We start from the raw sequence: 144,179 nt of genomic DNA on the forward strand, positions 1-144,179 counted from the left end.
GACATGTACAGACAATAGTAACACATATTTCAATGGTTACAGGAGGAGTCAGGGTCCTGCTCGCAAGCTTACAATTCACTGTATATGGAAATAGGGGGACACAATAGGTAGAATGTGCTTGTCAAGGGTGGTCCAGCCATCAGCCAGGATCTTTCGAAATACAATCACCGAGTGCTATAGGGTGCATGGAGGATGTGGAGACCATTAACCCTCAACCTCCGTATCATCTTAGTTACATGATTATATGACGTAATGTAATACTGTATATGTTCACGGGTCTCAGAAGACACCTTGTGTGATAATACTAAGAATAGACCTAGTTTCCTGGAATCTAAAGAAATACCCAGGATCTGAGCCTGTAGTACACAGCAACAGGAGATGGGGGTAATTTAAGGGGGTTCCCATCATCCCAGCACAGTCTAACAATTCGACCACAGTAATACAGCTGTACTTTAATTCCCCCATAAGTCTTTGCAGAGGAATCTCTTCCGGATCTCCGCTTATTTGGGAAGGTTCATTCAACTCCTTGCAAGGGACAGAGCAGGTCTCTGAGCGGATGCTGACTGGGCCTGAAATACAAGGAGTCATCACTTTGTCCCATAGTAAAAAGTCCAGGACTCATGTCCTCCAGCCAGACAGGTATGTACAGGATAGTCTTTGTTCTCCGTCTCTCCAGACACATGAATGTCTGATCTCGTCTGAACATTTCTGTCTACGTTTCACAGTGATATCTATTCCTGTTGGGCTTCATGCAGACTTAACGGCTTGTAACATGTCAGAACGTATTAATGTGACTTGTGCATTGTGTATCGGAGCGAAGTAATGGTGGAAAATACATATGTGGGGGGTTTCTTTATTGTTAATAGTTCCAATGACTTTCTTAAGACAAAGTTAAAGGGAACCGATTAGCAATACACATGATCCAGACCTTCTACACAGTTCTAGGTAGTACGTCTTTTAAAGGGTGAGCCCAGCCTCTAAAATTAGGGCTAATACAACATCTGACAATACTTACTACTTAAATTTGACACCATTTATGTTGCATGGACAGTGACTGAAACAGGTACAATGATAGACTGTGCAAAATAAAAGGGGTTATCTGCTTCCAGGAAAGTAAATTACCTAAAATAAACAATTTTACAGAATTTGGGGCCCACTTTTCTGAAAGTGCACAACTCCTTTAAAGCAGATAGGCCTAATTCACACGTCCGTTTTAATCATACAGATGACATTTTATATTTTATGGCTCTTTTCACATGTGTGGTCAGCAAAAATTAGCGGGCATGTCCTATTTTGGTCCAATTTGCAGAACAAACCTGCCCATTCTAATCAGTGGGTCCCGCTTACAAATAGACAGCACACTAGACACCATCCATGTTGCATCCATGTTCTGTCCATTTCAAACACAGATAAAGTGTGGGAAATAAGTATTTGATACACTCCCGATTTTGCAAGTTTTCCCACCTACAAAGAATGGAGAGATCTGTAATTTTTATCGTAGGTACACTTCACCTGTGAGAGACACAATCTAAAAAAAATCCAGAAAATCACATTGTATGATTTTTACATAATTAGTTTGCATTTTATTGCATGAAATAAGTATTTGACACAATAGAAAAACAGATCTTCTCCAGATCTTTCAGGTTTCAGGGCTGTCGCTGGGTAACATTGAGTTTCAGCTTCCTTCAGAGATTTTTTTTATTGAGTTTAGGTCTGGAGACTGGCTAGGCCACTCCAGGACCTTGAAATGCTTCTTATGGAGCCCACTCCTTAGTTGCCCTGGCTGTGTGATTTGGGTCATTGTCATACTGGAAGACCCAGCCACAATCAATCTTCAATACTCTTACTGAGGGAGAGAGGTTGTTGGCCAAAATCTCGTGATACATGACCTCATCCACCCTCCCTTCAATATGGTGCAGTCGTCCTGTCCCATTTGCAGAAAATCACCCCCCAAAGTATGATGTTTCCCCCACCATATAACAGATTGAGGGATGCAACATTTACCCTGAACATAATTTGTTCTCATACATGTGGTTGTCAATATTAAACCTTATTCAACCACTGGTCTGACTTCTTATGCCCATAATCTCATGTGAACGCTATATTTCACACTCACATGTTAGAACATCACACAACCTGCATGACAGTTTTTGTTTTGTAATTTTCTAGTGTGACTCTAAACCTACATGCCCTAATTAGCCAATTTTTTACTTGATTTTCAATAATATTTGTGGCATATTACAATATTCTTGACATTTTTTATTTTAGAAATGGATACTGTTAATCGTGTACAGACCTACAAGAAGAGACGGGATTCAACCCTGGCAGAAAAAGTGAAGATCCTGGAACTTCTACAACAACCTAAAGCATCTCAGTCATCAGTGGCTAGAAACATGGGACTTTCACAGTCAACAATTAGCCGTGTTATGAAGAAAAGGGAGGAAATTTTAGAACGCTGGAACCACAATGAGAACCCAAGCCGCAAACGTAATAGGCCATTTAAACATGCCAAAGTAGACGAGGCTTTACTTGAGTGGCTACTCTTTGCCAAGGCAAATAAGCTGCCCATTTCTGGACCTATACTTATGAGGCAGGCTGAGGCAATTGCAAAAGAAATTGGATGCCCACAGTTTAAACCATCAAATGGATGGCTATGGAGATGGAAAGAAAGGTACCGACTTTTCTACAGGGCAGAAGTTTTACCAGGGGAGAGGCGGTTTGGGAGTATAGGTCAAGGTAAATATGTAAAACTCTTACCTAATGCTTCACAGATGATGAGACTGGAACTAAACAGTGGAGCAAAAGAAAGAATTGCTGGAAGTCACTTCAACTCTAAAGAACATATTCAAGGAGAAAGGAATGACCATATGGTCTCAATGCTTTGCGGCCACTCTACTCAAGTAGATGGTTTAAGTAGATCTGCGTTGCTTGCTCGAATTGCTAAAGATTACCCTTTACATGACATTTTCTGTGCTGTTGGATCTCCATTTCATTTTAGAATTCTGGCAAAGCAAGGGATGAATGCCGAACCAAAGGAAACAGTCTGCATCTGGTTCTGCTGCAACGTAAATGGGACAGAGAGACTTAAATTACTAGTTACTCACAATCTCCCTTCAAGAGCTCTTGGAACTCACTGCCTTTCTCCAGTGTCCCTTAAAGCTAGTAATAATGGCCATATGACTGATAATCTGCTCGTAGAGTGGCTCCTCAACTGGGATGCGAAACTTGATAGACAGGAAAGAAAAATTCTTCTGGCCTTTACAGGACATAATTCTGGACCAAAAGTGAAACTTAGAAATATCTCATTATGTATTTTTCCCAAAGAACATGTTTCATCCAACCATCACTTTGGTGAAGAGTTAGTCAACAAATTCAGTATTCTCTACAGAGAACTTCTTCTGGAAAGATTGGAAGAAGATACCACCACTAGTAGAAAGGCTGAGGTATCTTTGCTTGAAAACATGTGTGAGATATCACTTGTGGAGGCTAGTTACACCATGAATAAAGCATGGTTAAGAGTACCATCTCATACAATAAAATCCTGTTTTCAAAAACAGGAAGGTATCCGAATTCTATGCTCTGTCACACATGATCCATCAGAAGCTAGACCACACGAAGGCATATCCTTCCCCATTTTACAAGAAAGCAAAAGTAATTCTGCAAATTACACAGCATTATCAACAGGTCTGGTCTCCTATCGAACACTCACTATCAAGGAAGAGAATAATGAAAGCCTTGGATTTGAAACTGTATGTAAGAAAACACCATATCCTAATCCAAAACTAAAAGTTGACTTTTCATCCAAGGTGGATCAGGGTTCATACAGTGGTTTGGAGTCATATCCAAAACTATCGGGCAGTGATCAAATATCTACAGTTGTGGTTAAGTCTGAAGAGCCGAAGCAGTGTGTAAGTGTTGTGGAAATCAGAGAAGCTTGTGATATAATCCAGCAATTTTTGTGCAATGAAAACCAAGATATGACTATTTTTTGTGCGCTGCAAAGTCAAATCGAAAGATGTCTGACCAATCCAACTATTGCAAAATCTTGTAATTAATTATACAACTTAGTACTGTAATGGGACAAGGGGTGTCTTCTTTTCATCTAAAGCTCGGTGGACATTCAAGTCTATCATTTTGTGGAAAGAGTAGATAGAAAAACAAGCAAACAAAAAAAAAACTATAAGATCCAAAAACGTCTGCATGTATTATACATAAAGAAGATGTGACCAGTAGAACAGGACATGGAGTTAAGTGTTACTAGCTGGGCCTTCACTTTCAAGCTGTAGTCTTAACACAATAGTGCTACCCTAGGAACATCCCCAGAATGTCGGGTGTTATATTTCAATGTGAGCCTATATTTTAGTTCTATGCGAAGCTAACATTATTAAACACTCAGTAAGAACAGATCAAGTACAGCTAGGCATATACAGGTTAAAAGTAATATTACATTGATCCAAGGAAGACAGCTCTAACTGTTATTCACACCTCTCCCCAATCACCCCACCATACCACCTGCGGCTGTCAGTCATTGGTGGTGTGAGGTAATAGGCAGCATATTTAGGTAATGTTTCTCATTAACACCTCCTTTTTCCGAACTGAAGCCAACCTATAGGTCAGAAGATCATCATGTGAAACCCCCAATGGTCGTTATCAGCGAAGAATTTTATGACTTCCCTACAATGAACGGCTGACCTTGTTGACACAAAGATGAATCATTATTATAAGAAACCCATTATCAAATGAACTAGAAGTAATACAGAAGGGGAAAGACAACATATTAGTTTTAAATGAGAACCATGTACTATGTCATTTCTCCTGCGGTGGCACTGCAGGCAAATCAAACCTTGGATATTACATCTGATTGATGGGGGTCCTGGCAGGGGGACCTTCTTACAAATAAAAATGTAAAACGTAGAGAACTCTTTTAATAAAGAAATATTTAATGTTAGGAAACTTTGATTATATTTATGCATATTAAGCTTCTATCATGGTCATTTTTTTATTTGATCATAATATTACCAATATGACTGTTTTTACTGCCTTTTTATTGAATGGTATATATACAGTATATATGATTATTATATTCAGACCGCTTTACGATGTTGCTGTGCTTAGACACTTTGTATTCAGTTGACATTCCTTGTTTTGCTACTAAGTGTTGGAATAAAATTCCCAATGTTGTGAAGCTGCAACTGTTAAGAATCCTCCATCTCCTGCAGTGTAAGTAAGCAGATCATAGATTTTTATAGCGTATATATTCCGGGAATAAACAGTACAAGAGATACCACCCTGAATCTTATCACACAATCTCACTTTCCGACTTTATTGCATTTTAGGTTATGTGCGTACGATCAGTATTTGCTTGCAGAAATTTCTGCAACGTTTCTGCAAGGTTCTGCACCTCTTGACAGCAAAAACGCTGCGGAAATTCCGCTGCGTTTTCATGCATTTTTTATGTGTTTTTGCCTGCGGATTTGCCATGCATTTTTTCCAATGCATAGTTTAGGAAAAAATGCAGGCAAAAATGCACAAAGAATGGACATGCTGCTTATCTAAACGCACATGAAATTCTGTCAGGAAAATTCCTGATCATGTGCACAGATCTTGCAGATACTGGGATAAGGTTTGCAATGCGTTTTTGGGGCCAATTCCACGCAAATTTAGCACATCAAAAATGCATAAAAAATACACTGTGTGCACATAGCCTTAGGGTTGCTATGTGCACCTTGATAAGTTTTGTCAGGCTGGATTAACATATGAAGGAGCCAATTGATTAAAAGTGGTGTGGGGGCCAGTGTTAATGAACAGGCTAGCCGGAGTACGATGCCCCTAATTCATTAAGAGGTGTACGCCACTTAATCATTAGGCGCATCTCTTAGATGGAATGCACTCCTGCCTAAAATGTACTCCAGTTAGGGGATGGAGTACATTTCTGGAGTAAGTGGCGTAACTTTTCATGAATATGACAAGCTGGCGAATCCACATCCGGTCCTGACTGGATGGCTGGGACTGGCATGAAAATGCTAAAGTGGCAATATTTTTACTCAACTTGCGAGTTGAGCAAAAATATGGCAACTTATCAAAGTGTTTTAGGACAGAATTCTGGTGTAAACAACAAGTTTCTGCACCTAAAGCCAGAACAAGATTAAAAAAAAATTAATATCCATTCATGCTCCACTTTTTCACAAGCGCACCACTCCTCAGCCTACTGGTTTCCTGCTGCCGAGCGGTGCGCTCCTGAGGATTGTCAGTTCAAACTATTGGCGTGTTAGCGCTGCTCGGCCAAACTGTGTGCTCTCCCATTCTGCAAGAAGAATATAAGATTACAAGAACAACATTATGCTAGTTATAATCCAAAGGGGTAAAAATACAGATTAACCTGGTGTAAGGAAGATGACCTTGGTCCACTGGTCATCGACCATGATACCTAGGTGCAAGTTAGCTTTCAACAAGCTATCTCTGCTCAAAGAGCACCCAAACTGGAGGTTGCTTGTATAGGTCCAATTCCAACTAGTGCTCTATTGGAGTATTTAGCAGCATAAACATACGAAGAAGAAAATACCCCACACCCAGGGACATCGTAAAACCAAGCTAACAAAACTTCATAAAAAATGCATATCTAGCTTGTATTAGAGTTTGCTTGATAAACCTTGGGGGGGCACGGGCTCCTCAGTGGCAACTTCACGAACAGCAGTTCAGCACATCCATAAAATCCAAACTTTATTATAGAACTAATACAAGAGCAGGGCCGGTTTTAGACAAAGTGGGGCCCTGGGCAAAAGTTTAACGTGGAGCCCCAAATGCTAACATATCACACAGAAACATTTTGGTTGTATTTACATGCGCTGAGTTCAGGCCATTAAACGAGCGTTAATCGACAATATTGAAGTCGTTCGGTGCTTGTTTCCTGGCCTCTTTACACCGACTGAGGAAGAATGATGGGCTCAGAACAATCACTAATACAGTAGCGACCAAAAGTTATGCAATTTTTTTAAAGGTGTGATTACTTCTGTCTGGATGCCATTTCCCTGGTGATGAATTGAAAGTGCATGAAGTTGTCATCATGCAAGACCTTCATTTTAACCAAGATGTTTTTTAATATAGGAATGGTCATTTAATTAAAGAAAACTGACTGCCAAAAGCTTTGCATATACTATTTATTGATCACAACACAGAGAGTAATTCATTGTGGACAATGCCATAACTTAGTATTTTGTAGCAGAACCTCTTGCTTTTATTACTGCACCACACCGACGGGGCATTGATGCCACTAGGGTATTCAAGACATCTTGAGGGATCCTACTCCATTTCTGTAATGCACACGCCCGGGCTGAGCGGCGTGTGCGTGTGATTCCACTGGACCGTGCCGGAGAGTGAATGCCTGGAGGGGCGTAACTAGGTATTCACCCGATCCGACCAGGGTCGCACGACGGCATACAACGCCAGTGCACCAAGGAGGAACTGAGCAGAGGGACCAGGTGCTACTCCAGGACAGACCCCGGACACGGCTGTTGACCCACACAGGGGAATACAGGAACAGACTGGTTAGGCTGGCACACAGACTGGTGGGTATAGGCAGGCACGACTGGTATGCAGGCAGGCGGGTATGCAGGCAGGGGGGTAAAGGCAAGCACGGCTAGAGTGCAGACAGGGAGGCACTAGCTGGTAGGAACACAGGCAGGATAGGACCCAGTACACACTGGGACTCAGGAACAGAACCACAGATGTGGCGGACAAACACAGCAGAGTAAGGCCGCCCAGAGTGGTGAGCGAGAGCAGGGCAAGACGAGACCGCCTAGAGTGGTGAGCAAGAGTAGAGCAGGACGAGGCCGCCTGGAGCGGTGAGCGAGAGTAGAGCAGGACGAGGCCGCCTGGAGCGGTGAGCAAGAGTAGTCAGAGCAGAGCGAGACTGCCGGAGCAGTGAGCAAAGGGTCAGAGCAGAGCGAGACTGCCGGAGCAGTGAGCAAAGGGTCAGAGCAGAGCGAGACTGCCGGAGCAGTGAGCAAAGGGTCAGAGCAGAGCGAGACTGCCGGAGCAGTGAGCAAAGGATCAGAGCGGAGCGAGACTGCCGGAGCAGTGAGCAAAGGGTCAGAGCAGAGCGAGACTGCCGGAGCAGTGAGCAAAGGGTAAGAGCAGAGCGAGACTACCGGAGCAGTGAGCAAAGGGTCAGAGCGGAGCGAGACTGCCGGAGCAGTGAGAAAAGGGTCAGAGCGGAGCGAGACTGCCGGAGCAGTGAGCAAAGGGTCAGAGCGGAGCAAGACTGCCGGAGCAGTGAGCAAAGGGTTAGAGCGGAGCGAGACTGCCGGAGCAGTGAGCAAAGGGTCAGAGCGGAGCAAGACTTCCGGAGCAGTGAGCAAGGCAGATCAGGCTAGAACCGCCAGAGCGGTGAGCAAGGCAGAGCAGGCTAGAACCGCCGGAGCGGTGAGCAAGGCAGAGCAGGCTAGAACCGCCGGAGCGGTGAGCAAGGCAGAGCAGGCTAGAGCCGCCGGAGCGGTGAGCAAGGCAGGGAAGGCTAGAACCGCCGGAGCGGTGAGCAAGGCAGAGCAGGGGGGACAGGGCTCTGTACACACGGAACAGGCAGGAAGGGAAAGGCAGAACCAGATACCCACAGGGTACTTACAGTGAAGTAGCGAGTGGACCACAAACTCACAAACGGAAGTACAGTGACAACGAGCAGGAGTTAGGTACGAGTTCAGACTCTGCAGAAAAAGGAAAGGTACGGACATAGAGAAACACAGGAAACAGGCTAGAAGAGTATACAGACAAGAACAGACACAGTAGCAAGATACAGGAGCGGGTCTAGGTATGCAGCCCCTAGAAGGCGGGAGGAACAGGCTAGGAGTGTGTTCAGACAGGACAGACAAGATACAGGAGCGGGTCTAGGTATGCGGCCCCTAGAAGGCGGAATGAACAGGCAAGGAGCGTGTTCAGACAGGCCTAGAAATACAGCCTCCAGGAAGGGCAGGCAAGCAAACACAGAAGGGGACCTGGCACATTCAGAGTGAAAGAGCACACTGAATGAAACACAATGCTCAGGCATGGGTTAATTGGAGCAGCTGGTTTAAATACCAGGTGACAGACAGCAATAGGCTGAGGACGCACAAGGGGTGTGCCCGCAGCAGGTACAAGAAACAGGAAGTGATCGGGCGCCGCCCTTAAGCAACAGAAACAGAAGCAAACAGACAGCATGGAGGGAAGCCAGAGAGACATTCTGGATTGGAGATCAAGAGCGCGCTCTTGCACAGTGGGAGATGGACCACCATGCAAGGACGCCGCCAGGTATGTTACAATTTCATTTGCAAATCTGCAAACAATTCATCTTTATTGCTATGGGTATGGGCCCTAACTCATCCCAAAATTGCTTTATAGGGTTTAACCCCTTAAGGACTGAGCCACTTTGTAGGTTAATGACCAGGCTTACATTTTGAAATCTGACCATTGTCACTTTATAATAACTCTGGAATAGTGATGAACGAGCATACTCGCAAGTACTCGGTACTCGCCCGAGCATCTCAGTACTTGCGAGATGCTCGGCCGGATGCTCGGGTCCTCTCCCTGCATGTTTGGAACTCTTTACATAGCCAATGAACATGCAGGGATTGCCTGCCACTCACTGTAATGCCGCAGCCATGTTGGTTACAGTGATTGGCTGGCCGCACAGCGTCATGAGGTCTATATCAAACCTGGCACCGCCATGCTCGTCAGTCTACTCCACAATTAGGCAGTGTAGGGAGAGCTGCTGCTGGAGAGATTTGCTTGTTTATTAGGTAGTGTAGGTAGAACAGAGGTATATTACACATATCCATCTGAACAAACAGTCCTTCTGAGGATTAATCCTTCTGCAGAGATATCAGGCAGGCAGTGTATATAGGCAGGCGGGCAGTGTATATAGCAGACTGCGTGCATATAGCACAAGAGGCTCCATTCCAGTTTTGTCTGCTGCTGCTGTTAGATATTTCTAACCATAGGCCCAGGTCTCTGGTGCCAGGAATAATTTTTTTTGGAACTTAATCCTCATTATTTGCTTAAAACGCAATCCAGAGAACACTTTTCTGCGCCATTTGCTTGTTGGCACTGCAGAATACAGCCAGGTCCTTTACATATTACAGCACTAAAAATCCAGCTATTTAAAACTGTGTTTTCTCCGTCACACTGATCACATATACATTTTCATAAAATACTGCCATTTCTGTCTTCCATTAAAAATTTCTTTCAGTGTGTCAGCGAAGTTTTTGACACCGGTTTGCTGTTCAAAATAGTTACCTACAGGCCAGGTATTTAAAACTGTGTTTTTTCCGTCACACGGATCACATATAAGTTTGCTCAAAATTCAGCCATTTGTAGTGAGCGTGGAAGATATTGTCCTCCATTTAAAATGGGCAAGACGCGTGGCAAGGGACGGGGAACTGGACATGATGGTGATGGTGCATGCAGAGGCCGAGGCTGTGCGCAAGCTGAAATTGGGCCACAGCAAACACACACATCTTTTCGCCCGACCTTCCTGTCCCAATTCCTAGAGGACGGCAGCACACCACTATTGAACCCAGAGCAGTGTCAAAAGGTTGTTGGTTGGATAGCGAATAATGCTTCTAGTCACTTTGCCACCACCACCACCACCCTGTCTTCCACACGGTCAAGTCTCAGTGGCCATGAGTCTGGACTGCATATTCCTCACCCTGATCCTCCTTCCTCCCACCATGCCGAATGCTCGGAGACAACTGATCCCACACTTGGACACTCCGAAGAGCTGTTCACTTTTCCATTTATAGATTCGGGCCTCTCGCCGGGTCCACTTGAAGCGGGGCAAGAGGAGATCGCATGTAGTGATGCCAAAATATTTGAGCAGCCACGATCACACGAAGGCAATGGTGGGAAAGTGTCACAACAGGTGGACAATGATGAGACACAATTGCCAGAAAGTCAGGAGGAGGACCAGGTTGCGGAAGTGGAAGACGAGGTGGTGGATGATATAGTAACTGACCCAACCTGGCAGGAGGACATGCAGAGCAAGGAGAGCAGCACACAGGGGGAGGGAGGCAGAGCATCCCAACAGGCAGGAAGAAGCAGTGTGGTGGCCGCAGACAGAAGGCAGGCAACCGTTCCCAGTAACACCAACACAAAGGAAGTTGCCAGTACAACTGTTAGGTCTTCCCGAGTCTGGTTGTTTTTTAAAGACTCTGCCGATAACCCCAAAAAGGCCATTTGCACCACCTGCCATGCCAGCATCAGCAGGGGTGGCAAAACTACCAGCCTGACCACCACCAGCATGATCAGGCACATGGCAGCAAAGCACCCGACTTTGTGGGCCGAACCACAGGGTCCAGGAACAGTGTCTGCGGGTGGCATCACTGCATCTTCCACTGTTGTGCATGCAAGCCAATCCCCTGTCCACAATGCATGCGAAGATGCCTCCTGCCCTGCACCTGTTGTTGCACACTCTCAAGTAGCAGCATCAGGAAGCACGTCCACGTTCTTGTCCCAGTGCAGCATTCAGCTGTCCATACCCTAGTCTTTGGAACACAAGCGCAAATACGCAGCCAAGCCCCACAGGCCACACTACTAAATTCCCACATTTCGCGACTGCTTGCGCTCGAAATGCTGCCTTTTAGGCTTGTGTAGAAGGAAGCATTCTGCATCCTGATGGTGGCGGCTGTTCCCTGGTACTCGGTCCCCAGCCACCACTTTTTCTCCGGGTGTGCCGTCCCCGCATTACACAAGCACGTGTCCCAAAACATTAGCCGTGCCCTCAACAACGCGGTTACCGGGAAAGTCCACCTAACCACGGACACGTGGACAAGTGCTTGTGGGCATGGACGGTATTTCTCACTGACGGCACACTGGGTTAACATAGTACAGTCGGACCTTGGGGCGGAACACGTCCTCCCGACGCTAAGGATTGCGGGCCCTAGGTCAATCAGTGTTGCCCCCACAGTCTACAGCTCCTGCACCTCATCCTCCTCAGCCTCCTCCTCCTCTTCAGCCTCCATCTCCAAAATAACCACATCAGTCACAAGCTGGAATCACTGCAGCACTGCCTCAGCCAAGAGGCAGCAGGCTGTGCTGAAGCTAATATGCTTAGGTGACAAACCATATAATGCTGAAGAGTTGTGGACAGCTCTGAAAGAGCAGGCAGATCTGTGGCTCACACCGCTGAACCTACAGCCAGGCATGGTCATGTGTGACAATAGCCGGAACCTGGTGGTGGCACTGAGGCGAGGCGAGCTCACACACGTACCATGCCTGGCCCATGTGCTTAACCTCGTGGTTCAGCATTCACTGCATAGGCAAACAGTATGGGAGACCCACTTCCTAATAATGGGAACGTTGTTTTCAGGAGGTCCTCCTCTAAGTCTCTTCAAAGGGGTATTGGGGTGCGTCCAAATTTTCAAAGGGGTATTGGGGTGCGTCCAAATTTTGGGCAGCCCTGCCACTCACTGCATACGCAATAACAGTATAGGAGACCCACTCTTTAGTAATGGGAACAACAAAGCATAGCCGGCTGATGGCTCTCTATGTGAGGGCCGACTGCTGGCCCTTTAAGAATAGTAAAGGCTGCCTGATGGCCCTAGGGCTTTGAGTTCCTCCTTCAAAAATGAAACAGAATGTGTCTGATCATGTCACACACACACCACATAGCCAGATAAGGTTGTAAAATGTTAAAATGACATTTCCTGGTGAATGCATTTGTCACGGTTCAAAGCAATACAAAAGTGCAAAAACGCATCAAAAATGCTATGTGTGAACATAGCCCAAGGTGTGGAGGAGCATTTTTGCTTTTGGTTATTTATTTTGCCTTATATACAAGTCATTACCCTGGAAAGGATGTTCCTTAACATATTTCCCAGGAAAATCCATTTTGGTTTCGTTTTTGTATGTTTTATTGTGAGTCCATAAAAGTGGCGTAATATCTCTGACAACATTGTTGACAGCAGTGACCTGGGAGTCAGAAATGCTTCCAGGGGTCTTCCTCATGCTGTTCCCATGCCATTTGAGCACTGTTCCCATCGATTTGGGCAATTTTTAGGCCCTCTGAAGACCGCCGTGGGGAGCCGCCCGAAAAATGCTCGAGTTTCCCATAGACTTACATTAGGCTCGTTGCTTGGGTCGAGCACCCGAGTATTGCAATGTGCTTGACCCAAGCAACGAGCACTCAAGCATTTTAGTGCTCACCCATCACTACTCTGGAACGCTTCAACACATCCCACTGATTCTGAGAGTGTTTTTTCGTGACATATTGTACTTCATGATAGTGGAAATATTTATTTGATATGACTTGCTTTTATTTGTGAAAAAATCGGAAAGTTGGAAAAAAAATTAAAACTTTCACAATTTTCAAACTTTTAATTCTTATGCCCTTAAACCCGAGAGTTATGTCACGCAAAATAGTTAATAAATAACATTTCCCACATGTCTACTTTACATCAGCACAATATTTGAAACATCATTTTTTTGTTAGGAAGTTATGAGGGTTAAAGGTTGACCAGCGGTTTCTCATTTTTCCAACAAAATGTAAAAAAAAAACATTTTTTTAGGGACCACATCACATGTGAAGTGACTTTGAGGGGTCTATATGACAGAAAATACCCAAAAGTGTTCAAAACCACATTCAAGAAGTTTATTAACCCTTCAGATGCTACACAGGAACTTAAGCAATGTGGAAAAATTAACATTTAACTTTTTTTCACAATACAGTACTTTTACTTAAGACCCAATTTTTTTTATTTTCACAAGGGTACCCGGAAAAAATGGACCCCAATATTTGTTCTGCTACTGCTCCTGAGTATGCTGATAACCCATATGTGGGGCGAAACCACTGTTTGGGCACACGGCAGGGCTGAGAAGGAAGGAGCACCATTTCACTTTTTGAACGCAAAATTGGCTGAAATTGAGAGCGGACACCATGTAACATTTGGAGAGCCCCTGATGTGCCTAAACACTGGAAACCCCTCATAAGTGACTCTATTTTAAAAACTGTACCCCTCAAGGAATGTATCAAGATGTGTGGTGAGCACCTTGAACCCCTAGGTGCTTCACAGAAGTTTATAACGTAGAGCCAAAAAAAAAAAAAAATTCTCCCACAAAAAAATTCTGTTAGCCCCAATTTTTTTATTTTTACAAGGGTAACAGGAGAAAATGGAACCCAAAAATGTGTTATGCAAATTCTCCTGAATGTGCCAATACCCCATGTATGTGGGAAAACTACTTTTGAGGCACAGTGCAAAGCTCAGAAGGGAAGAAGCGATATGTTGGAGTTCAGATTTTGCTGGAATGGTTTCAGGCTGCCATGTCACATTGGCAGAGCCCCAGAGGTGCCAGAACAGCAGAACCTCCCATAAGTGATGTCATTTTACAAACTACACCTCTCAATGAATTCATCTAGGGGTGCAGTGATCATATTGACACCATGGGTTGGTTACAGAATTTTATACCATTGGGCAGTAAAGAAAAAATAATTAAATTTTTACCACAAAAAAATTGTTTTGGCCCCAGATTTTACATTTTTACAAAAGGATACGGGTAAAAATGGCACCAACATTTGTCACACAATTTCTGCTTAGCCACATGGCGAGACTCGGAAGGGATGGAGCGCTATTTGCCTCCTGGAACACAGATTTTCCTAGAATAGTTTGTGGCCTCTATATACAAAGCCCCTAAGTTCTAGAATGACAGAATCCCCCCCCTCAAGTGACCCCATGTTGGAAATTATACCCCTGCCAAACATGTGGACACTAAATGTGGTTTAGGCACACTGAGGCTCAGAAGGAAGGGGGGCATTTGGATTTGGGAGCGCAGAATATGCTGAATTTCTTTTGGGGAGCAAGGGCAATCTTGCTTTTCCAGAGTCTCTGTGCTACCAGTACCGTGGAATCCCCCTATATTTCTGTTAACAGATGATAGACCTGAGTGGGAGCTTTTTTGTGGATTGAGTTGAAGCTTTTATTGGGAACATTTTACATAACATTTGGGATCTCATTTATCCTGCGCTCTATGCTCAGCACTTATATTGGGGTTTCCATCTAAATCTCTGTGTGACGTGATTCAGATGAAACTCTGGAGGGATCCATTCACTATAATGAGGCAGCAGAGTTAATCTGGACTCCGTCTGACCTCTGTTCAGTGTCGTCCTTTTTTTCAGAAGTGCACAAAAAATTTGGCGGACCGCGCTTTTATGCACGCTTAAAAAACGGACACCGCCGGATCACAGGCCAGACGGCGTCCACAGTGCTTCCATCTGCCTCATTACAGGGAATCTTCCGCCGAGGGTTCCATCTGAATCACGTATTTCAGAGATTTACACAGAAAACTGGTGTAAGCGCTAAGTGCAGTGCTCAGGATAAATGTGCGCCAAGCCTTATTGTGATCTTTGGGAGGCAGAATGGACAAATCAACAGCAGGTGAAGAATTGGCTTTATTTATTTTTTACGCCGTTCCTCATGCGGTATAAATGATTAGACGACTTTATTCTTCGGGTCGGTGCGATTACGATACCAGATTTATATCGGGTTTTTATGTTTGGCTGCTGTCACACACTAAAAGGCCCTTTTTATTGCAAAAAATAGTTTTTGCATCGCCATATTTTGAGAGCTATAATTTTTCCATATTTCTGTCGTCAGAGTCATGTGAGGGCTTGTTTTTCGCGGGATGAGTTGACGTTCTTATTGGTACTATTTTTGGGCATGTGACATTTTTTGATCACTTTCCATTCTGATTTTTGTGGAGGCAGAATAAAGAAAAACCAGCAATTCAGGAATTGTTTTTTTTTTTGTTGTTTTTTTTTTATGTCGTTTCACGTGTGGTAAAATTGATAACACAGCTTTATTTCTTGCATCAGTACGATAACAGCAATATCACATTTATATATTTTTTTAATGTTTTGACGCTTTTACACAATAAAAACTATTTTATGGAAAAAATAATTATTTTTGCATCGCTTTATTCTGAGAGCTATAACTTTTTTTATTTTTCCGCTAATGAAGCTTTTTTTTTTATGGCGTTCACTGAAGGGGTTAACTAGTTGAGATTTTTATAGATCGGGTTGTCCTGGACGCGGCAATACCAAATATGTGTACTTTTTTTGTTTATTCTTATTTTTTTTACATAAAAATGTCTATTTATTAGTATAATGTTTTTTATTATATTTAAATATTTTTTTTAAATAATTTTACAACTTTTTTTTTACTCTTTTTAAACTTTTTAACTTAGTCCCTCCACTTTTCACACAATGTGCTTGATTGCAGTGTATTATACCTGTGCATGTGAGCATGGTCTCAGAAGCTTTCCGTAGCTTGGTGACCCGGGTCACCATGGCAACGATCGGGCCCCCGCAATGATGTCACAGGAGTGCCAATCTGAAGGCAGAGGGAGCTCCTGTTCCTCTGCCTGCCTCCTGAATGTTGCGATTGCGCTCGATCGCAGCATTTAGGGGGTTTAACAGCCAGGGGCGGTGCTGACACCGCTTCTCGCTTTTTCGTGCAGGAGCTCAGCCACTGGCAGCGCCGAGCTCCTGCTCTGATTGGGCAGGAGGTGCTGATATTTCAGTATCTCCTGTGCGATCATACTGTGATCGGTCAATCAGATCAGCGATCTGGTTGCGGGGACCGATGGCATGGGTCCCTGCACCTCGTCTCGTGCCACTCAGCTGTCAGTGACAGCTGTAAGCCCTGAACTGTCAAAGCGTGCTTACAGTGACAGTTCAAAGACATGACGGGCATAGCACGGCCAGGAGCAGGAACTAGCACCTGTCCATGACGGGCTATGCCCGTCATTGAACCTTATAGGGTTAAATCAGATGATTGGCTTGGACATTGCAACAGGCGAACATTTTTCTTTGCTAACCAATTTTTGACTAAATTGGATGTGTGCTTAGGATCATTGTCTTGCTTGAATTTCCATCCGCTGCCTACTTTGGTTTGACCATGTGGCAGAATTATATTCTCCAGTATATCCTTGCACATGGTAGCATTCATATTTCCATCAATTCTATGCAGAGGGCCAATGGCAGATGCAGAAAAGCAGTTCCAAACCATGACATTGCCATCACCAGGTGTAGGTGTTTGGTACCTTACATCATTAAATTTTCCAATTGGGTGGTATATATAGTGCTTGCCATCACTACTAAACAGATTGAACTTGAATTCATCTGACCACAGCACCTTAGACCAATCTGTCTCTTTCCATTTGCTGTCTTTGGCAAGCTCTAGTCGGACCTACGGGTTCTTTGCAGTGATGAAAGGCTTCTTGACCGGAACTGGTGCATTCAACCCTACTGCTCTTAGCCGTTGCCCCACAGTTTGGTGATTCACTTTGACCCCATATTCTTTGATCATCTCGTGCGAAATCTGTACAGCACTTTTATGGACATCAGATACTGACTTTTTCGTAAGAATGTGATCAACTCTGGAGGAAGTTTTCCGTGGTCGTCCACTTCTAGATTTGTCATCTATTCCATAACCTTCTTTTCCTTTCTTTAATATACGCGACACTTGACTCTGATAACAGTTGAATTCCATATCTACCTCTTTTTGGCTTTTGCCTGACTTCACTCTTAGAATAATAAGCTTACTTACATCTGGTGATAAATTTGGCTTTGTCTTCGCCATGTTTTAAGCTAAAAACACACATAAAAAAAAAATATAGGCAAAATTCGACTACCCATGCAAATGTTGAAAACTAACGCATAAGAAGATAAAACAATGGCAAACACAATTTTTTTCCTTATAGCTGACAACCATTTGCTTTCGGTTTACTAAAATCACCAGGAAAATGGCATCACAACAACCAGACACAAGTAATCACACTTTTTAAAAAAAAAGGAATAACTTTTGGCCGCTACTGTAGGTCAATCTGTCCCCATACAGTAACATGTTATCAGCAGCTTATCGCAGTTTTCACCGGCGATGTCCTGCTGAGAACAATGATTTTTGTTCCTGCATTCACAAGCCAATCACTCGATGAATAGGCAGCATTTTGCTTGTTTAGTATAATGCACCCCATAGTCCTCCACATAGTATAATGCACACCCTATGGTCATCCACATAGTATAATGCACCCCATAGTCCTCCATATAGTATAATACACTCCCCATAGTCCTCCATGTAGCATAATACTCTCCCCATAGTCCTCTATATAGTATAATACACTCCCAATAGTCCTCCATATAGTATAATACACTCCCCATAGTCCTCCATGTAGTATAATACTCTCCCCATGGTCCTCTATATAGTATAATACTCCCAATAGTCCTCTATATAGTATAATACACTCCCAATAGTCCTCCATATAGTATAATACACTCCCCATAGTCCTCCATGTAGTATAATACACTCCCCATAGTCCTCCATATAGTACAGAGTGGGCCATTTATATGGATACACCTAAATTAAATGGGAATGGTTGGTGATATCAACTTCCTGTTTGTGGCACATTAGTATATGGGAGGGGAAAACTTTTCTAGATGGGTGGTGACCATGGCTACCATTTTGAAGTCAGCCATTTTGAATCCAACTTTATTTTTTTCAATGGGAAGAGGGTCATGTGACACATCAAACTTATTGAGAATTTCATAAGAAAAACAATGGTGTGCTTGGTTTTAATGTAACTTTATTCTTTCATGAGTTTTTTACAAGTTTATGACCACTTATAAAATGTGTTCAAAGTGCTGCCCATTGTGTTGGATTGTCAATGCAACCCTCTTCTCCCACTCTTGACACACTGATACTACACTCTCCCTAGTCCTCCATATAGAATAATACACTCCTCGTAGTCCTCCATGCACCCCATAGTCCTCCATACAGTGTAATACACACCCCATAGTCCTCCATACAGTATAATGCACCCCTCATAGTCCTCCATACAGTATAATGCACTCCCCATAGTCCTCCATACAGCATGATGCACACCCCATAGGCCTCCATATAGTATAATGCACACCGCATAGACTTCCATACAGTATAATGCACACCCCATAGTCCTCCATACAGCATGATGCACACCACATAGGCCTCCATATAGTATAATGCACTCCCCATAGTCCTCCATATAGTATAATGTACACCGCATAGTCCTCCTAGAGTATAATGCACACCCCATAGTCCTCCATACAGTATACTGCACACCCCATTGTCATTAATATAGTATAATACACTCCCCATAGTCCTCCATATAGTATAATGCACACCCTTTATATAGTACAATTCACTCTCTATATGCTTCCATATATTATAATGCAGCCTGACTCATCAATTGTGACTTTTAAAAAGTCTTAAAACTTCACTGCAGTCCCCCTCTTCACACCCCTGTGTATTTGTTTAGTACGTCCTTATTTTTATGCAATTTTTATAACAAAAAGTTGAAAAAAGGTTTGAGACAGAAAAAAAGACCATTTTTTACTTTGCACCAAATTAATGAATCTGGTACGCCATTTTGATGAATTTGCCACCAAAAACGGTAACTAATACTTCAAGACAAAGAATATAAGTCACTTAAAAAATGTAAATAATGAATCAGAGCCAAACTGTCTTGTAACACCAAACTGTTAATCAGACACATGATTACCAATTTGTAGCAAAACCCGAAAGAAAAATAAATCTCAGGCTCCTGCACTTCGGGTCAATGATGATTTATTGCCTATAAAATAATGTGTTTCAGGAGGAAAAAAAAACTTTTTTAGATATACTGCACAGTGGGCATCACGGTGGCTCAGTAGTTAGCACTGCAGCCTTTCAGCGCTGGGGTCCTGGGTTCAAATTCCCCTCAAGGACAACATCTGCAAGGAGTTTGTATGTTCTCCCCGTGTTTGCGTGGGTTTCCTCCATGTTCTCCGGTTTCCTCCCACACTCCAAAGACATACTGATAGGGAAACTAGATTATGAGCCCCAATGGGGACAGTGATGATAATGTCTGTAAAGCGCTGTGAAATTAATAGCACTATATAAGTGAGTAAATAAATAAATAAATCTGATGAAGTTTTTTTCCCAAAAATGCATAATTTTATAGACAGTAAACCCACTGTAGAAGTAGTTGATAAGTGTGTGTGCGCACTACCCTCTACACATTTTTGTGGCAAGCAGAGATAGCTCTGCAACATTAGAGGACTATATGGGTACAGAAACTGGATGGACTGATGGTCTGCAAGCCCGGGCTGCTTGCCTAGGAGACCAGCCACTTCTGATATACCGCATAGATGGTTGGCAACTTAGGCAACAAGCAATAAAATTAAAAATCCCTGTGTTCCTAAGAACAGAGAACATTTTTAATAACAGTTAAATTGCAAAGTTGCTTGTCTCAATCAGTCAGATTGGTACATTGTGTGGCGCCCCTGAGGGTTCAGTCGCCACAGAGGTACTGAACCTCACCCAGAGGTGTGGTGTCTCCTTCTCTCAGGTAAGGAGGGAGTGCTGCCCGGGACCCCAACACCCGCATTCAACACTACACTACTCCTGGCCGACTGGAAGGGCATTATGCACTTCTTCTGCTGCCCTGTCCCTGGCTAGAGTGGGGGGAACCAAAGAGAGGGGGAACCAGTAGTGGGTGTGGGTGGAGGATGCAGAACAGGGGAGCACTTTTATAGGAGATATATATAGGGAAGCCATCTTAGTTAGTGAGTTCAGTGCAGTACTGTGCAAGGAAGTGAGCAGTAAGGAGAGGAGAGGAGGGGAGCAGAGTCTCTTCAGGAGCTCTGCTCCAGAAGTGGGGCCTAGTAAGAGAGGCCCAGGAGGGGAGCAGAGGAGAAAGCATCCGGTAACATAAGGGATCCCAGGGGGTACGGTGAGTGCAGGACGGCACCCATACGCCCGAATCTGCCAAGAGTCAGAGGGATCAGGCCGCAAGAAGGGAACCGGTCCCTGGACCAGCCGTGTTACTCCAGGTCTCGGCTGGAAAACTGGAGGCTGCTGCACTTCCATGGTGCAGCTGCCACAGCCTCACCCTAGTCGCCGTGAAGGGCATCAAGTAGGTCCGGGAACTTCAGGTTGCCCAGAGGGACTTCAGAGCACCCGATCGGGACTTCGTGTGGGGAAGCGCAGGGCAGGAGGGAGAAGACCCGGCACGAGAAGTCGGTCTTGAAAGGAATATACAAAAGCGGGGTTCCGTCAAGCGCTCCTGATATACTTGAGTAAGTGCTGAACCCCTTGTCTGGTAGACGCAGTGCAGCGCGGGAGGCTGACACCCGTACAGTGTACCTGAGGAACTTAAACAGAACTGTGAGTAAACTCGGATGACTGCACTCCCCTGCCTCCGTCAGTTATATCCGCTGCGCAATCTCTCTCTTGCACTACAAGCCCCAGCATCACCACCCTTCATGCTACACTGCCCTGGGGCCCGCTCCACCTGTGGGGAGCCGTTCCAACCCAGCTGCCCTATCAACCGCCCCAGAGGTCTGAAGTAGCGCTGGTACCTATTACCAGAAACCACAGGTGGCGTCACGAACACTTCTTAAGAACTACAAATCCCATATAAATATTTCTTCCCCTTTTTTTTTTGCTGACCGCCCAGGGCCATGGACCGGGCCGCTGCCACTGTGACTTATCCCTCCTCCAGCATCTATAGGCCCGGCACCGAGTACCCCACAGCCCTGGGGGCGCGTCAATTGTACCCACATTTAATTGGGTGTAACCAGTTGGAAATACTGTATGCTTTACAAAATCTAGAAATCCTTATGAAGCCGATAATTCATCCTCCTTTAAGACTCCTATGCATGCAGTATATAAATCTGGTGAATAATACAAAATCACAGATGTGTCTAATAAAATAATTGTGTAACTTGTACAGAACCAATGTAAATTTTGGTGCTTTAACCCCTTCATCCCCGAGTTTGTTTTCACCTTCCCGACCAGGCCAAATTTTACAATTCTGACCAGTGTCACTTTATGTAGTACTAAATCTGGAACGCTTTAACTGATCCAAGTGATTCTGAGATCATTTTTCTGTGACACATTGTACTTTAGCTAGTGGTAAATTTAGATCGATATTTTTTGCATTTATTTGTGAAAATATTGGAATTTTGGTGAAAATGTTGCCATTTTCAAACTTTTCATTTTCATGCCCTTAAACCAAATAGTTATATCACACAAAATAGTTAATAAATAACATTTATCACATGTGTACTTAACATCAGCAGAAGTTTTGAAACATTTTTTTTGTAAGGAAGTTAAAAGGGTTAAAAATGTAATGAATTTTTCCAACAAAATTTACAAAACAAATTCTTTTAGGGCCCACATCACATTTGAAGTGACTCTTTGAGAGGCCTATATGACAAAATATCCAAAAGTGATGCCATTTTAAAGATTTCACCCCTCAAAGTGCACTTCACAGGAATTAAATCAATGTGGAAGAAAAAAATGAAAATTTTACTTTTTCCCCGCAAAAATGTTGCTTTAGCCCCCAATTTTCCATTTTCACAAGGGTAACAGAAGAAAATGGACAGTACTATTTGTTATGCAATTTCTCCTGAGTACGTCAATACCCCATATATGGTGAAAAAGTACTGTTTGGGAGCATGGCCGTGCTCGGAAGGGAAGGAGCACCATTTGACTTTTGGAGTGCAAAATTGGATGGAATAGATAGCAGTTTACATGTCACATTTCAGAGCCCCTGATGTGCCTAAACAGTGGAAACCCCCCACAAGTGACTCCATTTTGGAAATTACACCCTTCAATGGACTTATCTAGAGGTCTTGTGAGCATCTTGAACCTACAGGTGCTTCACAGAATTTTATAACATTGAGCAGTGAAAATGAAAAAATACATTTTTCCAGCAAAAATGTTGCTTTAGCCTTAAATTTTTCATTTTCAAAAGTGTAAGAGAAGAAAATGGACTAAACGATTTGTTGTGCAATTTCTCCTGAGTACACTGTTTGGGTATACAGCAGAGCTCGGAACGGAAGGAACACCAATTGAATTCTGGAGCGCAACTTTGGCAGGAATATATTGTAGATGCCATGTCACATTTAAAGAGCCCCTGACATGCCAAAACAGTAGAATACCCCACAAGTGAACCCATTTTGGAAACTACACCTCTTAGGGAATTCATTTAGGGGTGTAGAGAGCATTTTTCAACCTCAGGCGAGTCACAGAATTATATAACATTAGCTGTGTAAATGGAAAATTACAATTTTTTTGCACTAAAATTTTGCTTTGACCTCAAATTTTTAATTTTCAAAAAGAATAATTAGAGAAAATGAACAGTACATTTTGTTACGGAATTTCTCCTGAGTATGCCAATACCCCATTTTATAGCACTGGCGATGAAGAAAGAATAATTACATTTTTACCACTAAAATGTTGTTTTAGCCCCAAATTTTTAATGGCTAATAGGAAAACATGGACCTCACAGTTTGTTGTGCAATTTCTCCTGAGTGCGCCAATACCCTCCTTACATGTAATAGGGAACTACTTTTTAGGCACAGTGCAAAGTTCAGAAGGGAAGGAGCTGTTATGGTTTGAGGATGCCATGACCCACTGGAGAGCCCCAGAGGTGCCAGAACAGCAGGACCCCGTCCATATGTGACCCCATTTTACAAACTACGTCTCTCAATTAATTAATCTAGGGGTGCAATGATCAAATTAACAGCTCGGTTGTGTCACAGAATTTTGTAACATTGGACAGTGAAGAAAAAATAATTACAATATTACCACAAAAATGTAGTTTTAGCCCCAGATTTTACATTTTCACACGGGAAAATGGGAAAAATGGCACCAAAATGTGTCACACAATTTCTGCTGAATGTGGAAATACCCCATGTGTGGCTGTACAGTACTGCTTGACCACACGGCGAGACTTGGGAGGGACGGAGTGCTATTTGACTCTTGGAGAACAAATCATAGAATAGTTTGCGAACTCCATATACAGAGCTCCTAAGTGCCAGAAGAGCAGAATCCCCTCTAAAGTGACGCCGTTTTGGAAATTACACCCCTCTACAGGTGTAGTGATGATTTTGACTCCATGGGTGTTTTCCAAAAACAAGCAGCAATGGAGGTTGTTGAGTGAAAATTGCAAATCTGCCATTGTGGTGCCCATACATTGCAGTGCCCAGTACGTTGTAATGCCCAGTACATTATGCTTCCTGTAAATTAGACGAGCTCTCATCGCTCCAGAAATGGCAAACGTGTGGACTCTAAATGTGGTTTAGACACACTGTGGGGCTCAGAAGGGAGAGATACATTTGAATTTGGGAGCGTAAAAATCGAAAAATCGCTGGATTTCTTTTAGGGGGTGAGCAGCCATAGCATTTTTCCAGAGCCTTTTTGTGCTACCAGTAACAAGGAAGCCCCCTATAATATTTCCATTGCCAAATGACGGACCTGAGTGGAGACTTGCTTTTATTGTGGATTGAGTTGAAGCTTTTATTGGGAACATTTTACATAACATCTTGGATCACATTTATCCTGTGCTCTACGCTGAGCACTTACATCGAGGTTTCCATCTAAATCTCTGAGTGACGTTATTCACATGAATACCCTGAGGGATCATGTGAATCACGAGGTATTCACAATAATGAGGCAGTAGAGTTAATATGGACTCCGTCTGGCCTCTGTCCAGCGTTGATCTTCTGTGGTCGATCACGCTTTTATGCACGCTTAAAGAGATGGACACCTTCGGATCATATGACAGGCAGAGTCCACAGTGCCTCCATCTGCCTCATTATAGGGAATCTACCGCCAGCAGTTCCGCCTGAATCACATATTTTAGAGATTTACATGGAAACCCCAGTGTAAGCGCTCAGCGCAGAGCACAGGATAAATGTGAGCCGAGCCTTACTGCAATCTTTGGGAGGCACAATGAACAGTTGAACAGCAGGTCAAGAATTGGTTTTATTTATTTTTCAAGCCGTTCCTCGTGCGGTATAAGTGATGAGATAACTTTATTCTTTGGGAGACATAATAAACAAATCAGTAGCAGGTGAAGAATTGGTTTTATTTATTTTTCACGCCGTTCCTCGTGCGGTATAAGTGATGAGATAACTGTATTCTTTGGGAGACATAATAAACAAATCAGTAGCAGGTGAAGAATTGGTTTTATTTATTTTTCACGCCGTTCCTCGTGCGGTATAAGTGATGAGATAACTTTATTCTTTGGGTCAGTGTGATTATAGCGATACCCGATTTATATCAGGTTTTTACGTTTGGCTGCTGTCATACTCTAAAAGACGCCTTTTTTTGCAAAAACAAGTTTTTGCATCACCAAATTTTGAGAGCTATAATTTTTCCTTATTTCTGCCGACAGAGTCATGTGACAGCTTGTTTTTTGCGGGACGAGTTGACGTTTTCATTGGAACCATTTTCGGGCACATGACATTTTTTGATCGAGTTTTGGGAGGCAGAGTGAACAAAAACCAGCAATTCAGAAATTGCTTATGTGGGTTTTTTTTTCTGTCGTTCACCATGTGGTAAAATTGATAAGGCAGCTTTATTCTTCGGGTCAGTGCGATTACAGCGATACCACATTTATATAATTTTTTATGTTTTGCCGCTTGTACACAATAAAAACAATTTCAGAGAAAAAATAATTGTTTTTGCATTGCTATATTCCGAGAGCGATAAATTTATTCATCTGCTTATCTGCTGACAGAGCTGTACGGTGGCTTGTTTTTGCGAGACAAGATGAAGTTTTTAGAGGTACCATTTTTATTTACATTTGACTTTTTGATCGTGTTTTATTCCACTTTTCTTGGAAATATGATGAAAAGGCAGTTTTCTGTGCCAGGTTTTTTTTTTTTTATTATTTTATGGGGTTCATTGAAGTGGTTAAATAGCGTAACAGTTTTATAGATCGGGTCATTCCGGATGCAGCAATACCAAATATGTCTACTTTTTTTTTTTTTACTTAAATATACTTATTTATTAGTATAATATGTTTTTCTTTTTTTAATTTATTTTGTGATTTTTTTTATTACACTTTTATTAGTCTGATCGCTGGTATTCTGCATTGCAATGCACTAGCATTGCAATGCATTACTGACAGAAGTCTCTTAGACCATGCTGCTATAAACAGGCCCCTGTAGCTGGCAGACCCGGAGGTTGTCACTACCACCTCGAGTTGCCAAGGCAACGATCGGGCCCACGCGATGACGTTGCTGGGGTGCCGATCGGAAGTGAGAGGGATCCCCCTCCTTTTCACAGCCTTCTAAATGCTGCGATCGCTATTGATTGCAGCATTAAGGGAGTTAAATAGCCCGGGGTGGTGCAGGCACTGTTCCTGGCAGTGAAAGCCGGGGCTCTGCTTTCACTTAAGCTGAGCTTCCGACTGGCGATCGTGCGGGCACTGCTCCTGTGCCCGCATGACCGACCTTTCTGTAAACTTACATCAAATGTCGTGAAGGGGTTAAAAACAATTAAATAAAAAACATCAAAAACTATTTTTAATATTGGTTTATTAATAATTGTAACCAACCAGAAAAAAATAGTTATTGTGTGGCTAACATCTGGTAGAATGAATATGAAATTAGAGCCATAAATGAGAGTGTGACAGCCTTTAGTCTGCAGCACTATGTGCTATACTGTATATATGTAAATAAATGGTACTTTCATAGTAATATTATTTATATATATATATATATATATATATATATATATATATACACATACATACATATATTACTATAAGAATACTATACTATTTATTTACCAGTTAGACATATTTGGGCCCCATGCACATGGCAGAGCTGTACTACGTAAAAGCCATATGTATGGAGTCTAATAGAAATAACCTCTATGTCTATGTGACCCAGCTGACTTGTATATGCAGCATCTTAGAGGGAATCTATCACCAGGTTTTGAGACCAGCACTGATTGGCAGCTTTCTGTGCACTCTGTGCATAGTCAGAAAGTTGTTAATCAGTGGTGCGGGTGGGGTTACACAGAAGAAGAGGACTACATGGCATGAGACAACCAGTCCTATAGCGATAATGTGCTGCTGATAAGACACTGACTTAACCAAATCAACAGCAAGCAGCCCAATAAGTGATACATCACTGTCCTTACATCATGCTGCTCTCAGATTAAATCGGAAAATCCTGCTGACAGATTCCCTTAAAGCGGTTATCCAATGATTGCTCATAGTGGTTTATAAAAATTAAAGAAACCATACCCACCTGACTAATCCTCTGCAGATCCCGTTCTGATGCTTACCGTGTCCCGTTTGGTCTCTACCTCCTGGTCCTGCCTCTACACACAGGAACTGTCCACTCATTCATTCACTGGCTGAGACTAGTGGGACTCAGTAAGTTTTGGAACAGGAGCAGCAGGCATCGTGAGGGTTAATATGGCTTCTTTTGGTTTTAAATTACTCTGACCCCATTTAAAAAAAAATGTATTGTCTGCTGAACAGCCCCTTTGAGGCTTTGTGCACAACTACAATATTGTGCTGAGCCGTAGTACAGCGGTGTACATAAGACCTAAAAGGTGGTGTTCACATAGGCTTTACCAGAAAGAAGTCAGCTCATTAAAACCGAAATCCATCTAAAACCTCCTATTTAATCCGATTACAATATACAGTGGGAAAAATAAGTATTTGATACACTGCCGATTTTGTAAGTTTTCCCACCTACAAAGAATGGAGAGGTCTGTAATTTTTATCGTAGGTACACTTCAACTGTGAGAGACAAAATCTAAAAAAATCCAGAAAATCACATTGTATGATTTTTACATAATTAAATTGCATTTTATTGCATGAAATAAGTATTTGACACAATAGAAAAACAGAACTTAATATTTGGTACAGAAACCTTTGTTGCAATTACAGAGGTCAGATGTTTCCTGTAGTTCTTGACCAAGTTAGGTCTGGAGACTGGCTAGTCCACACCAGGACCTTGAAATGCTTCTTACAGAGTCACTCCTAGTTGCCCTGACTGTCTGTTTCGGGTCATTGTCAAGCCAGAAGACCAAGCCACGACCCATATTCAATGCTCTTAGTGTGTTACTAATGGTAATGAATGAGACTGTGGTCCCAGCTCTCTTCAGGTCATTGACTAGATCCTCACATGTATTTCTGGGCTGATTCATGACCTTTCTCAGAATCATCTCATCTTGCAGGGAGCCCCAGACCAAGGAAGATTGACAGTCATCTTTTGTTTCTTCCATTTTCTAATAATTGAGCCAACAGTTGTTACCTTCTCACCAAGCTGTTTACCTACTGTTAAGGCTCATCCCAGCCTTGTGCAGGTCTACAATTTTGTCCCTGGTGTCCTTAGACAGCTCTTTGGTCTTGGCCATGGTGGAGTGGTTGGAGTGTGATTGATTGAGTGTGTGGACAGGTGTCTTTTATACAAATAACGAGTTCAAACAGGTGGAATTAATACAGGTAATGAGTGCAGAGTAGGAGGGCTTCTTAAAGAAAAATTAACAGGTCTGTGAGAGCCAGAATTCTTGCTGGTTGGTAGGCGATCAAATACTTATTTCATGCAATAAAATGCTAATGAATTATGTAAAAATCATACAATGTGATTTTATGGATTTTTTTTAGATTCTGTCTCTCACAGGTGAAGTGTACCTACGATAAAAATTACAGACCTCTCCATTCTTTGTAGGTGGGAAAACTTGCAAAATCGGCAGTGTATCAAATATTTATTTTCCCCACTGTATGTGCAGATATCCCGGAGGCTGAGATCTATGATGCATTTGCAGGTTCTAATAGAATAATTTAACAGTGTCGAATATTGTGAGTAACTAAACTCAAATTATTATTTCTATATTTAAAGAAGTTTCCATGATTAGAAAAGGGTCTGTCTTTTCAGACATAGTGCCACGTTTATCTCTAGACTGAGTCTGGGTATTGCAGCTCTTTATTCACTTGAATGTGGGATAAGCTTCAGTACTAGACAGAGCCTATGGAGAAAAAGAAGACTATTTTTACTCTTAAAATTATATTTTTATAAATGTTGGTTCTGCCCACAAATCTGCTGCCTTGGCAATAGATACATAATTAGTACTAATAAAATGACAGGCAGATCATGAAAGCCAATGGACGGCTGCCACCTCCGATGACTCAGAGACCTGTTGGACTACTTAAACTTGTCAAAAGCATAGTTTCGACTGTAATAAAAATTAAATATATCAGCTCTGAACTCTGTATGGATATACACATATATATCTTTATATATACTTATAATAAAAACCACAAAATGTAAAGTCAAAAGTGAAAATAAAATTCTGGCATAGACTATGATGCATTCCTGCAGCTTGTGTCATCTGATTGTAGAAATCATCTGAAGGCACTGACAGTCTTGTCTCCTCCAGACGATGAAACGCACACGACGCATAAGGCACTATATTGATGGGAGCGGAGTGTGTGCACCACGCATTATTCTTACAGTGTACTGCGCACCAGAGGATTTAGTATGGCAAACTGCAGCTATTCCAGCATCCGCAGTTACTTAACCTATCGGTCAATCTGTGCTTCCTTCAAGTTGGGTTAGTGCATGGACCACATAGATTCTCAATTAATTCTCTCCTGGCCCTTTTGTTTTAGGATAAAAGCCCAAGGCGAGATATCTTGGCTGACAAGAAGGAGTGAATGATGAAGACGATGGTTTTTGGGCAAGAGTGAAGATCCAGTTGCTAGAAGAAACAAAAAAAAAAAAAAAAAAGATGTTAATCCCTTGCCCATCAGAGTCTGGATGGGACATTCTGACAATTTTTAGTGACTTCTAACCATGCTGATTACAGCAACTTGCTTATAGGACCACATACATACTGGATCGAAGGCGGCTGGCCCGCTGACCCAACATTTAATGTGCTGGGGCCTTTAAATTCTCACCCGACAAAGAATATGAACAATGTTGCTGCATTGATTGACCGCATTTGGAACTGTACTCCTGTTTAGCTCTGTTTGGTGTTACTAATTGGAAGTTGCATTTGGTAACAGACTGTATGACACCATTTTAACCAATACATGACGATATTATTAAAAGGCTTTGTCCACCATTGTAGAACCCCAGCTTAATCAATTCAGGACCCATACTAAAATAAAAATGGTGTACACTTACGATCCAGGGATGTCAGCACTGCTTTTCCTGGAGAGTGATATTGTTGTCAATGGCCATTCGGTGGCTGAAGCTCATCAATATTCCATCAGAGCGGACGTCTGCGGTGATAAACTATCAACGGCTGCAGTCGTGCAGATGACGAGGCATGGCTCTTTGGCTGCAGCCTGCATGTGACACAATGTCACTCTCTAGGAGCAGCTGCGCTAACATAGCTCGAATGGCGCCACTGCAGGAGGCATGTAGAAACTGGTTGTTTTAATTCGGATCTCGAATTGATTCAGCTCCAGTTTTCCATTAGTGGACAACCCCTTTAAGTACTGTATAATGGTATTATTTGGGTACAGTTTGTCAAAAATTAAACATATCAGCAAGAACCCCTCATTTTTGTTATATTTATTTATTTTACTCGATTATATAATTCCACAGCGCTTTACAGACATTATCCCAGTAAATGCGCTGTTGTGCATTTTCTGATCACTGTAGGGTATTTCTTTAGCATTTTATGGCAGCACTTTAGCACTGTGATAGTATTCCTTATAGAATGATTTGAAGGCGATAATGTAGCCCTGTGAAACTATACTTTGCACTGTATGGTACAATGTTTACATAAAATATACATTAGTATTATTTAAGTACTGTATGAGAACATTTAAGGAGTTGTCTAACCTTAGGCTACAAGTCCGTAGTGATACTATGTGACTGCAGACTTGTGAACCCTCACAATGCGCCAGCATCAGGAGCAGCGGGTACTTGACCGCAAATGTGTGATTTATATACATGCGGTCACGTGCCGACTAGACATACACGACCTCGTACAATGCAAGTTCATTGAGTGAGGCCGGACAAGTCTAGTCGGAGTGTGGCAAGAAGTATGTAAATCAAATATTTTCGGTCACGTGACCACCCTCTCTCGGCACCGACACTGGAGAAACCTCACAGCGTGCAGACCTGTATCCCAGGCCAGACAACCTCTTTAATTGGACTCTGTATGGACAGTATTAATAGAATACTTTATGGCAGTATTTTTCACCATTGGCAGTATAATCAGAGCATTGTATTGAGGTGGCACTGTAGGACTTACTGGAAAGTTATGCTACCTTTCTACTATTTTTTCCTGCTTCATAACCTTATCACTTAATAAGTTTTCATTGATAAAAGTAAAGCAAAATAGATATTTTGTACTCTTACACCCTACACAAATAACAACTGTGAATCTGAGTATAAGAATGTTTGGAATAATGCCATAAAGATGCAGGCAAGGTGGCAGTGGTGTCTTAGAAATGTAATTGCATTCTTTACGTACAATTTCTCCTTCCGGTTTGCCAAAGTCCAGATACAACATTCTGGCTCCATCGTCAGAGGACATCCGAAGTCTCTCAAAAGGTTTCTGGAGATGGATGACCCTGTTTAGTCCAGGTTCTTCGGTAAACAGAGTGAATCCTTGGTCAATGTGTATGGAAAGTGCACACTCTTTTCCTCCCCATGTACATGCTGGTCAAAGAGAAAGGTACATAAATAAGCACAATGATATTCACGTAAGCAACTGGTTAAGTTATTCCAATGCCTGCAAATAGCTATAGTCATAGAGTATATATGTATTAGAGTTATATCTGTCTTTCCACCCTGCCTTGTGATATTCATTCACTGCTTACTTGCCACATTGGATACCTCCAGTAACACCCACCCACAAACTTGGGCTGAGGGTGCAGTAGCCCCAGGATAAACATATCACACCTACCTGTGGTCACCTCTTGTATGAGCTCAGCTGCATTGTGGCACCCATCCACTAAGGCCCGTGTCCACTCTGCCAGGTCTCGTTGAGTCTCCACACTAAACAAATGTGTCTCCACCCCTTTCTGGGTGCCAGAACGGAGGGCAAATGTCAGCTCGGTGTTATACAATGAGGTGCTTTTTGGAGGCCCAGAATGTACGAGTCTATGAAATTAGGGAAAAACAAAGCAGAATGTTAGGTCACTACAAACCAGTCAGTGGTCAACTAAGCTTGGTGCATCAGGAATTTCCAGTTGTATCTCATGCAATAGGTGATGCCAAACCCAGAAATAATGTAGGTAACTGCTGAAATATGGTCTAGCTAACCAGACACATACTGCTAGACTTGCAAAATTAATAACATGGCTTACACACTTTCCTACCCATTCATTCGTGGATGCTCTGTAAGCCAGTTTCATATTTACGCCTTCTTTCAATTGCTTGATTTCAGTCCTGTGTCATTTGTATGGTACCCAGACAACAGGCCTTTGGTCTCCCCAGTTTCCGCTTACCACTGACCATTCCGAGTAGCATCTCCCATTCTAGTGAATTTGCCTTCCTCACATGTCCAAAATAGGTCAGCTTCTGTCTGGTGGTCTTACTTTCCAGGGACAATTCTGGATTTATATGATCAAGAACATCTTTGTCGATGATCCTAGCAGTTCATGGGATTCATAGGAGTATTTCCAGTACCACAGCTTAAAGACATTAATTTTTTTTCTGTCTGCTTTTGCGAGTATCCACATCTCGCAGCCATGTGTCACAATTGGGAACACAATTGCAGTGATTAGTCTTTGTTTGACAGTGACTGAGACGTCCCCACACTTTGATACTTAGTCTATGTTCACCATGAATGCGCACCTCAGCGTTAATCCACACCATGACTAATGAGGTACTCAAGAAAAATTAAGCAGTTGGCCACTTCTATTTCTTCTTTGTTGATCTTTATATGGACTTCTTTGTTTGTGGTAGTCATTATCTTGGTCTTCTTGATGTTTAGTCCCATCTTCTCACTTTCTTCTTTCAAATTTAGAATCAGTTTCTTCAGATCCTTCTCACTCTCTACTAACAGGGTTGTATCATCTTCATATCTCAGATTACAAATGGTTCTTCTACCTATTTTCACCCCAACACTTTGATCATCTAAGTCCAGCTTCCTCCTGATTACTTCCACATAGAGGTTGAAAAGAAAAGCAGAGAGGATGCCACCTTGTCTTTGCCATTTTTGATCTTAAACTATTCTGATTTACACTGTGTTCACTGTATGTATGTAGTGGTTTGTTACCTACCAATTGTGGTCCAAAAATGATAACAGGGGGTTGTTGATGATGGGGTTGATGTGGGTCAGGATTGAAAGCTAGCCCACAGAACAGCTGGTGTAGCATAAATCGCTAATATGTGGCTACTGGCAGTGATAGAATGGTTCTAGTACACACAGGAGTTTGCAGCTTGCAAAGCTAAATAGCCACAGACCAGAGTGTTCGTGCTGAGCCATGTCCATCAAAAGTGGGCATCTGAACATTTAAAGTGGACCATAGGACAATGGAAGAAGGCAGCCAAATCTCATGAATTGTTTTCTTCATGTGGACGGACGGGTGTGCATGTGGCTTATATGGGAAGAGATGGCACCAGCTATACTTTGGGAGCAATGTAAACCAGAGGAGGTAGCAAGATGATTTGGGCAATACTTTTCTGGAAACCTTTGGATTCTAGCAGTCACGTGCATTTTACTTTAACAAGTACCTTCTTTAGGATCTACACATGAAGCCCAACCTTATTCACCTTCTATATTCAGCTGCACCCATAAGGTATAGGATAACACAAACTATTTAGCAATTTCCTGATAGTGGGCTGGGGTAGGCAGAGTTGGCAGCCTCCTATGGAATTATTGGGGGGGGGGGATACAATTTCTGGATTACATAAAAGATTTGGATGGCAGTTTATGCATATAGCTGGTGACTCTAGGGCTATAATGCAAACACTGTTACTAATTTTGTTTTTGCTAAATTTTATTTAACCTCTGAAAACTGAACCCACCCAACTGACCCATTATCACTGGTACATATAGGAAAGGCAGTCACACATGCCTGGAGCCAAATGCTTCACTAATAGTCAATTTTAGGTTTAATAATAATCTTTTTATTTATATCACACCAACATATTCCGCAGCGCTTTACAATTCAGACAATTTACAGACATTATGGGCACTGTCCCCATTGGCTCTCACAATCTACATTCCCTATCGGTATGTCTTTGGAGTGTGGGAGGAAACTGGAGAACCTGGAGGAAACCCACACATACATGGGGAGAACATACAGAGTCCTTGCAGATGTTATCCTTGGTGGGATTTGAACCCAGGACCCCAGCGCTGCAAGGCTGCAATGCTAATCACTGAGCCACTGTGCTGTCCCACGTGCTGGATCTTCATGTGAGACTTTTCTGAATTCTGAAACTCCTCCTCATTACAACTTATTTAAGCTGGTATTATTATAAACTGCCCACATACAGAAACAACACAGCTACTCCGGAAAAGTTTAAAAGACTCATAAGTGAAAACAGCTTATGTGCTGTACATGTATCCCGCCACTAGGTGACAGTATATTCATATAAATAAATTTATTGATTACATTTTACGTGAGGAAAATAAGAAATTCTAGAAGATGTTTATACTTTGTTTTTACTAAAGCTTCCTGCACGAGATGAGCAAATCTTGAAAAATTCTCTAAAACATGAATCACTGATCCTTGTAAATCCCAGCAAAGCAAACGAAGAGAAAACTTTTTTTCTTAGAATTCTTTGTGTGGGAAGCTTTCATGTTTTTCAACCAAAGTTAGTAGTATGAACCGGGGAGTTATATACTGGAAGATTATTTTATGGAGCACTTAATATAGATTAATATTTAAAGATATAATTAGGAAATTACAATTCTCTTACTGTTTTGTTATTAATAGGAATGGAAATAAAATAATCTGCAAATTCCAGACTGCTATAAAACAGCCTGTATTCTGCTGACCTTCTGCAGAAAAGCTATATGTAATTAGAAATATCCAGTAGCCCTGTAGATTACTTTGAATTAGAACACTATTATATCTAAAATGGCCTGAAGTGGTTCTCTAAGATTATTACATTGATATTAATGTTTGAAAAGTGGGGGTCTAGCTTCCAGAACACCTATTAATCGCTACATTGAGGGGGCCACAACCAATGCATGTGCACTGAGCTGTAGAATTACAGTAGCTGGAGAGTGACTGGTTGTTAACCGCTGATGTACTGTATCAATACAACGTAGAAGAGGCGTAACTTGACTTTCCTGGGCACCATTGCAAATGTAAGTTTAAAGAGGACCTTTCAACTCATTTTCATGTTAAATTGGATACATGATGGCTGTAGAGAGCAATAAAACGTTTTTTTTTTTGGTTGTTTTTTTTATTCCATCCCTCCGTTGCGGAGATATTAGCAATTAAAGTATTTGACACCCAATTAGTTATACTTTGTTAAGTCTAAATGGGTGTTAGAGAGTTTTCACTGGGGGCGTGTACTTCTTCTCCCTGTATGATGCTGACCAATCATAAGCAGGCAGCAATGCTCAAAGGAAAGAAGAACACGCCCCCACAATAGCTTAGAGCAGGTTTCTCAGTGTGCGAGATGTAATCACACTTATGTCTGTTGTGTTCAAGCAACTTGTAATCGCTCTGCAGTGAGATCTCACACAAGAGTAACCGGCCTGTTCTGGACTACTCCTGTGTGAGATGTAATGACACCCTGCTCTGATCTCACTGCAGAGTGATTACAAGTTGAGCACAACAGCAATAAGTGTGATTACAGTCACTTCTCCAGAAGTGACCATTCTATGAGAGGGGGAACGCTGATAAAATGGTTTGCAATGTGACACAGCTAAACTTAGCTGCACTGCTCCTCACCCCGACACTGACTCAAATATGAGACCAGAGCTGTATCATTACATCTCACACAATGAGAAACCTGTTCTAAGCTATGGTGTGGGAGTGTTGCTGCCTGTTTATGATTGGTCAGCATCATACAGATAGAAGAACTATATGCCCGCAGTGAAAATTCTCTGATAACACTCATTTGGACGTTACAAAAATTATTTTATTAAATGCCAAATACTTTGATTGCTAATATGTCCTCAATGGCAAGGCGAAATTAAAAAAAAAAAAACATCCTATAACCCCCTCTGCAGCCAGCAATAGAAAGTGCAACATGGAGGCTATAGAAGGCAAACTGAAAATGTTTTAACTCCTTCATGTCATGCGCTGTACATGTATGGTGCAAGTAGGTAGCGGGTGTATGGAGTCTGCTCCATACCCGGCAGGTAATGGCTGTGTGTTACAGCCAGGACCTGATTCTTACAATTGTGGGTGGCGTGAAGCGCCACTCACAATTGTTAATCTGTTAAATGCAGCTGTAAAATTAATAACATGCCGGCAGGTGGGCGCGTCATTTTGTCTTTATCAGCGTGCCTGTGACGTGATTGTGGGTCAGCGATGGGTTGCTTTGATAGCTGGGGGTCTGTTGAAGACCTGTGTGATTGTCATTACGGCTCTCCCTTGAAACTTAGCATGTGGCTGTAACCGCACCCCCGTCACTGACTGACAACTCGCTCAGCATTGGACCTGGCTGATAGTCAGGGCCGCGGGTGCAGTTACAGCCACCGTCCTCTATAAACAGAGGGATGACTGAACCCACCCCTGTGACTGAAACCCGAATCCTGCCGAGGGAGAATAAAGTTCATTTCCTCCCGGCAGCAGGGCTCAAAGTGCATGCACTGGGCAGGTTCAGAAGGCTATTAACCTGCAGATTAACCCCATATCTGAAGGTTAATAGTGTTTTTTTCACATGACAGGTTCCCTTTAAGTAAGGAAAAAGAATTTGTCCCCAAAGGTGGACAACTGAAGACCTACTCAGTGGCATTTCTCAGTTACCTGGTGGCAATCAGTGGGTGGCAGAATACAGGTTTACTGAAGCCATCTCTGGTGTGGGGGAGGCTATTATATAGTAAAAGATCTTTTTCTGTGAGAATTGCCAAGAGTTTCTGTTTTTCATCTTGTGGCAGCTACAAAAAAAAACAAAAAAAAACAACATCAATAGTCAAAAGAACATTTAACACCAGCGCGTTGTGATCAGCACACCTCAAACAATAAGCCATACCTGTTCTGTCAGCCAGCCCATGTATTTAATATCCTTGCCCACAACCTGTTTGACATCTTCTCGGACTCGTGGCATCAGAGCATTGACATTGGCATGTATGGCGCTGAACCAGGACTGGGCTGTACCCTCATCCTTTGCTCGGAGGAAAAGAACATCTCTTCCATCCGCTGAACAAATCTCTAGGTATCTGCAAAAAAATACAGACAAACCTAATGAAATAAGAAAATATTGTATATATATACGGTTCCAACCTGGAAGTAGAAGTGAGGATTTGGCTACTCTCCTGACTACAGTCACCAGTAGGCAGGCAGCATTAACCAGTACTGGTCTATACTGCCTGCAATACCTCCCAAAACAGTGTGACAATGCATGCTCATGACAGAGGTGGCATTACATGGCAGACATACAATTGGCACACTTATGGGGCAAGGTGCAGGCGTTGATATTAGCACTATGGCTCTTCATTTGGAGATATTGTAGCTGTTATATTTATAGACTTTATTATGATGACACTGACTAACTGGCAAGTACACAGGTCCATATTCTGTATATGAACTGGACATGCATTTCATCTCTTTGGAAATAGGCTTGAGTTCATCTTGAGGAAGGCAAAAGAGGATCAGCTTAAAACAGCCCTTCAGTCTAAAAGGCTTCCATGATGTGGTCACCACAGTCTATTTCTCTGTGGAGGGTGTTCTAGGAAGTGACTGACATGCCCAAACCACTGTCCTCTGATGGACCGATGTCAAAGACACAGAAGGAATGGATATAGCGCTAACATCATTGGCGCTGGTGCATCAGAGGACAGTGGGCATGTCTGTGACTTCTCATAATGCTCTCCAGGGTCATAGACGGTTGCAGCCATTTTATAACACTGAAAAAGATGGACTGCAATGGAGGGACTGTGGCAATTTCATTCAAAAGGGGACATCAAGTGTGTTCGCTAGGTATAGTCATTTAGACTGCTGTCGATTTAAGAATATATAATCTAAGATTTTTTACATCAACACTTACTACTGAAAATGGCAGAGTAACTAACATCTATATGCCACTCATCTCTGTTGCACAGCACTGGATGGATTATGTCCTCATTCCTCCTGTGCTGTGAACTGCAGCAATGTTTCGCTCTCAACCCCAGGTAACCAGAGAAATCCCAGGCAAGGGGCCAGCTAAAAAATTGGATAGGAACAGATGAAAGCCAAGGACATACTGTATGTACTATAACTAAAGCAACTGTTATACAGCCCATGAGAAGAGCAGAATTTAGGATGGCCCAATAACCCTTCGCTATAGGATTGGTGGACCTCTTATGGATGAGCAAAAAATGGTTAATGGTACATTGGTAGGGAAAGACAAGTGCCAATTCTTCTGTCCTGGAACAGTAGCTGAGGAGAAATACACCAGCATCAGTAGGAGGCCTTTTATTCTCTTCTGCATATATGATGCTTCGAAGATCATAAGCTTCAGGGTTATCCCTTTTCTCACCTGGGCTCAGGATCAGCAGGTAAGAACGTGCGAGATACATAACACATCTTTAGCGGTATGCTTTTCCCATCCTTGATGTCCCGAGGTGGTAAGGCTGGAGAGTTCTTCTTGTGAGGAGGCGCTGGTGATGTTCCATCCCAGCTCACTGGTCCACCGGAGGTAGAGCCTTTGAAGAAGGGAGATATCTCCTTCATATACTTCACTGTGTGGACAAGATGATGAATAAGTAGTAAATTAACTGTGCAATGAAACAGGAAGACAACTCCAGGCCTATACTATATCAATAACAGGTTTTTCACAGGAGACATTATTTCTTCATGCCCTGGAGATAGTGATCAACCCTTAATTTAGAGACCTGTCCTGTTATTGGTAGATTTCATCAGGACATTGATGAACATCATCCAAAATACCTAAATGTCCGCCAGCAATTTTTCTCATTTTCATAAAATATATTTAGGTCTTCAGTATTTTTTAGCAGATGATGTCAGTTCCTTTATGTCAGTGCTGATGTGAGCATTTTTATGGAGAAATATTTCAATGTGTGCTAAGTAAAAACACATATATACTTCCCAACATATGTCTATGGGTCAAACATTATACTGAGATCCATTTATTCATGTCTGATATTGTACCCCAAATAAAAAATACATAGACCAAGTACAGAGCATTCAGGTGGTAGTGGAATCATAGTACGCAAATCATCATCTTCCACGATGAAGAAAGCTAGCTCCAAAGTGCCCCTTATTGGAGGCAGCCACTTATAAGTAAGTTCTGAATGTATATGCAGTCATACACAAGACTTAGGGTATGTAGCCAAACTAGAGTCTTCTCTAAAAGAACAAGATTTCCATCTGCAGGCAGCTGTTTCAGAGCTCTTTCCCTGGTTGGCTGGGTTAGAGGCCTTTGACAGGGGGTAAAGGTTCTCCTTTAAGAGAGCGCCAAGCTGGTGCAGGGAGGATTAAAGGCCAGACAGTTTTCTCTGGAAAATATGCAAATTAGCCTCTTCCAACAGGAAGAAAGCTGGCTATCTAGTGTCACTCATTAGAGGGAGTCTGGCTGAATGTCCTACGTCATGTGGCAAAGATCAATATAAAGTTGATATTGACTTAGAAGGTGACTACCTCCAATAGGTGGTACTAGAGAACCAGCTTAACAAAAAGGCTAATTTGCACACTTTATTTTCCAGTTATATATATATAAAAAAAAGTTTCCTTACGCCAGTTTAGCACTTTCCATGCTAGGTCATGGACTCATCAAGCATTCTAATAGACAATATATGATACTTACTGTACATACTCAACATGCTTTGAGTTACGCTCTAGCTGCCAATACATGGTGATGCGCATGAGATTCTGTTGCTTTATAGATCATTCTAATAAACAAGATGTGTATAACATTGCATTGATTTCTAGAATATTCTAGTAGACAATGCAATTTGTGCCATTCTGAGAACTCATTAAGTCAATACAAGGTGTGTATATCATTGTGTTTCCTTCTGTTCACACTAATATCTTGGATTCCATTTCACAGAAGCCATGACAGCATGCAGAATGCATTGTATGGGTAATCTTAATGCTTTCATTACTGAAGATATCAGTGCCTAATTTTGATTGTAACAAAATATCTTGTGGCTATTTAGACCCCAAGTTTCTTGTTTCTATATAGGACTCAAAGTTTTCTAATTATTAGGATGGATCACATGGTTCCTTCTACTTTTTTACATACAAGCTTCTCCACACAAAACACATCCTATAAGCATGCATTGGCTCACAGTTGTGATTTATTGCACTCATAGAGAAGTGGCCTTGTTATCTTCTGTGTGGCACTGTAGAACGAGCACGAAAGCTTGTAAAAGAACTTCAACATGACGTTTCAAGGATGGAGCGAGACTGCCATCTACTGGCCAGAGACAGTCAAGCGGAACCAAAATATACAGGGGAAGTTGCAGGGAGGGCAGATTCAGACGCTGGACCCGATCAGGTGACTTCCAGGAAGGAGTTCAGAGAGATAAGAGGCCAGCGCGCCAAACCTGAGGGGTCTTTGGCGCCAAGCAGCAGAGAGGAGCAGACGTGTTCCCTGCGTCCTGAGAAACCCCGCGTGACAGGCCAAATCCGGAGGCCTGAGAGGTGCTCCAGCCGGGCACCGGTAAAAGAGCTCCGGATCCCTCACAGTTGTGACCCGAGTGCTGTGCCTGCTGAGGATACCAGGAACCTGATCGCGGTGCTGAGTGAGTTCGCGGAAACCGACGTCGGCCGCCGACAGACGAGGCCTGGACCCCCCTACCCAAGGCTCGAGAGACTGCCTCCAACGGCCAAGCAGAGAGGAGCTGCATACGTGAGCAGGGCCGTCACTTCCACTGCTCACCCACGGTACCGGGGACAATTGGGTTTAAGTACTCAGGTTGGGAGGGGAACGGTTGGGGCTAAAGTAGCACAACGTGATTTAATTGAATTTATCCGGAAAGAGACTCACGGCCTAGCGGGAATAACCGGTGACCCCCTCTAGGGCTAAATTCACGGTTAAAGAACTTGTGTGGTATCTCTCATGCTTGAGGGCATCACCTTACTTTAAGAGACTGCGCCTTACTTTAAGGGACTGCGCCTTATTTTAAGAGACTGCGCCTTACTTTGAGAAATTTCGTATTTTGCTGATATTTCAAACCACTGTTCATTACCCTTGTTGCTAATCCCTTGTTTCAGCATACCTGTTGTATAAAACTGTTTACAAACATCTCTGACTGTTCTCGCCTTGTGTGTCTGTGCGTTGCATTCCGGCACCTGCATTACAGCACATCACTACAATATAAGTAATTGTAAATCTCTCATTTCGAGAGGCACATAACAATTACATTGGCTCAACGATGCTCAATGTATTGCGTTAAGCCCCATATACACGTTAGATGCCTGTTAGCCAAACATTAGTCCAGCCAATTGTTCTGCCGGCAGCTATCTCGGCATCCCTCCCATACAATGGAGCATTTGTTCTGCTGAGCGCTCCTGTGTTCGCTATGAGAGAGCGGCTGCCAGACATCGCTTATTTATTATGCCACAAAAGGATTGGCAAACCAAAATCAAAAATGCCGAATCCTAGTTCCCCCCTACATCACTTGTTGGGGTATATCATACACATTAGCCTGTTGGCCGAAATCATCGATACTGGCAGGTTTGGCTGACGTTAGTCTATAGTGTTTGGGGGCCCTCACTCAGGTTGTAAAACCCAGTGAGATTAAAAGGAACCTGTCATGTAAAATATCACTATTAACCCGCAGAAATGGGGTTAATCTGCAGATGAATATCGTTCTGACACCATGCAGCATCGGCACTGAGAGCCCCACTGCCGGGAGGAAATTAACTTTATTCCCCATGGCAGCGTTCGGCTTCCAGTCATAGGTGTGGTACCGGCACGGTTTCAGTCACTGAAACCAGTCGCTGGCTGTAACCGGCACTGACTGACAGCAGTATCAGCACAGAGAAGTGACTGAAATCGCGCCGGCCCACCCCTATGACAGGAAGCTGAATGCTGCCATGGGGAATAAAGTTCAATTTACCCCGGCAGCAGGGTTCTCAGTGCCAGCGCTGCATGGTATCAGGACGCTATTAACCTCCATATTAACACCATATCTGCAGCTTAATAGCATTGTTTTACATGACAGTTTCACTTTAAGTGGTCCGGCCACCAAAATACATCCCTTTATAACAGAAACACAACCTGAAATTGTATATACAAAAGTATATAAGCATGTACATGCAAATGATGATAGTAAATATGTAGTAATATACTTGGATAACATGTGTGTGTAGATTTACTACCTGTAGATTCTGTATATGTCAAAATTCTTTTTTTATCCCCTTACAATCAATCCTATGTGTTCTTATCTCAGCATAAATAATTGAAAAGTCAATCTAGAAAGTCACTTTGAAAAAAACAGCTCAGGGCGTAACATGAAGTGTGTTCTGAGCTGCGGACAGCTGGATCCCTGTGGCACACACACAATCTGGATGCAATAACTGCACTTACTCATCGCACAACTATTTTATTTGGAAAGTTCAAAGTACAATATGACTTTACTGTTTCCTAATGTACAGAGGCTTCATAACTGCAACGAAAACACTGGAACACATTCATATTCAAGCAGAAAGATAAAGTAGGTTAAATGATTGGATAGAATTGCTCATAGTATGTACCATGCACACTTTGCAGATTACACATAATTGTTATAGCTGCTCCGCTGGGGTCATGGTGCTCTCGCACTTATTATACATTGGAATCCATGCATTAACCCCTTTACCCCGGAAGCCTGTTTTCACCTTCATGACCAGGCCAATTTTTACAATTCTGACCAGTGTCACTTTTTGGTCACGGCCCCAATATCATTATTCGGTCAGTATTTTTTCTCAGGAGTGGGAGATAAATGCAGAATTGGTGACTTGTTTCTATTATACTTTTTCTCTGATTGTTCCTCACCTGGTTTTATCTACCACTCCTGAGAAAAAATACTGACTGATTACTGACCAAATACTGATAGTGGGGCCGTGGCCTTCGAGGTAATAACTCAACATATTGTACTTGATGATAGTGGTAAAATTTCTTCGATATCATTTGCATTTATTTTTGAAAAAATTTGAAATTTGGTGAAAATTTTGAAAATTTTGCAATTTTCAAACTTTGAATTTTCATGCCCTTAAATCAGAGAGATATGTCACACAAAATAGTTAATAAATAACATTTCCCACATGTCTACTTTACATCAGCACAATTTTAGAACCAATTTTTTTTTTATTAGGAAGCTATAAGGGTTAAAAGTTGACCAGTGATTTCTCATTTTTCCACCAAATTTTACAAAAACATTTTTTTGGTGACCGCATCACATTTGAAGTGACTTTGAGGGGTCTTTATGACAGAAAATACACGAAAGTGACACCATTCTAAAAATTACACCCTTCAAGGTGCTCAAAACCACATTCAAGAACTTTATTAACCCTTCAGGTGCTTCACAGGAATTTTTGGAATGTGGAAGAAAACAATGAACATTTAACTTTTTTTCACAAAAATTTTACTTTAGACCCAAAAAATTTTAATTTCGCAAGGGTAACAGGAAAAAATGGACCCCAAAATTTGTTGTGTAATTTCTCCTGAGCACGCAAATATGTGGAGAAAACCACTGTTTGGGCGCATGTCAAGGCTAAGAAGGGAAGAAGCGCCATTTGACTTTTTTAATGTAAAATTTGCTTGATTAATTAGTGGACGCCATGTCACATTTGGAGAGCCACTCACATTAAAAAAGTAAAATTTCCCTCCTTCCCTTCCAAGCTATGTCGTGCGCCCAAACAGTGTGTCTAAACAGTGGAAACCCCTCACAAGTGACACCATTTTAGAAACTAGACCCTTCTGGAAACTGATCTAGATGTGTGGTGAGCACCTTGAACCCCCAGGTGCTTCACAGAAGTTTATAACATTGAGCCGTGAACATAAAATTTTCACATTTTTCCCACAAAAATGTTTTTTCAGCCCCAAATTTTACATTTTTATAAGGGTAACAGGAGAAATTTGCCCATACCATTTGTTGTGCAATTTCTCCAGAGTAAGCCGAAACCCCATATGTGAGGAAAAACCACTGTTTGGGTCCATGGCCGTACTCGAAAAAGAAGGAGCGCCATTTGACTTTTTGAATGCAAAATTTGGTTGAATAGTTAGCGGACACCATGTCGCGTTTGGAGAGCCCCTGATGTGCCTAAACAGTGGAAACCCCCCACAAGTGACACAATTTTGGAAACTAGACCCCTCAAGGAATTTAATTAGATGTGTGGTGAGCACCTTGAACCCACAGGTGCTTCACAGAATTTGACAACGTGGATCTGTAAAAATGAAAAAAAAATATTTTTCCTTTAAAAATGTTGTTTTAGCCCCAATTTTTTTCATTTTCACAAGGATAGCAGGAGAACATGGACCCCAAAATTGGTTGTGCAATTTCTCCAGAGTACACCGACATCCCATATGTGGTCGAAAACTACTTTTGATGCACAGTGCAAAGCTCAGAAGGGAAGAAGTGTCACATTGGAGTTCATATTTTGCTGGGCTGGTTTGACGGTGCCATGTCACATTGGCAGAGCCCCTGAGGTGCCAGAACAGAAGACTACCCCAATAAGAGACCCCATTTTACAAACCACACCTCTTAATGAATTCATCTAGGGGTGCAGTGAGCATATTGACACCACAGGTGGATCACAGAATTTTATACCATGAGGAAAAAAATAATTACATTTTTAATACCAAAATTTTATTTTAACACCAGATTTTACATTTTCACACTGTGAAATGGGTAACAAAGGCACCAAAATTTGTCCCACAATTTCTGCTGAATGTAGAAATACCCCATATGTGGCTGTACAGTACTGCTTACGGCGAGATTCGGGAGGGGCGGTGCGCTATTTGCCTCCTGGAGCGCAGATTTTTTTTAGAATAGTATGCTGACTCCATATACAGAGCCCCTAAGTGCTAGAATAGCAGAATCCCCCCTCAAGTGACCCCATTTTGGAAATTATAACCCTTTGGGAATTTATCTACAGGTGTAGTGATGATTTTGACTCCATGGGTCTTTTCCAAAAACAAGCAGCAGCAGATGTTGCTGAGAGAAAATTGCAAACTGTCGTTGTTGTAGTGACCAGTAAGTTGTAGCGACCAGTAAGTTGTAGTGACCAGTACCTGTATTTGGGAGTGCAGAAAATGTTCAATTTCTTTTTGTGGGGCGATAAGCCATTTTGCTTTTTCAGAGCCTTTGTGCTACCAGTAATGTGAAAGCCCCTATATTTCCGATAACAGATGACGGACCTGAGTGGAGACTTGCACCTATATCGGGGTTTCCATCTAAATCTCCGAGTGACGTGATTCAAATGAACCCCCAAGGGATCCATTCACTATAATGAGGCAGCAGAGTTAATCTGGACTCTGTCTGGCCTCTGTTCAGCATTGTCCTTTTCAGAAGTGCACAAAACTGTTAGCGACGGCACTTTTATACACGCCTAATAAAAAGACGAATAGAAACAAAAAGAGGAAAATCCTCCAGCGTAAAAATATATAAAAAAAATAATTTTATTGATCCAAATCAGCATAGATTAAAACATGTTAGACACCACTAGACAAAAAAGAAACACAGACAGACACGTTTCAGAAATAAGCCTTAATCATGCTTACCATGGCTCCGGGCGATCAATATATATGTGGTGACCTGACTATTCCTCTCCTATTCCACTCTGTTCATAATAAAATGACGGACGCCGACAGATCATAGGCCAGACGGCGTACACACTGCCTCCATCTCACTCATCTATAAGGAATTTTCCACCGGGGGTTCCATCTGAATCACGTATTTCAGAGATTTACATGGTGTAAGTGCAGAGCGCAGGATAACTGTGACCCGAGCCTTACTGTGATCTTTGGGAGGCAGAATGAATAAATCAACAGCAGTTAAAAAAATTGGTTTTATTTATTTTTTACACCGTTCCTCGTGCGGTATAAGTGATTAGGTGAATTTATTCGTCGGTTCGGTCCAATTACAGAGATACCAGATTTATATCGGGTTTTTATGACTGACAGCTGTCACACACTAAAAGACGCTTTTTATTGTAAAAACTAATTTTTGCATCGCCATATTTTGATAGCTATAATTTTTCCATATTTCAGCCGACAGAGTCATGTGATGGCTTGTTTTTTGTGGGATGAGTTGACGTTTTTATTGATACCATTTTCGGCCACGTGACATTTTTTGATCGCTTTCTATTCTGACTTTTGGAAGGCAGAATGAACAAAAAACAGCAATTCAGGATTTTTTTTTTTTTTTTTTTATGTTGTTCCGCGTGTGATAGAATTGATAAAGCAGATTTATTCCTTGGATCAGTACGATTACAGTGATACAACATTTATAGCTTTTTTTGTGTTTTGGCGCTTTTTCACAATAAAAACTATTTTAATAGAAAAAATAATTATTTTTGCATCGCTTTATTCTGAGAGCTATAATTTTTTTATTTTTCGGCTGATGGACCTGTATGGCGGCTTGTTTTTTGTGGGACAAGATGATGTTTTTTATGATGTACCATTTTTATTTACATTCATCTTTTTGTTCGCGTTTTATTCAATTTTTTGTTCGGTGGTATCATGATAAAGCATCGTTTTTTGCCTCATTTTTTATTTTTTTACGGTGTTCACTGAAGGGGTTAACTAGTTGGACAGTTTTATAGGTCAGGTTGTTCCAGACATGGTGACACCAAATATGTGTACTTTTTTTGTTGTTTTTTTCTCATAAAAATATTTATTTATTGGGTACAATATATATATATTTTTTATTATTATTTTGACATTTTAAAAATATATATTTTTCCAAATTTTTTTTTTCTCTTTTTTTACTTTTACACTTTGTCCCACTATGGGACTTTCACTAATTGCAGTCTGATGGCTTGTATAGTATAGTTCTGTACTGCCAGTTTCCTATTTCTGGGGACCCGGATGTCGTCATGACGACATTGGGTCACCATGGCGACGACGTCATCGCAGGGTCTCCGATCCAAAGGCAGAGGGGCTTTTTTTCCTCTGCCTGCACGCTAAATGCTGCGATAGCCGCATTTAGCAGGTTAAAGCGCCCACTCCTGGCACTTAGTGTCGGGTGTCAGCTGTCAGAATCAGCTGACACCCAGCGGCGATCGCGAGGGCACAGCCTCTGCCTCTGTGCATGTAAAATCGCCGAGACGTATACATACGTCCCATGTCGGTAAGTACCAGGCTGGATACATCTCATGTAAGAATGGATTAAAGGGAATCTGTCACCAGGTTTTTGCTACCTAATCTAACAGCAGCATAATGTAAGGGCAGAGACCCTGATTCCAGCAATATGTCACTTACTGGGCAACTTTCTACAGTTTAAATAAAATCACTGATTTATCAGCAAGATGTTATCACTAGAAGTCTAATATACCTGCTGCCAGGTAGTCTAACCATACCCCCACCACTGCCTATGCACAGTGTACACAGAAACCTGCCAATTGGTGCTGTGGGTGGGGTTATACAGAGCTCTGGTAGGTCTGCAGCAGATAAATCAGTTTTTAATCAAAACTGCAGCAAGCTGCCAAGTAAATTATATATTGTTGAAATCAGTGTCTCTGCCCCTACATCATGTTGCTCTCAGATGTGTTAGCAAAAACTCAGTGACAGCTTCCCCTTAGGCTGTGTGCCCATGATGCATTTTTTAAGCGTTTCCGCAGCGGCAATTCCGCTGTAGAAACGCTTAAAAAACGCTTGGTAGAAGGTCTGCAATGTTCCCCAATGATAATCCACATGTGCTGTGCACATGTTGCGGAAATTTCGGCTGCGGATTATCTTTGCGGAAATAAACGCAGCACTACCGGAAGCGCTGCGTTTTCGCTGCCATTGACTAGCATTGGAACGCATGGAATCCGCATCACTAGATCTTCGGTACATGCGGAATCCATGCGTTTCAATGTGCGGATGGTACCCGGGTCTGGAGAAGAGGAGACTCTCCTCCGGACCCGGGTACCATAGAACCTGTAAAAAAAAGAATAAAATAAAAAATAAATATTATACTTACCTTCTGATGGCCCGCAGTGTCCTTGTCTTGGCTTACCGGCAGATCGCGGTGGACTCAAGGACCTGCGCTGACGTCATTTAGTCATGTGACGGGTCACATGAAAGCTGACGTCGGCAGGTCCTTCAGTGTACTGCAAGCTGCCGGCAAGTCGAGATGCATCGAATAAAGACTCTGGGGGCCATCAGAAGGTAAGTATATATTTATTTTTCACCATTCTTTCGGTCACACTATATAAACCCATGCGGGTTGCATGGATTTATATAGTGTGACCAAGTTGACAAGCACTTTCCAAGTGATGCTAAAATCTCTTGGAAAGCGCTTGACAACCTGCATGCGGCAATGCATGTGAAGAACGCTTCACTTCCGCATGTACAATCCGCATGTACAATCCGCATGCGTTTTTTCTGCCAGGGAGATGCAGAAACGCTCAGGAAAAATTCGGAGCATTTCTGCATCGTGGGCACATAGCCTCAAAGATATTTTGACAGCATTTTTCACACTACTGTACATAAACCGCAGATAAAATGCATTTTTTTACATTGAAGCTGCCTAATTACTAGTATACCTCAGAAGCTTACATGGTGGTCAGTGGTTAGCATTGTTGCTTTGCAGCGCTGGGGTCCTCGGTTCAAATCCCACCAAGGACAACATCTGCAAGGAGTTTGTATGTTCTCCCTGTGTTTCTGTGGGTTTCCTCTGGGTTCTCCAGTTTCCTCCCACACTACAAAGCCATACTGATAGGGAATTTAAATTCTGAGCTGCAATGGGGACAGTGATGATAATGTCTGTAAAGTGCTGTGGAATTAATGGTGCTATATAAGAAAAATCATAATAAATAAATTGATTCACACATGCAAAGACATAACTTGATGTTGCCAAGCCGAGGGGTAAAATAACTGGGCCACCATTACTTGTTATGGTGATGTGTGGTATAATTTCTATTAGTGATTATGTACACTACTATATTCCAGCAGTGTTCAATCTCACACATATACAGAAACCTAATACTGCATGCAAAGCGCTTATGTACAGGTTCCATGCCCACGGCTGGGCTGTGTACATCAGGCTTTATATGGCAGGGGATAGTGGCTTGGATGTGGGTGTATTCTTCTATAGCTAAATCAGTGCATTCACTAATCCAGTTCTTTCGCAGTTTAGAACGTTCCATGTCTTTTTAGTTGCTTCTATGAGGGTTTGGAATTAATCTGCCTTTTTAATAACATTTACAAATTCTGAAGAAAAAAAAAAAGAATGTGTTTGGAATAGCTGTCGTTAGCTAAGGGAAAGTCATGATAATACAGCAGGGCTGCTGTCAAATTTAGAATTTCCCCAACTACCCTGCTCTATTTTCAGATCACCTCCACAGGGGACAGGAGTAATTGCCTTTTACTGTTTCACAGACGTGATGATGTGTAAGTGATAAAATGTGGGTCCAATGTCTACTAAATACGCTACAAGAAACTCTATAATGCAGAAACTGGAAAAGACAAACACAGCGCGAGTCATAGAAAAATCAAAGACAATGGGGATCATCAGGTAAAAGTGATATGAAATATATGTACTGATGGAGTATTTTTTATTAATCATTATACTGTATGCCAGTTTAGGACTTAAGCTTCAAGGCCCGTTATCTTCTCAGGCTCTATTATTAAAGGGAATCTGTCTCCAGGTTTTGAGATGTAATCTGAGACCAGCATGATGTAGGGGCTGAGACTCTGATTCCAGCAATGTGTCACTTGTTGGTCAGCATATGTATGCTGCCGTTTTTTTTAAATCCCTTATTTTTCTGCTGCAGATCTAGCAGTTCTCTGAATGCTGAGCTCTGTATAACGCCACCGACACCACTGATTGGCAGCTTTCTGTGTACACTGTGCATAGGCATAAAACTGCTAATCATTGGTGGAAGCAGGGTTACATAGAAAAAGGAGAACTACCAGGCACGGGATAACTAGCCCTGTAGTGATACTCTTCTGCTGATAAAACACTAATTGTATTGAAACTACAAGTAGCACAGTAAGTTCAGGGATGAATATATCTTTGGAAATGCATATCTTGGAAGAAACAAAAGATTGATGGTAAATGTATAATCTGTGAAAAGAGGTTGACGAGACACACACACCTAGGAGCCCAAAGTCCTCTCTGCAAATTCATAGGTGAAAAGCATGGTGGCTCAGTGGTTAGCATTGTTGCTTTGAAGCTCTGGGGTCCTGGGTTCAAATCCCACCTAAGACAACATCTGCAAGGAGTTTGTATGTTTTCCCCATGTATGCGTGGGTTTCCTCCCACATTTCAAAGACATAGTGATAGGGAATTTAGATTGTGAACTTGATTGGGGACAGTGCCCATAATGTTTGTAAAGTGCTGTGGAATTAATGGTGCTATATAAGTAAGCAAAATAATCTTTATATAGCGCAATCATATTCTGCAGTGCTTTACATACATTATCATAACTATCCTCATTGGGGCTCACAATCTACATTCCCTATCAGTATGTCTTTGGAGTGTGGGAGGAAACCCACAGAAACACAGGGAGAACATACAAACTCCTTGGAGATGTTATCCTTGGTGGGACTTGAACCCAGGACCCCAGCGTGGCAAGGCTGCAGTGCTAACTACTGAGCCACCGTGCTGCCCATAAAGCAAATAAGCATGCACAACCAGAACTGCTATACAATGGAAAGGAGTGGTGGCTACACATGCTCATTACCACTTCATTCACATATGGACTTTAGCAGGGTCCCAGCAGATGGACCACCATCAATCATGCATTTATTACTTATCCGGTGGCTGGTGATATACACTGCTCAAAAAAATAAAAGGAACACTTAAACAACAGAATATAACTCCAAGTAAATCAAACTTCTGTGAAATCAAACTGTCCATTTAGGAAGCAACACTGATTGACAATCAATTTCACATGCTGTTGTGCAAATGGAATAGACAATAGATGGAAATTATTGGCAATTATCAAGACACACTCAATAAAGGAGTGGTTCTGCAGGTGGGGACCGCAGACCACATCTCAGTACCAATGCTTTCTGGCTGATGTTTTGGTCACTTTTGAATGTTAGTTGTGCTTTCACACTCGTGGTAGCATGAGACGGACTCTACAATCCACAGAAGTTGCTCAGATAGTGCAACTCATCCAGGATGGCACATCAATGCGAGCTGTGGCAAGAAGGTTTGCTGTGTCTGTCAGCATAGTGTCCAGAGGCTGGAGGCGCTACCAGGAGCCAGGCCAGTACACCAGAAGACGTGGAGGGGGCCGTAGGAGGGCAACAACCCAGCAGCAGGACCGCTACCTCCGCCTTTGTGCAAGGAGGAACAGGAGGAGCACTGCCAGAGCCCTGGAAAATGACCTCCAGCAGGCCACAAATGTGCATGTGTCTGCACAAACGGTTAGAAACTGACTCCATGAGGGTGGTATGAGGGCCCGACGTCCACAGATGGGGGTTGTGCTCACAGCCCAACACCGTGCAGGACGCTTGGCATTTGCCACAGAACATCAGGATTTGCAAAGTTGCCACTGGCGCCTGTGCTCTTCACAGATGAAAGCAGGTTCACACTGAGCACATGTGACAGACGTGACAGAGTCTGGAGACGCCGTGGAGAGTGATCTGCTGCCTGCAACATCCTTCAGCATGACCGGTTTGGCAGTGGGTCAGTAATGGTGTGGGGTGGCATTTCTTTGGAGGGCTGCACAGCTCTCCATGTGCTCACCAGAGGTAGCCTGACTGCCATTAGGTACCGAGATGAGATCCTCAGACCCCTTGTGAGATCATATGCTGGTGCGGTTGGCCCTGGGTTCCTCCTAATGCAGGACAATGCCAGACCTCATGTGGCTGGAGTGTGTTAGCAGTTCCTGCAAGATGAAGGCATTGAAGCTATGGCCTGGCCCGCCCGTTCCCCAGACCTGAATCCGATTGAGCACATCTGGGACATCATGTCTCGCTCCATGCACCACAGACTGTCCAGGTGCTTTAGTCCAGGTCTGGGAGAAGATCCAACAGGAGACCATCCGCAACCTCATCAGGAGCATGCCCAGGCATTGTAGGGAGGTCATACAGGCACGTGGAGGCCACACACAATACTGAGCCTTATTTTGACTTGTTTTAAGGACATTACATCAAAGTTGGATCAGCCTGTAGTGTGTTTTTTCACTTTAATTTTGGGGGTGACTCCAAATCCAGGCATCCATTGGTTAATAAATTTGATTTCCATTGATGATTTTTGTGTGATTTTGTTGTCAGCACATTCAACTTTGTACAGAACAAAGTATTCAATGAGAATATTTCATTCATTCAGATCTAGGATGTGCTATTTGAGTGTTCCCTTTATTTTTTTGAGCAGTGTATATTGTTTATAGAACAAGTTCTTTGTGCTTAGATGCGGGTCCCAACTCTGGAAATAGAGGATGAAAGGAATAGGTGGCTGTGCATGTTGGTGGTTCTCTCCATTCACCTTTGTAGAAATTAAGGAAAGAGGAAAGACCTCTGCTTTCCATATACTGTAGGTGTAGGTCCTAGATTTTTAATAGCATTTCTTGCCGTATCATGCCACAAATGTTCATGTTGGGAATATCCCGTTACCCCTCATGTGCCCCTACATTAATATGAAACCCAATTTAGGATATAGCATGTGATGATTAAATAATAGATGTTAAAGCACGGAGCAAGTAAATACCACAGCGTAATGTACTGGAGCAGAACATTGTCTATGGGGGAAATAGGTCGTGATAAAAAAGGTAAAATACATTAAACATATATAAAAAGATATGTAGTAATGACAGTAGATATTCAAGGACACACAGAAAAGAAGCCTGGACGTGGAACAACACATATGGCAGGAGTAAAGTTAGTTTACGCCACTGAATAGTTAAATCTTGGCCTCCGCCAGTCATGTAATTCTCTAGACTCTTCCAAATTCAGTCAGATCATTAAGCCGTTCACAGCTCACTGGACAAGAGTGTCATTGCTCCCTTTCTCCCACAGACACAGCTTTATATGGGTGGAAGTTACTGTGAGGTAAAGGATGACTATTATATCCATAAGCCTAATTATGTAACTGGTTCTGGGGTTTTATACAAACAGCGCTGAAGAAACTGAACTCATGACGAGTCCTAAATTCCTTTATAATGGACCTCAAGGGTTCATCAGAAGACGATTTGGGGCCAGTCACTTGCACTAAGGTCTACTTATATGGTTGTTTCTCCCATAAGTAGACGTATGTCGGTTCTATATAAATAGGGAGTGGGCCTTCAGAGTCATTTCCTCTTGTGGGCCCAAGAACCTCAGTTCATCACTGCTTGGCTATATGTTATACATAGATTCCCATGGACATGCTCCACATCAGGGGTGGACATACCGCCGATGCAGCTGCACCAGGGCCCGGATGTAGAGGTGGGCCCTTCCAGGGCGGCTAATAATGAGGGCAATCTTGCCTGCTTCTTGGAGCCCGAGGCTCCGTGGGGACCATGGCCAGATCGCCCTCATAGTGTGCGGCGGGCAGGGAGCGATCCCTGCAGCTCCGCTGCTGACAGGAGGGAAATTGCAGTGGAGCGGAGCTGAGGGATCCATCCTCCACTTCCTGCCCGGCGCTTTCTCCCTGACACAGGCACGTGCGGTTAGATGATGTCATCATGCAACATGGGCCTGTGTCAGAGAGAAAGTTGCCGGCAACGACGATGCTGCGGGGGAATGAGCTGAGAGGTGAGTGTTGTTTTTTTTTGTTTGTTTTTTTACTAATACACTGGGGAGAGGTCCAGGACAATGATGGAGATGGGGGAGATAACAATGATGTGAATGAGGGAGAACAATGATGATGGAGGTGGGGGAGACAATGATGGGTATGGAGGAGATAAGAATGATGGAAATGGGGGAGATAGCAATGATGGAAATGGGGGAGATAATGATGGGAATGGGGGAGAACAATGATGAAGGGGGAAACAATGATGAAGGGGGGAAACAATGATGAAGGGGGGAAACAATGATGAAGGTGGGGAAGAGTAATGATGGGGAGAACAATGATGGAGGTGGGGAGAGCAATGATGGGGATGGGGAGAGCAATGATGGGGATGGGGGAGAGCAATGATGGGGATGGGGGAGAGCAACCATGGAGGTGGAGCAAAGCAATGATGGGGATGGGGAGAACAATGATGGAGGTGGGAAGAGCAATGATGGAGGTGGGGAGAGCAATGATGGAGGTGGAGAGAGCAATGATGGGGATGGGGGAGAGCAATGATCAAGGTGGGAAGAGCAATGATGGAGGTGGGGGAGAGCAATGATGTGGATGGGGAGAGAGCAATGATGAAGGTGGGGGAGAGGACAATGATGGAGATGAAGGAGAACAATGATGGAGGTGGGGGAGAGCAATGATGGAGAGAACAATGATGACGGTGGGGAAGAACAATGATGGAGGTGGGGGAGAGCAATGATGGAGATGAGGGAGAACAATGATGGAGATGGGGGAGAGCAATGATGGAATGGGGGAGAGCAATGATGGGGAGAACAATTATGGGAGTGGGGGAGAACAATGATGGAGGTGGGGAGAGAAATGATGGAGTGGGGGAGAGCAATGATGGGGAGAACAATGATGGGGGTGAGGGAGAAAAATGATGGAGGTGGGGGAGAAAAATGATGGGGATGGGGACAACAATGATGGAGGTGGGAAGAGCAATGATGGAGGTTGGGGAGAGCAATGATGGGGGGAACTATGATGGAGGTGAGGGAGAGCAATGATGGGGAGAACAATGATGGGGATGAGGGAGAACAATGATGTAGGTGGGGGAGAGCAATGATGGGGATGGGGAGAACACTGATGGAGGTGGGGGAGAGCAATGATGGGGAGAACAATGATGGGGTGGGGGAGAACAATGATGGAGGTGGTGGAGAACAATGATGAAGGTGGGGGATGGCAATGTTGGAGTTGGGGAGAGCAATGATGGGGAGAACAATAATGGGGGTGAGGGAGAACAATGATGGCGGTGGGAAGAGCAATGATGGTGGAGGGAAGAGCAATGTCGACATGAAGGTCTGACCAGGTGGAGAAGAAGTAGTAGAAACCATCTCTAATCAGATGAGATGTCAGCGGTAAGTGCTTGGATGTAAATTTTATTCTGTATCTGCACTGTGGGACTTGGAGTGATAATGTTACATGTATAATCCCTTAAGCTGCATTCTCACATTTGTGTGAAATGTCCATGAGCAGCCAGATTTTATTTATTGGACGGCACACGGATTCGTAGAGTTTTCTGGGTCCATTCACACATGCGTGCAAATCACGAATCTGAGAATGAGATCCGTGAGGGTCAGAGAATGTCCTGTTCTGATCCGATTTTGAGGATCAAAATAGGACATGCTCAGTGCGTCGATAAAAGCAGGCGGCACACCGACACTGCACACAGATGCAGGAATGTAGCCATATTATGTATAGCATATATAGTGTACTCACCCATTACGTATAGCGCCATCCTTCGTTACATAGTTTCATCTTTTATTATGTATAACACCGTCCCTTATTACGTACCATCCTCTCTAGTTATATATAGTACCATCTCTTATTATATATAACTGCCTCTGCTGTTATGCATAGTGCTGTCCCTTACATAGTGTATTCTTGTTATTTTTGTCAGTCACAGCACCCTCTTCTATTACATAGTCGTTAGATATAAAATGATTACTGATGTAGGAGCTGGTGACGCAGCATCTGACCAGAAGAACAGTTCATCAGCTCCTCCATCAGAAAAGAAGCTTTTCCACGCTCCATCAGCCGTCATTGCATTATATATCTAACTAAAGAGGATGGTACGTAATAAAGAACAGGGTGCTATATTATCCGATATGTAAGGGACGGTGCTGTACATACCAAGAGAGGGCACTGTGTAATAAGGGACAGCAATATACATAATAAAGGAGACTATGCAAGAGATATATATATATCTGTAGCTTTGTCGCCATAAAAGGTGGGGGGCCGAGACACATTTCTTGCACATGGGCCCCAAGCTGTCAGTGTCCGCCCCTGCTCCACATATTAGGAAGAGCATATGCCAAGTAACAATCAGATCCCCTTAAGGCCACGTTCACACGTTCAGTAATTGGTCAATATTTTACCTCAGTATCTGTAAGCTAAAACCAGGAATGGAACAATCAGAGGAAAGTACAATAGAAACACGTCACCACTTCTGTATTTATCACCCACTCCTGGTTTTGGCTTACAAATACTGAGGTAAAATACTGACCACATACTGAATATGTGAACGTGACCTAGTTCTGACAAACTACTGGTCAGATGAAACGTTCTGGATTATCTGAGCACCATAATAATATAGATAGAAAGACAACAAAGGAGGTGGTTTCTGAAAATCTGAATGACAACCAATATGACTGACAGTGTAGATCCCACAAGGGTTTGCACTTCACTTAGAAGAGTCCAGAACGATATTGCCTTGTATCCAGGCAGAAGGGGACAGCATACTTGTACATTAACTTGAGAATGGGTTTGCATCTGGAAAGAACTGACCTGTATGATATGTCACTATTTTTATCAGACCTTGCTGCTAAATTGGGCTGACCTTTAAATGGGTCACTGTTATAGCATGATGTGGCCAACCAACATGCCACTGACATTCCTTCTAATGAGAAAACGACCCTGTGAAATTCACATACAGTCTATTAAATAAGGATACATACAACCATTTAATTAAAGGGGTCCTCTGACATGTGATATTGATGACCGATCCCATGTATAGGTCATAAATATCAGATTGGAGGGGGGCCAGCTCCTACACCAGTCAGCTGTTCTTAGGTCGGGGGACATCCAGATATAAACAGTGTAGGGAGTGAAACACCACCGCATAGTGTAGTTGCTGCTGTTGGGTACTGCAGATCAGTAAACAGTGTACAGAGCTATGGTGATCTGTCTACATCCAGCCGCAACCAAAGCTAATAACAGCTGATCAGTGGGGAGGCGACCGATCTGGTATTGATGACCTATCCTAACTAAAGGTCAGCAATATCAAATGCCAGAAGACTCCTTTAAGTTAAAAATGTATGAGGGTAGAATATAAACATTCTCAATTCAAGTGTAAAAAAGTTTGTCACACTTAAATCTGCCATTCCTCCACGGACTACGGCTCTCACGATGTGCTACACAGAAAACCCTTTTAATCTGGCGTGCCACCATTTTATGCCGCGCCTGTAACACAGCAGGTTTTCAGCTCTCTGTAAGATTTGGACACCCATGAGAGGAGGCAGGAGTAGTTTTAACCTTTTAATCATTCCTGTGGTTTTCCTTCAGCCTCCCCACCTCCTGCTAGATATATACTTGGTTGTAAATGTTAGTGGGTAAAAGTACAGTCAAACAAGCAATCTGCTGTCCATTTGTCAGACAGATCACGGTCTCTGGATTCTGACACGTGATTCTTTCTCTCTGAAATTGGGGATACTATTATAATTTAACCTGTGTTAGGGGCAATGCAAGTGTCTATACAACTAGAATAAAGTCCTGCTTTGGGATCTACTGCATTACACCTAGAGCCCAGGATACGGGGATGTCAGGACATGTGGCCACAGAGAGCAGCCTAATTACTCAGGGTGTCAGCTCATGTGCTGTGGTGGAGTAGAGACAAGAAACCTTGCTGCCAGCTTTTCTTTATCACTTGATGTCATATTAAAAGGAATCTATCACCAGCTTTTCCATCTGAGAGCAGTTTGATGTAGGGACAGAGACCCTAATTCCAGAAATGTATTACTTACTGTTTTGTTTGCTGTAGTTTTGATTAAATCACTGTTTTATCTGCTGCAAATCTAGCAGTTCTCTGAATGCAGAGCTTTGTATAACTCCGCCCACACCACTGATTGGCAGCTTTTGTGTACTCTGTGCATAGGCAGAAAGCTGCCAATCAGTGGTGGGGATGGGGTCATACAGAGCTCATGAATATGGAGGACTACATCACAGCAGGTTTACTAGTCCTCAAGTGATAATCTCCTGTGATTTGAATCAAAACTACAGCAAACAGCCCTGTAAGTGACACCGCTGGAATCACAGTCTCTGTCTTTATTTGATGCTGCTCTAAGATTAGGTGGCAAATACCTAGTGACAGATTCCCTTTAATAGAAAAAAACACAAACGCGTTCCATAAATGTAAAGTTTTTGACGCCTTTAAGCATTAGTAGGTTGCGCGGAAATAAGAACATCTCAGGTCCTGCTTATGTGACCACCAATGATCATCTGTAATCTGCGGGAAAACTGGTCAACAAGTGCTCATTTCTCCTGAAGCGCCACCACAGGAGAATTGTAGCATTGCATGGGGCTTATTAAAATCAATGGGCCGTATGTGTACTGCATGAACGTGTTGGGATGCAAAGAGAGGGATGGCCTTTGTAGCCCCTCTCAACTCCAATTTATTGATGACAATACACTAACTGGGGATTTGGAAAACAGAAACGAGATAAACGTGGCACACATTATAATGACGTAACAACGCCTGGATATGACGCAATGGTGGCCATTATTTAAGTAGAAAGGCGGGTTTACTAGGCATAGCACCTTATATAGCCATTTTGTCTATCCAGCCATTTATGGTTGATCCTAATGCCACCAATTAACAATTTCCCTGATGAATTGTGTAAAGGAAACCTGTCGGGAGTATTTGTGGCAACATAGTACTTGTATGTGGGGTAATGTGTGGCTAGTTGATGGAATAGACCCCCTAAAAAATAAAGAAAAATAAAGAAACCTGAAGGAACTTCTCTAGGACCTAGGAGTGCAACTTCACTGGTGAGATGGTTCCTTTTTCTACCGTGATGAATTTTTCACACCATTTGGTTGTGCCCTTGTAACATGTTAATGTTTCGACACAAACTCCTTAGGTAGTTATGGAACGTTCTATGTCAATTCTTAGGCATTAATGTATATATATGTTTGTCTCTTTTATACAGGTAGAAGGCTTTTTTATAAGGTTACCAATTAAAAGTTATATACTATATTCTCTACCTCTGCTATAGCTATTGCATTTTGGTGGTTAATTGTATCCATCCATATTTGTTTCTGAAACGTGATAAAGCCTGAGATGACTGAATTGTGTACAATTTTGTTAACATAATCACAGAAAGACACATGAATCTATACATATATTTTCCATGTAGCAGACTCTATTAATGCAGCACTGATGAACCAGTCTGCTGAAATTCAATTTCGTCAGTTCTCTCGAATTTGGCCACAAAATTCAATTTGCATAAAATTTATTAGATGAGAATCTAATATGTATTATTATGACCTGAGGTCTCTCCGGAGCCTAGAGCATAATAAATATAAAAGTAAAAAAAAAAAGGATTCTCATCTCGTCCCCATCCTCACCTTGTCCACACAGATCTCCGCTTGGTCGCTTAAGTCTGGTCTTCTCTCACAGGCCGCCAATCTTCTTCACGTTTCAGGTTCGTCAGATTTTCGGCGCCCCCTAGGCCTTCCAACATCACGATGTCTTGGCTTGTTGTGAGGCCAAGTGGGCACCAGAGGAGCCATAGACCTGAATAGTCCTGAGGTGTGAAGAAGCACTGCAGCCAGCCAGCAAAGGCTGGACTGGAACGGCCAATTGGGAGCTGCATGGGCAAAGTGAGGCCCAGGGAAAAGTAAATAATAAATGTTCTTTTTCTTTTTTCAACTCCTTCATTTTGAATACAGTAAAATATCAGACTCTCGCCGACTGTGGAAACCTTCAAAAGGAACCTGAAGACCCACCTCTTCCGACAAGCCTACAATCTGCAGTAACCACCGCTGCATGACCAGCTCTACCCTCACCTACTGTATCCTCACCCATCCCTTGTAGATTGTGAGCCCTCGAGGGCAGGGTCCTCGCTCCTCCTGTACCAGTCGCCGTCACGTTTTGTTCAAGATTATTGTAACTGTTCTTGTATTATACCCCTTTTTCACATGTAAAGAGCCATGGAATAAATGGCACTATAATAATAAATAATAATAATAAAATAGCCCCGGTCATCATTATGCTGTATTCTCATGAGTCAAATTGCAAAAAAAAATTTTGATTCTTTGCGAATCTGAAATTTTTGTCAAATTATGCAGGAAAACATCACATATAACCCATAATTGTTGAACGCTATGGTCCTAATAATCACTATATGTCTTGCTTATGTGTGCAGCACTTTGCTTTTCAGTTTGAGGCCTCCCACGTTCTCCTCCCATCATCCCTGGAATGTACAAGTTCCCTTAACAGCTGCGAGGGAATCATCAGAGGCAGGAGGAATTCCTGGCCACAGCCTAGCAGTGGGGGAGAGTAAAACTACAACCAAATATCCAATTCTCACACCGCTTTAAATATCTGGATAGCACTATATAACTCTTCAATGCACTCCACCCATTAGCCCTTTCCATTATTATTCCCAGAATCCTTTGCTCTTGGACCGTAGAACAGAGAAGGTTACCTTCCAGCACCACCTCTTTGCCAGTCTTCTTCAGAGCCTGTACGGCGTCATCATGGGTGGCTTCAGATAAGTCTGCTCCATTCACAGACAGGATTGCATCACCCACGTAAAGAGCACCTGTCAAGTCAGCAGCCAGGCCCTTGAATATCTTAGAGATCAGAATTGGCATCTTATTTTCCCGGCCACCTGTAATTACAAAATGCCACATTAATTCTCTATACAAGTCACTTCTCATAATACAGCCCGTTTAGTAACTCAGATGTGTATCTCTCATGTGTCACTCGTGTACTGAGCACATTGGGCAATGTTGCCCTGGGCACATTGAGTAAAGTTTAAGGTTGAGTAAACCGGCAGATCTTTACCTACAGACCCACAATGTCATATATTAGGGAACAGCTTCAATTAGAAATCGCTATTAAACATTAAAGTGAAGTGAGGAACCTCTTTCTGCTTTTTTTTTTTTCCCCTCCCCTTCAACCAATATTTTTTTTTTTTGTGTCGACACATCATTATTAGAACTACCAGTATTTCTTCATTTATTTTTTGCAGGATGAGTTGTAATTTTTAATGTCACCCTTAAATTTAGCATATACTTGAAAATGGAAAAAAAAAATCTTTCTAAAAACAAAACAACAATTCCCCTATTGTTTTTTGGGTTTTGTTTTTATGGCGTTCACTGTGAAGGAAAATGATGTTTTAGCTTTATGCTTCGTCAAAATGTATATTCTTTTATATGGTTAGATATAATGAAGATCATGTGTAGACACGTAATAACATAAAAAAATATGTAGTTTGCGTTGCCATATTCTGAGACCCAAACCTTTGTATTCTTTCATTGCTGGAGCTGTGTGAGGACTTGTTTTCTGGTTGGAGTTGGTGTTTTTTTTTTAAATATTTTTTGGGGTACAGCAAGTTGAAAAACAAAACAGCAATACTGGCATTTTGGATTTTTTTGGTGTTCACCATTTGGGACAAATAACATGACTAATGGAATGGAGAGCAGATTTACATCTTTATATTATGGTATGTTTTTAAACAATTTTTTTCATTTTTTGAGCCCCTACAATCGAGACAGTTACAGGTAGTCAGTCATACAATATACCCGCCATCGATGGAGCAGGCGCAGTTCCCGAGCCCGCTCCGTACATATGCAGCAACATGTGACACACATAATGTTCATATGGGGTTCCACAATTTCCTAATAAAAGGGGTTTCTGCTTTAGAAAACTTGTATTCAAAATGTTTCAGGGCCTACTTCTACTAACCACAGGAGGTGTCCATGCAATGTCTCATTTCCTCTGTGGTGGTGCTGCAGGGTACTTTCTTGATAGGCTCCCCTTCAGGTTACACCGGAGGCTTACGGCAGTGGCATAGAATGTGTGTAGGGGTGGAGAGGATAACGTGGCACCTATCTACAGACCCCTGTTGTTTTAAATGTATGAAAATGTACTTTATTGTATGCATTATCCTCCTGGAGGCTGCAGTTCCTGTTAGCCAGGGGTGTCTGGGTTAACTGTAGGGCCGGTCCATGGTTGGGGAGGAGGATTGGGGACCTGTAAGTCAGTTCCTGTTTTTGGTAGAGAGTTGTTAGTAAGTGAAAGACAAGAAAGGACACCCTCAAATGAAGGTTATCATCATTGTGTGTGTGTGTGAGAAGAAAACAGAGTAAAATGGAGCAAGAGAACTTCAGTGTCGGCAGGGTTCTTCCTCAAGCAGGCAAGTCATGGTACCCACAGCAAGAGTCTTTGGGAAAGTCTTTAAGAAACTGGTGTGAACGTCTTTAGTGTTGGCCAGACCTGGAAGCTGCTGTCAGTGAGACAGTGTCAGCTAGGCCGGGGCACGTTTAGTAAGGAGACAGCCGGAGGAACTCCCTTACGTTGTTCTCAGGAAGTGTAGTCAGAGTGTAGTGGTCATCGTGAAATACAATGACCCAGGTAGCGCTACATTAGGATGCTGGAGATCCTCAGCTTATCCTGCAGTTCTACAGTCACTTTTATTTCAAGTAGTGTGTCGCTGTCAATAACCACCGCGAATGTGCTTCTGCATTGGCGCAGAAGAAAATAGCAAGCTTATTTCCTGTTACCCTCGGTACATAAATTTGATAGTAAGTAATAATAACTTCACGTTAAAGGGATTCAGCACCGCACAGATCGTGGCAGAGCTGAACCCGAACGTGTCTGCAGCAGCAACACAACCACACACACACCCACCCAGCCAAGACCCTGTTTTCATGTAACGCTCGCTCCAGGGCGTGGGAGACAAGTATCTCGCCCACGGCTACGGCCCCGGGCCATGTTACATGTGACTAATTTATTACCAGGGACATTTCTAAGAAATAGAGTTTGTACAAAGTTGACAAACCTTTTACCGTGACAGCAAATTAGAGCTCCATTTTATGACACATGAAAGGAGAGGTTTATGGCAAAGGAGAGGTTTATGAGCATGATTATTACAAATTTGATTCTGAGGGTGTGGTTCGGGATTAGAGGAAAATAGCTATTTTTTTCTTGAAACAGCGCCACTTCTGTCTATATGCTGTAATTAGTATTGCATTATTACCACATTCACTTGAATAAAGACAAAACCAAAAACAAGGGCTAGCAGGACTGTTAGTATAAGTGTAATATGCAGGTGCACATCTACATTGTGGCCACTAAACAAATATAACCTAGAATAAAAACCTAATGTGTAGGCAGTGCACACTGCAGTAAGTAAAGACATAGTAGTAGCGAATGTAGATAACATAGGGTACTTAGTTTACCTTTGTTTGATCAAAAAAGCGTGAAAACTATCCCACCACGACAAGGTGTACCCAATCAGGATGGTCCCTAACTGGTGACTCACCTCACTATGTGCCATCCAGACCCCAAAATAGATAGGGGCAGAGAATGAACAGTGCCTGGCTGTGGTTAAAACCTGCCTCTGGAAATCTGAGTAGATAAGGTACACAGCTCAAGGGAAGCAAAACCAAAAACTAGGTAGTGTAGGTGTAATATGCCTGGATGGCACATAGCGAGGTGAGTCACTAGAGTTAGGGACCGTCTTGATTGGGTACACCTTGTCGTGGTGGGGTGGTTTTTACGCTTTTTTGATCAACAAAATGTCAACTAAGTACTCTATGCTTTTTATATGTGTTACTATTGATTCACTCACTGCAGTGTACCTGTGTTTCCAGTTTTTATTCTAGGTTATAGCCTTTCACTTGACTAAAGAAAAAACTGCAATATTACACATGGCCCATGGACAAGAATGGCACTATGGTCTAAAAAAAATAATAATATGTCGTAATACTATGTTGTTATATTTTTTAACCACTTAATATCCCTCTTAAAATAATAAGTAGAGGTTTTGTACACAAAGCCCAGGGCAGTGCCGCTGCTAAATTTATCCTTGTATGCGAAGTACTTAAAAGGCTCTAACTACCCTTCTGAAAAATGCAGAGCAAATTAGAGCTATTTGATATGAAAGCATTTTTTGTATATTAATATTTAAGAGCATCATTAATATTTAAGATACTAACGGCACAAAGAAACACAGTATGCCCAGATTTACAGCGGCCTTGATTCTAGCTGACACTCATTAGGCATGTCACAAGTATCAGAGCACAATGGCGCTTACATGGACAAACCACTTACACTGCAGATCTGTGTCACGTTCTGTATGACATGCGGCTCTGCACAGCGACTGACGTCCTGAGCATGCCATTGCCATTTAAGAGCAGCTGACCTCTCAAAATGTCAGGATCATTAGTTCACCCCTTACAGAGGGCTCAAATCCAGTGTATTCCTTTTCAGATGTTATTAGGGTCTTTCACCTTTGGAGTCCCAGATTGTGACAAATGCAAGGGGTAAAATTGGCTAAAAGGGATCAATGCCTTAAAAATATAGCAAAATGCAGATCCTGGAAAGTCGATCTCGGTGCCCATAGGTACATTACAGATCACTATAGGGCATATATAGAGCCATGTACTGTAGCCACCTGCCAATCTAACAGTGTCAGCAATATTGTAACCATATCTTTGCATGTTACATGGCGGATGTTCTTATCACCCCTCAGATCAGCGGTCCAGTCACTTGCCATAAATGTGTAACTTTTTACTTTGTATAAATGCCCCTGCTCTCCTGGATCTGCCATTGTTTATTTTTTGTTCCTGCAAGTCTCTCCGTTCCTGAGATATGCCCCTCTCTCCACAGTATATAAATCTAGTACTTTAGGCAAATGGGTGTGGTCCTCAAAAAGACGGTCAAAGAAGAAATAAGGACCACACCCACTTGGCTAAAAATGGGCTAAGGAAAAAGGGGTCATATCTCAGGATTGGAAAGGAACAGAAACAAAAGAAAAGTAACGCCAGATTCAGAAGAACAGTGGCATTTACGCCAAGTAAAAATGTAATTCTCATGGCAAGTGATAGCTCTTTTTTAGAGGGGTTGTCAAAATGAGCTATGTTTTTCTTTCCCAAACACAACACCACACCTGTCTGGAGATTAGCTCCATTCCCTTCAATAGCACTGAGCTGCAATATTAGACACAAGCCTTGGAAAGGTGTGAAGCTGTTTTTTGGAATAAAGTAGACATGTCTTATTTAGTCCTGGACAACCCCTTTAACATAGCATCTTGGTGAAATTTCTCAGTTTATAAACAATCAAAATGAATTAATTTGTTAAGGCAATTATGGGAGTATCATGGGTGTTACTGTTATGGGACACCTGAGTGGAATTGTGTTTGGCTCTGTTATGTGTTTAAGGGCATTAAATTGGAGGTGATTTAGTGGCATGACCAATATTTTAGGGGGCAGGACATATGTCTGAACTTTGATGTAAATCGCACCCTACACATTATCTCCCTAATGTTCTTTCTCAAAAATAGGAATCTGCGATTTCTTTGTAAGATACTCAGAGTCAGACTTCCTATAAGGCCACCGCCCCACTATTAGTATTTGATCAGTATTCAGTCAGTATTTTTTCTCAGGTGTGGGAGACAAAACCAGGAGTGGGTGATAAATGCAGAATTGGTGACATGTTTCTATTAGACCTTTTCTCTGATTGTTCCTCACCTGGTTTTATCTTCCACTCCTGAGAAAAAATACTGCTCGAATACTGACCAAATACTGATAGTGGGGCCGTGGCCTAAAAGTTCCCGTGGTCCTTCTTGGAGCCCAGACTTTGACACAAGAACTAGCCCCAAAGGTCTAGCAGAAGACAACCCTCCTCACAGCTGACTTTGGAGTCAATCACTTGCCTCAATCCTCGCGAGGGATATGTTCACAGGTTTTTTTTTACATGGATTTTTCAGTTTGAAAAATCCACAAAAGCAAAAGAAAATCTTCAAAAAGCTAAGGTTTTTGTGTATGCGAAAACTGATTCAGAAGTCAAGTTTGGAATGTTATTTCAAGCAGAAAGACTTTAATAAGAATTGACATGTAACCTCTTTCTACATGTGGAGAAAAAACAGGTCAAGAATACAACACCAAGCATGAAATGCATAGATAACTTATTCAGAGAGTACTGGAAGCTTTTGTCAGGTGGATTTTGGAGCAGAATCTGCTCCAAACAAAAGCTCACAACACAAATGTTAGTGAATGTGCACTTTTAGTATAGATGGAGGGGGGCCTTAGAATCATTCCTCTGGTGGACCCAAAGATTTCCAGTCTGATGCTGCAGGGACTGCATCTACGCATACATAGAAGCGTCTTAGCTTTCAGAAGGTTATTATTCTACATGATGTTCCTCTATTATGCATGGAAATACCAGTCTATCTGTAAGATCTACATTCACTTCTTGTTAGCTGTACACATTCAGTATATGCTACACAAACACTGAACATTCATCCATCTCCTCTTGGCCTCGTTAGTATTTCTTTTTTTCTTATTGAATAGGAAAGTAAAGGATATTGTGCTTTTCTATGCAGTGTAGCACCACATAAATGTATACCTTGATGTACAGTACAGACCAAAAGTTTGGACACACCTTCTCATTTAAAGATTTTTCTGTATTTTCATCACTATGAAAATTGTACATTCACACTGAAGGCATCAAAACTATGAATTAACACATGTGGAATTATATACTTAACAAAAAAGTGTGAAACAACTGAAAATATGTCTTATATTCTAGGTTCTTCAAAGTAGCCACCTTTTGCTTTGATGGCTGCTTTGCACACTCTTGGCATTCTCTTGATGGCTTCAAGAGGTAGTCACCGGAAATGGTTTTCACTTCACAGGTGTGCCCTGTCAGGTTTAATAAGTGGGATTTCTTGCCTTATAAATGGGGTTGGGACCATCAGTTGTGTTGTGCAGAAGTTAGGTGGATACACGGCGGATAGTCCTACTGAATAGACTGTTAGAATTTGTATTATGGCAAGAAAAAAGCAGCTAAGTAAAGAAAAACGAGTGGCCATCATTACTTTAACAAATGAAAGTCAGTCAGTCCGAAAAATTGGGAAAACTTTGAAAGTGTCCCCAAGTGCAGTTGCAAAAATCATCAAGCGCTACAAAGAAACTGGCTCACATGAGGACCGCCCCAGGAAAGGAAGACCTAGAGTCACCTCTGCTTCTGAGGATAAGTTTATCCGAGTCACCAGCCTCAGAAATCGCAGGTTAACAGCAGCTCAGATTAGAGACCAGGTCAATGCCACACAGAGTTCTAGCAGCAGACACATCTCTACAACAACTGTTAAGAGGAGACTTTGTGCAGCAGGCCTTCATTGTAAAATAGCTGCTAGGAAACCACTGCTAAGGACAGGCAACAAGCAGAAGAGACTTGTTTGGGCTAAAGAACACAAGGAATGGACATTAGTCCAGTGGAAATCTGTGCTTTGGTCTGATGAGTCCAAATTTAAGATCTTTGGTTCCAACCACGATGTCTTTGTGCGACGCAGAAAAGGTGAACGGATGGACTCTACATGCCTGGTTCCCACCGTGAAGCATGGAGAAGGAGGTGTGATGGTGTGGGGGTGCTTTGCTGGTGACACTGTTGGGGATTTATTCAAAATTGAAGGCATACTGAACCAGCATGGCTACCACAGCATCTTGCAGCGGCATGCTATTCCATCCGGTTTGCGTTTAGTTGGACCATCATTTATTTTTCAACAGGACAATGACCCCAAACACACCTCCAGGCTGTGTAAGGGCTATTTGACCAAGAAGGAGAGTTATGGGGTGCTACGCCGGATGACCTGGCCTCCACAGTCACCAGACCTGAACCCAATCGAGATGGTTTGGGGTGAGCTGGACAGCAGAGTGAAGGCAAAAGGGCCAACAAGTGCTAAGCATCTCTGGGAACTCCTTCAAGATTGTTGGAAGACCATTTTCGGTGACTACCTCTTGAAGCTCATCAAGAGAATGCCAAGAGTATGCAAAGCAGTCATCAAAGCAAAAGGTGGCTACTTTGAAGAACCTAGAATATAAGACATATTTTCAGTTGTTTCACACTTTTTTGTTAAGTATATAATTCCACATGTGTTAATTCATAGTTTTGATGCCTTCAGTGTGAATGTACAATTTTCATAGTCATGAAAATACAGAAAAATCTTTAAATGAGAAGGTGTGTCCAAACTTTTGGTCTGTACTGTATATGTTAGAAATAAGCAGATCAACCCACGGAGGATCGAGTCTGAATTGAATTTCCTGAAATTCGCAGTTTCACTTGAAATCGAACATTTTGAGATTTGATTTGTGGTTCACAAAAAAACCTTGCCCGGTACCATTTCCCTTACTGCCGAAACATCAGACAGTGGGCTAATGTAATTTTGCATTGCCGTGTGGGTTCCCCCATAATGCACTGCAGCTATGACATCTTATGTATTATCACATCTTGCACAGTGGTGGTCAGTACCTGGGCCATCACAGGACAGCGTTCCCAGTGGATCACAGTTTGTACAGCAGAGTCGTTTTCTATTTACAGTGTCACTGGGTAAGTACTGTATGTCTCCTGTAAAGTGTAAGCTCTTATGGTTAATTGGGTCCTCACTCTCTTTTCTGTAGAGTGCAAGCTTTTATGGTCAGCAGGGTAATTTCTCTCTCTCCTATACAGTGTAAGCTCTTATGGTCAGCGGGGTCCTCACTCTCTCCCTCTCCTGTAGAGTGTAAGCTCTTATAGTCAGTGGGATCCTCTCTCTCTTTGCTGACCATAAGAGCTTACACTCTATGGCTATGTGCCCACGATGCAGAAATGAAGCAGAAAATTTCGGCATCATTTCTGCATCTCCCTGGCAGAAAAAACGCATGCGGATTGTACATGCAGATTGTACATGCGTTTTTCCTGCGTAATACATGCGTTTCCACATGCGTTTTCCGCTTTCCAAGCGATTTTAGCATCACTTGGAAAGTGCTTGACAACTAGGTCACACTATATAAATCCATGCAACCGGCATGGATTTATATAGTGTGACCGTAAGAATGTTTAAAAATAAAAAAAATAAAGCTATACTTACCCTCCGATGCCCCGGCGTGTGCTGCCGCGTTCGTTCCTGGCTGCCGGGATATCGCGAGACACTGCGCTGAAGGGCCTGCGGTCACATGACTGTGACGTCACCGAAGGTCCTTCAGTCCTGCCCGCAAGCACAGGGAAGGAGACCGGGGGCCGTCGGAAGGTGAATATAATCTTATTTTTTATTTTATTCTTGTTCTTACAGCTTTTTATGGTACCTGGGTGTGGAGGAGAGTCTCATCTTCTCCACACTCGGGTACCATCCGCACATTAGAAAGCGCCAATAACGCAAGTACAAATGCAGTCTTGCGAAATTGGCGCATTCTAATGCAAGTCAATGGCGGCGAAAACGCTGCGCTTCCGCAAAATTAATGGACATGCTGCGGATTTTTGAGCGCAGCATAAACGCTGCGGAAAAATCCGCAGCATGGGCATTGAAAGTGCAGAATTGCATAGGGGACCATGGCAGAAGGCTTACCATGCGTTTATCATGCGTTTACGCTGCGGAAAATTCCGCACCAAAAACGCATGAAATACGCATCGTGGGCACACAGCCTATAGGAGAGTCCTCTCTCTCTTTCCTGTAAAGTGTAAGCTCTCATGATCGGCAGTGTCATCTCTCTCTCTCCTGTAGAATGCAAGGTCTTAAGATCAGCAGCGTCATCTCTCTCTTTCCTGTAGAAATAAGCTCTTGTGACTAGCAGTGTCATCTGTAACGGGTCTGGGAGGCGGAACCTCTGAGCTACTATACAAGGGGGCGGTCCTTGTAAGGGAGCGGGTGGCGACCAGGCAGGCAGTCACAGCAGGTGACCGGGACAGTCTCTGGGTGTACGGGCAGGAGGTCACGGCAAGTGACCGGGACAGTCTCTGGGTGAACGGGCTGGAGGTCACGGCAAGTGACCGGGGCAGTCTCTGGGTGAACGGGCTGGAGGTCACGGCAAGTGACCGGGGCAGTCTCTAGGTAAAGGGTAGGTACGACCTGTGATGGCTGAACCTCCAGGTAGGCTAGCAAGGCAGATGGAGGATGTGTGCTCCCAGGTGAGGAAGCGAGAGTCTCTGGAATAGCAGGTGGTCACAGCACGTGACGGCGAAGCCTCCAGGTAGGCAAGCAGGCAGGTAGCGGAGAAGCGCTCCCAGGTGAGCGGACAAGAGTCTCTGGAATAGCTGGTGGTCACAGCACGTGACGGCGGAGCCTCCGGGCAGGCAAGCAGGCAGGTAGCGGAGAAGCGCTCCCAGGTGAGCGGGCAAGAGTCTCTGGAATAGCTGGTGGTCACAGCACGTGACGGCGGAGCCTCCGGGCAGGCAAGCAGGCAGGTAGCGGAGGAGCGCTCCCAGGTGAGCGGGCAAGCTGGTCCATAGACAGACTGACAGGAGTAGAAAGGCAGACCGTCGGACCTCAGGCTAGCAAGCAGGCAGGTAGCTGATGTGCGCTCCCAGGTGAGCGGGCAAGCTGGTCCTTAGACAGACTGACAGGAGTTGTAAGGCAGACCGTCGGACCTCAGGCTAGCAAGCAGGTAGCAGGAATAACAGGCAGGAAACAGACAGCAAACTGGCAGGACTCTGGCAGGAATCAGGCAGGTAACTGGCAGGTAGCTGGCAACGGGACCTGAGGGCTGAAGCAGAGTAGAACAGTGCAACAACATTGCTCGGGCACCTCCATTTTGGAGGAGGTGCCTTATATATGGTGAAGTCCTCCGGCCATTGGCCGGGGACTCCTTAGGACGGCGCGCGCGGCCCCTTTAAGAGGAAGGGAGAGCGCGCGCGCCCTAAGCACAGTGGCCGGGAAGGAGCGCGCGCTGCCAGCAGAGCGGGAGGAGGACGCCGGGCACGGAGCAGGGAGGTGAGGGGAACAGCGTCCCTGCCTAGCAGAGGGCAGGGACGCCGGCGCTACAGTACCCCCCCCTTTAGGCCCCCCCTTTTTTAGGCCAGACAGAAATTTAGCAAGGATAAGAGGGGCATGGATGTTCTCCCGGGGCTCCCACGTTCTCTCCTCAGGACCAAACCCCTTCCAATCTACTAGAAAAAAGGTCTTTCCTCTTACCCTTTTGGTGGCAAGAATGTTCTCTACCTCAAACTCGTCCTCAGCAGAAACCGGAGCAGGAGGCGTACCTGTAGACTTGGAAAAAGAGTTAAGTACCACAGGTTTGAGGAGAGATACATGGAAGGAGTTAGGGATCCGTAAGTTGGCCGGGAGTTTCAATTTATAGGCCACCTGGTTGATCTGACTGATGACCTCCAGGGGGCCGATGAACCGAGGCCCTAACTTGTAAGAAGGTATCTTGAGTCGGACATATTTAGATGAGAGCCAGACTTTATCTCCGGGACGAAATTGTGGAGGATCCAGGCGTTTTTTGTCAGCGTGTCTTTTCATCCGTTCGGACGACTGAAGGAGTGCGGATCGGGTACTCTCCCAAATGGAGGAAAATTTGCCAACGAGAGATTCCGCAGCCGGGTTGTCCACAGAGGTGGAGACAGGAAAAGGAATCCGAGGATGCTGACCGAAGACTACAAAAAACGGGGATTTGGAGGAGGATTCGCTCTCGTAATTGTTATAAGAGAACTCGGCCCATGGTAGGAGATCCACCCAGTCTGAATGATGGGCATTAACGAAGTGCCGGAGGTAACTGGTCAGGTTCTGATTGATCCGCTCCACTTGACCATTGGACTGTGGGTGGTAAGCGGAAGAGAAGTCCAGGGTGACGTCTAGCAGTTTACAAGTGGCTCTCCAGAAGCGTGAGGTGAACTGTACCCCACGATCCGACACGATGTGGAGGGGCAGGCCATGAAGACGGAAGATGTGACGAATAAAGTCTTTAGCTAGCTCGGGTGCAGACGGGAGGCCTGGCAGGGGAACGAAATGAGCCATCTTGGAGAAGCGGTCAGCGACCACCCAAATGACCGTACAACCGGCAGAGACTGGGAGGTCTGTTATAAAGTCCATTGCTATATGCTGCCAGGGGGCAGCAGGTACTGGGAGCGGAAGGAGGCGACCGGCTGGCAGATGTCTCGGAACCTTGTTGCGGGCGCAGGACACACAGGCAGAAACAAAGTCTATTACGTCCTTGTGCAGGGTAGGCCACCAGTAGTGCCGGGTAATAAGCTGGAGGGTCTTTTTCTGACCGGCATGGCCAGCCAGTTTAGACGAGTGACCCCAGTGAAGGATCTTCTCCCGATCAGGTACTGATACGAACGTCTTTCCGGGAGGGAGACGATTTAGACTCACGGGAGCCACCTGCATTACTCTGGCGGGATCGATGATGTGTTTCGGATCTTCCTCGAGATCAGACACCAGAAAGGATCGAGACAAGGCGTCCGCCTTGACGTTTTTGTCAGCCGGGCGAAAATGAAGAACAAAATCAAAGCGAGCAAAAAACAAGGACCACCGGGCTTGGCGCGGGTTAAGTCTCTGGGCATGCTGGAGATAAGCCAAGTTCTTGTGGTCAGTGTAAATTATTACCGGGTGAAGAGCCCCCTCGAGCAGGTAACGCCACTCCTCCAATGCCAGTTTGATGGCCAATAACTCTCGGTCTCCTATGGAATAATTGCGCTCTGAGGAGGAGAAGAGTTTAGAGAAGAAGCCGCAAGTTACCATCCTCCCGGAAGATGATTTTTGAGTAAGTACCGCTCCGGCTCCAGAGGAGGAGGCGTCAACTTCCAGGAAGAACTGCTTGTTGCCGTCCGGGCGATGCAGCACCGGGGCGGAAGAGAAGGCCTGTTTTAAGGAAAGAAAGGCCTCCTCTGCTTCGGGCGGCCAATCTTTGGGATTAGTACCCTTACGGGTGAGCGCGGAAATTGGGGCAGTCCGGGAAGAGAAGTGTGGTATGAAGAGGCGGTAGTAGTTGGCGAAGCCCAGGAACCGCTGAATGGCCTTCAACCCCTCCGGTCGAGGCCATTTCTCGATGGCAGACAGTTTCTCTGGATCCATTCGTAGGCCGGTCTGAGAAATAATGTAGCCCAAAAACGGAAGCGAGGTCTGCTCAAAGAGGCACTTCTCGTATTTAGCGAAGAGGTGATTCTGCCTGAGCCTGAGCAGGACCTGACGAACGTCCCTCCGGTGAGTCTGGAGATCCGGAGAGAAGACCAAGATGTCGTCCAGGTACACCACTACGCAGGAGTAGAGAAGGTCCCGGAAGATGTCATTGACCAACTCTTGAAAGACGGCAGGAGCGTTACAGAGACCAAAGGGCATTACCAGATATTCATAGTGGCCGTCCCGGGTGTTGAATGCCGTCTTCCATTCATCCCCCTGACGGATACGAACCAGGTTGTACGCCCCACGGAGGTCCAGTTTGGTGAAGATTCTAGCCCCTCTCAGACGATCAAATAACTCCGGAATGACCGGAAGGGGGTCCTTATTCTTCACCGTGATTTGGTTAAGGCCTCTATAGTCTATACAGGGACGGAGAGAGCCGTCCTTCTTTTTTACGAAGAAGAAGCCTGCTCCCGCCGGGGAGGTAGATTTCCGGATGAATCCCCTGGCCAGATTCTCCTCAATATATTCGGACATCGACCGGGTCTCAGCAGCGGATAATAGATAAATACGCCCACGGGGAGGAGTAGTACCGGGTAACAGGTCGATAGGGCAGTCGTATGGTCTATGAGGGGGTAGTGTCTCTGCTTCCTTTTTATTAAAGACATCAGCATAAGACCAATAAGGAATCGGAAGTCCAGGTAGATTAGCTGGAGTAGGAGAAGGACGGACGGGATGGACGGGAACCAGACAGGTCTTATGGCAGTCCTGTCCCCAGCGAAGGACTTCTCCGGTCTGCCAGTCAAGCACGGGTGCATGTCTCTGGAGCCAAGGTAGACCTAGCAAGAGGGCGTGAGAGAGTCCAGGCAGAACATGAAAGGAGATACTCTCAGAATGCAGCATTCCCACCTGTAGAGTAATGGATTCGGTGATGAGTTGGATGGGGCGTGGTAAGAGACCCCCATCCACGGCAGCAACAGACAAGGGTACAGCCAGAGGTTTGGTGGGGATGCGGTATTTCTCTACCAGGGACTGTGAAATAAGATTCCCGGCTGCTCCAGAGTCCAGTTGGGCTAGCTCGAAATAACGGTTCTCCCCGCAGACGATTGAAACTGACAGCAGCAGAGATGGAGAGGATTTATTCTTGTCTAGGTCGACCTCTCTGAGCGAACCTAGACACAGGCGTTTCCCGACCTCTCTGGGCAGGCACGGATCCGGTGCTCCTTACTGCCACAGTAGAAGCAGCTCCCCTCGGCACGGCGTAAGTCCTGACGGGTTTTGACCATCTTGGTCTGGTCGACCTGCATAGACTCAGGAGAGTGTACCTGGGGAGAGACGGAGGGAGTGACGGGTTTCTGAAAGGTAGGAGCTAGACGTGGAAACCTCCTCTCACGGGTGACCTCTTTGGCACGCTCCTGGAACCGTAGGTCAATCCGGGTGGCAAGAGTTATTAGGTCATCGAGAGTGGTAGGAATGTCCCGACCGGCAAGTTCATCTTTAATACGGCCGGACAGACCCTCCCAGAAGACGGATACCAGAGCGTCGTTATCCCAGGCCAGCTCCGAGGCAAGGGTACGGAACCGTATGGCATATTGGCCCACGGTGAGACTTCCCTGACGGAGGCGTAGCAGAGATGATGCGGATGAGGTCTTCCGTCCGGGTTCGTCGAAGACTTTCCGGAAAGCCGTGAGGAAGGCAGGCAAGTCGGACACCAGGGGGTCTCCTCTCTCCCATAGAGGATTTAGCCAGGCCAGGGCCTCCCCGGTGAGATGGGACATGATGAAGGCAATTTTGGCCCGGTCGGAGTTAAACTGGTGGGACAATAGTTCAAAGTGCAGGGTGCACTGATTTATGAAGCCCCGAGCCTGGGCGGAGTCGCCTCCGAAGCGAGGAGGTGCAGAAAGCCGGGGTCCGGGGTAGGATACCATGGTATTGGTGGGCAGCGGAGCTGCCGGGTTGCGAGTCATGGCACTGGCGGTGGTTGCTGGTGGAGCAGTCAGAGTATCCAGGCGAGAATTGACATTCCGCAGGTGACCCAGGATGGACTCCTGTTGGGACCTCTGACGGGACAGTTCATGACAGAGGTCCGAGAGCGAGGGAGCTTGGGTGCCACCGGGTTCCATGGCCCGAGCAAACTGTAACGGGTCTGGGAGGCGGAACCTCTGAGCTACTATACAAGGGGGCGGTCCTTGTAAGGGAGCGGGTGGCGACCAGGCAGGCAGTCACAGCAGGTGACCGGGACAGTCTCTGGGTGTACGGGCAGGAGGTCACGGCAAGTGACCGGGACAGTCTCTGGATGAACGGGCTGGAGGTCACGGCAAGTGACCGGGGCAGTCTCTGGGTGAACGGGCTGGAGGTCACGGCAAGTGACCGGGGCAGTCTCTGGGTGAACGGGCTGGAGGTCACGGCAAGTGACCGGGGCAGTCTCTAGGTAAAGGGTAGGTACGACCTGTGATGGCTGAACCTCCAGGTAGGCTAGCAAGGCAGATGGAGGATGTGTGCTCCCAGGTGAGGAAGCGAGAGTCTCTGGAATAGCAGGTGGTCACAGCACGTGACGGCGAAGCCTCCAGGTAGGCAAGCAGGCAGGTAGCGGAGAAGCGCTCCCAGGTGAGCGGGCAAGAGTCTCTGGAATAGCTGGTGGTCACAGCACGTGACGGCGGAGCCTCCGGGCAGGCAAGCAGGCAGGTAGCGGAGAAGCGCTCCCAGGTGAGCGGGCAAGAGTCTCTGGAATAGCTGGTGGTCACAGCACGTGACGGCGGAGCCTCCGGGCAGGCAAGCAGGCAGGTAGCGGAGGAGCGCTCCCAGGTGAGCGGGCAAGCTGGTCCATAGACAGACTGACAGGAGTAGAAAGGCAGACCGTCGGACCTCAGGCTAGCAAGCAGGCAGGTAGCTGATGTGCGCTCCCAGGTGAGCGGGCAAGCTGGTCCTTAGACAGACTGACAGGAGTTGTAAGGCAGACCGTCGGACCTCAGGCTAGCAAGCAGGTAGCAGGAATAACAGGCAGGAAACAGACAGCAAACTGGCAGGCCTCTGGCAGGAATCAGGCAGGTAACTGGCAGGTAACTGGCAACGGGACCCGAGGGCTGAAGCAGAGTAGAACAGTGCAACAACATTGCTCGGGCACCTCCATTTTGGAGGAGGTGCCTTATATATGGTGAAGTCCTCCGGCCATTGGCCGGGGACTCCTTAGGACGGCGCGCGCGGCCCCTTTAAGAGGAAGGGAGAGCGCGCGCGCGCGCCCTAAGCACAGTGGCCGGGAAGGAGCGCGCGCTGCCAGCAGAGCGGGAGGAGGACGCCGGGCACGGAGCAGGGAGGTGAGGGAAACAGCGTCCCTGCCTAGCAGAGGGCAGGGACGCCGGCGCTACATCATCTCTCTCTCTCCTGTAGAGTGCAAGCTCCTGTGACTAGCAGCGTCATCTCTCTTTCCTGTAGAGTGTAAGCTCTTATGATCAGCAGTGTCATCTCTCTCCTGTAGAGTGTAAGCTCCTCTGATGTGCAGCGTCATCTCTCTATTTCCTCTATAGTGGAAACTCTTATGATCAGCAGTGTCATCTCATATGTAGCGGGTAAGCTCTTACGATCTTAAATGTCATCTCTCTCTCTTCTGTAGAGTGTAAGCTCTTATGACCAGCAGCGTCATCTCTCTCTTTCCTGTAGAGTGTAAGCTCTTATGACCAGCAGCGTCATCTCTCTCTCTTCTGTAGAGTGTAAGCTCTTATGATCGGCAGCGTCATCTCTCTCTTTCCTGTAGAGTGTAAGCTCTTATGATCAGCAGCGTCATCTCTCTCTCTTCTGTAGAGTGTAAGCTCTTATAATCAGCAGCGTCATCTCTCTTTCCTGTAGAGTGTAAACTCTTATGACCAGCAGCGTCATCTCTCTCTCTTCTGTAGAGTGTAAGCTCTTATGATCGGCAGCGTCATCTCTCTCTCTTTCCTGTAGAGTGTAAGCTCTTATGATCGGCAGTGTCATCTCTCTCTCTTTCCTGTAGAGTGTAAGCTCTTATGATCGGCAGTGTCATCTCTCTCCTGTAGAGTGTAAGCTCTTATGATCGGCAGTGTGATCTCTCTCTCCTCTGTAAACTGTAAGCTCTTATGATCAGCAGTGTTATCTCTCTCTCCTCTGTAGAGTGTAAGCTCTTATGATGAGCAGTGTCATCTCTCTCTCTTTCCTGTAAAGTGTAAGCTCTTATGACCAGCAGCGTCATCTCTCTCTCTTCTGTACAGTGCAAGCTCTTATGATCAGCAGCGTCATCTCTCTCTTCTGTACAGTGCAAGCTCTTATGACCAGCAGTGTCATCTGTCTCTTTCCTGTACAGTGTAAGTTTTATGACCAGCAGCGTCGTCTCTCTCTATTCTGTAGAGTGTAAGCTCTTATGATCAGGAGCGTCATCTCTCTCTCTCCTGTAGAGTGTAAGCTCTTATGATCAGCAGCGTCATCTCTCTCTCTTTTGTACAGTGCAAGCTCTTAGGACCAGCAGTGTCATCTCTCTCTTTCCTGTAAAGTGTAAGCTCTTATGATCAGCAGTGTTATCTCTCTCTCTTTCCTGTAGAGTGTAAGCTCTTCTAACCAGCAGTGTCATCTCTCTCTCTTTCCTGTAGAGTGTAAGCTCTTATAACCAGCAGTGTCATCTCTCTCTTTTTCCTGTAGAGTGTAAGCTCTTATGATTGGCAGTGTCATCTCTCTTCTGTAGAGTGTAAGCTCTTATAACCAGCAGTGTTATCTCTCTCTCTTTCCTGTAGAGTGTAAGCTCTTATGACCAGCAGCGTCATCTCTCTCTCTTCTGTAGTGTGTAAGCTCTTATGATCAGCAGTGTCATCTCTCTCTTCTGTACAGTGTAAGCTCTTATGATCAGCAGCGTCATCTCTCTCTCTCTCCTGTAGAATGTAAGTTCTTATGATCGGAAGTGTCGTCTCTCTTTCCTGTAGATTGTAAGCTCTTATGACCAGCAGTGTCATCTCTCTCTCTTTCCTGTAGAGTGTAAGCTCTTATGATCGGCAGTGTCATCTCTCTCTCTTCTGTAGAGTGTAAGCTCTTATAACCAGCAGCGTCATCTCTCTTTCTCCTGTAGAGTGTAAGCTCTTATGACCAGCAGCGTCATCACTCTCTCTCCTTTAGAGCGTAAGCTCTTATGATCGGCGTCATCTCTCTCGCTTCTGTAGAGAGTGTAAGCTCTTATGATCAGCAGCGTCATCTCTCTCTCTTCTGTAGTGTGTAAGCTCTTATGATCAGCAGCGTCATCTCTCTCTCTCCTGTAGAGTGTAAGCTCTTATGATCGGCAGTGCCATCTCTCTTTCCTGTACAGTGTAAGCTCTTATGACCAGCAGCGTCATCTCTCTCTCTCCTGTAGAGTGTAAGCTCTTATGATCGGCAGTGCCATCTCTCTTTCCTGTACAGTGTAAGCTCTTATGATCAGCAGCGTTATCTCTCTCTCTCCTGTAGAGTGTAAGCTCTTATGACCAGCAGCGTCATCTCTCTCTTTCCTGTAGAGTGTAAGCTCTTATGATCGGCAGTGCCATCTCTCTTTCCTGTACAGTGTAAGCTCTTATGACCAGCAGCGTCATCTCTCTCTTTCCTGTAGAGTGTAAGCTCTTATGATCGGCAGTGTCATCTCTCTTTCCTGTACAGTGTAAGCTCTTATGACCAGCAGCGTCATCTCTCTCTTTCCTGTAGAGTGTAAGCTCTTATGACCAGCAGCGTCATCTCTCTCTCTTCTGTAGAGTGTAAGCTCTTATGATCGGCAGCGTCATCTCTCTCTCTTTCCTGTAGAGTGTAAGCTCTTATGATCAGCAGCGTCATCTCTCTCTCTTCTGTAGAGTGTAAGCTCTTATAATCAGCAGCGTCATCTCTCTCTTTCCTATAGAGTGTAAACTCTTATGACCAGCAGCGTCATCTCTCTCTCTTCTGTAGATTGTAAGCTCTTATGATCGGCAGCGTCATCTCTCTCTCTTTCCCGTAGAGTGTAAGCTCTTATGATCGGCAGTGTCATCTCTCTCTCTTTCCTGTGGAGTGTAAGCTCTTATGATCGGCAGTGTCATCTCTCTCCTGTAGAGTGTAAGCTCTTATGATCGGCAGTGTGATCTCTCTCTCCTCTGTAAACAGTAAGCTCTTATGATCAGCAGTGTTATCTCTCTCTCCTCTGTAGAGTGTAAGCTCTTATGATGAGCAGTGTCATCTCTCTCTCTTTCTTGTAAAGTGTAAGCTCTTATGACCAGCAGCGTCATCTCTCTCTCTTCTGTACAGTGCAAGCTCTTATGATCAGCAGCGTCATCTCTCTCTTCTGTACAGTGCAAGCTCTTAAGACCAGCAGTGTCATCTGTCTCTTTCCTGTACAGTGTAAGTTTTATGACCAGCAGCGTCATCTCTCTCTATTCTGTAGAGTGTAAGCTCTTATGATCAGGAGCGTCATCTCTCTCTCTCCTGTAGAGCGTAAGCTCTTATGATCAGCAGCGCCATCTCTCTCTCTTTTGTACAGTGCAAGCTCTTAGGACCAGCAGTGTCATCTCTCTCTCTTTCCTGTAAAGTGTAAGCTCTTATGATCAGCAGTGTTATCTCTCTCTCTTTCCTGTAGAGTGTAAGCTCTTCTAACCAGCAGTGTCATCTCTCTCTCTTTCCTGTAGAGTGTAAGCTCTTATAACCAGCAGTGTCATCTCTCTCTTTTTCCTGTAGAGTGTAAGCTCTTATAACCAGCAGTGTCATCTCTCTTCTGTAGAGTGTAAGCTCTTATAACCAGCAGTGTTATCTCTCTCTCTTTCCTGTAGAGTGTAAGCTCTTATGACCAGCAGCGTCATCTCTCTCTCTTCTGTAGTGTGTAAGCTCTTATGATCAGCAGCGTCATTTCTCTCTTCTGTACAGTGTAAGCTCTTATGATCAGCAGCGTCATCTCTCTCTCTTCTGTAGTGTGTAAGCTCTTATGATCAGCAGCGTCATCTCTCTCTTCTGTACAGTGTAAGCTCTTATGACCAGCAGTGTCATCTCTCTCTCCTCTGTATAGTTGAAGCTCTTATGATCAGCAGCGTCATCTCTCTCTCTCTTGTAGAGCGTAAGCTCTTATGATCAGCCACGTCATCTCTCTCTCTCCTGTAGAGTGTAAGCTCTTATGATCAGCAGCGTCATCTCTCTCTCTCCTGCAGAGTGTAAGCTCTTATGATCAGCAGCGTCATCTCTCTCTCTCCTGTAGAGCGTAAGCTCTTATGATCAGCAGCGTCATCTCTGTCTCTCTCCTGTAGAGCATAAGCTCTTATGATCAGCAGCGTCATCTCTCTCTCCTCTGTAGAGTGTAAGCTCTTATGATTAGCAGTGTCATCTCTCTTCTGCAGAGTGTAAGCTCTTATGACCAGCAGCGTCATCTCTCTATTTCCTGTATAGTGTAAGCTCTTATGATCAACAGCGTCATCTCTCTACTTCCTGCATAGTGTGAGCTCTTTTGACCAGCAGTGTCATCTCTCTCTCTCCTGTAGAGTGTAAGCTCTTATGATCAGCAGCGTCATCTCTCTATTTCCTGTATAGTGTAAGCTCTTTTGACCAGCAGTGTCATCTCTCTCTTTCCTGTAGAGTGTAAGCTCTTATGACCAGTAGTGTCATCTCTCTCTCTCTCCTGTAGAATGTAAGTTCTTATGATCGGAAGTGTCGTCTCTCTTTCCTGTAGATTGTAAGCTCTTATGACCAGCAGTGTCATCTCTCTCTCTTTCCTGTAGAGTGTAAGCTCTTATGATCGGCAGTGTCATCTCTCTCTCTTCTGTAGAGTGTAAGCTCTTATGACCAGCAGCGTCATCTCTCTCTCTCCTTTAGAGCGTAAGCTCTTATGATCGGCGTCATCTCTCTCGCTTCTGTAGAGAGTGTAAGCTCTTATGATCAGCAGCGTCATCTCTCTCTCTTCTGTAGTGTGTAAGCTCTTATGATCAGCAGCGTCATCTCTCTCTCTCCTGTAGAGTGTAAGCTCTTATGATCGGCAGTGCCATCTCTCTTTCCTGTACAGTGTAAGCTCTTATGACCAGCAGCGTCATCTCTCTCTCTCCTGTAGAGTGTAAGCTCTTATGATCGGCAGTGCCATCTCTCTTTCCTGTACAGTGTAAGCTCTTATGATCAGCAGCGTCATCTCTCTCTCTCCTGTAGAGTGTAAGCTCTTATGATCGGCAGTGCCATCTCTCTTTCCTGTACAGTGTAAGCTCTTATGATCAGCAGCGTCATCTCTCTCTCTCCTGTAGAGTGTAAGCTCTTATGATTAGCAGTGTCATCTCTCTTCTGCAGAGTGTAAGCTCTTATGACCAGCAGCGTCATCTCTCTATTTCCTGTATAGTGTAAGCTCTTATGATCAACAGCGTCATCTCTCTACTTCCTGCATAGTGTGAGCTCTTTTGACCAGCAGTGTCATCTCTCTCTCTCCTGTAGAGTGTAAGCTCTTATGATCAGCAGCGTCATCTCTCTATTTCCTGTATAGTGTAAGCTCTTATGATCAACAGCGTCATCTCTCTACTTCCTGTATAGTGTAAGCTCTTTTGACCAGCAGTGTCATCTCTCTCTTTCCTGTAGAGTGTAAGCTCTTATGACCAGTAGTGTCATCTCTCTCTCTCTCCTGTAGAATGTAAGTTCTTATGATCGGAAGTGTCGTCTCTCTTTCCTGTAGATTGTAAGCTCTTATGACCAGCAGTGTCATCTCTCTCTCTTTCCTGTAGAGTGTAAGCTCTTATGATCGGCAGTGTCATCTCTCTCTCTTCTGTAGAGTGTAAGCTCTTATGACCAGCAGCGTCATCTCTCTCTCTCCTTTAGAGCGTAAGCTCTTATGATCGGCGTCATCTCTCTCGCTTCTGTAGAGAGTGTAAGCTCTTATGATCAGCAGCGTCATCTCTCTCTCTTCTGTAGTGTGTAAGCTCTTATGATCAGCAGCGTCATCTCTCTCTCTCCTGTAGAGTGTAAGCTCTTATGATCGGCAGTGCCATCTCTCTTTCCTGTACAGTGTAAGCTCTTATGACCAGCAGCGTCATCTCTCTCTCTCCTGTAGAGTGTAAGCTCTTATGATCGGCAGTGCCATCTCTCTTTCCTGTACAGTGTAAGCTCTTATGATCAGCAGCGTCATCTCTCTCTCTCCTGTAGAGTGTAAGCTCTTATGATTAGCAGTGTCATCTCTCTTCTGCAGAGTGTAAGCTCTTATGACCAGCAGCGTCATCTCTCTATTTCCTGTATAGTGTAAGCTCTTATGATCAACAGCGTCATCTCTCTACTTCCTGCATAGTGTGAGCTCTTTTGACCAGCAGTGTCATCTCTCTCTCTCCTGTAGAGTGTAAGCTCTTATGATCAGCAGCGTCATCTCTCTATTTCCTGTATAGTGTAAGCTCTTTTGACCAGCAGTGTCATCTCTCTCTTTCCTGTAGAGTGTAAGCTCTTATGACCAGTAGTGTCATCTCTCTCTCTCTCCTGTAGAATGTAAGTTCTTATGATCGGAAGTGTCGTCTCTCTTTCCTGTAGATTGTAAGCTCTTATGACCAGCAGTGTCATCTCTCTCTCTTTCCTGTAGAGTGTAAGCTCTTATGATCGGCAGTGTCATCTCTCTCTCTTCTGTAGAGTGTAAGCTCTTATGACCAGCAGCGTCATCTCTCTCTCTCCTTTAGAGCGTAAGCTCTTATGATCGGCGTCATCTCTCTCGCTTCTGTAGAGAGTGTAAGCTCTTATGATCAGCAGCGTCATCTCTCTCTCTTCTGTAGTGTGTAAGCTCTTATGATCAGCAGCGTCATCTCTCTCTCTCCTGTAGAGTGTAAGCTCTTATGATCGGCAGTGCCATCTCTCTTTCCTGTACAGTGTAAGCTCTTATGACCAGCAGCGTCATCTCTCTCTCTCCTGTAGAGTGTAAGCTCTTATGATCGGCAGTGCCATCTCTCTTTCCTGTACAGTGTAAGCTCTTATGATCAGCAGCGTCATCTCTCTCTCTCCTGTAGAGTGTAAGCTCTTATGATCAGCAGCGTCATCTCTGTCTCTCTCCTGTAGAGCATAAGCTCTTATGATCAGCAGCGTCATCTCTCTCTCCTCTGTAGAGTGTAAGCTCTTATGATCAGCAGCGTCATCTCTCTCTCCTCTGTAGAGTGTAAGCTCTTATGATTAGCAGTGTCATCTCTCTTCTGCAGAGTGTAAGCTCTTATGACCAGCAGCGTCATCTCTCTATTTCCTGTATAGTGTAAGCTCTTATGATCAACAGCGTCATCTCTCTACTTCCTGCATAGTGTGAGCTCTTTTGACCAGCAGTGTCATCTCTCTCTCTCCTGTAGGGTGTAAGCTCTGATGATCAGCAGTGTCATCTCTCTTCTGTAGAGTGTAAGCTCCTCTGATGTGCAGCGTCATCCCTCTATTTCCTGTATAGTGTAAGCTCTTTTGACCAGCAGTGTCATCTCTCTCTTTCCTGTAGAGTGTAAGCTCTTATGACCAGTAGTGTCATCTCTCTCTCTCTCCTGTAGAATGTAAGTTCTTATGATCGGAAGTGTCGTCTCTCTTTCTTGTAGATTGTAAGCTCTTATGACCAGCAGTGTCACCTCTCTCTCTTTCCTGTAGAGTGTAAGCTCTTATGATCGGCAGCGTCATCTCTCTCTCTCCTGTAGATTGTAAGCTCTTATGACCAGCAGTGTCATCTCTCTCTCTTTCCTGTAGAGTGTAAGCTCTTATGATCGGCAGTGTCATCTCTCTCTCTTCTGTAGAGTGTAAGCTCTTATGACCAGCAGCGTCATCTCTCTCTCTCCTTTAGAGCGTAAGCTCTTATGATCGGCGTCATCTCTCTCGCTTCTGTAGAGAGTGTAAGCTCTTATGATCAGCAGCGTCATCTCTCTCTCTTCTGTAGTGTGTAAGCTCTTATGATCAGCAGCGTCATCTCTCTCTCTCCTGTAGAGTGTAAGCTCTTATGATCGGCAGTGCCATCTCTCTTTCCTGTACAGTGTAAGCTCTTATGACCAGCAGCGTCATCTCTCTCTCTCCTGTAGAGTGTAAGCTCTTATGATCGGCAGTGCCATCTCTCTTTCCTGTACAGTGTAAGCTCTTATGATCAGCAGCGTCATCTCTCTCTCTCCTGTAGAGTGTAAGCTCTTATGATCGGCAGTGCCATCTCTCTTTCCTGTACAGTGTAAGCTCTTATGATCAGCAGCGTCATCTCTCTCTCTCCTGTAGAGTGTAAGCTCTTATGATTAGCAGTGTCATCTCTCTTCTGCAGAGTGTAAGCTCTTATGACCAGCAGCGTCATCTCTCTATTTCCTGTATAGTGTAAGCTCTTATGATCAACAGCGTCATCTCTCTACTTCCTGCATAGTGTGAGCTCTTTTGACCAGCAGTGTCATCTCTCTCTCTCCTGTAGAGTGTAAGCTCTTATGATCAGCAGCGTCATCTCTCTATTTCCTGTATAGTGTAAGCTCTTATGATCAACAGCGTCATCTCTCTACTTCCTGTATAGTGTAAGCTCTTTTGACCAGCAGTGTCATCTCTCTCTTTCCTGTAGAGTGTAAGCTCTTATGACCAGTAGTGTCATCTCTCTCTCTCTCCTGTAGAATGTAAGTTCTTATGATCGGAAGTGTCGTCTCTCTTTCCTGTAGATTGTAAGCTCTTATGACCAGCAGTGTCATCTCTCTCTCTTTCCTGTAGAGTGTAAGCTCTTATGATCGGCAGTGTCATCTCTCTCTCTTCTGTAGAGTGTAAGCTCTTATGACCAGCAGCGTCATCTCTCTCTCTCCTTTAGAGCGTAAGCTCTTATGATCGGCGTCATCTCTCTCGCTTCTGTAGAGAGTGTAAGCTCTTATGATCAGCAGCGTCATCTCTCTCTCTTCTGTAGTGTGTAAGCTCTTATGATCAGCAGCGTCATCTCTCTCTCTCCTGTAGAGTGTAAGCTCTTATGATCGGCAGTGCCATCTCTCTTTCCTGTACAGTGTAAGCTCTTATGACCAGCAGCGTCATCTCTCTCTCTCCTGTAGAGTGTAAGCTCTTATGATCGGCAATGCCATCTCTCTTTCCTGTACAGTGTAAGCTCTTATGATCAGCAGCGTCATCTCTCTCTCTCCTGTAGAGTGTAAGCTCTTATGATTAGCAGTGTCATCTCTCTTCTGCAGAGTGTAAGCTCTTATGACCAGCAGCGTCATCTCTCTATTTCCTGTATAGTGTAAGCTCTTATGATCAACAGCGTCATCTCTCTACTTCCTGCATAGTGTGAGCTCTTTTGACCAGCAGTGTCATCTCTCTCTCTCCTGTAGAGTGTAAGCTCTTATGATCAGCAGCGTCATCTCTCTATTTCCTGTATAGTGTAAGCTCTTTTGACCAGCAGTGTCATCTCTCTCTTTCCTGTAGAGTGTAAGCTCTTATGACCAGTAGTGTCATCTCTCTCTCTCTCCTGTAGAATGTAAGTTCTTATGATCGGAAGTGTCGTCTCTCTTTCCTGTAGATTGTAAGCTCTTATGACCAGCAGTGTCATCTCTCTCTCTTTCCTGTAGAGTGTAAGCTCTTATGATCGGCAGTGTCATCTCTCTCTCTTCTGTAGAGTGTAAGCTCTTATGACCAGCAGCGTCATCTCTCTCTCTCCTTTAGAGCGTAAGCTCTTATGATCGGCGTCATCTCTCTCGCTTCTGTAGAGAGTGTAAGCTCTTATGATCAGCAGCGTCATCTCTCTCTCTTCTGTAGTGTGTAAGCTCTTATGATCAGCAGCGTCATCTCTCTCTCTCCTGTAGAGTGTAAGCTCTTATGATCGGCAGTGCCATCTCTCTTTCCTGTACAGTGTAAGCTCTTATGACCAGCAGCGTCATCTCTCTCTCTCCTGTAGAGTGTAAGCTCTTATGATCGGCAGTGCCATCTCTCTTTCCTGTACAGTGTAAGCTCTTATGATCAGCAGCGTCATCTCTCTCTCTCCTGTAGAGTGTAAGCTCTTATGATCAGCAGCGTCATCTCTGTCTCTCTCCTGTAGAGCATAAGCTCTTATGATCAGCAGCGTCATCTCTCTCTCCTCTGTAGAGTGTAAGCTCTTATGATCAGCAGCGTCATCTCTCTCTCCTCTGTAGAGTGTAAGCTCTTATGATTAGCAGTGTCATCTCTCTTCTGCAGAGTGTAAGCTCTTATGACCAGCAGCGTCATCTCTCTATTTCCTGTATAGTGTAAGCTCTTATGATCAACAGCGTCATCTCTCTACTTCCTGCATAGTGTGAGCTCTTTTGACCAGCAGTGTCATCTCTCTCTCTCCTGTAGGGTGTAAGCTCTGATGATCAGCAGTGTCATCTCTCTTCTGTAGAGTGTAAGCTCCTCTGATGTGCAGCGTCATCCCTCTATTTCCTGTATAGTGTAAGCTCTTTTGACCAGCAGTGTCATCTCTCTCTTTCCTGTAGAGTGTAAGCTCTTATGACCAGTAGTGTCATCTCTCTCTCTCTCCTGTAGAATGTAAGTTCTTATGATCGGAAGTGTCGTCTCTCTTTCTTGTAGATTGTAAGCTCTTATGACCAGCAGTGTCACCTCTCTCTCTTTCCTGTAGAGTGTAAGCTCTTATGATCGGCAGCGTCATCTCTCTCTCTCCTGTAGAGTGTAAGCTCTTATGACCAGCAGTGTCATCTCTCTCTCTTTCCTGTAGAGTGTAAGCTCTTATGATCGGCAGTGTCATCTCTCTCTCTCCTGTAGAGTGTAAGCTCTTATGACCAGCAGCATCATCTCTGTCTCTCCTTTAGAGCGTAAGCTCTTATGATCGGCGTCATCTCTCTCGCTTCTGTAGAGAGTGTAAGCTCTTATGATCAGCAGCGTCATCTCTCTGTCTCCTGTAGAGTGTAAGCTCTTATGATCGGCAGTGCCATCTCTCTTTCCTGTACAGTGTAAGCTCTTATGACCAGCAGCGTCATCTCTCTCTCTCCTGTAGAGTGTAAGCTCTTATGACCAGCAGCGTCATCTCTCTGTCTCCTGTAGAGTGTAAGCTCTTATGATCGGCAGCGTCATCTCTCTGTCTCCTGTAGAGTGTAAGCTCTTATGATCGGCAGTGCCATCTCTCTTTCCTGTACAGTGTAAGCTCTTATGACCAGCAGCGTCATCTCTCTCTCTCCTGTAGAGTGTAAGCTCTTATGATCAGCAGCGTCATCTCTCTGTCTCCTGTAGAGTGTAAGCTCTTATGATCGGCAGTGCCATCTCTCTTTCCTGTACAGTGTAAGCTCTTATGATCAGCAGCGTCATCTCTCTCTCTCCTGTAGAGTGTAAGCTCTTATGACCAGCAGCGTCATCTCTCTCTCTCCTGTAAAGTGTAAGCTCTTATGACCAGCAGCGTCATCTCTCTCTCTCCTGTAAAGTGTAAGCTCTTATGATCAGCAGCGTCATCTCTCTCTCTCCTGTAGAGTGTAAGCTCTTATGATTGTCAGCGTCATCTCTCTTTCCTGTACAGTGTAAGCTCTTATGATCAGCAGCGTCATCTCTCTCTCTACTGTAGAGAATGTAAGCTCTTATGATCAGCAGCGTCATCTCTCTCTCTTCTGTAGTGTGTAAGCTCTTATGATCAGCAGCGTCATCTCTCTCTCTCCTGTAGAGTGTAAGCTCTTATGATCGTCAGTGCCATCTCTCTTTCCTGTACAGTGTAAGCTCTTATGACCAGCAGCATCATCTCTCTCTCTCCTGTAGAGTGTAAGCTCTTATGATCAGCAGCGTCATCTCTCTCTCTCCTGTAGAGCGTAAGCTCTTATGATCAGCAGCGTCATCTCTGTCTCTCTCCTGTAGAGCATAAGCTCTTATGATCAGCAGCGTCATCTTTCTCTCCTCTGTAGAGTGTAAGCTCTTATGATCGTCAGTGCCATCTCTCTTTCCTGTACAGTGTAAGCTCTTATGACCAGCAGCATCATCTCTCTCTCTCCTGTAGAGTGTAAGCTCTTTTGACCAGCAGTGTCATCTCTCTCTTTCCTGTAGAGTGTAAGCTCTTATGACCAGTAGTGTCATCTCTCTCTCTCTCCTGTAGAGCGTAAGCTCTTATGATCGGCAGTGTCATCTCTCTCTCTTCTGTAGAGTGTAAGCTCTTATAACCAGCAGCGTCATCTCTCTCTCTCCTGTAGAGTGTAAGCTCTTATGACCAGCAGCGTCATCTCTCTCTCTCCTTTAGAGCGTAAGCTCTTATGATCGGCGTCATCTCTCTCGCTTCTGTAGAGAGTGTAAGCTCTTATGATCAGCAGTGTCATCTCTCTCTCTTCTGTAGTGTGTAAGCTCTTATGATCAGCAGCGTCATCTCTCTCTCTCCTGTAGAGTGTAAGCTCTTATGATCGGCAGTGCCATCTCTCTTTCCTGTACATTGTAAGCTCTTATGACCAGCAGCGTCATCTCTCTCTCTCCTGTAGAGTGTAAGCTCTTATGATCGGCAGTGCCATCTCTCTTTCCTGTACAGTGTAAGCTCTTATGATCAGCAGCGTCATCTCTCTCTCTTCTGTAGTGTGTAAGCTCTTATGATCAGCAGCGTCATCTCTCTCTCTCCTGTAGAGTGTAAGCTCTTATGATCGGCAGTGCCATCTCTCTTTCCTGTACAGTGTAAGCTCTTACGATCAGCAGCGTCATCTCTCTCTCTCCTGTAGAGTGTAAGCTCTTATGATTAGCAGTGTCATCTCTCTTCTGCAGAGTGTAAGCTCTTATGACCAGCAGCGTCATCTCTCTATTTCCTGTATAGTGTAAGCTCTTATGATCAACAGCGTCATCTCTCTACTTCCTGCATAGTGTAAGCTCTTTTGACCAGCAGTGTCATCTCTCTCTTTCCTGTAGAGTGTAAGCTCTTATGACCAGTAGTGTCATCTCTCTCTCTCTCCTGTAGAATGTAAGTTCTTATGATCGGAAGTGTCGTCTCTCTTTCCTGTAGATTGTAAGCTCTTATGACCAGCAGTGTCATCTCTCTCTCTTTCCTGTAGAGTGTAAGCTCTTATGATCGGCAGTGTCATCTCTCTCTCTTCTGTAGAGTGTAAGCTCTTATGACCAGCAGCGTCATCTCTCTCTCTCCTTTAGAGCGTAAGCTCTTATGATCGGCGTCATCTCTCTCGCTTCTGTAGAGAGTGTAAGCTCTTATGATCAGCAGCGTCATCTCTCTCTCTTCTGTAGTGTGTAAGCTCTTATGATCAGCAGCGTCATCTCTCTCTCTTCTGTAGAGTGTAAGCTCTTATGATCAGCAGCGTCATCTCTCTCTCTTCTGTAGTGTGTAAGCTCTTATGATCAGCAGCGTCATCTCTCTCTCTCCTGTAGAGTGTAAGCTCTTATGATCGGCAGTGCCATCTCTCTTTCCTGTACAGTGTAAGCTCTTATGACCAGCAGCGTCATCTCTCTCTCTCCTGTAGAGTGTAAGCTCTTATGATCGGCAGTGCCATCTCTCTTTCCTGTACAGTGTAAGCTCTTATGATCAGCAGCGTCATCTCTCTCTCTCCTGTAGAGTGTAAGCTCTTATGATCAGCAGCGTCATCTGTCTTTCTCCTGTAGAGCATAAGCTCTTATGATCAGCAGCGTCATCTCTCTCTCCTCTGTAGAGTGTAAGCTCTTATGATCAGCAGCGTCATCTCTCTCTCCTCTGTAGAGTGTAAGCTCTTATGATTAGCAGTGTCATCTCTCTTCTGCAGAGTGTAAGCTCTTATGACCAGCAGCGTCATCTCTCTATTTCCTGTATAGTGTAAGCTCTTATGATCAACAGCGTCATCTCTCTACTTCCTGCATAGTGTGAGCTCTTTTGACCAGCAGTGTCATCTCTCTCTCTCCTGTAGGGTGTAAGCTCTGATGATCAGCAGTGTCATCTCTCTTCTGTAGAGTGTAAGCTCCTCTGATGTGCAGCGTCATCCCTCTATTTCCTGTATAGTGTAAGCTCTTTTGACCAGCAGTGTCATCTCTCTCTTTCCTGTAGAGTGTAAGCTCTTATGACCAGTAGTGTCATCTCTCTCTCTCTCCTGTAGAATGTAAGTTCTTATGATCGGAAGTGTCGTCTCTCTTTCCTGTAGATTGTAAGCTCTTATGACCAGCAGTGTCACCTCTCTCTCTTTCCTGTAGAGTGTAAGCTCTTATGATCGGCAGCGTCATCTCTCTCTCTCCTGTAGAGTGTAAGCTCTTATGACCAGCAGTGTCATCTCTCTCTCTTTCCTGTAGAGTGTAAGCTCTTATGATCGGCAGTGTCATCTCTCTCTCTCCTGTAGAGTGTAAGCTCTTATGACCAGCAGCATCATCTCTGTCTCTCCTTTAGAGCGTAAGCTCTTATGATCGGCGTCATCTCTCTCGCTTCTGTAGAGAGTGTAAGCTCTTATGATCAGCAGCGTCATCTCTCTGTCTCCTGTAGAGTGTAAGCTCTTATGATCGGCAGTGCCATCTCTCTTTCCTGTACAGTGTAAGCTCTTATGACCAGCAGCGTCATCTCTCTCTCTCCTGTAGAGTGTAAGCTCTTATGACCAGCAGCGTCATCTCTCTGTCTCCTGTAGAGTGTAAGCTCTTATGATCGGCAGCGTCATCTCTCTGTCTCCTGTAGAGTGTAAGCTCTTATGATCGGCAGTGCCATCTCTCTTTCCTGTACAGTGTAAGCTCTTATGACCAGCAGCGTCATCTCTCTCTCTCCTGTAGAGTGTAAGCTCTTATGATCAGCAGCGTCATCTCTCTGTCTCCTGTAGAGTGTAAGCTCTTATGATCGGCAGTGCCATCTCTCTTTCCTGTACAGTGTAAGCTCTTATGACCAGCAGCGTCATCTCTCTCTCTCCTGTAGAGTGTAAGCTCTTATGATCAGCAGCGTCATCTCTCTCTCTTCTGTAGTGTGTAAGCTCTTATGACCAGCAGCGTCATCTCTCTCTCTCCTGTAGAGTGTAAGCTCTTATGATCGTCAGTGCCATCTCTCTTTCCTGTACAGTGTAAGCTCTTATGATCAGCAGCGTCATCTCTCTCTCTCCTGTAGAGTGTAAGCTCTTATGACCAGCAGCGTCATCTCTCTCTCTCCTGTAAAGTGTAAGCTCTTATGACCAGCAGCGTCATCTCTCTCTCTCCTGTAAAGTGTAAGCTCTTATGATCAGCAGCGTCATCTCTCTCTCTCCTGTAGAGTGTAAGCTCTTATGATTGTCAGCGTCATCTCTCTTTCCTGTACAGTGTAAGCTCTTATGATCAGCAGCGTCATCTCTCTCTCTACTGTAGAGAGTGTAAGCTCTTATGATCAGCAGCGTCATCTCTCTCTCTTCTGTAGTGTGTAAGCTCTTATGATCAGCAGCGTCATCTCTCTCTCTCCTGTAGAGTGTAAGCTCTTATGATCGTCAGTGCCATCTCTCTTTCCTGTACAGTGTAAGCTCTTATGACCAGCAGCATCATCTCTCTCTCTCCTGTAGAGTGTAAGCTCTTATGATCAGCAGCGTCATCTCTCTCTCTCCTGTAGAGCGTAAGCTCTTATGATCAGCAGCGTCATCTCTGTCTCTCTCCTGTAGAGCATAAGCTCTTATGATCAGCAGCGTCATCTTTCTCTCCTCTGTAGAGTGTAAGCTCTTATGATCGTCAGTGCCATCTCTCTTTCCTGTACAGTGTAAGCTCTTATGACCAGCAGCATCATCTCTCTCTCTCCTGTAGAGTGTAAGCTCTTTTGACCAGCAGTGTCATCTCTCTCTTTCCTGTAGAGTGTAAGCTCTTATGACCAGTAGTGTCATCTCTCTCTCTCTCCTGTAGAGCGTAAGCTCTTATGATCGGCAGTGTCATCTCTCTCTCTTCTGTAGAGTGTAAGCTCTTATAACCAGCAGCGTCATCTCTCTCTCTCCTGTAGAGTGTAAGCTCTTATGACCAGCAGCGTCATCTCTCTCTCTCCTTTAGAGCGTAAGCTCTTATGATCGGCGTCATCTCTCTCGCTTCTGTAGAGAGTGTAAGCTCTTATGATCAGCAGTGTCATCTCTCTCTCTTCTGTAGTGTGTAAGCTCTTATGATCAGCAGCGTCATCTCTCTCTCTCCTGTAGAGTGTAAGCTCTTATGATCGGCAGTGCCATCTCTCTTTCCTGTACATTGTAAGCTCTTATGACCAGCAGCGTCATCTCTCTCTCTCCTGTAGAGTGTAAGCTCTTATGATCGGCAGTGCCATCTCTCTTTCCTGTACAGTGTAAGCTCTTATGATCAGCAGCGTCATCTCTCTCTCTCCTGTAGAGTGTAAGCTCTTATGATTAGCAGTGTCATCTCTCTTCTGCAGAGTGTAAGCTCTTATGACCAGCAGCGTCATCTCTCTATTTCCTGTATAGTGTAAGCTCTTATGATCAACAGCGTCATCTCTCTACTTCCTGCATAGTGTGAGCTCTTTTGACCAGCAGTGTCATCTCTCTCTCTCCTGTAGGGTGTAAGCTCTGATGATCAGCAGTGTCATCTCTCTTCTGTAGAGTGTAAGCTCCTCTGATGTGCAGCGTCATCTCTCTATTTCCTGTAGAGTGTAAGCTCTTATGATCAGCAGCGTCATCTCTCTCTTTCCTGTAGAGTGTAAGCTCTTATGACCAGTAGTGTCATCTCTCTCTCTCTCCTGTAGAATGTAAGTTCTTATGATCGGAAGTGTCGTCTCTCTTTCCTGTAGATTGTAAGCTCTTATGACCAGCAGTGTCATCTCTCTCTCTTTCCTGTAGAGTGTAAGCTCTTATGATCGGCAGCGTCATCTCTCTCTCTCCTGTAGAGTGTAAGCTCTTATAACCAGCAGCGTCATCTCTCTCTCTCCTGTAGAGTGTAAGCTCTTATGACCAGCAGCGTCATCTCTCTCTCCTTTAGAGCGTAAGCTCTTATGATCGGCGTCATCTCTCTCGCTTCTGTAGAGAGTGTAAGCTCTTATGATCAGCAGCGTCATCTCTCTCTTTTCTGTAGTGTCTAAGCTCTTATGATCAGCAGCGTCATCTCTCTCTCTCCTGTAGAGTGTAAGCTCTTATGATCGGCAGTGCCATCTCTCTTTCCTGTACAGTGTAAGCTCTTATGACCAGCAGCGTCATCTCTCTCTCTCCTGTAGAGTGTAAGCTCTTATGATCGGCAGTGCCATCTCTCTTTCCTGTACAGTGTAAGCTCTTATGATCAGCAGCGTCATCTCTCTCTCTCCTGTAGAGTGATACTCTTATGATCAGCAGCGTCATCTCTCTCTCTCCTGTAGAGCGTAAGCTCTTATGATCAGCAGCGACATCTCTGTCTCTCTCCTGTAGAGCATAAGCTCTTATGATCAGCAGCGTCATCTCTCTCTCCTCTGTAGAGTGTAAGCTCTTATGATCAGCAGCGTCATCTCTCTCTCATCTGTAGAGTGTAAGCTCTTATGATTAGCAGTGTCATCTCTCTTCTGCAGAGTGTAAGCTCTTATGACCAGCAGCGTCATCTCTCTATTTCCTGTATAGTGTAAGCTCTTATGATCAACAGCGTCATCTCTCTATTTCCTGCATAGTGTGAGCTCTTTTGACCAGCAGTGTCATCTCTCTCTCTCCTGTAGGGTGTAAGCTCTGATGATCAGCAGTGTCATCTCTCTTCTGTAGAGTGTAAGCTCCTATGATGTGCAGCGTCATCTCTCTCTCTCCTGTAGAGCGTAAGCTCTTATGATCAGCAGCGTCATCTCTGTCTCTCTCCTGTAGAGCATAAGCTCTTATGATCAGCAGCGTCATCTCTCTCTCCTCTGTAGAGTGTAAGCTCTTATGATTAGCAGTGTCATCTCTCTTCTGCAGAGTGTAAGCTCTTATGATCAGCAGCGTCATCTCTCTCTCCTCTGTAGAGTGTAAGCTCTTATGACCAGCAGCGTCATCTCTCTCTCTTCTGTAGAGTGTAAGCTCTTATGACCAGCAGCGTCATCTCTCTATTTCCTGTATAGTGTAAGCTCTTATGACCAGCAGCGTCATCTCTCTATTTCCTGTATAGTGTAAGCTCTTATGATCAACAGCGTCATCTCTCTACTTCCTGCATAGTGTGAGCTCTTTTGACCAGCAGTGTCATCTCTCTCTCTCCTGTAGGGTGTAAGCTCTGATGATCAGCAGCGTCATCTCTCTTCTGTAGAGTGAAAGCTCCTCTGATGTGCAGCGTCATCTCTCTATTTCCTGTATAGTGTAAGCTCTTTTGACCAGCAGTGTCATCTCTCTCTTTCCTGTAGAGTGTAAGCTCTTATGACCAGTAGTGTCATCTCTCTCTCTCTCCTGTAGAATGTCAGTTCTTATGATCGGAAGTGTCGTCTCTCTTTCCTGTAGAGTGTAAGCTCTTATGACCAGCAGCGTCATCTCTCTCTCTTCTGTAGAGTGTAAGCTCTTATAACCAGCAGTGTCATCTCTCTCTCTTTCCTGTAGAGTGTAAGCTCTTATGATCGGCAGTGTCATCTCTCTCTCTTCTGTAGAGTGTAAGCTCTTATAACCAGCAGCGTCATCTCTCTCTCTCCTGTAGAGTGTAAGCTCTTATAACCAGCAGCGTCATCTCTCTCTCTCCTGTAGAGTGTAAGCTCTTATGATCGGCAGTGCCATCTCTCTCTCTCCTGTAGAGTGTAAGCTCTTATGACCAGCAGCGTCATCTCTCTCTCTCCTTTACAGCGTAAGCTCTTATGATCGGCGTCATCTCTCTCGCTTCTGTAGAGAGTGTAAGCTCTTATGATCAGCAGCGTCATCTCTCTCTCTTCTGTAGTGTGTAAGCTCTTATGATCAGCAGCGTCATATCTCTCTCTCCTGTAGAGTGTAAGCTCTTATGATCAGCAGCGTCATCTCTCTCTTCTGTACAGTGCAAGCTCTTATGATCGGCGTCATCTCTCTCGCTTCTGTAGAGAGTGTAAGCTCTTATGACCAGCAGCGTCATCTCTCTCCCTTCTGTAGTGTGTAAGCTCTTATGATCAGCAGCGTCATCTCTCTCTCTCCTGTAGAGTGTAAGCTCTTATGATCGGAGAGCGTCATCTCTCTTTCCTGTACAGTGTAAGCTCTTATGACCAGCAGCGTCATCTCTCTCTCTCCTTTAGAGAGTAAGCTGTTATGATCAGCAGCGTCATCTCTCTCTTCTGTACAGTGCAAGCTCTTATGATCAGCGTCATCTCTCTCGCTTCTGTAGAGAGTGTAAGCTCTTATGATCAGCAGCATCATCTCTCTCTCTTCTGTAGTGTGTAAGCTCTTATGATCAGCAGCGTCATCTCTCTCTCTCCTGTAGAGTGTAAGCTCTTACGATCGGCAGTGCCATCTCTCTTTCCTGTACAGTGTAAGCTCTTATGACCAGCAGCGTCATCTCTCTCTCTCCTGTAGAGTGTAAGCTCTTATGATCGTCAGTGCCATCTCTCTTTCCTGTACAGTGTAAGCTCTTATGACCAGCAGCGTCATCTCTCTCTCTCCTGTAGAGTGTAAGCTCTTATGATCGGCAGTGCCATCTCTCTTCTGTACAGTGTAAGCTGTTATGATCAGCAGCGTCATCTCTCTCTTCTGTACAGTGTAAGCTGTTATGACCAGCAGCGTCATCTCTCTCTCTTCTGTAGAGTGTAAGCTCTTATAACCAGCAGTGTCATCTCTCTCTTTCCTGTAGAGTGTAAACTCTTATGATCAGCAGCGTCATCTCTCTCTCTCCTGTAGAGTGTAAACTCTTATGATCAGCAGTGTCATCTCTCTCTCTCCTGTAGACTGTAAGTTCTTATGATCGGAAGTGTCATCTCTCTCTCTTTTTTGTAGAGTGTAAGCTCTTATAATCAGCAGCGTCATCTCTTTCTTTCCTGTACAGTGTAAGCTCTTATGATCAGCCGTGTCATCTCTCTCTCTCCTGTAGACTGTAAGTTCTTATGACCAGCAGTGTCATCTCTCTCTCTTCTGTACAGTGCAAGCTCTTATGATCAGCAGCGTCATCTGTCTCTTCTGTACAGTGCAAGCTCTTATGACCAGCAGTGTCATCTCTCTTTCCTGTAGAGTGTAAGTTCTTATGATCGGAAGTGTCATCTCTCTCTCTTTCCTGTAGAGTGTAAGTTCTTATGATCGGAAATGTCATCTCTCTCTCTTTCTTGTAGAGTGTAAGCTCTTATGATCGGCAGCGTCATCTGTCTCTCACACACATGTATTTTCCAAGCAATTACATGCTTTCCACTATTGAAATTTGGGTAAATTTATTTGTCAAAAATCAATTTTGGGGAAAAAAAAGTCAGCAAATTTTAATTTTAAAAGATCCACTCATCTCTAGTATATGTTTTTACTAACATTATGGCATACATTGGAGCATTTCGTTGCAGAAATTCACCGGGACTCTTTAGCCCTGTAAACCTCAGACGTAAGGTGCTAACTAGATATGAGCAGATCCTCACCTAGAACGTGGTGGATTATTATTACAATTATTTAGTCCAGCCCAAATGTCACAGTCGCTCCCTCTCTTGTTCTTGTGCTTTCCGTCTCACCCTTTCTCGCACTCCCTATATATCTATATGACAATGCTGACCTATTTTCACTGTAAGAACATTTCCTGCTTCCATCCATAGTTCCAGCAATGTGTAAAAACACTTTAATCAAGCGTTAAAAGGGACAATGCAAAGCTTTCAGAATGAAGAGTCCATCACACCCCAACTGAATGACCCCAGAATGATCTTATTAACCCTTTACTATAGTTAGTCTTTACTACTGCAATTTACTTACGTTCTTTTAATGATGAAAACTGTAAGTATCAAAAAAGCATGCAAAAATGAGTGAAAAATGTGAGCATTTTACACAGCTGTTTTCCAGCCAACACATCAGTATTTGCAGCAGATTATTTTTTTTTTTTTAGCGCTTTTTCAGGCAAGTTCCAGGTAGTATCAGCCTAAAATAGACATCATGTGCACATACTCTTAGGAGAAACTTTACACAAAGTTTTTTTTTTTTATCAGAAATGGAGAGGAATCCACAAGAAAAAAAATTTAATGAAGTTTTTTAAGCGTTTGTTCCCATACAGTTTTTTGTAGCGTTTTAATTTAAGTGTCAAGTTTGACGCAAACTCCCCAGAGTATCCGCATCAAAAAAGCGTCATATCACATCCTTTTTTTTTTTTTATCAGTGAACTTTTGAAAACTTTGCAGGAAAAAACTCACTGTATGAACAGCAATTTGGATTTGCTATTTAAATCAATAGGGAGCATATTAAAAGCGGTGTTTGGTGTGATTGTGAAGCAGATCCGCTTAAAATAATCTGATTATGAAACGCTGTGAACATACCTTAATTTATAATTTACACTTTACATTTTCTCCCTGACTGGTCACACTATCAATTGAAAGGTAATCTGTCAGTAGGATCCTAAGTCGTCTTCATGGGCATGTAGGTCATGGGAAGCGGAATACAATGATATCTGCAATACGATTAATGGCTCCCAAGAAATCTACATTTTTCTTAATATGTAAAGATCTATGGGCTGTTAAGATCTATGGCCCGGACACTGATCTTCATGAGAATCTGCCTCCAGAGATTATTTTAAATGAAAGGAGGTGTTACCAGTGTGAGACATGTAATGACTGACAGTACAGAATACTCTTCTGATCTACAAGTGTCACACTGGTAACCATTACATGTCTCACACTGGTTATTCCCCCTTTCATTTAAAATAATCTCTGGAGGCAGATTCTCATGCAGATCAGTGTCTGGCCCATAGATCTACACAGCTCATTTACATATAACAAAAACATGGATTCCCCTGGAATAAGACATCAGATCACAGATATCAAGGTATCATTTTATTCAACTTTCTATAACCAACATGCCCATATAGACGGGTAAGGAGAGTTGATCCTACTGTCAGATTCCCTTGAAATTGTTTAAAGCGTAACTGATGTTCTAATTTTTATTTCATAAACCAATAGAACATATGAAAACAAGAAACTTTATAGTATATCTAATCAGAGAAATCTACTTCTTTCTCCACCACCCCCTCTTCAGATAGCACGACACCTTCAATTCTCTACGTCAGGGTTCCCCAACTTCAGTCCTCAAGGCCCACCAACAGGTCATGTTTTCAGGATTTCCTTAGTATTACACAGGTGATAATTGCATCACCTGCACAGGCAATAATTCCATCACCTGTGCAACACTAAGGAAATCCTGAAAACATGACCTGTTGGTGGGCCTTGTGGACTGGAGTTGGGGAACCCTGCTCTACGTGATATCCGCACATACAGGGAGATGTTCTTTCTTGCTATTAAGTTAATTTTGTGACTTTTAGAATATTTATTGTTGCGTATGTCTTATACGTTTATTTTATTCTGATGTGCATTATATATCCATTTTTATTGTTTGTTTTTATATTCATTTACCACTACTGATCTATAATCTCGCCTGGAACAATCTGGCTGGTGTCTCTCCAGAGCTATGGTGACTTTGTTCCTGTCTTGAAGTGATCATATATTATAGATGCCACAGGCCCGGGAATACTTTGGTCCGGGGAGGGACTGCTGCCCTCATATAGCATGCCTCAGAACCATTTAGAAGGACAGCGACAGACTTCAACTAAATTCGACATGCAAGCTAGTGCTATTTTGGGCACAGTAGTTCTCTGACAGGCTGAGCTGAGATTGAAGGAAGCTCACAGTGGTGGAGAATACTACTGGTATAAACATGCCTGGGATTACTGTTTAAAGTTTCAAGGCAGACGTGACATTAAAAACACTCTGAGTAGTCGCCACTATGATGGATCGTCAATGATAAGATCTCACATTGTAACAACCTCCCTTCTCAATGATCACTATCTCCTGCAGTGTATGCGGTGACCACAGCCGACACATGGATGGCTTCTGCCTAGAAGCAAGACTTATGTCAGACCGTCCTGTCCATTCCGTCATCGAACGTTCTTTTCAATTCTCTGATTTTCACTTTGTTTTAATTTTGTATAAATTAAAAAATTTAACGAGGGAACGAAAAAAAAGGCAGGAAAACGTAGCTGGAAGTTCTTTGGGCAGTATGCAGCAAACATTTTAATCTGTGAACCTGGAAATGAACACAGAGTAGTTTTTAGGCCTCCCTTAGGCTATGTTCACACATCATGTTTTTTTCTGTGTTCATTTTCCAAAGCAAAACCTGATCTCTTGCCAGGAGGTTGTTCAGGATTTTTGTTGCTGCTTTCTTGCTTCTTTGGTGAGTTTTTTCAGCGTTTCTTTTTTTCGCTGTCCTTTTGTTTCTTATATGCATGTACATAAAGGTCAGTGAAAAAAAATATATATCATTCTGGTTTATGCACAAAAAACGCTGAAAGAAGAGACATGCTCTATCTTTCAAAAAACTATGCAAAGCACAAAATCCTGAACAAAAAAAAAAAACATGATGTGTGCATGAGATTTCTGGTTTCTCATAGACTTTGCTGGTAGTGCAAAAAGCAGCAGAAAAATTGCATTAAAAAAACGCATCAAAAAACGCTGAAAAAAACATGATGTGTGAACATATCCTTAGGCTATGTTCACACACGTTCTGTTTTGCAGCAGATTTTTATGCAAATTTTCAGCTGCATCTGGCAGTACCAGCAAAGTCTATGAGAAACCAGAATTCTCTGTTCACACATGTGGCTTTTTGTTTGCGGAGTATTTTCAGCCTTGCTTGCGTTTTTGGAAAATAGAGCATGTCACTTCTTTCAGCGTTTCTGCAGCAGAAAACGCACCTGCATTTTTGCTGCGTATTTGCTGCGTTTTTTCACCCATATGAAGTAATGAGTGGCCAAAAATACGCAGCAAAAAAATGGAACAAATACACAGCAAATACGCCCGTTTTTTTATGCAGCTGTTTTCCTGCCCGAGAAAAGTTAGCAGCAGATTTGCAGCAAAAAAAAACACAACATGAGTGAACATAGCCTTAGGCTCCAGGGTCTAAGGCCTCATTCAGACATCTGTAATTCACAGTTAAAAACGATGCTGAAGCCGGAAGCCATTGGCTCCCTGCCCAGCCATTCAGGTGTATTTGATTTCAGTGCCCCAACAATGGCAGCTTGATGACGTCACTTCAGTGATGAAGTCACTGCCTATCCACGGCTAATGACAGCACAGGACAGGCTGTTCTTCTTGTGGTGAGAACTGGTTAGGGTGATTATGAGTTTCTACTCTATTTGGCCTTAATACTAAAGATCCGTTGAGCTTAGTCCTATGTGTTCACCTTTATTCATACCACCACAGCTGGATATAAGGGGATAGCACGATTTTCTATATTTCAGTATAAAAGGGTCACATACTCCGTGCCAGGGTCCTAACTATAACAATGACAGATGGAACAAAAATCAGACCTGAAGAGCGCTAGAAACAATTATTTATATGCGCACAGAAAGTGACATTTGCAATTTTTTGCAATTTGCGTTTAAAGTGCTGCCCGGGGTTGTGTAAATTTGCTTTTAGTTTAATATTTCCGTTTCGGCCAATATCAGTTGCTTGTCATTTCTCCCACTGCTGACGACGGCCAATACTTGAGTAATCACTAATTGCCCGAGCTCAATATCTTTCATGCTTCTGTCTGACTCTCAGGCATCTCACAGATGGAATTGATTCCTTGAAGTGTTAAGGTAATAGCAGGATATTGCATGCTCCAAAAAAGAAGATGGGAGTTCTTGTCAAACTATACAGTGAATCTCGGGTTGAATTAAAGGGGTTGTTTCATTTTCACAACACCTTTGAATTTAAAGAGAATCTGTCAGTAGGCTTTTGCTATGAAATCTGAAGACTGCAGGAGATAGGAACTGAAACACTTAATTCAATGATGTGTCATTTATTAAGCTGGGTGCTGTTATTTACTTACACTGAAGGTTTTAGCACTAGGACATTATCCATGCCAGGACTGATCCTCAAGTGCCTGCTAGTCCGACCACACCCCCTCCTGTGATAAGCAGTTGACTGTCAATAGACAATGTATATACAGAGCCTGATGTGGGTGGGGTTAGATTTCTGAGCTCTGCTGTATTGCTAAATCTAAAAGCTCTGATTGTGTCAGAACTGCTGCACCCAATAAATTAAGTGATACATCGTAGGATTCAGGGTCTCTTTTCTTACATTATGCTGTCCTCAGATAAGGTAGCAAAAACCTGCTGACAGATTCCTTTTAAATATTAGAAGCCAAAACTGGCAGTGCTTCCCACTCTCTCAGATACAATTCATACAGTTGAATGGCATCAAATAATAGCTGAAGTTCACTTTGTGGGGGCATTATTATGGAGACAATATTCCTGTGGGGAGCAATATTAAAGTGTGGGGGCTAGAAGGGTAATATCACCATATGGAGCATAAAGTAGTGCACTTTGAGGTGTTGAATACCATTTAGGCAATATTACCACAGGGGACATTCAGGCACTATTGCTGTAGTGTGGGCCTGATATAGAAGAAAAGGGAAAGGGAATGACTCATTTGTAAGTCAAAAGGTTTCATTAACGTGTCTACAAATTGTCCCTAAATAGAAAGAATTATTTTTACATTGTTACAAAGTGACTGTGAAGACCCCGGAAGATAATAAACCGTGTTTAGGAGGGGGCGGCCAACTCATGAAACCTTTGAACTGTGCCCACCAATATGTTAAAATATACTGATACAAAATACTGAATAAAATGCTGCTGGGTAAAAAGCACATAAGGGGATGGCGTCCATAGAAGATACTGCTCACGCAGACTGTGCAACAACTATAGTTTTTCTCTTTCTACACAATATGGGAAACTACACTGGCAAAACTGATATACTCTCTAAGGGGGAAAGTCACAATCATCCCTGAGATATTCTCCAGACCATCAACATGATGTGACCTGTTTGCCTGAAATCCTTCTTTATCCAAATACGCTAGTAAGGTGCTTGGAGCACCCTTGGCATGATCAAATGGGTCAGCGCACCTTCCCACCTCATTGTTATACTTGTATCTATGACTCCCTCTTCCTTGACTGACAGAGCTGGCTCCTGTGAAGATGCACTAAGCGGCTTAACCACACCCAAGGTGCACCAAGAATGGCATTTGCATATTTGCTCTGTATCACTCTTTTCCTCAGGTTTTATTCTGTTCAAATCCAACAGAAAAATAAAACCTTGCACGTTGGACTCGGTGCGATTCCAGCTGATTTGCGTGTTTCGTTGCTTCTGTTCATCTATATGAAGATGCAGACAGACCAGATATATTTCAGCCGTGTGTAAATTTCAACATTTATGAAACTATGAACACATCTTAACACACGGAACAAAACTGCTTTCTGTAGGCACACCAAGGCTTTCTACGTGGCCACCTGAATGCTATACGTGCCGCTGGGTGCACATGGGCTAATTTGGGGCTTTTACAATAGCAGTGACAGCAGCAGCTGTAGACACAATCCTGTTTAGCAGAACTTTAGAACGTTAAAATCTAATATTTTCTTGCCTTCCATGAATGCATAAGTAATTACATCATGGCACTATTCAATGCTTTAGAGATTAACCCTCGCCTTGCAATGTAACAAAAAGCTCCCAATCCTGGTAGAGGAGGTGTCTGGAGAAGAAAAGGGTTACATTTAAGTTTCTGATTAGTGCCCAGCGCTGGAGTATTTGGGACAGAATTTTGGCCTCTTAAAATAATGCTATCACAGGGGTACCCTTAAGGATACGGCATGCCAAGTAATGGAGGAGGAGGAGGAGGGAGAGAGGGAGGGAGAGCTGCTGAACATGAGATGAGCGACTAGTTTTTTAGTAGTCAATGTGCCACACCTCCCACGATACCCAATATCTCAGTGTGGGAAGTCTCAGAACCAGCCAGAAAGACAGAGCAGAGTGAATGCCACATTTCATGCCCCTTGTGACTTTTACATGTTCGGCAACCACAGTCACAACTTTTCCCATTGACCACAATTGGGCAGTACTGAGATTGTGACTGGCACAGCTGACAGTGAATACCCTTACTTGTCAATCTGTCACCATCACCTTGAGCTGTTCAGTAGGTGCCTGAGCCAATCAAGTTAGATCGAAGTTTAAGATCGCCCCTTCCACTCCAAAAACAACATTAGGTTTATCAAGAAACATGCCCTTTCTCCACCCATTCCCTTGGGAGTCCTGATAAACAGCAGCCTTGTGATAGTAACTGGGCAGGAATGTGCTCCTAATGGTCTACTCTTTATTTATTTATAGCAAATACCCCTGTGGAATACCTTACTCCATAAGCCGGGCATACATGGCACCACATTTCAGGCTGACATGACTATCAATCATCTTCTATTCTTGTAGAAAATGAAAGATAGTTGGTCATGCCACTGGGGTACCAACATGGCGAGGAGCTTGCCCACCTGCTCTACGAGTCAGAAAGACTTTTCACTGTGTACTTTGGTGCATATCAGTGTGGCTTAATCCAAAGGGTTAAAGGGGTTCTTCAACATTGACAACCCTTTTTTTATATATATTTTTGGGATCTGTAAAACAGGTAGAATGTCGGCCCAACTCATCTGATACTCATTAATGTTAGTGGAGGGACCCCAAATCTTTGTTTGTGTATGAAGAGCAGGAGGAGCATGCGCAGCGCCCCTTTATAGGGTGACTTTTGAGTAGAAATATTAGGGGCCCACAAACAGCAAAGTTTTCCTTGATTCACGATTGGGTTAAGATTTAGAGGGAGTCCACATTTTTCAATTTGATTGCTTTCCTGGTGTAATGCAGAATAATCTCAGTCTATGACGGGACCGTGCCATATGGACTCATCCTATGTGTGATTGTGATGTGAGATCTCTTAAGGACTGCATACCAGACTGAAGTTGTTTGAACCCGTCAATATTGTTGGGACCAGCCGATAGTCTAATGTGTATGGGGCCCTCAATTCTTCCCAGACAGATTATGCTGGGGAAGTGGGGATAGAAGGATTGGCACATTGGGATTCAACCGCCCAATCCTTTTTGTTTGGTGGGGTGATGAGCTGCTGCCAAGATAATATTGGCAGCGGCTCTTTCATAGAAAACACAGGAGTGCTCGGCTTTGGGAAAGTCGTGAGAGATACCCATGGATCAAATGATTGGCAACAGCTAACTAATATGTATTGGGGTCTTTAGGGACAATAACTCAGAAGAAGTCTACCAGTTATCTGCTGTGATTAGAGATAACAGAACTGACTAGGTTAGCGATCCACAGAAAATCAGGTTTGTACACTGTAGCTTAAATGAAGAAGAGAATTTTTTAGGTTTCTTCTTCTCTTGATTTGGAGAACAACACGTCCTTGTTCTTTTATACACATGTATAGCACCAATCTATTCGGCTTTAGCCCTGTGTGTTATATTAGTGCTTGCCCTCTCGTATCGTTTCACTTCCATAAAACGCCAGGGCTCTAAAGTTAAGTCTAATAAAAGTCTGGATCTCTAGGAACGCTAGCTGTCATATTACTATGCCGGGTGTAAACTTGGAGATTTGGGAACAGTCATTATTGGGACATCTGGGCTGTATACAGTATTTAGAGCGACTATATATCCACTGCAGGAAAAAAAGCACCCCATATCGGGGTCTTTTCTGTATTCACCTCACGTATAACAAGAACGTCAAGATGATTAAACCTTTTTAATCAAATTCTTTGTATATTTCGGATTGCATTTTATGTAGGAGAAATGTCACCATAAATAATCGGAATTAGATAAATCTTTGTAGACAGTTTACAACTACAGCCCACACATGCAAGTGACAGAGCGCACTTACCCTTAATGCTGACGCCCAATCCCCCCGCGTCCTGCTTGACCACCCTCACTGTCCTGCGCAGGTTGATAACTGACTCTGGGACACCCCCTGTGGATTCGCCCCCATTCACTGCTCTCTCTTCTGGGGCCCCAGGCTCTGGCTCTGGAGTGAAGCTGAGACTTTCTTCCCCAAGCAAAAGAAGTATCCTGAGCCAGCGTTCTCCAGGACTTCTGAGCTCCAGCAGCCCACTCCTGTGAGCCCTGGCAGGGGAAGCCATGGTCACTATGCCTGGAGAGGACTGCTGGAAGGAAAGAAGCAGGAGGGAAACCTCTCAGGCTTGGGAGGGTGGAGGGAGGGGGACAGGAGGAAGACCTCCCTGGGCTGGTGCTACACATACTGGAGACGCCCTGTTATCCTCCCATACCCAAATATTGCCACCCACACCCACGCTCTGACACTGCTGGAGTTAACTTCTTATTCACACAGTTTCTCATTCACTCAGTTTCTTAGATTCAGACTCTGAAGAATGAAGATAATAAAAAGCGAATGACTTGCAGGAAACAAACATTTCAGGTTTCAGTGGGCAAGGAATGGGCATTAATCTGGGTATGTTTTCAATGGGCTACTATTTTCAGGCCACTAATGTTATGAGAAGGTTGCCGTATAGACCTCAATTACATGCAAAGTGATTGAGTGTGAAACTGGAATCAAAGTGGTCAGATCAAAGACCGACACTAAGAGGCTTTAAGCCCTGGTTTATTGCTGCGGATATATATAAAAAGGAGACTTTATAGAAATGAGGTAAATTCAGGGCAATTTCTGTGTGAGGTAAATGGCCTCATTCAGACATCTATTTTTCCACTATAATCTATGGAGATGTTCACATGTCCATGTTTTTTTGCAGACCGTGCGGCCTCAATAAAATCAGGGATATTTCTATTTTTAATCTAAATTAGAGATCAAAATCCCCCACACAAATCTGTGGGTCTGCGAAAACTCCAGACGGCACATGAATGCCATCTGTGTGCAGTCTGTGTCCTGTCTGTTTTTAACATTTTAATTGTTAGAAGAAGCTTTGACATTTTTTATTTTATGGCATATAAAAAAAAATCACTTAAGAAATACTGATAATAAGGGTGCAATCAGACGGCTGTATTACTCACTCGAGGATGGCATCGAATACCTTGGACTGGCCATCGACTCTTCTGACCTGAGTGTGACAGCTGCGTAGAAATACATGCTGTCATGTCCAGAAGAGCTGCCAGCCAGTCCGAGGATAGTGATACGATTCTCGTGCGAGTAATACTTCTGTCTGACGGCGCCCCAAAACTGAAACACTGACCAAACGCTGATGAAAGTCTGATCCGAAACACTGATGAAAATAGGTCAGCTTTTACCACTTACTGAAAAAAATCACTGAGGTCTGAATGAGGCCTAAGTAACAAGTTAATTAACTTTTGGTTGCCTATTAACAAAAACACAGGTATCGAACCGTAGATAGAAATCAGCTTAAAAAGTGATTCCAGGCATCAAAATATGCATGACAGTATGAAGAAAAGAGATTTTCAACCGCATGAATGTGTAACTGGTGTTTTGAAAGGGTTAAATGACCTTGGTCCACTGACTTCTCGCTATACATAGACAGGAAAGAGAACCCTGCACAGAATACTGATGAATCCAGACGGGCCTGAAGAGACCGAGAGTGAAACTGGCATCAAAGGGAGCAATGAGGTCATTTCATTCTGGGTAAACTGTTTTAATCAAAGGGTTAAATAGCTCTGACCGTGTCCTCACTGTAATATGGAGGAACTCTACCTGGGGTAAAGCTCAAGAGGGAGCAATGTGGGGCTCATTGTTTTTAGAAGAACTCTGGGTTTCACTTTTTATGGGGGCACAGTAGCCATTGATGGGAGAACTCTAGTAGGGTTGGCAAGGGTAAGCTGGCTGTGACCATTAAGGGGGACTTTTGCTGTCACTGTTGGTTTATAGGGGAAATCAGACTATCGCTGGTTGAGGGAATAACACTCATTGTCACTGCTGGGTCAAGGTGGGACTCTGCAATTGTTCGTTTAGGTGGGGGGACTCTTGCTTTCACTGTTAGAGCTCCTGTAGACGTCCATGCAAATGGGTCCGTGCACTGACCACTAATGCATGGCCTGGCCGCGGCTCTCCCGACCGGAACGTGACAGCTTCATAAAAATATATGCACTGGCCGCAGACAATATAAGCATTCAGGTCTGGGATCCACGGAGCCGTGTCAGCTGTCACTTTTAAGGAGGAGCTCCGGGTAAACAATGACTTTCACAACTGGTATATAGCGAAGATCTGGGGAGAAGGGGAGTCGTCACTGATAACCATATTTTTTTAATAAGGTTCAAAGGCTGTCACAGTATATATATATTTGTCAGACTGTCAAATAAATCTCATTAATAATGTCAATGGGCAAATGGCCATTCACGGCCAAGATGGGAATAACTGTGTCTAGGTCCCGGCCACTGGAGGTATGGTTACAGGAACTGCAAGGCTGAGCTACACTGTTTGCGTAACTCTCATGGAAATGAATGGGAATTACGGAAACAGCATAACAGTGACCTGTGCCGGTTTTGAACTGCTGAGTTGAGTTAGCAGCATAACTCAATATACCACTTTGTTAGGCCAGGTTCACACGTTCAGTATTTGGTCAGTATTTTACATCAGTATTTGTAAGCCAAAACCAGGAGTGGGTGATAAATACAGAAGTGGTGATGTGTTTCTATTATACTTTTCCTCTGATTGTTCCACTCCTGATTTTGTCTTACAAATAATAAGGTAAAATACTGACCAAATACTGAACGTGTGAACCTGGCCTTACCATAACTCCGGCACCAAGGCGCAAAGCTAAGAGGGGAAGGCAGATACTGCTAAAAATGCCTTCTGTAGCTACTTAGGTGCCAGTCTTCTCAGCAAAATCCACTCTGGATCAAGTTACATTCAACTTATACCTGTGGGCAATACCAGTTACTAGGAACAATGGCTAGAAGCATCTGCAGCATCACACAGTGCCAATTTTCTAGTGTGCATATTTGTGAGACAATAATAGGCCAAAAAGAAAGTAGCACACACAGCACGATGCACACATTTTTTTTTTGCCTTGTGCATTGCTCTATATATGGCATTTAACTCCTTAAAATGAATACAGATAACACCCCAAACTAATAAAATGCAAATCAAGATGCATCAGTTACAGTTTATAGTGAGGAAGGACACTGTATAAAAATGGATGACACTTTACGAGATAACTATGTAAATAAATAATAAAAGATAATAACTAATAAAAGATGGTGCTATACACAATAAGAGAGGATACTGTAATAATGGTGCTATACGTAATAACGGAGGACACTATGTAATAAGGGATTGTGCTATACATAATAATGAAGTATGCTATAAAGCAATAGATGGCGCTATATATAATAAAGTGGAATGCTATGTAATAAAAGACAGTGATATATATAAGCATTATACTGTACATAATAAAAAAAGTACACTACGTAGCAATTCACAGCATTATACATAATAAGAGTGTACACTATATAATGAGGGACTTTGCTGTATATAATAAAGGAGGACACTATATAACAATAGACAGCACTATACAAAATAAATATTTACATCCAGTAACTTACAGGTGACGTCTCATCTTTCTTTAATTTCTTCTCCATCTGGTCAGACCTTCATGACTCCTGAATACAAAATGTCCTATGCTGCACCCTTGAATACAAATATGCAATACACGATTAAACGGAACCTGTCAGCAGGTTTTCCATTTATGTACTGCTGCATTCACTTATGCATTGTAATGCATTACTGAGATCCCAACAATGATTGGATGTGGGATCCCAAATTCTCTGTCCCTATTCAGTAACACAAATGCAGTGAACCTAAGGCCACGTTCACACATTCAGTATTTGATCAGTATTTACATCAGTATTTGTAAGCCAAAACCAGGTGAGGAACAATCAGAGAAAAGGTATAATAGAAACAAGTCACCAATTCTGCATTTATCACCCACTCCTGGTTTTGTCTCCCACTCCTGAGAAAATATACTGACCAAATACTGACCCAATTCTGATAGTGGGGCCATGGCCTAATAGAAACATATCACCACTTCTGCATTTTTCACCCACTCATGGTTTTGCCTTACAAATATTGAGGTAAAAAACTGACCAAATACTGACCGTGTGAACGTGGCCTAAGGCTAGGGCTACACGCCAAGTGTTGCCCGACACTGAAATTCTAGTGTCGCATTACATCTAATGATCTGACGTCACATATGTTTCCAAAAGTGTTGAATTTTCTGTCAATGGTCACAAGTTCCACACGATTCACCTGCCTTAGATTTCTTCTGCAATTTAGCCATTTTTTTCAGCAAAATCGCCACTGTAAAATAGACGCTTGACAGCAAGTTTCAGACATGTTGCAAAGATGTTTTGGGTCATGCGAGAGAATTGCTGCGACGCAGCTGCCAAACATGACTACTACATTCGTATTGTAAAGAAGTTCCAGACACTGCAGTACTGAGGGCGCACTACCCACTCAAGTTAAAGGGGTTAACAGGACTCTGCCCATATGAAGTATTGGGTTATATACACTGCTCAAAAAAATAAAGGGAACATTCAAATCACACATCCTAGATCTGAATGAATGAAATATTCTCATTGAATACTTTGTTCTGTACAAAGTTGAATGTGCTGACAACAAAATCACACAAAAATCATCAATGGAAATCAAATTTATTAACCAATGGAGGCCTGGATTTGGAGTCACCCCCAAAATTAAAGTGGAAAAACACACTACAGGCTGATCCAACTTTGATGTAATGTCCTTAAAACAAGTCAAAATGAGGCTCAGTATTGTGTGTGGCCTCCACGTGCCTGTATGACCTCCCTACAACGCCTGGGCATGATCCTGATGAGGTTGCGGATGGTCTCCTGTGGGATCTCCTCCCAGACCTGGACTAAAGCATCCGCCAACTCCTGGACAGTCTGTGGTGCAACGTGACGTTCGTGGATGGAGCGAGACATGATGTCCCAGATGTGCTCAATCAGATTCAGGTCTGGGGAACGGGCGGGCCAGTCCATAGCTTCAATGCCTTCATCTTGCAGGAACTGCTGACATACTCCAGCCACATGAGGTCTGGCATTGTCCTGCATTAGGAGGAACCCAGGGCCAACCGCACCAGCATATGGTCTCACAAGGGGTCTGAGGATCTAATCTCGGTACCTAATGGCAGTCAGGCTACCTCTGGCGAGCACTTGGAGGGCTGTGCAGCCCTCCAAAGAAATGCCACCCCACACCATTACTGACCCACTGCCAAACCGGTCATGCTGAAGGATGTTGCAGGCAGCAGATCACTCTCCACGGCGTCTCCAGACTCTGTCACATGTGCTCAGTATGAACCGGCTTTCATCTGTGAAGAGCACAGGGCGCTATATATATATGTATATATATATATATATATATATACATATATATATATATATATATATATATATATGTATATATATATATATATATATATTATTTTTTTTTTATTTATTTATTTTTTTATCTTTTACAGCTACCGCAGCCTATGAGACAAAATTTTCTGAAAGTGGACAAGCCCTTTAAATTTCTAATTTTTACATCATGTACCAAAGGAAAAAATGTGGATGAGCTACTCTGCTAGTAAGGAGTTCACAGCATTCAAATGGATAGAAATAGATTGCAGTTTATTCCCAACGCATTTCTAGGTCAAAAGGACATCTTTATCAGGGGGGCCACAATAAAGATCATAAAGTTCTTCAGCAGACAGTGCTTGGATGACACACACACGGACACTCACTTAAAGGGGTTTTCCCACGAGCAAAAGTTAATTTCATAAATTAACAGCAGGGGGACCGCAGAGGATTCATTTTATGAGCTAAAATATTGTTTAAAACCAGACAGTGAAATATTTTACCTCACAAATTGAATCCTCTGTGATCCCCTGGTGTAAAATCTGTATTATCTATTGCTTCCCCCCCTCCCCAGGAGATGTGGTATGTTCTGTACACGGTCAGACACAGACAATTGTTAAAATTAACTTTTGTTCGTGGGGAAACCCCTTTAAATGAGCGAGTGTGATCTGCAACAACGGACCTGTCTGTATTATTTTGGGCTTTTTTGCAGATAAAAAAAAACAGACATGTGAACAGACCCATAGAATCTAATGTATGCATAATGCAAAAAACGGACATCTGAATGAGGCCTTGAAGGACACCGGTGTAGTGGAATCCATATATTATGATTGTGAAAGGAAAAAAGATGTGGCCCCGCATTTTTGATAGTTAGCCAAGATAAACCCAACAGCAGCAGACTGATATTATTAAGATGGTAAGATACATGGTACACGTCCTTACCCTCCTAGAGATACCAGCCTGCGGGTGACCTAGAATGGATCATCACATTGGATGGCCCGCTGCTCTCGGTAACTCGGCTCGGTAGCAAACCTGATGCGATGCCACTTTGATCGTTTTGGAGGGATCTCACACTGGTCCAACTTGTACATTAAATGTATTCCAAACAGGAAAACCTGTAAAGGCTAAAAAAGAAACCCTTTAACGTTACGCTTCCATTTTCTTCCTTACTGTTGCAGACTTTGTCCTGTCGTCTTGCATTATTCCTATATAGATGCATGAAGGGTGATCTTCTTTGGAGGGCCCAAGGTTCTCCAGTCCGATGCTGATCCTGCCCATGACAACATATAGTATAAAGGCTTCTTACATTCTGTTATCTCTTTATGGTGGCAATAAACTACTCATTTTGTTAAAAGCAGTAGTCACACAGTAGGGTGGAGGGCCAAAGGGGGGTCAAGTATCAGCATCATCCATGTATGTAAATACTTGCTCTGTTACCATGGCCCACTTTGTGGTACTAGGACCATATAATGCATAGGGTACAGGCTAGAAGGATCATGAAGACGACACTATATACTATAATGATTATACACCCAAAAATGCCCATTAACAGTGTAGAATATGGAAAAGATTATAACATGTTTAAAATGCTAGTCCAATTATTTTTAATTAACATTGCTAATCTAAAGCAAGAATGAAATGAACCTAAATAATCATAAAAAAATAATCAAACACCATATTGTGTGCAAAGATTCTATGCAGACTGATGTGTTCAATGGATGCATCCTGCAAACAAACCCCATGTAGTCTGGTTCTGATCCTCTAATGCTAAAGCAATAAATGTAATCTTTGAGGAATAAGGCTATGTTCACACTTTTTTCAGCGTTTTCTTTCTGGAGCAAACCCTGATCTCTTGGCAGGAAAGAAGCTGCGTCAAAAACGCAGATTTAGGTGCATTTTGGTGCGTTTTTCAGGATCCCAAAGTTCAGCTTTGCTTCCACCACAGAAGCATGAACACAGGTCACCAATAGTGTTGAGCATTCCGATACTGAAATATCGGGTATCGGACGATATTCGCGGTATCGGAATTCCGATACTTAATTCCGATACTTTTAGAATATCGAATACCGGAATCGGAAGTTCCCATAATGCCTGCGCTCTGCAGTGTCTCTGAAGGATGACAAGCTGGATGGCAGTGCTCAGCTGCGATCCAGCCTGTCATCAGAATGCCATCCCAGCTTGAGAGAATTCTCCTGATTGTTTAAAAGCCGGCGGGCGGTAAAAAGCCGCCGGCTTTTAAACAATCACACAGCCCCATACTGCTTCCCCGCAGCCTCCCACCCCGGTCCTCCGCTCCCCGCGCCACCTCCCATCCCGATCGTAAGTTAGGACCGGGCGGGGAGCGCAGCACCAAGGAGCGGGGAGCGAAGGACCCGGGCGGGGAAGCCGGCAGTGAAAAGACTTCACCGCCGGCTTTCCCGTTCTGTGCTGCGCTTTCCCGCCGGTTATTTCAAATGAACAGCTGAGGTATCAGGTGATGCCGATCAGCTGTTCATTTGAAGTAGCCGCGGTGCCCTCAGAGGGTTCACGTGAGTTCATGCTTGACTGCATTGCATGAACTCACATGAACTTTCCCACGGCCGCACAGGTCAGCCTCACCTCCCAGACGATCAGACCCGTCATGATTGGTGTGTGTGGGTGTCTGTGCGATGTGTGCGGGTGTGCGCAGTGTCTGTGCGATGTGTGCGATGTCTGCGGGTGTGCGCTGTGTCTGTGCGATGTCTGCCGGTATCTGTGTGCAGGCAAACATAGGCCGATGTGACACTACTACTCCCATCGGCCTATGTCTGTCCCCCGTCCACTCGTGCCAGCAGGATCAGCTTGATGGGAGCAGTAGTTCCCATCAGCCTGATCCTGCTATTTAAACTGCCCCATGGTCCCCAATAAATTTTAAATACATGTCATTGGTGGCCAGTGGTTACCTAAAATAAATTAGTTTATACATTACCTGTCCCCGCCGATCGCCACCTAAAATAAAGTAAAAAATAAAAAACTACACCTATACTCACCTAGACACCTAATTCCCCAAAGCCATCGATCTCCTGTAATAAAATATAAAATAATAAACCTCAACCTTATCCTTACCCCTCCGTAGTAGTCCACGAGTGTCCCACGAAGATCTCCAGTTTAGAGCAGCCACATAGAATGTGACCGCTCTGAACCGCCGCCGCTGCTAGAATGATGGGGCCGTAAAGCAGCCCCGTCACTGCATAAGCGGGTTCGCCGGAGTTCAGGCAGCGCTGCTCCGGTTAGCTGCTTTACGGCCCCGCTGTACCATGAGAAATTCCCACGGTACAGCAGTGCCGTAAAGGAGGTCTCCGGAGCTGCGCTGACTGAATGCACTCCGGTGACCTCAGTCAGTGGCTCCCGCTGCCGGAAGCGGACGTGTTCCCGGCAGCGTGAGCTTACAGCAGCCATGCACAGCTGTCACCATCTCCAGATGTGACAGCTGTGCATGGGACATCAAAGCAGGAACGTGGACAGGTAACTATTTTTTTTTAGTAAACTAAGAATTAAATAAAATGGTGTGTTTTATTTCAAATAAATTATTTTTTTCTGGGTGTAGTGTGTATTTTTTATTTTTAACACTTTGTAGGTTAGTAATGGGGGTGTCTTATAGACGCCCATCATTATTAACCCGGGCTTCATGGCAGCTGGCACTGACATGAACCCCACCACTATTACCCCCTGCCACCGCACCAGGGCAGCGTGGAAGAGCGAGGCTAAGTGCCAGAATTGGCGCATCCTATGGATGCGCCATTTCTGGGGCGGCTGACGGCTGGTGTTTCTAGCCTGGGAGGGGGCCAATATTCATGGCACCCTTCCTGGGCTATTAATATCAGTCCCCAGCTGTCTGCCTAGCCTTTGCTAGCTATTAAAATAGGGGGGACCCCATGTCATTTTTTTGGGGGGTCTCCCATTTTAATAGCTAGTAAAGGGTAGGTATTCAGCCGGGGGCTGATATTAGTAGCCTAGGAAGCTCCGTGGGTATTACCCCCTTCCCAGGCTTCAAACATCTGCCCCAGACGTCTGCTTAACCTCCGCTAGAGACTAAAATTATGGGGAATCCCACGCCAATTTTATTTTTAATAAATCCTTTATTTTAACACTAAATGACACTTGAGGAGTTAATAAAGATGCAGTCCCTAAATTATTATTTATTTTTTAATTAATTTTTCCCAAAAATTTTGACGTGGGCTTTGCCATATTTTTGTATGCCAGCCAGGTACAGCATCCAGGAACAGGCTGCCCCCAACTCCCAGCTGCCTATTTGTACCTGGCCGGACTCAACAATATAGGGAAGCCCTTTTTTTTTAAATTATTTCATGAAATAATTTAAAAAAAATTGACGTGGGGCTTCGCACTATATTTGTGTCCAGCCAGGTACAGCAGGCAGGAACGGGCTGCCCCCAACCACCAGCTGCCTATTTGTACCTGGCCGGACACAACAATATAGGGAAGCCCTTTTTTTTTTAAATTATTTCATGAAATAATTTAAAAAAAATTGACGTGGGGCTTCGCCCTGTTTTTGTGTCCAGCCAGGTACAACTAGGCAGCTGGGGGCTGGAATCCGAAGCGCAGGGAAGCCCAAGCTTTCTGGGCCACCCGTGCTGCAAATTGCAGCCCGCAGCCACCCCAGAAAATGGCGCGTTCATAGAAGCGCCATCTTCTGGCGCTGTACCCAACTCATCCAGGGCCCTGGTGCGGTGGCTCACTGGGTAATAAAGGGGTTAGGGCCAGCTTGGCATTATCAGCTGGCCCTAAGCCCGAAATTCATGGGGTCACGCCAATATTAGACATGACCACCATGAATTTCTAGTAAAGTATTTAAAAAAAACACAACACCCAGAAAAAAGTCCTTTAATTGAAATAAACTCACAATTCTTTATTGTTCTAAATTAAACAATACTTACCATCACGCCCATTCCAGCTGAAGCCAACGATCTCCTGCAATAAAAGAAAAATAATAAAGCAACATCATCCTTACCTTTCCATGGTTCCCAGGACCGCTTCAACTCTGCTACATCGAGATGACAGACTGGACCGCAGCAGAAAGCTGCCATCCAGCCTGTCATCCCGCAGACACTGAGAAGCGCAGGCATGCTTGCGCTCCTCAGTGTCTCGCTGTGACGGCATAAAGATGAGCCGAGGTCATGTCCAATGAACTCGGCTCACCTCATGCACGTCACTGACAGCGTGGGAAAATTCTCCTGCACTCAGCGCTTCAGCGTGAGAATTCTCCCACGCTGTCAGTGACGTGCATGAGGTGAGGTCATGTCCAATGAACTCGGCTCACCTCATGCACGTCACTGACAGCGTGGGAAAATTCTCCTGCACTCAGCGCTTCAGCGTGAGAATTTTCCTACGCTGTCAGTGACGTGCATGAGGTGAGGTCATGTCCAATGAACTCGGCTCACCTCATGCACGTCACTGACAGCGTAAGAGAATTCTCACGCTGAAGCGCTGAGTGCAGGAGAATTTTCCCACGCTGTCAGTTACGTGCATGAGGTGAGCCGAGCTCATTGGACATGACCTCGGCTCATCTTTATGCCGTCACAGAGAGACACTGAGGAGCGCAAGCAAGCCTGCGCTTCTCAGTGTCCGCGGGATGACAGGCTGGATGGCAGCTTTCTGCTGCGATCCAGCCTGTCATCTCGATGTAGCAGAGCTGGAGCCATCGTGGGAACCATGGAAAGGTAAGGATGAGGTTTCTTTATTATTTTTCTTTTATTGCAGGAGATCGTTGGCTTCAGCTGGAATGGGCGTGACGGTAAGTATGGTTTAATTTAGAACAATAAAGAATTGTGTGTTTATTTCAATTAAAGGACTTTATTCTGGGTGTTTGTGTTTTTTTTTAACTTTGACTATGGGGTTAGTAATGGGGGTGTCTTATAGACGCCTCTCCATTACTAACCTGGGCTTGATGTCAGCTGGCATTATAAGCTGACATCAACCCCAGCCCTATTACCCCACTGCCACCGCTACAGGGCAGTGGGAAGAGCGAGGCTAAGTGCCAGAATTGGCGCATCCTATGGATGCGCCATTTCTGGGGCGGCTGACGGCTGGTGTTTCTAGCCTGGGAGGGGGCCAATATTCATGGCACCCTTCCTGGGCTATTAATATCAGCCCCCAGCTGTCTGCCTAGCCTTTGCTAGCTATTAAATTAGGGGGGACCCCAAGTCATTTTTTGGGGGGGTCCCCCATTTTAATAGCTAGTAAAGGCTAGGTATTCCGCTGGGGGCTGATATTAGTAGCCTGGGAAGCTCTGTGGGTATTACCCCCTTCCCAGGCTTCAAACATCTGCCCCAGCTGTCTGCTTAACCTCCGCTAGAGCCTAAAATTACGGGGAACCCTACGCCAATTTTTTTTTTTAATAAATCCTTTATTTTAACACTAAATGACAAGTACAGTAAGCAACACTGTCACTGTGCTTATTATATATGTGACTGACATGTTTCTATCTATCTAATCTATGTGTGATGCTCTATTCTTTCTGTTGTAAATTGTCGGGTACCGCTGCTGAATTGCCGGCCGGCTTTTTTAAAGAGACGATGCATGAAAACACTATTATTTTTTTTAATAAATCCTTTACGCTAAATGACAAGTACAGTAAGCAACACTGTCACTGTGCTTATTATATATGTGACTGACATGTTTCTATCTATCTAATCTATGTGTGATGCTCTATTCTTTCTGTTGTAAATTGTCGGGTACCGGTGTATGCCGCTGATGAATTGCTGGCTTTTCGCGTAATACATTCTACATTATTCTTAGTTGTTTTACTTCATGTAGAATTAACCTACAAGGAAAGAAAGGGTTTATTTTCATTCCGATATTTGTGTCCCATTGACTTGCATTGGTTTCCGGTATCGGAATCGGCGATATCCGATACTTTTTGGGCATCGGTCCGATCCAATCCGATACGATATTTCCTGATATCGGAAGGTATCGCTCAACACTAGTCACCAATGCAAGACATACAGTACAGACCAAAAGTTTGGACACACCTTCTCATTTAAAGATTTTTCTGTATTTTCATGACTATGAAAATTGTACATTCACACTGAAGGCATCAAAACTATGAATTAACACATGTGGAATTATATACTTAACAAAAAAGTGTGAAACAACTGAAAATATGTCTTATATTCTAGGTTCTTCAAAGTAGCTACCTTTTCCTTTGATGACTGCTTTGCACACTCTTGGCATTCTCTTGATGAGCTTCAAGAGGTAGTCACCGGAAATGGTCTTCCAACAATCTTGAAGGAGTTCCCAGAGATGCTTAGCACTTGTTGGCCCCTTTGCCTTCACTCTGCGGTCCAGCTCACCCCAAACCATCTCGATTGGGTTCAGGTCTGGTGACTGTGGAGGCCAGGTCATCTGGGGTAGCACCCCATCACTCTCCCTCTTGGCCAAATAGCCCTTACACAGCCTGGAGCTGTGTTTGGGGTCATTGTCCTGTTGAAAAATAAATGATGGTCCAACTAAACGCAAATCGGATGGAATAGCATGCCGCTGAAAGATGCTGTGGTAGCCATGCTGGTTCAGTATGCCTTCAATTTTGAATAAATCCCCAACAGTGTCACCAGCAAAGCACCCCCACACCATCACACCTCCTCCTCCATGCTTCACGGTGGTAACCAGGCATGTAGAGTCCATCCGTTCACCTTTTCTGCGTCGCACAAAGACAGGGTGGTTGGAACCAAAGATCTCAAATTTGGACTCATCAGACCAAAGCACAGATTTCCACTGGTCTAATGTCCATTCCTTGTGTTCTTTAGCCCAAACAAGTCTCTTCTGATTGCTGCCTGTCCTTAGCAGTGGTTTCCTAGCAGCTATTTTACCATGAAGGCCTGCTGCACAAAGTCTCCTCTTAACAGTTGTTGTAGAGATGTATCTGCTGCTAGAACTCTGTGTGGCATTGACCTGGTCTCTAATCTGAGCTGCTGTTAACCTGCGATTTCTGAGGCTAGTGACTCGGATAAACTTATCCTCAGAAGCAGAGGTGACTCTTGGTCTTCCTTTCCTGGGGCGGTCCTCATGTGAGCCAGTTTCTTTGTAGCGCTTGATGGTTTTTACAACTGCACTTGGGGACACTTTCAAACTTTGCCCAACTTTTCGGACTGACTGACCTTCATTTCTTAAAGTAATGATGGCCACTCGTTTTTCTTTACTTAACTGCTTTTTTCTTGCCATAATACAAATTCTAACAGTCTATTCAGTAGGACTATCAGCTGTGTATCCACCTGACTTCGGCACAACACAACTGATGGTTCCAACCCCATTTATAAGGCAAGAAATCCCACTTATTAAACCTGACAGGGCACACCTGTGAAGTGAAAAACATTTCCGGTGACTACCTCTTGAAGCTCATCAAGAGAATGCCAAGAGTGTGCAAAGCAGTCATCAAAGCAAAAGGTGACTACTTTGAAGAGCCTAGAATATAAAGCATATTTTCAGTTGTTTCACACTTTTTTGTTAAGTATATAATTCCACATGTGTTAATTCATAGTTTTGATGCCTTCAATGTGAATGTACAATTTTCAAAGTCATGAAAATACAGAAAAATCTTTAAATGAGAAGGTGTGTCCAAACTTTTGGTCTGTACTGTATGTGAAACCATATTAACCAGAATTACAAATGTAACAGTGGGGGGGATGAATTGTTCAGGAATAGTTTTTCTAAAACACTGGCAGTGCATTGAGATTGTAGGACACTATTTATATTCACACTATGGTCTGCCATTGAGTTGCTCAGGGACTGTTCAATTTTATACTTCCGTGGGCCACAGACATTCAATCTCACACCGAGCTCAGCCAATGTTTACATTGTACACATCACTAATTTAATTAAACTGTCCTAATCCTAACTGCCATCTCAGGTGACCAAGACAAGGTGGTAAAATCACAAAAATAAATGAGCTTCACATACTGCTGTACTTGCTTTTTTCACTAAAAATGCAGCAAAACCTGATAGCTATGTTCACACTAGGCGTTTTTTCACCACCCCTTACTTTCAATGGGTGAAATACGCTGAAAAAACACAGAAAAAAATGCTGAAAGAAGTGACATGCTCTATTGTGCAAAAAACATGCAAAGCACAAAATAGTGATGACACAAAACCAATGAGTCTGCATGAGATTTCTGAAACCTCATAGACTTTGCTGGTACTGTAAAACACAGCTGAAAATTTGCATAAAAAATGCATTAAAAAAACGCTGAAAAAAACACAATGTGTGAAGAAAGTGGTGAGAAAAGAGGTAAAAGAAAAACAGCAATTTGTGCTTCATTTTGAACAATTTGGCACAAAAAAATAACAAATACCACAAGACAAGAAAGAAAAGGTTCTTAAAAAATGCAAATGATGAATCGGAGCCAAATGGAATTTTTGATTTTGTGCAAAATTCATGAACTGCGTGCGTCATTTTGAAGACTTTGGCACAAAAAAACATCATACCACTAGACAAAAAAGAAACTTAAAAAAAAAAACACAAATTATAAAATAGGGCCCATAGATCTTTAATTCTGTTGCAAATATTTTGCCTCCATACAAAAACTGCAATAAGTTTAAAGTATGTGAATCCCTGCAAAATATCAGTGAGGAAGATGATGGGTTTGAAGTGAAGAAGGGCAGATGTTGCATGACTTTTTAAATTCCCAAAGAAGTACTGTATGGCCTATAGATCTCCTTACGCTACTTGGTACTCTCCACATAAAGAAACTGTATCCCTGAGGCCGGTTTCACACGTCCAAATAATTTCGGTAATGGAAAACCCGTACCGGAGATATCCGTGTCCAGTGTGGCAGCCGTGTGCCGCATCAGGATCACACGTAAAGGCGCTTGGGAATCAGTGTACAGTTAGCGCTGTTCCCAAGTGCCAGCTGCTGAAAGTTCCCCTCATGGTTCTCTGCCGGCGCTGTGATCAACACCAGCAGGGACAATGATGAGAGTAGTAGTGTCTGCTTCCGCAGTGTCCACCTGTAAAAATAAGAAAATAAAAAATCCATATACTCACCTGTCCCAAGTGTCCCCTGCTGTAATCCATGCGACCGCTCAGCAGAGGAGTCGGGGGGAATGACTCCTGCAGCGAGTACAGTCAGTGCTGTTCCCAAGCACCGGTACGTGTCACACTGATGGCATCCGTGTGCAGCACGTGTTTACACGGACCCACTGACTTGAATGTGTCCGTGTGATCCAAGCTGTCGTCCAAAAACGGACATGTCAGCGTGTTTTGCCCACAGACACACGATCCGTGGGTCTACATGTGTCAGTGTCTCCGGTATGTGTGGAAACTGTCACCACATATACTGGACACACTGACGTGTGAAAGAGGCCTTAGGCCTACTGTCAGAGGCCTCTCACCGAACCAGCTCTCCTGCTTTGTACTGATGGGGACAAACACCTTGAAATACGTGCCTGAAAATAGAGTTCCTGGTTTGGCTTCTTATCCTAACTATGGTGACAAGGCCGTTTAAAAAGTCATTCTTGACATTTAGAATTGCTACTTCTAATAGGTGGCGCTAGAGTTCCTATTCTCTTCCTCTCTGGGTGAGCAAAGAGCACTTTTTATGGAAAACAGTGAAGTGAAGACATTTTCCTAACAAAAGAACAGCACCACCTAGTGGCCAATTGCTTGCAGACATCATTATTCTATTCAGTACAGGGATAGGTCTCTCAGTCTTACCCTGAAGTGCTTGCAATGTGCTATATCTGCAGCTCATATTGTATTTAATATTCTATACATGTAGCTCATAGTCTATATCCATAGTTCATATAGTATATCTGTAGCTCACGCTCATATAGTATATCCGCTGCTCATGGGAGTACCCAGGATCAAAACTAGGGGGGGGCAAGCCATGGTCACAGATACCGAAGAGAAATATATATATATATAGTACAATGCAAAGATTTCACTTCTTACATTACATGAGCGATATCTATTGTAAATTCCACAATAGCTCAGATACCGGCGAATCCCTGCACACAGTATACTGGCCGCCATAAAATGCCCCATACAGGATACTGGTCCCCATATAGCGCGCCATACAGAATACTGGCCCCCATATAACGCTCCATACAGAATACTGGCTCCCATATAACGCTCCATACAGGATACTGGCCCCCATATAACGCTCCATACAGAATACAGGCCCCCATATAACGCTCCATGCAGGATACTGGCCCCCATAAAATGCCCCATACAGGATACTGGTCCCCATATAGCGCGCCATACAGAATACTGGCCCCCATATAACGCTCCATACAGAATACTGGCCCGGATATAACGCTCCATACAGAATACAGGCCCCCATATAACGCTCCATGCAGGATACTGGCCCCCATATAACGCTCCATGCAGGATACTGGCCCCCATATAACGCTCCATGCAGGATACTGGCCCCCATATAACGCTCCATACAGAATACTGGCTCCCATATAACGCTCCATACCGGATACTGGCCCCCATATAACGCTCCATACAGAATACTACCCCCCATATAACGCTCAATACAGAATAGTGGCCCCCATATAACGCTCCATACAGGATACTGGCCCCCATATAATGCTCCATAAGGAATACTGGCCCCCATATAACACTCCATACAGGATACTGGCCCCCATATAACGCTCCATACGGAATACTGACCCCCATATAACGCTCCATACAGGATACTGGCTCCCATATCACACTCCATACAGAATACTGGCCCCCATATAACGCTCCATACAGAATACTGGCCCCCATATAACGCTCCATACAGAATACAGGCCCCCATATAACGCTCCATGCAGGATACTGGCCCCCATATAACGCTCCATGCAGGATACTGGCCCCCATATAACGCTCCATACAGAATACTGGCTCCCATATAACGCTCCATACCGGATACTGGCCCCCATATAACGCTCCATACAGAATACTACCCCCATATAACGCTCAATACAGAATAGTGGCCCCCATATAACGCTCCATACAGGATACTGGCCCCCATATAACGCTCCATAAGGAATACTAGCCCCCATATAACACTCCATACAGGATACTGGCCCCCATATAACGCTCCATACGGAATACTGACCCCCATATAACGCTCCATACAGGATACTGGCTCCCATATCACACTCCATACAGAATACTGGCCCCCATATAACGCTCCATACAGAATACTGGCCCCCATATAACGCTCCATGCAGGATACTGGCCCCCATATAACGCTCCATGCAGGATACTGGCCCCCATATAACGCTCCATGCAGGATACTGGCCCCCATATAACGCTTCATGCAGGATACTGGCCCCAATATAACGCTTCATGCAGGATACTGGCCCCCATATAACGCTTCATGCAGGATACTGGCCCCCATATAATGCTCCATACAGAATACTGGCCCCCATATAACGTTCCATACAGAATACTGCCCCCCATATAACGCTCCATGCAGGATACTGGCCCCCATATAACACTCCATGCAGGATACTGGCCCCCATATAACGCTCCATACAGAATACTGGCCCCCATATAATGCCTCATGCAGGCTGTTCCCCCCCACATAATGCCCCACGCAGGCTGTTCCCCCCACATAATGCCCCATGCAGGCTGTTCCCCCCATATAATGCCCCATGTAGGATGTCAACCCCCCTTATAATGCCCCATGCAGGATGACACACACCCCCCCTTCCTTATAATGCCCCATGCAGGATGTCACACCCCCACCTCCCTTATAATGCCCCATGCAGGATGTCACACACCCCCCTCCCTTATAATGCCCCATGCAGGATGTCACCCCCCCTTATAATGCCCCATGCAGGATGTCACCCCCCCCCACACCTCACCCCCCTCCCTTACACTGCCACAGGCCTCCATACAATAAAAAAAAAAAAAATCAAATACTCACCTCACGTCTCACCTGCTGCCGCTGCTCCGGACTCCAGCGTTGCCGGCCTCATCCCGATCTGCTCTGTGACTGCTCAGGAGAGAGCGCGGTGTAAAGACGTCACCGCGCCCTCTGACCTGAGACGTCACAGTGCAGCAGCCGCGGATGATGCAGGAGCTGCTGCGGAGGCACGGGGAGGGGTAAATATTCTGCCGGGTGCCGGGGCCCTGAGCAAACGGGGGGAGCGGGCGCTGACGGTGAGCGGCCCCCCCGCCTGCTCAGGGTACCGGCATTTGCCCGGGAACGGCCCTGGTGTGCGGCATACGTAGCTGCTTCTAGCGGGGGGCAGCTGCCCCCCCCACCTTCCCCACAGTGGGTACGCCCATGCCGCTGCTTATAATGTATATCTGTAGCTCATATCGTAGAACTGTTTTATGGCTGTAATAGAAATTGAGTCATGCGGGAAGGATACAGAGCGCTCCCCAAAAGAAAAGATTGACAGCGGCAGCTGCAGAGACATGGACACAACAATTAGGCTATGTTCACACACGTTGTGTTTTTTTCTGCAGCTAAATCTGCTGACAACTTTTCTCTAGCAGGAAATCAGCTGCGTCAAAAATGCAGGTTTTCCTGCGTTTCTTGATGTGTTTTTGCAGCGGTTTTTTTCACTGTCCTTCTGTCTCTATTTAGGCATATACATAAAGTTCTGTGAAATAAAAGACTCCCATTCCATTTTGCCATCAAAAACGCTGCAAAAACACTGAAAGAAGTGACATGCTCTATTTTCCAAATACGCAAGCAAGACAGAAAATACTCAGCAAACAAAAAGCCACATGTGTGAGCAGAGAATTCTGGTTTCTCATACACATTGCTCGCACTGCCAGACGCAGCTGAAAATGTGCATAAAAATCTGCTGCAAAACACATCGTGTGTGTACACAGCCTAAGGCCACGTGCACACGTTCAGTATTTTTACTTCAGTATTTATAAGCCAAAACCAGGAGTGGAACAATCAGAGGAGTAGTATAATAGAAACACGTCACCACTTCTGTATTTATCACCCACTCCTGGTTTTGGCTTACACATACTGAGGTAAAATACTGACCAAAAACTGGGTTATGTTCCCATGAGTTTTTTACGTTGCATATTTTAGAATGAAGGCAAATAACCTAGTTCACTTGATGGGTCCAGAAATGGTGGTGAAAATCTGGAATATCAAAAGCTCAACAAAATCTCATCATGGGAACGCAGCCCAAACCCCAAGGCCAGAGATCACTCTGTGCAATTACGGAGACTGTACCATCCAACTGGTTGTGACTGTCTGCGACCAGATGGTCTCCGCTGTTAGAACGTTGGAATGGCACGCAAAGCTCTGCAGCGTGTACACATGGCCTGCTGCATAGCCATACAACTAAGGCCGGTTTCACACATCCGCATATCTCCGGTACTGGAAAAACCGATACCGGAGATATCTGTGTCCCTGAGTGTGTCACATGTGTTTCGCCCGTGTGCTGCATCAGGATCACACAAACCAGCGCCTGGGAATCAGCGCTACAGTTAGTGCCCAAGCGCCGGTGCTGAATGCTGCCCTCATCATTGTTCCCAGCCGGCGCTGCGAACAACAGGGACAGCAGGGACAATGATGAGAGTAGTAGTGTCTGCTCCCGCAGTGTCCCTACCTGTAAAAATAAGAATAAAATAATAAAATCAATGTACTCACCTCTCCTAGGTGTCCCCCGCTGTAATCCATGCGACCTCTGCTTCAGAGGAGCTTGGGAGAATGAGCCAAAGCTGCGCTCAGTGAGTAACAGGTCACCACTCCTGAGCGGCTCATTCTCCCCAGCTCCTCTGCAGCAGAGGTCGCATGGATTACAGCGGGGGACACCTAGGAGAGGTGAGTACATTGATTTTATTATTTTATTCTTATTTTTACAGGTAGGGACACTGCGGGAGCAGACTACCACTACCCTCATCATTATCCCTGCTGGTGCTGATCGCAACACTTGCAGGGGACTATGATGAAGGCAGCGTTCAGCGCCAGCAGGGGACTGATGAGGGCAGTGTTCAACACCCAGAGCTGGGGAACAGCGCTAACCGTAGCGCTGATTCCCAGGCGCCGGTACGTGTCACACGGATGTAATTTGTGTGGTATGCTTTGCGGACCGTGCATCCGCAAAAAAACGGGCATGTCAGTGTGTGGAGCACACGGACCGGTATGAAAACACACTGAGATATGCACAGACCCATTGATTTGAATCTGACACCACACATACCGGAGATACTGACGCGTGAAAGAGCCCTTAGATACACAACTAAGCTATGTGCGAATTGCACCCCAACTCCTCCACATGCCCACTACACATACAGCACTGCTACATATACCTTGCACTCGCAGCACTACGCTATACACATTATTCGCACGCGGCTCCACAGCACGGACGCTGCACGCAGGGCTCCAATGCACGGACGCTGCACGCAGGGCTCCAATGCACGGACGCTGCACGCAGGGCTCCAATGCACGGACGCTGCACGCAGGGCTCCAATGTACGGACGCTGCACGCAGGGCTTTACTACACAGATATCAGTGCATTCAGTGAAGTAGTGATGGGTAGCTCCTGAACGAGCCGGCTCTAAGAGCCGGCTCTTTATAGTGAATCATATGAGTCGGCTCCTGGCAGGGAACCAATTGAAATTTAAACGGCTCTTTGCCAGTTCACGTTCCACAGTCAGTCCCCTCTGGCCCTGCCCCTCCCGGCAGTAGTCACTCTGATCTTATCCAGGAGACTGAGAATGCCTGCTCCTCCTGCTGCTGCACATAGCACTGACTCACAGCCCTGCCCCCCTCCAATCTGTGACAAGCAGCAGTCAGGCAGTCAGGCACTTTATTAAAGGAACACTGACATCTGGATTTAGCCTGATTATAGTTATTTACCGCCAGCTTGTAAATCCTCGCTGAGCGAGGGAGAAACAGCGGATGTAAATGTGCGTCCCTTGTTCTCTCCCATTCACTTGAATGGAAGAGAACAAATGATCCAGCGATGCATATGGGCAGGGCAGATAAGGATCTCCTCTGCAAACATACCATCGCTGGATTGAGCATCACTGGATCGCAGGCTCGGGTGCTGCATGGTCCATGCGGTCAGTCAGCGAGCGCTGGCCGACAACATGGTCGCATCCTGTGTGTCTTTTGCTGAATAGGGCTCCGGCACAGGACAACTTCCATGGAAACCCATGTAAACAGTTACATAGGTTTTTATGGAATACCAGCAGGATTGAAGCAGAATTTTTAAAATAAGTATATGGAGAATATACCTATTTTAAAAAGTTCTCTTCAATTAATGGCACTAATGCCCATGTGATCCAACCCCTTTAATGACATTATATTAGTGATGGCAAAAGACATTGGTCCTTGATGGGACACCAAAAAAACAGTCTTTTCCAAAACAGATAATAACAGAAGAAATAAACTGAATCAGTCCATCCAAGCTATGGCACTTAGTTTATCTATCCAATGGGCCCTAAAGACAATTTTAGGCTGCCTTCACACTTTGTGGATTTGCAGCGGAGTTTCCATGCAGATCATCAGCGTGGAAATTCCATGGCATTTACAGAAGCCAACAGTGGCAATGGTTTTTATCCAAAACACATTCTCACTTCGTGGAAAAATTCAGAATCTGACATGAGGTGTGAAATTGGCTTCAGCAGCAGCATGTGAATGTGTGCCGAATATCCGATATGCGAAATTCATTGCAGTCAATGGACGGGTGAATTCCGCAGCAAATTCCTTATCTAAATCCACCTGGATGCAGATGCCACATTTGACACTGCAGTTTTGCAGCAGAGAGCCCACAGCGAACTCGCCAAGTGTGAAGGTAGCTTTAAAATGTGCCACTGATAATTAGTATCTTGTTGGTATTTTGCATGTTCATTTTGTGTTTGTTAAAGTTTTTACCGCAAATAATATAAAATCTGGTTATTCTGGAAACTATTCTGTTTTATGTCATAAATTGGCACATGTGTAGATTTTTACTAAAAGGTTAAAACATACCAGAATTTGGCTTCAAATTTAAAGCCAAAGGTAATAGGAAATGAAGAGCCATTTTTGGAGCCAAAAGAGCCGGCTCACCAAAAAATCGCATTTTACCCATCACTACAGTGAAGAACTTGACATAGCTTGGCTCCTCCCACACACGTGACCGATCACGTGCCCTAACATCCCCGCAGGTCCTTCCGCTCTGCTCTAGCTGCCTGTATTATGGCCGTTGTGTGGCTGCTGCTTTCTCTGCTGCTGTGCCCGCAGGGAGACACCACACATCTGCCACATGGCGACACCTTCCGAGAAGAGCTGCTCCTCACCCCGCTGCGCTCCGGAGACATCGCCGCCACCTTCCAGTTCCGGACCCGCCTGGACTCGGATCTCCGGAAAGAGAAAGGTGACTGCAGGGCGGAGAGGGGCGCACTAGTACTGAGCGCCGGCATATAACCCGGCTGTACGGTGCAGCGTCACTGGCCCAGATGTAGCACAGCCGATCACATCCCATTGTGTCCCTGCATTGTGTGATCTTATCACTGCTGTCAGTATAAAGGATTAGGATATGACTGACAGAGGGGAGATGGAGAGAGCCACCTATTGATTACAGCATGATACTGAACATCATCAAGCTCCAGGGGCCTCCACTGATAACTGATTATTGGGAGGGTCCCAGCAGATGATTAGTGAGAGGACCGTCTGCATCTATGGGATGTCTTAAAGGGGTTGTCTCCAGTTCAGAAATGGGTAAAATAGCGAAGTGCTTGTAAAAACAAACAACTTTGGAATTTACCTCTAATTAAAAGTCTTCTCCATTATGAAGAATAGAGAGATTTTTAATCCTCTAGTGTACTGCTCGTTGCCAAGGTTACCAGCTACCCTGTAGTCTGAGTGGCCGGTTACCTAGGTAAAGAGTGCGCCAACAGGCTCTATGCTTCACAGCCTGCTCACGGTGTTCGGCAGATGGCCTCGGTCCCCCCTGCCCCCGTGAGCGGCCTCGGTCCCCCCTGCCCCCGTGAGCGGCCTCGGTCCCCCCTGCCCCCGTGAGCGGCCTCGGTCCCCCCTGCCCCCGTGAGCGGCCTCGGTCCCCCATGCCCTTCTCCAGTGTTGCTCCTGCACTCATTTCAGGCTAGCGGTGAGGCCATGCCACTGGTCAGACTTCAGGCGAGCACCACTCCCCAGTAACCAAGAGGCAATAACATGAGAACAGTCCTTTAAAGTATCATTTACATGTCTAATTCTATCTGACCAGCCATGATTTTTTTCCTACACGATCCTTAATACTCAGCATTTCTCCATTCTGGCTGGTAGATGGGGGGTCTTGAGCAGGCGCACCCCTCTATGATGTCCATACGTTCTGGCTGTTCATATTGACATGTCATTGGTGCAGATGAGCTGTTTCCTGGCTCATTCTTACTCCATTTCTCTGTCTCAGTTTCTCACTATAGGTTATTTCCTAAGCTTCTGGGCCAAGTGATCTCCAAATACTCCATCCAGGAGCTGCATCTGTCCTTCACCCAAGGGTTCTGGCGCACAAGATCCTGGGGGCAGCCCCTCTTGCAGGCCCCCGCTGGGGCTGAGCTGTGGGTCTGGTTTCAAGAATCTGTCACAGAGTAAGTATTGTGTATGAAGCTGAAGGGGGGTCCAGTTATTGCATGTAGGAGCAAATCTCCATTCGGTCAGTTTCACATGCCCAACGTTCATGGTCCATCTACAGACCACAATGTCCAGAGCAACCAAGGGTCTCCTGATCTGACCTATGAGGCTGTTGAATTTGGGTCAAAAGACCCACGGTCGATCTGGATATCGCAGTCTGTACTCGGGCCATTAATGTTGGATGTGTGAAACTTGCCTTGGTCTGAGTGGGGCACCTACAAGGGCTGGATCACACTCTGGTAGACTTGGCGTGTTCCCAGTTTGAATGTTCCTGCGTATTACTATACATTCCCTACAGCTTCCTCAGCAGCATCAGCTGAGAACCAGAAGTTATTGCTATTGGCAATCCCTTCTAGACTTGTAGTGGCTGTACATACAGTGGATATAAACCCCTGTTAACCTGCCAGGTTTTGTCTTGTAAGAAAAAAAAATCCTACCACAAAACATCTGTCTGAGATGGTTTAGTGAATCCTGCATTGAGCAGGGGGTTGGACACAATGATCCCGGAGGTCTCTTCCGACTCTAACATTTTATGTTTCTATGAATCATTTCACAACTTTTTTCACCCTTGATGTCACACATAATCTGCACAATCCATTGAGAAACATACTGAAATTATTTTGAGGGGGGAAATAAAAATGACAAAACCAAATAATGTGGTTGCATAAGTGTGAACACCCTCTTATAATTAGGGATGTGGCTGTCTTCAAAATCAGCCAAATCACATTTAAACTCATAAGTCGCTATCCGTACACAGTTGCCATCATTTACAGTGATTCTTATTAACATCATATAAAGTTTAGCTGTTCTATTGAATTTTTCTGCCATTTGCTTAATTGCATTTATATAAAAACACATGGTCCATCAATGGCTTACAACACAGCAAAGGGATCTTATTGTTGAAAGTTTTCAGTCAGGAGTAGGGTACAAATTTTTTTCCAAAGCATTAGATATACCATTTAACACTATGAAGACAGTCATCAAGAAGTGGCTTATATTTGGCAGAACAGTGACATTACATAGAACTGGAGATGTCTCAAAGATTGCTGAAGAGAGAATAAGTCCTGGAGGCTGCCAAGCAGCAACATTAAAGGAGCTGCAGGAATTTCAGGAAAGTACTGGTTGTGTACTGCATGTGGCATCAATCACTTGTATTCTTCATATGTCTGGCCAGTGAGGTAGGGTGGCAAGACAGAAGCCTTTTCTTGCAAAAAAACATCAAAGCCCAGCTATGATTTGCCAAAACATACATCAAGTCTGCTAAAAGCATGCAGTAAGACTTGTTATGGTATAGTAAAACCAATATGTAACTTTTTGGCCACAATTCCAAAAGGTATGTTTGGCGAAAAGTGCATCACCAAAAGAACAACATACCCACAGTGAAGCATGGTGGAAGGAATTATATACAGTTCCAAATATCAGTCAATTTTGCAACAAAACCTTCAGGCCTCTGCTAAAAAGTTGAAGATGAAGAGGACTTTCCACTCTCAGCACAACAGACCTTAAGCTTACCTCCAAATCGGCAAAAGAATGGCTTCGCCAGAAGAAGGTGAACGTTTTGGAATGGCCCAGTCAGAGCTCAGACCAGAGTCCAATTGAAAATCTGTGGGTTGACCTGAAGAGGGCGATGTACACAGGAGACAGATCTGACAGATTTGGAGCACTACTGCAAGGGAGAGTGGACAAAGATTGCAAATTCTAGATTTTCCATGCTGATGGACTCCTACCCAACGAGACTGAATTCTGTCATAAATTCAAAGAGTAATTAAAAAAGTATTAGTTTAAGGGTGTGCAAATATATGCAAACACATTGTTTTAGTTCTTTATTTTTCCTCTTCCACCCAAAAAGTTTTCAGTTTGTTTTTCAATGAATATCACAAGATTGCGGATGATATTAAAGGTAGAAAAAGTTCTGAAATGGTTCGTAGTACGTTTTTTTTTTACGTGACAAAAACCTGGTCCTTTAGCATGGGTGTGTAGACTTTTTATATCCAATGTATAATTTAATGTGTCATAAGAGCTTCATTGTACAATGTACATCGTTCCCCTGTTCTGATGATCTTAGTGCAGACTGATATAATGGCCCCGTCCCTTCTATTGATGAGGTTACATTTGTAATTTCAGTGTGGACAGAAATTGGAAGGAGCTGACTAACATCTTATCCGGAATCTTCTGCGCCTCACTAAACTTCATAGACTCCACTAACACCGTGACTCCAACCGCCTCCTTCAAGCCTCTGGGATTGGCCAATGGTCAGTGTATCAGTATCGCTTGTCAGCCTGTAGGCACTCTATTAATCCCTTGTCGCTGGACCTTTCCTCCAAATCTTTCCTCTGATATCACTCAAGTTCCCTGCATGTATTCAGGCACTGATCAGCCATAAAATTAAAACAAGTGACCAGGGTGGATAAAACGAAATGTATGGCTGCACTGGCTTTAAACGGGTGAACCGTCAGGCTATGGTCATATGGAGGTTTTTGAGTCCTTCAAAAATGAATGCGTTTTTTAAGTGGAAATAGCTTCACAAAACTTTTTTTTTTGGAGGAGGAGTTTAACTTTTGATGAGTGTCTTTCCTTTCAGACTTTTGATGGGAAAATCCATAGCTTGGAGCCGAGTCCATCAGGATCCACCTCAAAGGAGTGACTTGTACTTCTATTATCACCAGGAGTTTTTTAAAAGCTCCTCAGGAAAAATTTCTCCTATGAACAGCATGGTGGATTTCCTACAGAAAGAGTAGTAAAACCTTTGAGTGGTTTTTGAGCAGATTTGTGTGAGAATAACCCAAGAATCTGAGCAACTTTGACAAGGACTAAATTGTGATGTCGATATGAATTGGCCAGAACATGTCCATATTGCCCCTCTTGTGAGGTGTTCCCGATATACAGTGGTTAGTCCCTACCAATAGTGGTCCAATGAAGGATCAAGGGCACCCAAGACTCATTCATGTGTGAGGGCAGCTTGTCTGTCTGGTTCGATAACACAAATTTCTGTTATACTGGTGATAATGGAGGTGTCAGAACTCGGATTACAACACAGCTTGCCACATATGGGGCTGTGTAGCCGCACAACAGACAGGTTATCCATGCAGACCCCCTGTCCACCTCTGGAAGCTCACGAGCACCAATATTAAGGGGTTGTCCCATTACTCTGATATTGATGATCTATCCACAGGTTCTGGAAAACCCCTTTAAGTCGTGTTATTTGTAGACATTTGGTGCCTAATACCACAGGACACTTTCCAAGGTTTTGTGTTGTCCATTCTTCAAAGGGTCAGAGATGTTTTGTTGGCATTTAATACCATGTTTTAATGTCACAGCTAATTGGTGCAATCATTCACGGTTACGGGACAGTAATTGTTGGACTGATGCTACTCTTCACATTCTGCAGTTACAGATCACCACCTGCTGAGATACGCCATGTTATCCAGGGAGATCGTGTGCACCGAAAATCTCACCCCATGGAAGAAGTTACTGCCTTGTGGTTCTAAGGTAACTACTTAGAGATACTATGGGATAATAATCACATGGAGGATTCCGGGGTATTCACACCTCGCCTTCTCGTCTCAGGTTGGCCTGGCTTCTCTGCTAGAAGCAGAACGTCTGTATCACAGCAGCTACCACTCGCAGTCCGTGCACATCCGGCCAGTATGTAGGGTAAGTCATGTATCACTTTAACCAGCATTTCCCAATATCACTAACTGCTCCGTGAATCGTCAGCAGATTGTTGGCTTCTGTTTGGCAGCTTGTATTTAATCATTTCTATGGCCTCTTTCCCTTTTTTATTTTTAGGATGCAGGTTGCTCAGCGATCTCCTGGGAGTTGAGACAAACCTTGACTGTGGTGTTTGATCTGTATACCAATGGACAGGGGAAAAGAGGTATTTATGGGACTTGTAGTGTTTTATTTTTATTTTACTCACTTATATAGCGCTATTAATTCCACAGCGCTTTACAGACATTATCCTCACTGTCCCTATTGGGGCTCACAATCTAAATTCCCTATCAGTATGGAGTGTGGGAGGAAACCCACGCAAACACAAGCAGAACATACAAACCCCTTGCAGATGTTGTCCTTAGTGGGATTTGAACCCAGGACCCCAGCGCTGCAAGGCTACAGTGCTAACCACTGAGCCACCGTGTTCCCCGGTGATTGTGACTAATGGACACCAATAAGTATCCTATATATCATGTATATGGCTCTGCGCCATAGTCGGTATCTATGCTATCTAGTCTGTGAATATTCCATGTAAAATCCTGCTTTGACCCTACAGTTTTATCCTCAGTGAGTTTCCTCTTACAGACTTCCATCCATTTATTTCATCACTATCATTTTGTTTTCTACAGACTGGTCGCTCTTTAAGATGTTCAGCCGAACAGTAACTGAACCTTGTCCTCTGGCAACTCAAAGCAAGATCTACGTGGACTCTGGATATGATGAGGTAGGCAAATGCTTTAATACTTTGGGTTTGAGTTCAGCTTTTACTTTCCAAACTGCACTGGAAATGGGAAACACTTCTGAGCAGCTGATCACATAACATCTAAGTGTATGAGCACTGCTAGCAATTACTGGGCAGTGCCGTGAATGGCTGCCTAGAAGTAAGCGTGGATCAAAACAGTGGCTTAAGTCAGTATGTGTTATTTTTATTATTTATGTATGACACCTTTCAGACTCGATCATTGTTCTTACACATACACAGTGCGTCAGCACACTGCGATTAATGAATACATGAACTCCAATATTGCTGCACACGTTAAAAGTGCAAAAGCCATCCAACTACGTCAAGGGGACCTTTTAATCTGGATGTTCCCTAAATACTAATGACCTATCTTTCCATGTGCCAAACCAGCCTGATCTACTTCATTTAATACTAAATGGGTGCAGGCCTTATTTTTTTCTTGTAGTACATATCGTGGGGTGGGGCACCCCCCCTCCTGGGCTCAGTACCCTTATCCACCCATCTTTCCCTTACAAGGTTTCAATTGAGAGCTACGCCTAGTTTCCTTTTGACTCCCATTCAGATGAGGCTGGTTTAGTACATGGAGAGATAGGACAGCAGTGATAGGGACCTTCCATATTAAAAGGTTCACCTTGACGTGGTTGAATCCCTTTTGCGCTCTTTGATCAAAAAACGCTAAGTACATTACGTTTTTAACGTTTGCAGCAATATTGGATTTCATGTATTCATTAATCACAGTGTGATGACACATTGTGTATGTATATATTCTTATATTGACCACATAGAGTATTTGTGCACCTGTACATTAATTTAATACTAAAAGTGTGCAGGCCGTATTTTTATATTTTTCTTTTTGTCAAGCAATGAGTTGTCTGTGCAATGCAGGACAGGACAGATCCTCCAATTAGAATATATGTAAATGTTTTTTTCTTAGCTGGACAACCACCTTCAGGGCCATCAATTGTAATTCTGGAAATAGCAAGACATTCATCAGCACAATGTTCTCAATACAACATTATTGTCACACTGCCATTGGATCAATGTATGTATATACAAGGGGATATGACAGGAGATTCTCTCCACCTATACGTCTGAAAAAGCCTCTAAACATGATCTTCTAACACAGCCTAAGGCTGCTTTCCCATGCCCATCAGTCACAGTGTGAGCACAGGTCTCCTGAACCGAACTGCAAGGCCTCATGCTGGGATCGTGATTGTCGGACCTGTAAACCGGCCTTATACTAACTACACAATTCTCTACTTTTGTAGAAAGAAATTGACCTATTTGAAGTCACACCGCTGTCAGCTCTGGATGTCGGAGTTCCCGTCCATGGAGATCAGAGGGTGTATACGTTGTATGATCTTCTAGAACCAGAGCTTTTCAACACCTCTAGAAACTTGAATGTGGCTCTAAAGTGGAAAGGTGGTTCTGACTCTGGTGAGTGTTACAAGATGCCAGGGACACTGTTGGCACTATTTTGTTAGATTCCAGCCACCCAAAGAAAAGTAATTTGTTTCTGGTCCTGCTTCTACTACCTGTGAACACAAACAAGAGGTCTGATTGTCAGGACTTCCACAGTCTGGAGATTGAGAGTGTTGCCATGCTTTACACTGGTAATTGTGTATATACTTTGCTCTTACCACTTATTAAATCATGTAAGTAACAATAAGACTTTTATATGCCTCTACTAGGTCAACCACAGCCGCCTGTTTTCCATGCTGAACGCTATGTTAGTGGCTATGGTCTTCAGACTGGAGTGATTAATACCATGATTTACAACAACCATCCATACAGAGCCTTTCCTGTCATGTTCTTGGAGACTGTTCCCTGGTACCTCCGCCTCTATGTCCACACACTGACTATAATTACCAAGGGCAAAGAAAACAAACCTAGTAAGTGTGTCCGAGACTGGACAACCTTAGAACTTACCCTACTGCAGTCATGAGTCCTCTCTTGGCTATAAAAATATAGACCGAGTTGACCATCAGTAGAGACCGACATATTAATGTTTGGGATGGGTTGATTCCTAGTTACCTTTTAATAAAACTATCCACTCATTACAGACGTAATATACAGTACAGACCAAAAGTTTGGACACACCTTCTCATTTAAAGATTTTTCTGTATTTTTCATGACTATGAAAATTGTACATTCACACTGAAGGCATCAAAACTATGAATTAACACATGTGGAATTATATACTTAACAAAAAAGTGTGAAACAACTGAAAATATGTCTTATATTCTAGGTTCTTCAAAGTAGCCACCTTTTGCTTTGATGACTGCTTTGCACACTCTTGGCATTCTCTTGATGAGCTTCAAGAGGTAGTCACCGGAAATGGTTTTCACTTCACAGGTGTGCCCTGTCAGGTTTAATAAGTGGGATTTCTTGCCTTATAAATGGGGTTGGGACCATCAGTTGTGTTGTGCAGAAGTCAGGTGGATACACAGCTGATAGTCCTACTGAATAGACTGTTAGCTGCTTTTTTCTTGCCATAATACAAATTCTAAGTAAAGAAAAATGAGTGGCCATCATTACTTTAAGAAATGAAGGTCAGTCAGTCTGAAAAATTGGGAAAACTTTGAAAGTGTCCCCAAGTGCAGTTGCAAAAAACATTAAGCGCTACAAAGAAACTCGCTCACATGAGGACCGCCCCAGGAAAGGAAGACCAAGAGTCACCTCTGCTTCTGAGGATAAGTTTATCTGACTCACCAGCCTCAGAAATCACAGGTTAACAGCAACTCAGATTAGAGACCAGGTCAATGCCACACAGAGTTCTAGCAGCAGACACATCTCTACAACAACTGTTAAGAGGAGACTTTCTGCAGAAGGCCTTCATGGTAAAATAGCTGCTAGGAAACCACTGCTAAGGACAGGCAACAAGCAGAAGAGACTTGTTTGGGCTAAAGAACACAAGGAATGGACATTAGACCAGTGGAAATCTCTGCTTTGGTCTGATGAGTCCAAATTTGAGATCTTTGGTTCCAACCACCGTGTCTTTGTGCGACGCAGAAAAGGTGAACGGATGGACTCTACATGCCTGGTTCCCACAGTGAAGCATGGAGGAGGTGTGATGGTGTGGGGGTGCTTTGCTGGTGACACTTGGGGATTTATTCAAAATTGAAGGCATACTGAACCAGCATGGCTACCACAGCATCTTGCAGCGGCATGCTATTCCATCCGGTTTGCGTTTACTTGGACCATCATTTAGTTTTCAACAGGACAATGACCCCAAACACACGTCCAGGCTGTGTAAGGGCTATTTGACCAAGAGGGAGAGTGATGGGGTGCTAGCCCAGATGACCTGGCCTCCACAGTCACCAGACCTGAACCCAATCGAGATGGTTTGAGGTGAGCTGGACCGCAGAGTGAAGACAAAAGGGCCAACAAGTGCTAAGCATCTCTGGGAACTCCTTCAAGATTATTGGAAGACCATTTCCGGTGACTACCTCTTGAAGCTCATCAAGAGAATGCCAAGAGTGTGCAAAGCAGTCATCAAAGGAAAAAGAGGCTACTTTGAAGAACCTAGAATATAAGACATATTTTCAGTTGTTTCACACTTTTTTGTTAAGTATATAATTCCACATGTGTTAATTCATAGTTTTGATGCCTTCAGTGTGAATGTACAATTTTCATAGTCATGAAAATACAGAAAAATCTTTAAATGAGAAGGTGTGTCCAAACTTTTGGTCTGTACTGTAGATGTCTCAATTTGATATGATTAATGAGAAGGACTGAGATGATAAGCTGCGCTCTCCAGTGGAATCTCGGAAGATGGGGACATGCCTGATGTTTGGGTTGTCTGATGTCTGCTGTAATGGAGCATTAGGCCTAGCCACATAGTCAATAGATTGTGGGCGGATCACAACTTTCATCTAGTGTATACAGTCAGTAAAGGGGTTTCCAGGACTTAACAAATGCTGACCTTTTCGAGGAATAGGTCATCAATACAAAATTGCTGTGGGTTTGACGTCCCAGCACCACCAGAGATCTCGCTGCTGCCAAAGCTAATTCAGCTGATCAAAGTGATGAACAGGGCAGAACATAGAAGCTCCGTACATCACTCAGTGGCCTTTACTGTACCTTCTATTCACTTAATTGAGAAATAAAGCCGGAGCAATTTTCAGCTTATCGTTGGGGGTGCAGGACCCACACGGATCAAATATTGATGATCTATCCTAAGGATTAGTCATGGATAACAACTTTGATCTTTGACCAATAATCTTTCCCCCTGTCCCCTTTTTTTTCCAGGCTATATTCACTACATGCCAGCCAAGGACCGCCAATGCCCTCATCTTCTAGAGATGTTAATCCAGCTGCCTCCTAATTCGATCACTAAGATTAGCATACAATTTGAGAGGGCGCTGCTGAAGTGGACTGAGTACCCTCCTGACCCAAATCATGGATTTTATATCAGGTGAAATGCCTACACTTTTTTTTTTTTTTTTTTTTTTGATGCAAGCATTGCTTTTACGCCCTTCCCCAAATAATATCTTTAAAATGTCTTTCTGTGTAGTCCTTCAGTACTGAGTGTCCTCATCCCCAGTAGAAGGAATGTAAAGACCGATGAGCTGGAAGCAAGCCCGCTCTTCTCAACGCTGTAAGTATCTACACCTTATTTTACTGTGAGGAGTAATGCAAGTTACTTCTCTACATGTCACAAGTTGTAATGTAATGCATTGGTGGTCACCTAGAGAGGAAAACAGGTGGTTGCTAGGTGATATGAAAGAAATAAGTAAATACATTTAAGGTTGTGTTCAGTCGCTGTGTATATTATGTGCCAAGAAAAGCTCCCAGGACCACAAGAATGCGATTTGCACATTTGTGGTCACGTGCCAGCTAGGTTCTGATCCACTTCTCTCAATAGGACGTTAAGAGAAGAGGATAAGGATCTATTTGGCACCTGACCGCAATAATGCAAGTCCCATACTTGTGATCATATGACCTCTCATTCACTGGGAGTACCGAAGAATCCTGACGTTCTGCGCATGTGACAATTCAGAAATTTGTCTACAGTTTGGAATACCCCTTTAGATGAAAGCTGTGATGGATGCTAAAGTTGGTGCTTTCTCAGCAGACCTGCTTAGGCGGAGTTCACACGATGCGTATTTAATGCGTTTCCGCGACGTTTTTGCAGTTGCGTAAACGCCACGGAAACGCATGAAAAACGCATGGTAGAAGGGCAGCAATGTTCCCCAATTGAAATCCGCATGTGCTGTGCCCATGATGCGGATTTTTCCGCAGGTTAAACGCTGCGCTCAAAAATCCGCAGCATGTCAATTAATTTTGCGTAAACGCGGCGTTTTCGCCGCCATTGACTTGCATTAGAACGCGCCAATTCCGCAAGACTGCATCTGTACTTGCGTTATTGGCGCGTTCTAATGTGCGGATGGTACCCGGGTGGAGAGGAGAGGAGAGTCTCATCCACACCCAGGTACCATTAAAAAAGCTGTAAAACAAGAATAAAATAAAAAATATATATATACTTACCATCTGTCGGCCCGCGCAGCACTCCTGCTTGGTTCCCGGCACTTGCAGTGAGTTGAAGGACCTGCGCTGACGTCAGAGTCATGTGACGGGTCACGTGACGCTGACGTCGGCAGGTCTTTCAATTCAAAGTTGCCGGGAGAACGGAGTGTAAAGCAGGACAGTGCGGGCCATCGGAGGTAAGTATATACACTCTCTCGGGTCACACTATATAAATCCATGCTGTTTACATGGATTTATATAGTGTGACCTAGTTGTCAAGCACTTTCCAGGTGATGCTAAAATCGCCTGGAAAGCGCTTGTCAATCTGCATGCGGAAACGCATGTGAATCCGCATGTATTCCGCAGGAAAAATGCATGCACAATCTGCATGCGTTTTTTCTGCCAGGGAGATGCAGAAATGTTGCAGAAATTTTCTGCTTCATTTCTGCATCGTGTGCACATAGCCTAAATGTATAGCAAAAATCGTACTGTTAATGGGAGGAGACACTAAACAATGTGTCATTAGGACCAAGCCTATCATATTGCCCAATAGGACGTCATTTAAGGAGATCCTCTTTAGGACCACCATCTGTTCCCCAGAGCGGAGAGTCTCTGTATCGATAGTTCCCCACTCTTTAAGACTCAGTTCTATCGTATATTATGTGGTTGCTCATTCATATAAATGTGCGCCATGTCATTGCCACATAACATGTTCCTCTTATTGTCCATGTCTTTGTCAGATTCCCGTCCTCAGATGGCTCCAGTTACTTTATGCGGCTGTACACCGAACCCTTACTGGTGAACCTTCCAACTCCTGACTTCAGCATGCCCTACAATGTCATCTGTCTGACTTGTACGGTGGTGGCCGTGGGCTACGGCTCCTTCTACAACCTTCTCACAAGGACTTTTCAAGTGGAGGACCACACCAGGGGTGGACTGGTCAAGAAGATAGCCAATATCATACGCAGATTCCGTGGTGTCGCACCTCTATGATGGTAGAATGAACCTGATAAAAAAACAGTTTTGCTTCCCTGGTCACCTATGGTTATTACTACCAAACCCTCTGTGACTTTTAGAGACTCTTGGCTAAAAGTTTGTTCCAAAGTTAATTACAAGGTGTTTTTGGTATACATATTTATTTAAAAGATGGCTACTTTTTCCAAGGCATGGTTTTTGGGTGGAGGACCACCCCACATTGCCCAGTTTGCCACAGGAGTGGCGCATTGTATTTGGTATTTCATGAGAGAGGTGTTTTTAATTAAGACTGTTATAATGATTAATATTGGGGAGAGTTATGGTATGTTGTGCGTATTTATTTAAAGGGGTGGGCAACCATTAATTGAGACCACCATTCATTTCCAGAATTAACTGTTTTTGAAGCTCGGGTCATGTTTCTGCCCTAACACAAGATAGCTGAAGCTTGTAATTTCAGCACATACAATGCTTGTGGAATAAGTTGCATTTCCAAAAAAAGAAGGAAAACCATACATGGAAGTTCCTGAATTCTAGAAATCTCCAAGAAGCACTTAAGTGCCCGGAGCATGAAGCATCATGATTTGTTTCATTTAATAGATCTCCACTGTCCATCTATGTAACAGAGGAAAAAAAAGGAACTATCACCATTATAAAGCAGGCCTCCACCCTGGCATGGAAAAGAAGGGCAGCAGGTAAGGTGACAAATGTATAGTCCCATTTCAGAGCCAGGATGGAGAGGATATATTCACATGGGTTGGATATGCCGCAAACTTAAGTTTTAAAAATCTAGGAATAGTACGGAGGAAAAAATCTGCAGCGTGAATTGAGTGGAGCTGCAGACTTGACAATTTGTGCTGTAGCTTTCACTCCATGGTGATTTGCTGAAAATTTTTTGGAGTGGAAAATCTTCACCATATCCGACCTGTGTGGACTTCATGTTCCACCACATCTTCCTGGAGTCCCTGAGGTCGGGTAATTTGATTTTGTAAATAAAAAGTAACTTAAAAAATTGTCTCTAGTTTCTTTGATTGTTCTTTCAACACCAGTACCAAATTGAGTACATGGGCGTCCAACACCTTTATTAAAGAGGACATCTATTCTGCCCAGGCATGAATCCATCTCCTTCACCTTCAGTGTTTCCACTTATGATTTTGAGTTGGATCTGGGACAAGGATGCCAAAAGGTTAACAAAGCAATGGATTGCAAGGTTGAAACTTGTAGGTAGAACTACAGGAAAATGGAAAAACAGTCATTTTAATTCCAGACATTTCTGCCACAAAGCAAGGATGCATCATTTTGGCGTAACTCAAGGCTGCGCTAAAGTTTTGCAGCTTTTGGCCTTCTCATGCCATTTTCACCCAGCTCCAAGAAAGTGGGTGGCTCTGTGGCAGTAAAGGGGCGTGGCGACTGCTTCTCATCAAATACAGGATGAGCGGGGGCATTCGCTACGCCTCAAATCTTACTCCAGCAGTCACTGAAGTAGGATTTGTGGCAAGGATGCGTTTTCACAAAATTAGAGTTCACCCCAACCTATGCATTTCCTTGCATCACTCCAATTCCCAAGGTGTTATCAAGAATTTTTGTAAGTTTTTCTTCACCTGTGAAAACATCAGAAACCCTCATTCATTAGCCTAGATACTGAAAAAAATCATGTAAAAGTGGCTTTTTTGTTACATAGAAAGAGCAAGAAGACGGAGTCAAAGACCCTCCTTTACTATACAAAACCTACAAATCAGAAAGAAAGAAAAAAGGTTCATCAGACCTTTGCTGTGGCTGGTACATAATATACAGCTATATTTCCCGCATTGATAGAATGCAAACGGTATATTTACTGACTAATTGAATTTATGTTAACTCATCTTTCCTCTTCTCGTTCCCATCGGCTGCTCTGCTCAGGAGTGTGAATGGCATTATTCATCTTTATTATTTCTGCTTCATTCAAGGTGTTTTCCCACAAACAAAAGTTCATTTTAATCAATAGATTTTAGAATAATAACTTCATCAATTGGATGTGTTTAACCCCTTAACGACCGCCATAACGCATTTTTACGGCCGCAGTTAAGGGTACTTATTACTCAGCGCCGTGAAAATGCATCGCTGAGGAATAAGGCTGTAGCACCCCCCAGAGTCGGAAATTCTCCGGGATCTCAGCTACCGGGGGTAGCTGAGACCCTGGAGAATATGATCAGGCCGGTTTTTCACCGAATAACGGCGATCACAAAAAAAAATAGTGTGCCCGCAGTTACAATCATTTCTCTCTCCTCTGACATATATACATGTCAGAGGAGAGAGAAATGAAGCCCCTCAAGCCCACCCGGTACCTCCGCCTTCCACTGCTCCCTGATCTTCCGCCGGCTCTCTGGCATCTTTCTGCAGAAAAGAAATGGTGGGCGCAGTGCGCCTGCCGAGATCTGCCGGCCGGTACCCGGCAACAACGGAATTTTCCCTATTGGTTCATTTTGATCACTGTGATAAACCCCATCACAGTGATCAAAATAAATAAATAAAATACCCCTTTGTCTCACCCTTAGTTAGATAGAAATTATAAAATAAATATTTTTTTTCCATTCTTTGCAGTTAGGGTTAGGTGTTGTGTTAGGGTTACGATTAGGGTTGTGTTAGAGTTATGTTAGGGTTGGGATTTTTTCAAAAGTAAAGAAAAAAAAAGACTGTATGGCGACTAGTGTTGAGCCCAAGTGCTCGCTACTTGAGTTTGCATTGGGTGCTCAGGGATGCACCGGGTATCGCGGGTGCTTGAGTGACATGCTCGAGTCTCCACCCCATATCCTTCGCGGCCAAAAAACCTTGCGGGCATTACCTGCCATGCACGAGCGATCCCCACATTTTTTTTGGGTGTCTAACAACCATGAAACATGCGGGGCAGGGACTCGAGCATGTCGAGCGATACATGGTGCATACCTGAATACCCGATGCAAACTCAAGTAGCGAACACTTGCGCTCAAGCCTAATGACAACTTATTCAATATGATGACCTAATGTTATCAAATTCTGTCTCGTACCTCTGGGTTCAAAATGTTCACTATACCCCTTGATAAAATCCTCGAGGGGTGTAGTTTCCAAAATGGGGTCACTTGGGGCCTCTCCAAACGCAACATTACGTCCGTTTGCGATTCCAACCAATTTTGCGTTCAAAAAGTCACACAGTGCTCCTTCCCTTCTGAACTCTGCCATGCGCCCAAGCACTGTATTTTCCCTACATATCGGGTATTTGCGTACTCAGGAGAAACTGCAGAACAGTTTTTGGGGTCCATTTTTTCCTTTGACCCTTGTGAAAATAAAAAAATTGGGGGGTTAAAAGATCATTTTTGTGGAAAAAGTTTGATTTTTTTTTTTTTTTCTTTTTTTTTCACGGCTCTATGTTATAAACTTCTGTGAAGCACCTGTGGGTGCAAGGTGCTCACCACACATCTAGAGAAGTTCCCTGAGGGGTCTAGTCTCCAAAATGGTGTCACTTGTGGGGTGTTTCCACTGTTTAGGCACATCAGGGGCTCCCCAAACGCAACATGGCGTCCACTAATTATTCAAGCAAATTTTACATTCAAAAAGTCAAATGGTGCTTCTTTCCTTCCGAAGCCTGCAGTGCGCCCAAACAGTAGTTTGCCATATGGGGTATTGGTATGCTCAGGAGAAATTGCACAACAAATTTTGGGGTCCATTTTTTTTCCTGTTATCCTTGCGAAAATAAAAATATTTGGGTCTAAAGTAACATTTTTGTGAAAAAAAATTAAATGTTCAGTTACTTCAAATGTGACGTGGGCCCTGAAAAAAATGGTTTTGTAAATTTTGTGGTAAAAATGAGAAATCGCTGGTCAACTTTTAACCCTTGTAACTTCCTAACAAAAAAAAAATTGCTTCCAAAATTGTGCTGATGTAAAGTAGACATGTGGGAAATGTTATTTATTAACTATTCTGTGTGACAGCGCTCTGATTTAAGGGCATGAAAACTCAAATTTTGAAAATTGCGAAATTTTCACCAAATTTCCAATTTTTTTTTTTTCACAAATAAACACAAGTCATATCAAAGAAATTTTACCACTATCATGAAGTACAATATGTCACGAAAAAACAATCTCAGAATCAGGGTGATCCGTTGAAGTGTTCCAGAGTAATTATTTCATAAAGTGACAGTGGTCAGAATCGTAAAAATTGGCCTGGTCATTAAGGACATAATTGGCTCCGTCCTGAAGGGGTCAAATAAAATGTTCCTGTGCTGAGATAATCTTATAAATGTGCCCCTGCTGTGTACTGTGTAATGGCTGTGTCTGACTGTACAGGAACATGGTCTGATCATACCGCATCTCCTGGGCAGGGGAGGAAGCAAAAGAGTATACAGACATTACAGCAGGGGATCACAGCTGATTCTTTCTGTGAGGTAAAATATTTCCCTGCCTGCTTTAAAACAATGTTTTACTTCAAAGAAAGAATCCTCTGTGATCCCCTGCTGTCCTGTCTGTATACTCTTTTGTGTCCTCCCTTGCCCAGGAGATGTGGTATGATGAGACCATGTTCCTGCACGGTCAGACACAGCCATTACATAGTACACAGCAGGGGCACATTTATAAGATTATCTCAGCACAGGAACATTTTATTTAAATACATTCAATTGTGGAAATTATTATTATTCCAAGATCTATTGATTAAACTGAACTTTTGTTCGTGAGAAAACCCCTTTAAGTGTTTAAAAAAAAAGTATGGTGCTCTTTATGTTCCATTTTACTACATTTTGTTGTACTTATTAATAATTTGCGAAATAATAATAGGATGAATCTGAGGGTAATAACTTACCGAAACCATGCAGCTCCTCACCTAGTGTATGTGGATTTTCCCTGGCAAAAAGAGAAGTCTGGCAGCGGCCTATCTCCTCTCTTCCATTGAAAATACATGAGCTCGTGTGTATGGGATGTCGGGAGAAATGGCTGTCTACCAAAGGATC

The 144,179-nt window shown here is 43.9% G+C and overlaps 2 protein-coding genes across 2 annotated transcripts; one reads left to right on the plus strand and one right to left on the minus strand.

Moving 5' to 3' along the window:
• Positions 1–29,066: 29,066 nt before the first annotated feature.
• Positions 29,067–104,668, minus strand: SNTA1 (syntrophin alpha 1). Its single transcript, XM_073683748.1, has 8 exons — positions 104,310–104,668; positions 60,437–60,622; positions 38,405–38,606; positions 36,920–37,106; positions 36,694–36,824; positions 31,719–31,915; positions 31,284–31,471; positions 29,067–29,552 (listed from the first exon to the last, which is right to left on the minus strand). The coding sequence occupies exons 1-8, from the start codon at positions 104,563–104,565 to the stop codon at positions 29,460–29,462; spliced, it is 1,440 nt and encodes a 479-aa protein (XP_073539849.1). The 5' UTR covers positions 104,566–104,668; the 3' UTR covers positions 29,067–29,459.
• A 22,152-nt stretch (positions 104,669–126,820) lies between these two features.
• Positions 126,821–140,238, plus strand: PIGT (phosphatidylinositol glycan anchor biosynthesis class T). The gene is made up of 12 exons (XM_073683749.1): positions 126,821–127,072; positions 128,105–128,282; positions 130,450–130,577; positions 131,714–131,814; positions 131,893–131,979; positions 132,115–132,202; positions 132,669–132,763; positions 134,050–134,218; positions 134,473–134,673; positions 137,033–137,198; positions 137,298–137,381; positions 138,991–140,238. The coding sequence occupies exons 1-12, from the start codon at positions 126,895–126,897 to the stop codon at positions 139,241–139,243; spliced, it is 1,728 nt and encodes a 575-aa protein (XP_073539850.1). The 5' UTR covers positions 126,821–126,894; the 3' UTR covers positions 139,244–140,238.
• The last annotated feature ends 3,941 nt before the right edge of the window (positions 140,239–144,179 follow it).

Source organism: Phyllobates terribilis, unplaced genomic scaffold, assembly GCF_046119375.1.
Source record: "Phyllobates terribilis strain yellow unplaced genomic scaffold, ASM4611937v1 Scaffold_5__5_contigs__length_657084704, whole genome shotgun sequence".
Classification (NCBI taxonomy): Eukaryota; Metazoa; Chordata; class Amphibia; order Anura; family Dendrobatidae; genus Phyllobates; species Phyllobates terribilis.

Bases quoted from the DNA above. Each gene is read 5' to 3' on its own strand.
- PIGT (XM_073683749.1), top strand. From the start codon at position 126,895: ATGGCCGTTGTGTGGCTGCTGCTTTCTCTGCTGCTGTGCCCGCAGGGA. The intron at 130,578-131,713 runs GTCAGTGTATCA...CACATTCTGCAG, and splicing joins GCCTCTGGGATTGGCCAATG to TTACAGATCACCACCTGCTG. The intron at 132,764-134,049 runs GTAGGCAAATGC...CTACTTTTGTAG, and splicing joins TGGACTCTGGATATGATGAG to AAAGAAATTGACCTATTTGA.
- SNTA1 (XM_073683748.1), bottom strand. From the start codon at position 104,565: ATGGCTTCCCCTGCCAGGGCTCACAGGAGTGGGCTGCTGGAGCTCAGA. The intron at 60,623-104,309 runs GTAAGTGCGCTC...TTGTAATTACAG, and splicing joins ATTGGGCGTCAGCATTAAGG to GTGGCCGGGAAAATAAGATG. The intron at 29,553-31,283 runs GTACGTAAAGAA...TGTTTCTTCTAG, and splicing joins GCAAACCGGAAGGAGAAATT to CAACTGGATCTTCACTCTTG.